The following is a 124,909-nucleotide window of genomic DNA, read 5'->3' as shown; positions in this document are numbered from 1 at the left end:
GGTTGGGTTGTGTTTCCCTTATGTTATCAGTCCAAAGAAGTGAGGTGTCGGTTGGGCCTATTTGTAGTCCCACTTCTTTGAGTCTATGTACCATACTCGTATTCATATTGAGTCTACCCCGGTGGTTCGATCTTGGGGTTGCTCCGCTTTTTTTTGGCTACAAATCATGCGATTTTTTTTTTAAAAAATAATGTCCTCTCGAGTCCCCGTGGAGACTGTATGGTCATGGGGCTAATTGGTAATTACTAGCTAGTCCCGTGGTACATATGACACAACTTTTAATGTATGGTATGTGTGGAAAGTATATTAAATCCATATTTTATAAGTATTTAAATAATTACTACCTCATAGCATGCATGGACGCGTGCGCGTGGCGTCCGTTTAGATCCGTAGTGGATGTGTATACCCATAGGTAGAGGTGATTTACGATTCCTTAAAAGAGAAGGGGATCATGAGGAATGGAGGAAGTTTATTAAGCTAGCTAGCTCTGCCAGACCACTTGATAGCAGGATTGTTGAGGAAGTTTGAATGGAGGAATGGATCAAGATCGGAGAGATCAGTACTATTACGTAACCATGCAGTAATTTAATGCTGACGAGTAAAAGATGATTGGAAATTTGGTTTCTCAAACTATTTGTGTGCGTCTTCATGTGAGAAGAAAAAAAGAGCAGGGATTTTTGTTTTAACTTCATGATCTGGGTTGATTCAGATAGCATTTTTCTGGAAATATTATAAGAGATGATTGGTAAGAGTTTTTTTCCCCCCATTTTTTAACCGATTGATTTAGGTGGAGATAAAACCACTGATCAGAACTTGCACGTGCTCATTATTAGTAGATTCTTGAATGCCAAAACGACAAGAAAATTGAATGATCAGCATATATGCAGTACTTGCTAGCTAGCTGTAATGGCCGTTCCAGTACTACTCCTTTTGTGATAGGTGATGATATCTATGAATGGCTGGTCGAAATGCGTCGTGGCCAAGTGCATGCATATATTGCCTCGCAACGTATAACGACAGTCGACAGCACAACGGAGCCCTCTCTTCCACTTCAGCCCAATTGACAAAGCAGAAAAGAATAAACAACTTCTAATCAAATACGATATTCTTAGAGAAATTCTATTGCAGTCTTGAGTGAGAGACTGCGTAAAGGACTTTCGTGATAATCTCATCATGTATGCAGGCTTGAGTCATAGGTAGGGTTGCAGACACGAAGGGAAATGAGAATGTTTCTTAGAATTGATCTTCGGGTGAAGTTTGAACAGCTCACTTTTTCATAAATGAGAACAAAAAATGTAGTTAATTTCAAGCCGCTCTTGGGCCGAGGTCAATTAGCTTTGTTCACTTACAGCTGTGGTTATTAGAAATTACGATCCGATCAAGCCAGCGCCAAGCTAGCAGGAGCTAACCTTGGAGCCAAAAGCTAAAGATGAACATAATTAGCTGCTATCTGACAGTTGAACTGTCAGTGTCGGAGAACTGATGAGAAATACGATAACGAAATAATAAGGCATGGGGAGTAGTTGAGACAGGCTCTCCTCTCTCTTATTTATATATCTGTAAGTACCTGTAAGAAACTCGTAGGGGCTGTTTTGAATTTTGAGATAAAATAAAATGATTTTAGATAAAAGATAGAAATTAAAAAAATATATATTATAAGAATATTATTTTTAAATATTAATATTATTTTAAGATTTAAAAAAATTGAATTATTTATTATATTTTATATAAAAATTTAAAAAAATTATAATAATAAAATAAAATATTTTTATTATCTAAATGCAGTCTAAAGTCTAACTGCTAACTGACAGTTGAACTGTCAGTGTCGGAGAACTGATGAGAAAGGGTCCACGATAACGAAATAATAAGCCATGGGGAGTAGTTGAGACAGGCTCTCCTCTCGTATTTTTTATATATCTGTAAGTATCTGTAACAACTCGTAGGGACTGTTTTGAATTTTGAGATAAAATAAAATGATTTTAAATGAAAGATGAAAATTAAAAATATATATATTATAAGAATATTATTTTTAAATATTATTATTATTTTAAGATTTAAAAAAATTAAATTATTTATTATATTTTATATAAAAATTTAAAAAAATTATAATAATAAAATGAGATAAAATAAAATATTTTTATCATCTAAATGCGGTCTAAAGTCTAACTGCTAACTGACAGTTGAACTGCCAGTGTCGGAGAACTGATGAGAAAGGGTCCACGATAACGAAATAATAAGCCATGGGGAGTAGTTGAGACAGGCTCTCCTCTCGTCTTTTTTATATATCTATAAGAAGTACTCGTAGTTGGCTGGTTTGAATTTGGAGATAAAATGAAATGATTTTAGATAAAAAATAAAAATTTAAGAAAATATTATAAAAATATTATTTTTTAATATTATTATTATTTTGAGATTTAAAAAAATTAAATTATTTATTATATTTTATATAAAAATTTAAAAAAATTATAATAATGAGATGAAATAAAATAAAATATTTTTATCATCTAAATGCGGTCTAAAGTCTCATTGGCACGAATTCTACTTTGTTTTATGGTATAAAAAAGCCGAAACGGATTCAATTGAGGAGGCCCATATGTTGGAATTGGATTAAAAAAGCCCAGATCGACCTTCATCCTTTTTTAAGGGTAAGGTTACCAGACGTGAAGAGTGGGGAAAATGGTGATGTACCCATGTGAGCACACTGCCCGGTAGGTTTGGGAGTGTCAAGTTTGAATGAATGATGGTGGGGAATCAGGAGCAGTCAAAACATTGGGAATCGAAACTCCTACACTCTACTGACTACTTCCTGTAAAATACAAGGGAAGATTGGCAGGCACTTTTGTTGAAAGAGATGGCATGGGAGTTAGTGTGTGTATATAGGTGCATGGTGCTTTGCTTTTGTGGGGGTATAACCTTTGTTTGTCGGTAGTTTTTTAAGGCACCAGCCACAAGCTGCATGTTTGCATAGTTTCCCTCACATCTTTCTGTTTTCTTCCTGTCACCATTATATTGGGTGTAATTTCCTCCTTACCCAACTTTCCAATTTCTGAATTCTATAACTTAAGTACTCCACCAAACTCCACATGTATATTTAACGTTTGGTTTGAGTTCTCTTCTTTCTTTCTTTTTTCCTTCACTGTTTCAATTCTCTCAAGCAAGTTTTAATGCATGGTGAGAGAACGTGTGCCAATGAAAGGGTACTCACAGTGAAAGTGCAAAATTATCAGGTAATACTGTTGGAAAAAGGATCCATAGTGTTGAGGATTCCTTAGAATCTTCCCCAGATTCTTAGCCATCCTCCCTAAGTGATTGTAGTTGACCCTTAATTGTTGCCTTGTAATATTCTAGGATTATTCTTTCCGTTATGATTTGTACAGCTACAATATTTGAATTCTTTCCTTATCAGTTGTACAGCTCACCTTGTATTCATTCCTATATAAATGATATTCGGACTCCACCCAAAGCGTGGTGGTTTTTCACAAATATTTTCATGGTATCAAGAGCCCTATAGGATTAGCTTCCGATACAATTTTTTTTCCTCTCATGGCTGAACCTCTCTCCTTCAATACCATGGTTCACATGGTCACCATTAAGCTCTCGGCAACCAACTATTTACTCTGGAAAAGCCAGCTTCTGCCCCTGCTTCAGTGCCAAGATTGTCTCTGTTTCGTTGATGGTACCATCACCAAACCGTCCGAAACTTTGCCTAACACCACCGATGGCACCTCCATGCCCAACCCCAGGTTTCTTGAATGGAAACTCAAAGACCAGAAAATTCTCAGCCTGTTGCTATCGTCTCTGTCTGAAGAAGCCATGGCAGCTGCTGTTGGTCACTCAACTTCTCGGGATGTCTGGGTTGCACTCGAATGTGCATTCAGTCATGCATCCAAAACTCGTGAACTACGTCTCAAAGACGAACTTCAGCTAATAAAAAAAGGAAACCGATCCGTTGCTGAGTTTGCTCGTGTTTTCAAAGGTCTCTGTGACCAGTTAATGGCCATTGGACGCCCAGTTGATGAACTCGACAAATCTCACTGGTTTCTTCGTGCTCTCGGCACCGAGTTTGCTGGTTTCTCCTCTGCGCAAATGGCCCTTACTCCGCTGCCCTCTTTCCATGACTTGGTTCCTCTGGCCGAAAGTTATGCTATTTTTCAAAAATCACTTGAAACTAATATTTCTCCTGCAGCTTTCACAGCAAACCGATCAACTGGTCGTGGTGGACAGTTTCGCTCCACAGGAAATCGTCGCTCCAAAGGTGGCTCAAATGGCAGCACGGGAGGATCTTCCTCTAGTAATTCCGGTGGCCACTCCTCTGGAAACAACATGATCTAAATTTACCCCCTAACCCATTGCCTCCCACAACTCTATCTGATCTGCATTCTCGGCCTCTGTCTAATGCATGTCGTCTCTGTTCTGACTGTTTTTCTGAGCCTATGCATGTATCTACTGAGTCTCCTGCCTCCACGGCTACTGAGTCTCCACCGCAGTCTCATGCTCCAGCTGATCGTGCTCAGTCCATACCTTCATCCTTTCACCCGATGGTCACTCGAGCTAAGGCAGGCATTTTTCGCCCACGGTATCCTGCTTACCTCAGTCATCATGTCTCAGGACTCTTACATGCGCTTCTTACAACATCTGAGCCCCGTGGCTTCAAAACTGCTGCTAAAAATCCTGCATGGCTCGCTGCTATGGATGAAGAGATCAAAGCTCTACATGACAACTGCACTTGGGATCTTGTTCATCGGCCTCTCAAAACAAACATTGTGGGTTCTAAATGGGTCTTTCGCACAAAGTACCTATCTGATGGATCCATTGATCGTCTCAAGGCCCGCCTTGTTGCCAAGGGCTACACTCAGCTTCCTGGACTTGATTACACCGACACTTTTAGTCCAGTGGTCAAAGCCTCGACTGTTCGTGTTGTGCTCTCTCTGGCCGTCACCTCTGGTTGGCCTCTTCACCAACTCGACGTTAAAAATGCTTTTCTTAATGGCATTTTGCAGGAACATGTTTATATGGAACAACCTCCTGGCTATGTTGATCCCCGCTTCCCTCATCATGTATGCAAACTCAAGAAGGCTCTTTATGGCCTTAAGCAAGCTCCGCGTGCTTGGTTCCAGCGTTTTAGCTCGTTTCTTCTGAAACTTGGATTCACTTGTAGTCGTGCAGATACCTCTTTGTTCATTCTCCATCGTCAGAAACATATCATTTATCTCTTACTATATGTTGATGACATTATTCTCACTGGTAATGACGAGTCATTTCTCAGCAGTTTCATTCGGCAGCTTCACTCAGAATTTGCCACTAAGGATTTGGGTTCTCTTAGCTATTTCCTTGGTCTTGAAGTCACTCACACCTCGACTGGTCTTTTCCTCAGTCAGACCAAGTATGCTCGCGATGTTCTTGCACGCGCTCAGCTTCTTGACTGCAAACCTGTAACCACTCCTATGGTTGTTGCTCAGCGTCTCTCTTCTGATGGTTCTCAGTTTGCGGATGTCACTCTTTACCGCTCTCTTGTTGGTGCACTGCAATATCTGACTATCACTCGCCCTGACCTTGCCTACTCGATAAATTCTGTTAGTCAATATTTGCATGCTCCAACTGATGCACATTTTCAAGCAGTAAAGCGCATTCTTCGTTACGTCAAGGGCACTCTGCACTTTGGTTTATCATTCGCTGCCTCTTCTTCCAATACCATTACTGCCTACTCTGATGCTGATTGGGCTGGATGCCCCGACACTCGACGCTCCACTACAAGCTACTCCATCTATCTTGGTGATAATCTTGTCTCTTGGAGCACCAAAAAGCAACCAACAGTATCTCGTTCAAGCTGTGAATCCGAATATCGTGCTCTGGCTTCCACTGCTGCTGAAGTTCTATGGTTGGATCATCTTCTTTGTGATTTGCGTGTCTCCACCACAGATCGTCCTCTTCTTCTTTGTGACAACAAGAGTGCCATCTTCTTAAGCTCAAATCCAGTCTCTCACAAGCTCTCCAAGCACATTGATCTGGACTATCACTTTCTTCGAGAACTTGTAGTCGCTGGTCGAATTCGCACTCAACATATTCCTACAACACTTCAGGTTGCTGATATCTTTACCAAGAGCGTCTCACGGCCTCTCTTCACGTTTTTTCGATCCAAGCTACACGTGTGCTCTAATCCCACGCTTAGCTTGCGAGGGGGTGTTGAGGATTCCTTAGAATCTTCCCCAGATTCTTAGCCATCCTCCCTAAGTGATTGTAGTTGACCCTTAATTGTTGCCTTGTAATATTCTAGGATTATTCTTTCCGTTATGATTTGTACAGCTACAATATTTGAATTCTTTCCTTATCAGTTGTACAGCTCACCTTGTATTCATTCCTATATAAATGATATTCGGACTCCACCCAAAGCGTGGTGGTTTTTCACAAATATTTTCACATTGTATAAGCTATATTTCATTCTGCGTGTATAGTTATAGTGTTGGAGATTATTCTCGCTCATGATTCTTCTTTGAGAGACTCACTCATATCAGAATCAGATTATTTTCTGGGTAAGAGAGTTGCTAGGTTCCTAGTTTTCATATGATCCTACTCATCTTTAGCTGACTTTAATAAGTGCATGTATCCGGTTTGTAAAATATTTAATTAAATAGAAAGAGAGTAAAATTAGTATTCAAACTCAGATCCTGCTTTGATATTATAGGATCAAATTACTTATTGTTCAAAAAATTTAAGTTGATAGGAAGACAACAACTCTTTTCAGGCTAATACCTATTTCCTCGGTTTTAATACATTTGAGATCAACTTAACCATATTGTTTGAACTTTAGGAACTAATTGAGAGTTCGTTTGAATAGTAAAATGATATGGTTTTAGATGAGTTGAATAAAATATTGTTAGAATATTATTTTTTAATATTATTATTATTTTGAGATTTGAAAAAATTAAATTTTTTATGATATTTTATGTATAAATTTGAAAAAATTGTAATAATGAGATAAAATGATATCATTTCTCTATCCAAACAAGTCCTCAAGTGTTCAAATTTTAATAGATCAAAACAAGTATTTGTATATAGCTCATTCTATTATTTATATATGACATATGTACGTACATACAAGATGTAAGAAAATTATTTATTTGTAATCAGTTATTTTCCGTCAAAATGAATCTATTTTTTTTATAAATAGTCATTATCGTCGCAAATAATTTGTCACAAATATTTATTTTTTATTGTAATATATACACTACTGTCAGCAACTAAATACTCAAAAACCAAGCAAAATACCAATTGAAATTATCCATTTGTTCTTTGGATTTGGATTTTCTAGATTTCTCAAGATAATATACTGTACGTGAGTGGATTTCTCTAAATCTCCACTATTGCTTTCAAATTTAAAATTAGAGGTTAGAGTACTAGTATTGCATTCATCAAATGAGTCCAATCTTCAAAATTTGATAATTTTAGCTTTAAAATTTTGGTATTGGATTCATCATATACTCAAATGTCAAACTTTTAGTTACAATATATTTTCCTTCATCTTCAAATTTGAAGACTCACTATTCACACTTTATAACTATTATTTTATTTACTTAAATTATTGTTTCCCAATTTTGAATCACAATATATTTAAGTAGGGAAATAATAATTTAAGTATCAAATTAAATTATTAATTAATATATAGTTAGTGTAATTGTAAAATATGAAAAAAATAAATTAAAAATATTATTATTAACAAAATAATATTATATTATTATTTTGATGAATCTAATGTGGGGTTATGGATAGAGAGATTTTAAAGATGAAAATGATGAATTCAATACTAATGCTCCAGCATTTTTTGTTACTTTGAACTCAAATACTTATAACAGATCTAGTATTCATTAATTTTCCATATTATTTGGTGTGAATCATCATGGTGATCACGTGTTATGGACTTATTGCAGTAAACTGTAAAATAATGGTAGATTACGGAAATAGTACGTAAACACAGGAAGATGATGAAAATGGAAACTACAATGATTCCATTGCTGATAACTTGGATTTTCGAGAAATCCAAAACCTCTCAAAGGAAAATACCAAAATGGTTCAGATTTCACATAAGGAATTGCATATTCCTTTTCCCATCTTATTTGCGTGACCCTAACTAAATTACAATTAAAAGACATAAAGACCCTTACACATCCAGCTGATAAAACATAGCGTTTTAGAGTAACAATTCAAACTACACCGTACGTTATTAAAGTAAAAGCTGTAAATGACTCCAGGCATGAAAACGACATCGCACCATCCTTCCCTCTACGCACCGTTTCATCACCCATATGAAATGCCCAATTCTTTTCTACTTCTCATTTGCCCTAGCCCTTCGATACTCTCCTTCTAAAATAAAGCTCTCACATTTCCTTCTTCTTCTTCCATAGAACTCCCCATCAGAACCCTAACAATCTTCCACACTTACAAGACCTTGCCTACAAGGTATGGGTATAAGGCTTTGAGGTCCCATATTTTCTCCCACGTGCTGTCCTCCATGGCAGCTCCCGTCCATTTCACCAGTACTTCCGTCACTGCGCGATCGCCTTGTTGTTTCATACGGTGCTCTAATATCTTCTCCGGCTCAGGTAAAATCTCCCCATTTCCGTTTGTAGGTGGAAGAGAAGGCAAGATTTGAACTTGCTCACCGATTTTCTTCTTTAAACAGGACACGTGGAACACAAGATGTATCTTGCTCGTGGGAGGCAACTCCAATCGGTATGCCACGGATCCCAACCTCTGGATCACTTGGAAAGGTCTGTAAAACCTTGGGGATAACTTCAAGTTGTGACGCACGTCCACTGTCTTCTGTCGATAAGGTTGAAGGCGTAGGTAGACCCAGTCACCTTCCTTGAACTCTCTCTCGGTTCTTCTCTTGTCTGCAAATGTTTCCATTTTGTTTTGAGCTGACTTAAGGTTTTTCCTTAAAAGCTCCAACATTTGTGATCTGTTGCGTAAGTCCTTATCTACTGCATCGTTGTTTGATGTCCCAGTTATGTAAGAGATGAGTCTCGAGGGTGGATATCCATATAAAGCTTCAAAATGTGACATTTTTGCTGAACTATGGTAGCTTGAATATTGTAGCACCACTCAGCTAAGGGTAGCCACTGTGGCCAAATTTTTGGTTTTTGTCCCACATAACACCTTAGATAACCCTCTAGGTTTTTGTTTAAAGCTTCTGTTTGACCATCACTTTGAGGTTGATAGGTAGAACTGAAGTTTAATGTAGTTCCTTGCAATTCAAACAAACTTCTCCAAAAAGAGCTTAAGAAAACAGTGTCATGGTCAGACACAATTGTTTTAGGAAGTCCATGCAATTTGAAAACTGTATCCATAAAAGATTTGAGCTGCATCTTGAGTTGTATAGGGGTGTGACAGGGTCATAAAATGACCATACTTAGTGAGTCTATCAACAATCACCAGAATCACTGAGACCCCTTTTGAAATGGGCAGGCCCTCTATGAAGTCCATAGATATGTCTGTCCAAGCTTGCTTTGGGATGGGTAGTGGCTGGAGCAACCCTGCAGGAAGAATAGTCTCATGTTTAACTGTTTGGCACACCTCGCACTCTTTCACCCATCTTTTTGTCTTTTTTCATACCAGTTCAGTAGAAATCCCTCTTAGCTTGCTGATAAGTCTTAAGATACCCGGTGTGGCCTGCCATTGGGTCATTGTGAATGTAATGGAGCACCTTCCTGATGAAAGGTGTTCCCGGTACCATCATCAGTCTTCATTTTTTTAAAATAAGTCCTTTTATGATAGAGATTCCTTAAGAATCTCCTGTTGCGCTCCTGCCTTTGTAAAAATCTCTTTGAACTCTTGAGATAATTGGTAACTCAGTTTCAGTTCCTCTACCCAATCAGGTTTTGGAAGTGCAATCTGAGTAAATACTGCTTCGACGACATAACTCCCCCTTCCTTTCAAGAAAAAGCATCAGCCACTCTATTCTCTTAGCTTTTCTTGTACTCAATTTTAAATTCATACCCCATCAATTTAGTAAGTCATTTCTGTTGTGCTTCTGTGCCCACTCTTTGTTCCAGTAAAAATTTCAGCATTTGCTGATTTGTTTTGACTATAAATGACTGCTCCAACAAGTAGGGCCTCCATTTTTAGACAACCGTTACTAAAGCCAATAGTTATCTCTCATAGGTGGAAAGGAGGAGAGCTCTACCCTTCAACACCTTGCTTAAAAAGGCAATAGGTTGTCCCGACTGCATTAAAACAGCCCCTATTCCTGTACCACTAGCATCGCACTCAATGATAAAAGGTCGAGTAAAATCAGGAAGTTTCAACACTGAAGGTTGAGTCACCACCTCTTTCAACCTATTAAAGGCCTATTCCGCATCTGAAGTCCACCCAAAATTATTCTTTTTAAGCAAACTGGTCAATGGAGCTGCAAGTACCCCATACCCCTTAATGAACTTCCTATAGTATCCCGTTAGACCCAAGAATCCCCTCAAGGCCTTAGTATTCTTTGGCGATGGCCAATCCAGCATAGATTTAATCTTGTTTGGACATGCCCTAACCCCTTCAAAAGATATGATGTGACCCAAGTAATCCACCTCCTCTACCCCAAATCTACACTTAGACATCTTTGCATACAGTTGATGTTGTTGTAGCACTTCCAGCACTTGTTTTAAATGTTGTAAGTGTTCTTTCCATCTCCTATTATACACCAAAATATCATCGAAAAACACAAGTACGAACCTCCTTAAGAACTGCTTGAATACTTGGTTCATAAGTCCTTGAAAAGTGGACGGGGCATTAGTAAGCCCAAAGGGCATTACCAAGAACTCGTAGTGCCCTTCGTGAGTTCTAAAAATAGTTTTCTCAATGTCCTCTGGTACCACTCGAATTTGATGATTTCCCGATCTGAGATCCAATTTTGAAAACACCCTCGCCCCACCCAACTCATCTAGTAGCTCATCTATCACTGGGATGAGAAATTTATCTTTGATTGTGTGCTGATTTAGTGGGCGGTAATCGACACAAGTGCGCCAACTCCCATAAACCTTTCGTACAAGCAGTATAGGTGAGGAAAAATGACTGGAATTGGGTCTAATAACCCCTGTTTTCAGCAACTCTGCCACTATCTTCTCTATTTCGGTTTTCTGGTAATATGGGTATCGATAGGGTCTATTTGAGATAGGTGGGGTACCCTCTTTCAAAACAATTTTATGGTCATGGTCCCTTACCGGAGGAAGCCCGTTAGGCTCCTCAAATACCCCCTGGAACTGTGTTAACAGCTCACTAACTTCAGTATTTTGCACCACTACACTATCCACTTTTGACTCTATTTGGATTTGTTGCAAAAACCCTATTCCCTTAGTCATCGAGGCCAACATTACCTTACTACTACCTTCAAGAGAGATTGGTGTGGGTTCCAATCCTCTAAGCTCCACCTTATGACCGCCATTTTTTAATTGCATAGATAACTTCGAAAAATCCCATACAATAAGACCAAGAGTTGCCAACCAATTTACCCCCAACACAATGTCACAACCTCCCAATTCCAAAATATAAAGAGATGGACATAATTGAGTACCTTGCATTTTTAGGGGTACAGAATCACAGTGGCCTTCACTTTGAATAATGGATCCATTGGCAACCCTTACAGCTAACTTGGTAGACTGGTTGATATCCAAATTTGCTCTCCTTGCAATCACCAGGTGTAAGAAACTGTGAGAGCTTCCTGAGTCTACTAGGATTACTATTGGTTCTCCACTTACCGTTCCCTTTACCCTCATCATACCTGGGCTAGGAGTACCTGCAATAGCATTAAGTGAGATTTCAGGATTTCCTTCCACCTTAGTAGCTAGCACACTGTCCTCTTCCAACTGTCCCCCTTTATAACCACTTTCGAGCTGATCTTCCTCTAGGGCCTCACACCCTTGCAACAGATAAATCTTGATTTTCTTGCACACATGGTTGGAATGCAATTTCTCATCACAGTGGTAGTATAGCACTTACTACTGCCTTCAGTGGATTGATCCTCATGTCATGTTTTATTAGTCGTAGGAAATATACTCTTGTCCCCTCCTGGTTTCATCCCCTTCCGAGCACTAATAAGTAGGGGTGTAACCGGTCCGGTCCGGTCCGGTTTTGGATAAAATCTAGAACCGAACCGGTATGTATCGGTTTTGTATTTTTCAAAACCGATTACGCACCGGTTACCCTCCTAAACCGGTACTTCCGGTTTTACCGGTTTCCGGTCCGGTCCGGTCCGGTTTTTCGGTTTTTTTAAAATGTAAATTTCACAATTTGTCATTAAAAATTTGTTTATAAAAAAAAAATTTTTTTGATTTAAAAAAAACTGTTTTATACTTTTATTAATATATTAGATTATATAATAGTATTAATATTAGACTATTGGTATAATTATAAGTTATATATTAGTATTAGTTATAGTAATTTAGTATTAACATTTTATGTAATAATTTATAAATTATAATAAGAAATTATTTCATATATGAATATATATGTTATATATAAAATTTCACATAAAAATTTATAATTATACATTATATATAAAACCTATATATATTAATATTTAATATATATAAAATATTTTGTATAAAACTTATATATAAAAATATTATTTTTTATTTTTTTAATCAACCGGTCCGGTCCGGTTCGATCCGGTCCAAAAAATCCCGGAACTGGAACCGGCCGGTTTTTACGTTTTAAAAACCGGTTCCGGACCGGACCGGTTCAAAATCGGTAAAACGGGTCCGGTCCTGTTCGGTCCGGTCCAAACAATCCCAGAACCGGAATCAGACCGGAACCGGCCGGTTTTTATGTTTTAAAAACCGGTTTCGGACCGGACCGGTTCAAAATCGGTAAAATCGGTCCGATTCGATTCGGTCTGATCCGGTTTTCCAGTTTTCTGGTTTAAATTTACACCTCTACTAATAAGATACTCATCTTGTATTTTTACCAACCCAAACGCCCCAATTAAACTGGTGGGGTTGAACATTTTTAAAATCAGCCGAACGTCATCCTTCAACCCGCTGATGAAACAGCTTAATTTGTGTGCATCTGATAGGCCATTGATTCTGTTAGATAATGCTTCAAATTGAGTCTGGTAGGCTGATACTGTAGAGGTCTGTTTGAGCTTTGTTAAAGCTTCCATTGGGTCATCATACGTGGTGGGACCAAACCTGATTTGAAGAATGCGAGTTAAGGTCTCCCAGCTAGTGAATTGCCCATTGTCCCAAGCACCTTTGTACCAGATAAGTGCCTCACCATGCATGTGATATGCTGCCATTAGTAATTTTGTGATGGATGTGTTTGATGAAATTCGAAATAGTGGTTTGCCTTGAACACCCAACCTGCTGGGTCACTTCCGTCAAACTGAGGAAAATTTAACTTGATTTCCCTTGCGATTGCTCTTCGATTATCATTTCCCTCATGCTCTATTTCCTGTCTATTTTCAGGTAAAAGTTGCTGCTGTTGTTCCCATACCGTACGTAGCATATCAGTCAAATGTTGGATGGCTTTCTCTTGGTCTTTTGCCCTGCGTTGCTTGGTCTCCTTGTTATCCTGCTTGGATCTAGTATTTTCGGCCTTGGCTTGGCTAGATGGTCAAATTTCTGGTTGGTAAAATAGGATATGTTTTTGGTTTATGGTAGATTGTCGAAGAAATAGAATGGTATTTGTGGGTTTTGTATTTGTGGGTTGTGTATACGAGAGAAATGGTAAGGATCGTAGGTTCAATGATACCACTTGTTATAGACTTACTGCAGTAAACTGTAAAATAATAACAGATTACGAAAATAGTACGTAAACACAGGAAGATGATGAAAATGGAAACTACATTACTTCCATTGCTGATAACTTGGATTTTCGAGAAATCCAAAACCTCCCAAAGGAAAATATCAAAATGGTTCAAATTTCACATAAGAAATTGCATATTCCTTTTCCCATCTTATATGCATGACCTTAATTGAATTACAATTAAAAAACATAAAGACCTTTACACATCTAACTGATAAAACACAATATTTTAGAGTAACAATTCAAACTACACCGTACGTTATTAAAATAAAAGCTGTAAATGACTCCATGCATAAAAACGACATCGTACCATCCTTTCCTCAACATACCATTTCATCACTCATATGAAATGCCTAATTCTTTTATACTTCTCATTTATCCTAGCCCTTCGTTACTCTCCTTCTCAAATAAAACTCTCACATTTCCTTCTTCTTCTTTCGTAAAACTCTCCATCAGGACCCTAACATCACGCCTCGTACAGATATTAAATTGGTGAAATTATAAATGCAATAATAAGAAGAGCAACTGTACTGAATTAATCTAGTAGTACTACTGGTACTGTAGAAATGGCAGCTTCACACACTGATCATCAGACTGGTCAGGTGGGTCTTTTATGTAAGTTTTTTTTTTTTTTTTTTTCTTTGTTCAATGAATAAGGTGGGTCCTATCTTACATCCTCAGCTACCCATGGTCTGATAATATGTAAAAAGCAAAGAAAGTCACAGTGCGTGCAAGGCTGGGATCGATCGGAGTAAAGTCATGAGGGGCATGGCATTTATATATATAAATATATATATTATAACACAAAGTGGCCCTTCAAAAGGTAGTCATGTTTTGTACGAAGGGAAATAAGGGAGCAGTTATACAGGAAAATTGCCTCCTCTTTAAACAACCATGCAATATTTCGGGCCTAAGGATGCGCTTGCCCCTTCAAACTTGCACTTGGCGAGCCTCCGTGCAAGATGAGGGCCGTGGTCATACGAAGAAATTCATGATATAATTCAACTCATAAAATAAATTTTATAAAAGATAATTATTCATTTCTTATCAATATATTTAAGACCTTGTCTATAAATAATGTGAAATTATTTTTTACATGCAGGTCAATAATTTTTTTTTGGATATTGTCAAGAGATAAGTAGTGTCAGTCTCCATTCGTCCTGTAACAGACTCTGACACCATGAAAAAATTTATAAACTTAACTCATCTCATAAAATTAATTCAATAAAAAATAATTGTTCATTTCTTATAAATATGTTTAAGACGTTATCTATAAATAATATGAGATTATTTCTAACACTAGACACTCCGGACATTGCACCTTCCCCTTCAGACTCAACCCTTAAAAACGACAAATTATTGTAATCAGCTGAAATCTTTTAAATTAAATTAAAGGTGAGTCTTTTTTCTAGACTATAATTAAAACACTTGTTATTAGATTAATGATCGTGGCAGCTAGCTACCTAGATGCATGCAGGTTGATCAAGGAAAATGAATCCAAGGGCGTAGCATTTGATAGCCATTTATTAATATTTGTGATGGGTTAATGGATGCGGCCGGCCCGATGATCAATCCAAACCAAGGTTGAGTTCAAGTGTGTTTTTGGATTCTGGAAAACGCCCATGACCAGAAGATACGTAAGAGATGCTACAATCCAAATTAAAGCTAGATGTACGTAGCATGAGTTATCGCGAGATCATATTATATAGAACAGCTAGCGAAAAGATTTGGGCAATCTGAGTAACAATTTGAGACTTTATTGTACCGCATTGATCTCAGAATATGTACATCAATGAGACACCTAACACACACACATATATATATATGCCATAAGAAACTTAATTCAATCATGGATACTTACATAAATATTGCATGTTCAATTAATGTCTGTCCTTGATCATCAGTTCTTGCATTATACGGAGGGAACAACATGCATGTGCCATTTATATATATATATATATATAATTTCACCTTCACTAACTGATCTGGGAGTAAACTATAGCTCTGAGACCCTGCGAATTAGCAGAGGCCAGGCAGTGATATTGCAGCGGCACAGCTGTCTAGTCCATGAGATTGTGCTTATAAACATAATATTAATCTCAATGAAGAATTAATGTTCAATTTCGATCATTTCCCATTAACAACGTCCTCTAGCTAGTTTATATATGGATCAGATCATGGACCATGCATATTATATTTATATGTTGCATGATTCCCCAAAAAACAAAAGAAAAAAGACGTACCCAGGATTTAAATTGTGGCCTTAGTAATTTAATTTCTATCTTGTTCCACAGTTAATTTAAATTTTAAGTCAGTATTAACGCCTACACGTAGCTGGGTTCTGGGTTCATAGAACAGTACTTAACATGCCAAGGAAGAATCTCATCAACATTGTACCTAGCACTAGTAAGACTGACAAATTGTATAAAAATGAAGGGTTGACAAATCGAGTAATTGCTTAATGCATTTATCCAATCAGATCGTCCATGAACGAACCAAGTCCGTAACAAAAAGTGGAATCGTTCTCACTTTTCTAGGCCAACTAATTACATTAGCTAGCTATAGATCATCAAGTCAACCTCATTCCCATTGACCGAATTAAAGAAATAGCGATATATATATATATATACACACACACACAAAGGGAGGTAGGGGCCTGAGCAAAACTATTATTTGCAACTGTCATGCATAGTTTTCGTTGAATGATCGACTGAAACAACATATAACTCGTAGACAATATTAGTCAGAAATGACAAGATCAAAAAATCATCTTCTAATATCAGTACAAAAAAGGAGGAAAAAAACGTAGTTTTAGCACATGATTATCATAACAGATAATGCTGTTTCAATAAACTAGCGTTGGAACATTATTTTCTTTACAAGAAATTGGTCTCGTAGCGATGGTGGCTGGCTAGCTACCTCTCATGTTACCTCCATTCATGGTGGAGTAAAGTCTCTAATTTGATCTTTAGCTGGTGCAAGTGCCATATAACTCAACTACTTTACGTGCAACTGTTGGTATCCTAGCTACGTACGGACACATTTTCATTTTTTGCTAGGTAGTTTGGACGAGGGCGGGCGCGCGCGCGCATATATAAAAGCATTTCCTATATATATATATATATATGTATATATATATATGTAGGTCCATGGAGAAGGGGGTCGAACGACTCGAACCCCAGCGTTGAACCCCCAGCGCACAGACACTTGCGAAGAGAGAAATATCACCACATTCGACTGTTGCAACAAAAAAATAAAGTGGAATGTCCTTTCCAACAGTGTATTGTCCCACCGCTGATCAGCAGCTCAAGACAGATCAAGACAGCATAATCAAGAATGCAAACAGTAACTGAGGCGGGAAAGTGCATGCCAACCATCCGATTTGATTTGCTTTCAGACATTCATAGATAGACTTTATGTTAACGTACGTATGGGACCAGAAAACAGAGATTATTACCTAACATGCGTGTACAATTTCATTTTGGTCTTTTACGTAAAATTAGAAGCTGGCATGAAGGTCGATGGTATATTTTTGGTCTCAGAAGCGCATTATACAAGCTAGCAGCTAGCGCATGCATCGACATTCGAGTGATAAATGAATTGGCAGTACTAGTGGATACGTGAAAGTAGTAATCGATCGATTCTATCTCTAAACGATTGGGGCCCCCATGCACCGGCCAACGCAATAATCTTGATGATGTTCTCTCTCTAAACCCAAATTTGATTCCATGCAGTACTACTTAACGTACGTACGTACGTACGTCGACTGATTGATTAAGCTGATCATATTTTAATTAATCATGATCATATTCATGATGATTACAAAGAATTATATATATAATGAGCACTGCTATTCCTACAGAAGTTTTCCACCGAAAACTTCTACCGAAAGGCAAAAGTTATTTTTTTTTTTTTTTTTTTTCAATCATTTTTTTAAACACTTTAAATATTTTTAAAAAATATAAAAAAATCATAAATTCATTTAAAAACATTCCTTAATCACTAAGTAAAAATAAAAAATTAAAAATAAAATAAAATACAATTTCGGTAGAAGTTTGCGGTGAAAAACTTACGTAGAAATAGCATTTTCCATATATAATCTCCCCTAGCTGTTATGTAATCGTACCAAGAAAATTAAAAAAACATTTCATAATTGATTGGAAATTTGGATCAATACGGTACCATATTACTCGATCGTACTGATTAATGGGGACTTCATTTTTTTTTTCTTTTTTTAGGCAGTACTATTTATTTTAACTTGGAATTACATGGATTCGTGCTATATATATATATATATATATATATATATATATATATAGTTCGATCTGTTTAACTTTGACTTCTTCTTTTTTTAATTTGTTCCAATATTAACCCAGAAGAAATTAGGAAGAAAAATTCTTAATTGGCCCACCATTGTCTCAAAACAAAGCAATTAACCTAACTCATGACTTTGGAGGTCAAGCAAATAATATACCCTAGCTAATTAATCAAAAACCTAAAGTATTCTTGTAATCTTGCGTCCAGCTAGCTAGATCTTCCATTAATTAATGTGAATTGGACATTGGCAGTACAGTACTATATATTTCATTATCAATGTCACTAGAAAGGGTTTTAGATAATTTAGCTTCAATATATGCAAGCAACAGTACTTCTGGAGGGCTTGGCCACGTGTACGTTTGGGATCCCCAATAGATATATATTATGAATAATTTTACATACAATCGTGAAATGTATAAACGTCAAGTAATCACTTTAAAAAAGAGTGAGGTCTACTATTAAAAAATTAATTTTTTTTTTGTGTGAAATCTCATATTTTATTCATTTTTTTCAAAGAAATTACGCGACGATTGTACATTTCACGGTTGCAAATATCTTTTATATATATATATATATATATATATATATATATTACTAATGGAGCTTAATCATGAGCTATAAATCTTTGTTTATCAAATATATATGTGTAGGCAATTAAGCAGCCAGGACTGAAAACACTTTTTTAATTAAATTTCATATTTTGAACATGAACCCATGCATTTCCCTGTTAAAGGGGAATAGATAGAGTGCATGAATAAGATATTGATTTATTATATTTTCCATATTGTATTTTATAGATGATCATGACAAGTTGGTCTAAACAAATCATGATGATGAACTCAATTCGATAAGGAATCAGAGATATAATAATCTTCTCCTATATATACAATTGTTTCCTCCTAGAAGTTGACAAAATTATAATTCTTTACATTGTTAAACTATATATATATATATGTATATAAATATATGTTTTCAGACCAATCGATGTATATTGAAAGTTCAAGATCGATCAAAGTGGTATCTACCTAGCTAGTTAGGCACAGTTCGTGAATTTCTAAAGCTGGAGTGGAGTCCAGGACTAGTTTATAAAATAAGAAGTCAAGAAAAATAAAATTGTCAGATTCAAAGTGATCAGATGCACTATATATATATGCCGAGGTATCATTTTAGTATTGGTTGTTAAGTTGGCTTTGGGATCTTTTGTTGTCCTTGATCTATTTTCATGTACCATAAAAAAATGCTCTTGTCCGAGTTGGAGTACTGGACTAGCCAGCCACCTGAGATTACTACAACCACTTCATATTTGTTGGCAATTTTTGTTGGGTTTTAAATAATAGAAAACGTTTGTAATTAAGTAGATGCAGCAATTCTAATATATGGGTTTAATTTGAAATTTCATTGAAACACACAAAACATCTTAGAATTTGAGGTTTTTTTTTTTTTTTTTCGCTTCTCACTTTTAATATATGTTTTCTTCCCATGATTTTTTTAAAAATTTCCCATTTTTTTACTATATAAATTATTTTGGAGAAAGTTGAAACAAGTTGAACAACAAATGAATCCGCTAATTATCACTATTTGTATTGTTGATTTGGATTTTCTTTCCTATAAACCTTTGATCGATCCCTTGATTTTGAGCTTAATAATAACAAGTGTTATAGTTATAAAAAAAATTTTTATAAAAATAAATTCATAAATTGATATAAATTTATGTGATATGTTAGATTTATTTTATAATAAAAATAATTTTATAATATGATATAATATATCGAATCATATTATTTTATGAATTTAATTTTATGAAATTCTTTTTTGGTCAGCACATTTATGTAAAGAAAAACAAATATATAAAAACACTAACAACCAAAATTAGAGGTGAAGGCCAATGAATCCAGCAATCATTTCGATCGTGCAAGTTTATTTCATTTGTAAAATCCAATCCAATGGCACATCTAGATGTTCTTGAATTAATGAACTTTGACTTGTCACGAGACCAACTGGATCCTACCTTATAGAATCCTAACTCCCTCCAATCACAGAGAGCCTCAGGTTGTGCCTCAAGCCCGAAGGGTACGACACCATGTACGTAAACAACTACACAGCTGGTCTCCATTGGGCGGTGTTACACACGATCTGAAGACTCGCGTAACAGCAACAAGTCCCACCCACTCTCAGTCCAAGCTGTTGGTGCCCCAAAACAAAGGCTTTCTCAGTCAAACATGGTCATCCCGCACAGTGACGCATACAAAAGAACTCTCTCTCTCTCTCTCTCCCTCCTCACACCCAACCCAAAAACGGACACTTCTACAATCTCGCCACATTTTTAGAGACAATGGAGAGTATCCCGTTTTATTTCTCAATCTACAACCGTGAAAACAGTCCCGCATCTTTTGCTAAATTATAGCTCCCCGTCCCCATCTCCAGTGTCCACCTCTCCCTCAACTTCTGCCTTTTGGTCATGGCGGTAAACCATGTTTTCTCTCTCCAAATCATGGATTTAGCAGTTTATATATCTCTCTCACTGTGCCTTGGATTTTCTGTTTGATTCACATACACAGAGAGAGAGAGAGAGAGAGAGAGAGAGAAAAAGGAGAAAGTTAAAATGGATGGTTCTTTCTATAGCCTCCTTTGTCAGGAAAGTGAGACTCGCTTGTATGAAGAGCTGGTGGAAGAGGACACGTTCATTAACTTTAAGAATTATGATGGCTATGAAGATGGGTATATGGAGATATTTTTTGAAAGAGAAATCTGTCATGGGTTCTCAAGAAGTGAGTCTTTGGTCTTTGGAAACTGGGTCAAATGTGCTCGCTTGGAAGCTATCACATGGATTCTCAAAGTTAGTCTTATTCCATTCCCTTTTTTTTTTTTTCAATTAAATTGTTATTTTCATTGAGCTGAACTAATACCACTGTAATCGGCCTTGATTTTCTATTCTTGTAAATGGATCCAGACCAGAGCAGCATTCGGATTTCGCTTCCAAACAGCTTATTTGTCTATGACATACTTCGATCGATTCCTTTCAAGGCGTTCCATCGATGTAGGTTCCATTTCCTTTTCTTTCTTTCTTTTTAATTTCTTTACCCCAAACTTAATAACTTCAACACAATCCTTTCGATTATCAATCATCGTTCTTGTTATATATTGAACTTTTAAAAGTTGTGCAGAGTGAAAATTTGTGGGCTATTAGATTGCTCTCAGTAGCATGTCTTTCTTTGGCTGCGAAGATGGAGGAGTTAAAAGTTCCAGTGTTGTCAGAGTATCTATTAGAGGATTATAACTTCGACAGCGAAGTCATTCAGAGAATGGAGCTTTTGGTATTGAGCACATTGGAATGGCGGATGTGCTCAATCACTCCTTTCGCTTTTCTTTATTTCTTCATCAACAAGTTTTACGAGGAATCTCCGCCAAGCAATATAGTGTCTAGAACTGTGCAGATCATCTTAGCCATAATGAGAGGTACATCCAGGAACATCTATACATATTTCAATTGATGGCATTGTACTGATCTGATTTTATCTACATATCCGTATTGATGTATATATGATGATGCTCTTTATTGTAGAGGTCAATTTAATGGGCCATCGACCGTCTGCTGTTGCTGCTGCCGCCGCCTTGTTGGCTTTGGACGACAGATTCACAAGAAGAGCATTGGAATTGAAGATGAATTCCATTTCTCATCGTAGATTTCTTGAAGTTGTGAGTCCCTTGTGCATATATATACATATATATTAGTGTCAAACTCGTTTTCTCTATTATATATTCATCAAACAAAGAAAGAAGCTGATTCCGGTTAATGGGTCTTGGACCTTGTTTCTATTACAGGACGATGTGTTTTCATGCTATAATATGATGCGAAGACTACAAATGGAGATTCTTAAAATCCCAAAGGCTGTGAATTCTTCAGATCTTTTGCCGACCCAATCGAGGCCGATTGATGTTATAGAAAAATCTTCGGTTACTTCTGCAGTTACCAACAAAAGAAGAAAGCTTACGTTCAGTACTTGTGATCAAAGTTATGGAATACCTGATGATAAACTCGGATAAAGAGATTTCTGACTATTGAGAGTTTTCCAAAGATTTAGCTATTATGGCTTTTACAATGATGATTATTGGTCTTATGAGCTTTCTTTAATCAATACTTTGATGGACATGATTTTGGTTTGCCTGAATCTCCCTTAGGAAAGGAGAGACAGAGCAGGAAAAGAGAAATAAAAAAGAAAAAAAAAAAACAAAGAAAAAGGCAAAGCTTTGGGCTACATACAAAAAGCTGACTGTTATTAGACCAATGCCACGATATGAAAAAAAAAAAAAAAGGCTGGGAAGAGGAGAGGAGGGGGGGCTGCTTCAAGACTGCATGTAAAACAGTGGTATTACTTCATTCTTGTTCAATTTTTTTTTGCTTATAAAAAAGTTTATCTCTAGTTTGTGGGTCTGAGATGTCTGAGGCGACCTGGCTATCGATGGGATGCTTTGGTGGTGTTTCGAAAAGGCTGAAAGCAAGGTAGAGTGAGGGGGAAAAGATGGGCAAGGTGCCCTGTTTGTGTGATTTGATGCATCTATGCTTGTGTAAAAGGTGAATGTGATTGGATTTGTTTGAATGTTTGGGGCATGCCTTTTCAAGCGGGCCCTCGCTCTTTTTTTTCCCGGTGAAGCTCTTGGCTTTGCTGGATTGAGGGGCCATGAAACCCAACACCTTGTTTATGGAATCAAAAGGAATTTTCTATGTTGATTATTGTTTTTTGATGAAATCGGTTTTTGTATTCACTCTCATGTTGGCTACAATTTTCCAAACCTGCTGAGTTTTTGTGTTGGGTTCCTTTAACGATGCTACCTAATGTTATAGCTCTCACCTTACAAAAAAAAGAATAATGACCCCATCACTACCCACAAAAAAACTATGTAACATCCATAATTTTTTATTTTCGTTAAATCACGTATGACGATGAATTTGATCGTTTTAGTTTACAATAATTTTTTTTTAAATATTTATAATAAATTATAATTTATTAACAGTAGTAATTGAATAATTCTACCATAAAAAAATTTTAAAATAAAGTTATGAACTGAATTAAGAGAAATAATAAATTTTATATGCAGTCACTTTTGTGTACTTTTTTATGCACTTCACTAATGTGATTAGTTGTATCATTTTTTTAATATAAAATAATTATTTTAGCTAATCATATTAGTAGAATGTGTAAGAGCATTAGTAATGGACTAGTCAAATGTCAATACAAGTCTAAATTTTAGCTAGATGTGAGAAAAAGCTTCCATATTGGACTAGCCAAAAGTCCAAAACTTAAGACTTGAGCTACAATAAATCTTAAGTCTTCTCCAAACATGGCTAGCTACTATTCACAATGAAAATGAATATTTTATTATTTCATCACTTCTCTCTCTCTTTGAATGGTAAAACATGCATGGCATGCACATTATTTATTCTACTGATTTCGAATATTAATAGAGTAGATATATTATTTTTACAAAACATGAAGATTTAGGAAATATATGAATTGTATTTGTAAAAAAAAAAATTAAAAAAAATATAATATTATATTATTATTTTAACTTTAAGATAGCTAATCCAATGTAGACTCATTTAGTCAAAACTTAATACTATAGCTAAAAGTTAAGATTCTAGTTAAATTTTAGACTTGGCAAAGGCTAGACCATTGCCAATGCTCTAAGAGCACTAGCATTGGTCTATGCATATGCATATGCAAAGTCATATTTGCATAATATGACCCTAAAATCCTCCACATTGACTTATGCATATCCAAATATTTAGCTACCTATGAACAGTGCTTATCCAAATTTAGATAACCATTATTCACCCTACAAATTATATTTTAATCATTATTTCTCTCTCCTCCTACTCTCTCTCTCTCACAATCATTTCCTTTTATCTCTCATTCAACAACACAATAAATCTTTACTTGCACATTTATTTTATTATTATAATATATTATATTTTTTTCATTTTATTATATTTTTAATATAATATATAAAAAAAATTGATTTTAGCAAAAAATTAATAATAGTAAAATAATAATATTTTATTATTATTTTATCTCAAATATGCATAAATCAATGTGAAAATTTTATTTAAATAATAAAATAAATATGTAAAAGAGGTAATTTTGTATATGCATGTGCATAACTAATAATGCTCTAAAAAGTACGTAAAGTGACCATATGTAATAAAATTCGTAGTAGAAAGACGAAAACAACGTGAAACACACAGAAATGAAACAAAACAAAACAAAACAAAAAAAGTCATTTTTTCGTGGCTGGGATCGAACCCAATATGTGGGCAGATCAGGTTGGCGTTCTGAGGGAAAACATTTGTTTTTGTTAAAGAGTCAGATAGACGAGATCAATAGCCGTGTGGTGAAAACTACCCGCTAGTTGCTAGTTGCTATTTGCTATTTGCTAAAGTACTTGGGTAATACATTATTACATTTTGCTGACATCCAGCTGCATTCTTCGCTGGCTCGAAGATGGGATCTGCATCTATTTTCTACCACTGCTATAAATCACATCGGACGGATATGGATCTTTTGGCTTATATACGGTGAAGGTTTGTACAGTAAGTTGAAATAAAAATTTAAATTAAATAGAATATTATTATTTTAAGATTTTAAAAAAATTGAATTATTTATTTTATTTTATAAAAATTTGAAAAAATTATAATAAATAAATAAATGAGTTGAGATCAACTCTAAGGCCTCATTTATTTTCATAACTCTTTACTATTCATCTAATTTTATCTAATCTGTTCTCACTGCACAAAGTTTATTGGGCCTCGGCCCAATGCCCGGCCCGAGGGTCCCCAAGCCCGTGCAAGGGGGGCAGAACATCTATCAGGAAGGAGCGCTAAATAGTCGACAAGACAGATCAGCCTGATAGTCTGTGCCAAATAATCTCAACTCATCTAATTTCATTTCACTTATGAAAATAAACGAGATCATCGCAAAACTATTTGCCTGCTCCCAGCACGTCTCCCTTTCTGATAAATAAAAGTTTATCTATCATCTCCATTACCGTCGGAATAAAATAATAATAATTGAAAAGTGAAATAATATTTATAGTGTTAAGTCTCACATAATTGTTTTAAAAAAGTGATTAAATTTAAAATTTATATAAAAAAATTAATTTTTAATAATAAATTCTAAAAAAATAAGTAAAACTTGCAGATTGTAAGCTAACATTACTGGATTAAATTCAAATACATTGGAAAAGTTTCTTCAAAATGAATTAATCTGGGGAGTAGCCATTGTTTAGGAGCAGCCAATTTGCACACCTTACATAGCATCATCTAAACCACATATTTTGAGTGAGAGAGAGAGGTGAAGGGCGAGACAGAGAGACCGAGACAGAGATGGAGGGCCTGCATGTGCGACGAAGAGGGAGAGGGGCTGGCTCGAAGGTTCTTGGGGAGGAGTCGCAGTGGTCGATGGAGGTGCTCAATGGGGCTAGAACCGACGCACGACAGCGATAGGGCTGTCAATGGCCCTGAGCTCGTGTGAAACTCATTTTATAGGTAGTTTGCGTGTGCGACAGAGTGGGAGAGGGACTAGCTTGGAGGTGGCTGGGTCTTCGAGAGGTAGTCGTCGGTGTGAAGTGGTGGAGGTGCAGTGGCCTGGGTGATCGCATACAGCGGCGCAAGTGGAGAGAAATGGGTGAAACCCATTTCGATTGGATTACCGCAATGGAGAGAAAGAGAGTGGCGCGTGGGAGAGATCAATGGTGACTAGCTTGGTCATCGGCGTGAGGAATAGTCACCTATGGTGGTGGTGAGGCTGGACGACGCCAGATTGGACTGAAAAAAAATTACCCAGAAGGACAATCGGGTGAGGGGAGAGAGAAAAAGTGAAAGAAAAAAAAAAGAAAAACTCTACATAGAATCTACTGTTTAGTGCATCCAATTTACACGCATGACGTGTCATCCAATTCCCAAATGGAAGAAGCCACTTTCATTTTGAATTTTCCTGCCTTTCATGCGTTTCTTTCCTCTCCCCCCAACCTCCCGCATTTCCTTCCCTCCCTGTTTCTTTCTTCCTCGTCTCCCTTCCCGTTTCTTTCTTTATTCTCCCCCCAACTGCGATTTTGAGTTCCTCCCCCAAAAGTCCCAAGCTCCTCTGCAGTGCAATTTCGAGTTCGCAGGTGATTTCTCCTTCTTCTTCTTCTTCTTCTTCTTCTATGAGATTTCTTCTTCTTCTTCTTCTTCTATGAGATTTCTTCTTCTTCTTCTACACATCATAAAATTTTTTCTTCTTCTCTAAGGTTTCTTCTTCTTCTATGCGAGTTCGACACTCAGATTGAAGCTAAACCGAATCAGATTTTAGTGGAAGTATGTTGTATATCTTGATTTTGGTCATGTAACCTCTCGGCTGTTCGGTCCCGTCGCATGGGAATCTACAGAAATGGGCTGTGCAGGTATTGACTGCAATCTTCTTAACAGTAGAGAGCTTGGATTTTGGGTTTCATTGAAACAAAGCAACCTAATTCTCATAAAATTAAATTGTTTGCTATGGGAAGGGAGCAGAGGCAATTGTTTGCTCAGTTCATTCGACATCTTCTTAAAATGCAATACGTTTATCCAGCTTCTTTCGGCTTTCCACCCATTCATTATGAGGAACATCATACTATTTCTGTGCAAAAACATTTCGCAATTTTGGAATTACATGCATGATTTTAGGATATAGTAGTATCTTTTCAAAAAATTCATTAACTGATATATATTTTAATTGTGTTCTAGGTTGTTCTATTGCTCAATGCCATTCTCACGGGTAAGGTTTCACATTTTATCAGAACCTCTAATGAGCTTTATTGACATCTAATTGTTAGATCTGCTAGGTTTCGTACATATCAAAAGAAAAAAAGATCTGCTAGTTTTCCCCGGTGGACATGGTTATGACATTGAGTTGTTTTTACAAAAAGATCTGCTAGTTTTCCCCGCTAACATGGTTGTGATGTTAAATTTTATGACAGGCACAATAGAGGCAATGATTTCTATCTTTTTGTTGCCTTTTCTGTCTAGAGCTTATGACAAGTGTATATTCAGAAAAGCAATTATCTTAAAAAAATTCAGTTGGAGTCATTTTACTTTGTATATTGACCTATTTAAGTAAAGGTGAAGCCAAGAATTTTCATTTAGGGGCTGGGATAGATCAGTTGAGTATCATGCTCTGAACCTTGACAGTTTTGATGATATTAAAGATAATTCATGTTTACCCTTCCATTGTTGTTGGCAACTTAAAATTTTCATGTAACTTACATGTATTTTTGTTGCAATCTGAAGGCTTATGTGCTCTTCTACTTATTTTCATTATAGGAGTATAATGTTCGTGCGAGTTCTATCTGCGACAACAATTACTTTTTGGTAGATTTGTATTTGGGTTGCCAAATTTTTCGAAGAAGAGAAGTGCTGAAAATAAATGATCTCTACAAGAAGGTCTACAAGGACGGCAACTTACTGATGCTTTGTGGGTACTGAGTTCATCCTGACCTATTGGGCATTTTTTGCTCATCTCTACCCTTTGCATTTGTACTATTGGGACTTCCCAGCACCTCATATTGGGAATTGGATTTCTTAGAATTGTAATAGTTGGACAGTAACGATGTTCCTGTTGTGGTAGTGCCCAGTCTAGTCTAGTTTAATTCTTCATGGTATAAAAGTTGAAACAATATACATAATATCTCTCATTCCATTATAAAGTTGGTTTTGGTCTATTATTTGGTTTTAACTGATGGCAGAGTGTTGCATAGTGTTTCAAGTGAGATGAACCATGTGTATGCATTTTTTTTTTTCATTTTGCCCTTAATTGCACCATTATCTAAAGTGAGAGAAATGCCAATTTGCATCTAGTATGGCTAGTAACATAGCATTGTGTGATAATTGGAGGAAAAATGTGCCATTCTCAAATTGCATCCAGACTTTGATTGCAAAGCAAATACCACACGAAGTTTCCTTGCTCTTGTTTAATAGGCAGATCAAAAAATGCACCTATTTAATAGACAGATCAAAATGTTCAAACCATGTACACAAGTTGTTTTCATTACACATGTTAATTTAATGGCATATAATTTACATACATGGGTTTCATCAAATCATGTTCATGAGTGCATCTTTTGAAATTAACCACATGTTCATGAAATAAATGCCATCAAGTACAAGAATAGATTCCCATAACTTCAAGATCATTCCAGTTATACAAATATTGTGGGTATCTAAATACATAACATGAATGGACATTTTGAGATTCAATCAAAAATAGTAACATCTTCAGTGAATCCTGTGTCATTCCAGCACCAAATTTATAGTTGTAGCCACCCATTGTATAGCCATAACCTGTAAATCAGGGGATTATTTTTCAACTTCATTCCGAAACAACCATAAGAAAGTGAAAGGGAGTGAAAAGGAAAGGACTTGGATGGAGAATAGCCTGCGCGCAAGTGGGAGGAGACTTGGAAGACCAACTCCAAGACTTGGAGACTTGGAAGACTTGGATGGCTCCAGGCCTGCATGGTTCACTAGAGCCACAAAGCTCAACCACCTCTTTGGTTACCTGAAGAGACTTGGAAGACCAACTCAAAGACAATGCACTAAACACCTGCACTTGGTTGGCAATAATTATAAACTGAGATTTTGATTGTGGTTTTTTCTATTCCGATTAAACAAGAACATAGCTAGGTTGGAGTAATATATCATGCTTGTACTAAGAAGACAGACCATAAATATTTAAGCTATTTGATTTTAGCTAGCTATATATCAATAAAGGAATTCGTAGCCCTCAAGAACTTGTTCTGGTTGGGTGGACATAAATTCCAAAGTTTATAAATAACTATAATTTACTCATAATATTACCATATATTTTATCTACTTTTTAAGATTGTCCGAGAAATCTACATTCTTTGTTTCTTTCCACAATAACGACATGATCTTACCCCATAGAGTTAGTTGGTTTTTCTCTTCAACCTTTTGTCAAACACGTTGTGAGCAACTCTGTTTATTCCTACAATATACCATAGTCATTGAGTCTGCTTCTTGAATACAACCAAATCCATCGAAATTAAGAAAGTGGCTTCAACTATTAATAAACCCCACCACCATTAATTCTTCAAAAGCACGATTAATGACTCAGCTATATTGATCGACGTGTAGAAAAAGAAGCAAGTCGTCAATGGAAGGCAGTGCTACAAAAGGTCCTTTGGTTTGGTAAGAATGGGTCAAAGACTCTGAACATGGAACTTTCCAATACAAATATTAAGATAATAATAAATAAAGTGAACATTGGTTCCTCAAAACATTGGATAAAAATAACGGCAAGAAAGCTAAGAAGGAAGCTACGCAGAACAACCAGCCAAAGATGGAGATCTATAGTACTATAACTTTGCGATCAAGACGTGAAAAACGTATGGAATAAGGAACCATACATATGAACGACTATCTAAAACTAGAGAAATCAAGTATATTCTGAAGTAAAAATTGTAAATAACACAAAATTGTATGAGATCCATTAAAATGCAAAACATTGCCACTGAGGCCTACAGATCCAAACGAAAGTGACACGCGCACAAACAAGAATGTTTGGAAAAATTATATACGCAGAGAGAGAGAGAGAGAGGCTTACGGAGCAGTAGAGTCATTAGTGAGGTCAGAGACGAGAAAGGTAGAGCCATCAAGCTTCAACTGAGTAGAGAGAATGAGAGGGAGCTCTTGATCGGCTTTGCACTTGGGATGCATGGTACGGCCGAGCTCCTCAGTACCGAACGCAGCCTTGTAGAACTGAATGGCGTTGCTCGCCTTGGGAGCCTCCACAAGCAGCTGTGGCTTTGAATCTCCGAGGGACATAAAATATGAACCAAGCCTCAGAGAGAGGTAGGGAGTGTGTGAAACGCTAGCCCTAGGAGAGAAAAAGAACCAAGCCTCTTGGGGAGTGGTGGCGCTGGCCAGACAGAGGAGCATAGCTCGGTTCGCTGGACAGAGAGACGGCGTTGCCTAGTGGCGTTGGGCAGAGGAAGGTGACGCGACGCGGGCGAGGGAGGGATGAGGTATTTCGCGGGGCTCTAAAATTTGAATAGACGAATGGGGCTCTGAAATTCAAATGGAGAAGAAAAAAAGAGAAGCATAACGCACGTTTTGTCTAAACAGAAGCCACGTAGCGTGTGCAATTAGTGCACCGCTACAGTGGTTTCTCTATAGAAGTACTCAAAAAAAAATACAACGTAATATATGCATTGTGTGCGGTGGCTGCTCTGCTCAGTTGCACTACTCCTTCAAAATTATAGTCACGCGCTATACAAGGCCAGCCACAGGAATCCATTCTTCCCAGCCGACACCATTCTCTCAGTTCTGAGAGACAGGATGACGGCCTCGCTCTCGGACGGACGATATGGTGAAATATGTGTTCTAGATTTTGGGTTTCTGCATCTGAAAATTGCAATCATATCATCGCAGTATAGGGATGACCGTACGGCATTCAGTTGTGATTATTCTATCCAATCCAACACTACGTAGCAACTTTCGATCAACCGGTCTGCATTAAGGTGTCGGTATGAGTATCCCACCAGTAGAAATAGGGCACAGTGAGTGAAGTGGTGCTTGTAGGTTTTAAACGTTGACAAGCAAAAAGCTGGCATGTCAATGCCGTCAATTTAGTCATGCCCATCGCTGCTGTGCTGTGGCTTGCGTTTATGGTGGAAAGGAACCCTTTTGGTTTTTTTGGGACATGGATGCGGCTAGACCTTGAGACTTTGACAGCCACTCAGCAATCCACAGTACTCCTATCCACAACATAAAGAGTAGGATAGGGTTACTACCCTATCATTATTCCAACATAAATATATGGTTCCTGACTAAAAAGAGAAATTCATCCCCCGCATTCAATGGAGAACTGTAGATTGGATTAGATGGTTGTTATACTTATCGTCGTGTTGTCAATTTGTTCTTGGGGAGGTGTCTATTACCGAGATAATCATTTCACGAGTACTTTGTTTTTACAAATTATCTTAATTATTTTTTATTATCTAATTATTATAATTTTTAAAAATTTTTATATAAAATAAAATAAAATAATTAATTTTTTTAAATCTTAAAATAAAATTAATATAAAAAATATATTTTAATAATATTTTATTTAATTTTTGATTTTAATTTCAATTTATTTCATCTGCAAAACGAGGCCTAAGTTTTTCATTCCAGTTTGAGATAAAGAATGTAGTTTCATTCTAACAGCATCCAACACCTGCTCAATTATCAATGCACAAGTTTTTTAAATTTTTTTCAACTGGAAAATTTGCAGTCCAACGCACAGCACTCAAATTCAATTACCAACAATGCAAAACTGGAATTGTTTTGATTTTTTTTTTTTTTTTAAATGCTAGTTTGCTTCAGAAATTTGATAGCTAGTATATTTTATTTTATTTTTAAATATTTAAAAGAATTACCACTAATGAATTTATGTAAATTTTTAAAATAATATTTAAAAAATATTAAAAAAAAATAGAATGACTAGTGGTCACGTCCAGTCGTAAGAGTTGGGCAGAACAATAGCATGGGCCTTTTTTACCGATCAGTAGGCGAGAGTAAGCCATAAGCATTCGCCGTGTGGTCAATGGTGGTTGGTTTCGAAACTAAAAACGTTTCTCCTAATTGTTGACATCATGTATACCTTGACTCAAAAATGCCAAAAGACTGCAACTTTTTTATCAGTAACCTTCAAGATCAAACTTTTAACAAGTACCCATCTCAACCTAAACATAAACGGCTTTGGCAATTGGCACCGGATGCCTAGGCACAATGGATCTAGATGAAATTGGATCGTGTCAATCATACACTAAGAAAAAAGAAGAAAAAAACTCTGTTGATGGGAACATTTGGGCGTGTTATATAACAACTGGCAAGATCAATCATAAACATACCGTATAAGTACGTTATAATACAACTGCATGATCAGGCAAATCTTTCAATTCATATCACAAATCCTGAAGTTAGAAGTCTAGAGAAAATCTAACATGAATAGAAACTCCCCCACAAATGTCAGACACCGGCGTCTTGAGCCATAGGTTTTGTATTAACTTTTCTAGCCTATCAAATTTTACAATACGGAAATCCATGTTAGTTCAAAGTTATTCCACAGCTGTACAGTCAGAACGCACCTAGTCAGTTTGCCTTGATTTCAATTTGATCCCACAGGAATCATCTTTAGAACTGCTGCTACTGGCATCCCAAGGAATCCCAGAAAAACACTTACAAACCACTGTTCTGAGCTGAGAGGAGTTGTGTTTGCAAATGTGCCCAGGAACTCAATGATGATGATTTGAAAGAGGACAGTGCAAGTAAGCACACCCACAAACACATAGTTCTCCATTATGCCTTTGAAGACGTTTATTTTTTCCATCTCTCTAGAGCTGATCTCATTGAAAGCCTGCAGAAGAAATCAGCATTCCAGGGTAAGTTACATAATACAAATAAATTCAAGATTGCAGCTCTTACGATGAGGGATAAAAAGGGGTAATTGATTCAGATTGTACTTGTAATCATGCCAGCAAACTATTAACAAGATTCGATATTGCAACTAGACATTAATATTCTATACCAAAAAAAAGGATAAGTTTATCACGATTGAATCATGTGATTTCATATTTAAGGCAAAAATCTATGTTCATTCAGTCAGAAGAAGTATCTGCCTAGAGAAAAAGTAGATGAGCATCCATAGCATAGGCGTGTATGGAAGGAATCTGTCAGCATGCTCCTACTATTGTTTGCTCTATTACTAGTAAGGATTAAACATTAATAACAAGTCTATTACATAAAATTCCCCTCCCAAATATTAGCAGCAGTACTAATATATGTTTTTTGATGAATTGCAAGTACTAATATATGTATGCATGCACATACAGCACTATAGAACAAAACCATAAAATTCTGGGCGTTTTCCTGGATATAGATTATACCATCAATTATGACCCTGTATGGTCAACACACCAAAGAAACGCATTCCAAATTAAGAGTGACATGTCTCCCACGGGAGTGGTGAAGGGAGAGCCCCAATTTGTCCCAATGAATTTAAAATTACCTGACAAAAGACAAACGAGTTGAAAATGATCGTGTTCAATACTAAATCGGATAGTGGGCCATCAAGCCTAAAAGCTGCTTTTCCTCTTGTCTGGAGAAACCAAATTATTACAAACTGATACAGACACTGCCCCAAGATATTCCTCCACATAACATTACTGATGAAGTTTCCCTTCCTACCAACCGGTGATCTTTTCATTAAGTCATCATTCGGAGGCTCTGTGGCTAATGCAAGTGCTCCTAGAGTGTCCATGATCATGTTGACCCATAGAAGCTGCACAGCAGTCAGGGGAGTGTTCCCTGAGAGCAAAAACCACGAAGACAAAAGAGTGAATGAAGGAATGTTATAAGAATGCTATAGGAAAAGGTTTAGCCTAAAAAAGTAAACTGATATGGAAAGAAAGAGAAACGATGAGCATCTGCTGACCTGTCAAACAGGCCGAAGAAAAGTTGACAATTAGGGCAACCACATTTACTGTGAGCTGAAACTGAACAAATTTTTGAATATTTATGTAAACAGAACGTCCCCATTTTGCCACAGTAACAATTGTGGAGAAGTTATCATCTAAGATTATGACATCAGCACTCTCTTTTGCCACCTGGTACAAGATTCATGACATAAATCACTAAATTACTGTCCACGAGATACAAGAACAGGGCCTGGATGCACAAACAACAATATCAAGGATTAAACGCACCTAATCAGTAAGTAATTAGTCCATACAAAAATGCCCTAGAGGTTATGTACGGGGAAGATGAGACGTCAAGGCCTCCAAATGGCTAAAGGATAAGCCCCATGGTCTTGAGTATTAAGCCTTAAATTCCTTCATGCTCAAAACCATTATCACGTTTAATCACCCAACTCTTTTAGGTCAATAGCACATATCCTAATCTCTCCTTCATGGTTTGCTTTTGGAAAAATAGCAGTTTCATGATGCAAAAGCTTTTCAAGGTAATTAAAAGAATAGATGAAAAAAGGCAAAAGGTAGACAGAAAGAAAACCAGGAAAAGATTTCTAATGTTTATATGAAATTCAACAAATGTTGTGAGTTGCTGTCATTTGATACCTTGCACTCAAGGCCCTATATGAAAACACATATAGAGTGGTCCACAAGGACTATGCTTGTTTCTCACAGTTTCCACCAAATCATAATTTACTTGGGGGATGTTTGGAAGTAATTTTCATCTCATCCCATCTCATTTATTTCTCAAACATCACTCAAACACAAACACTCTCAAACTAATCATTACAATTTTTTCAAACAAACCATTACAATTTTCCCAAACTTTCAAACAAAAAAAAATCAACTTTTTCAAATCCCAAAATAAAAATTATATTTTAACAATAATATTAACTTTATAATATTTTTTATTCAACTTTTTCTCTCTCATTTCCCAAAACCCCATAAAACATTAACTCAAACTATCTCTCTATTATTCACAAAATTTTCATCTCATCTCCCAAGCATCCTTTTAGTGGTTCCCCCAAAGCTTCAAAATTCCCCCCCCTTAACTAGAGAAAATTCATGTCTAAATATGATTACCAATGACACACAGACAATTCCATCTAACTTTCCCTTAAGCATCTATGCACTTGTATTAGCAGGCAAGAATGAAATGAAAACATAGTTAATTTAAAGGGGTTGAGAATTTAACTAAATATATCTTGTTTAAAACCAAAGAAGTAGAATATAACTTTTTGAAGTTGGGGTTTGCATCACAGCTATATTTGCTAAGATTAACATATTTTTTTTATGGCAAGAACAAAGGAACAACATCTAGGTAACACCTCAGTTCCAGCAATGCCCATTGCTAGTCCAATGTCTGCTTCATGAAGCGCTGGAGCATCATTCGTACCATCACCAGTCACTGCAACAACTTCTTCAAAAGTGGTTCGTAACTGTTTCACAAGGGTATGCTTATCCAGGGGTAAAGATCGAGCCATGACCTGCACATGAAGAAATAATAGATTTTCTTTAGCAGATAACTTCTTCTCAGAGAAAAGTTATATCTAGCAAATAATTTACACTTCGATGACTGCCAATGATTTCAAATGACTCTTTGAGACTCAAGTCGCCCAGAATTATCCTAATTTACCATACCCATTGCTTTAGTCCAATCCTTGCAGTTACATACTGTTTCTAAATTGAGACGGGGCAGTACTTCCAGGGAAGAGAACTTGAGGATAGTTAGAGCCCAAAGCAAAACAAATTATCAGAAGAACTGCAAACTGGAAATGAGGAATTTGCACAGAATTAGTCCCCTAGGAATCTTTAAAACAATAGTCAAGGAATGCAACATTCCTTAGGCACCTCTGGGATGGGTCATTGTGAGTTCAATATAGCTGTCATATTTTCTTTAGAAATCAATTCAACAATGGAGTCAATGGAAATTCCGAGTCAAACTATTCACTGTTCAGACACCATGCAATTTGCATCAATGTAAACCATTAACTTAGATGGAGTAGATAAGGAAATTGAGAAGATGACAAGGGTTATAGATCATCCTATGAGGAAAATAATAATGCTTAATGATGAGGATGATGTATAATCTAGGATTTCATTGTATTGCTTATGCCAGTACAAAAGTCAATACAAACAATTCTTGCTGAATTGCTTGGTCATTCAGTGCCTTTTGAGAATATTTTGATTCAACATGTAATTTAATTTTATTAAGGCTATCAAATATCCTTGTCATGTAAATCTCATAATGCACAAAAGAATAATTAAAATTCTATGTTTAAATTTGATGTAATGATGTCGTGTTGCATAATGCTATACAAAATTGAGTTGATAAGCTAAATATGTGATTATCTTACCTTTTTTATTGTATTTTATGAGAATTTTGATATTAAATTTCTTCGATCAAAATATTTATTTTCTTATATGTGCGCTTTACTTTTATCAAGTGTGCACTTGTGCTTTGTGCTAGGAGGCATTTACGCTTAAGTACGTGCTTGGGTTTTCCACCAACACTGAATTTGTCTCCCAACTTGCACTCCAAATAATGTCATTAAGCACGTAAATCACCTGAAGTTTTGGAATAATTTTGAGCAATTCCTCCTCACTTTTCTCACGGAATTCTGGGCCTTCAATTGCTATTCCTTCACTGGTCAAAATTCCACACTCCCGAGCTATTGCCTTTGCAGTGTTTATGTTGTCTCCAGTAACCATCCGAACAGTTATGCCAGCTGCCTTACAAATTGCAACAGACTCCCTGACACCTGGGCGAACTGGATCTTTAATTCCAACAATTCCTATGCATGTGTACCCTTTTGTGGGTATAGGACTTTCAGCAGAAAATTCATTTCCAATTTCCATGTACGCAAGGCATAAAGTTCGAAGAGCTTCACTGGCAAATTGGTCAATTGTATCCTTCAAATGATTAATTGATTTCTCATTCAGTGGAACAATTTCACCGTTGGAGTCTATGACTTTGTCACATGCAGCTAATACTATTTCAGAAGCACCTTTACTGTGCACACGGAAACCACCATTGGGAAGCTCTAGAGCTACTCCCATTCGCTTCTTAACAGAATTGAAGGGCTCGACTTTCACAATGTTCAGTGCTTGTCTTTCTGATTGAAAATTCCCACCAAGCAACATCCCAAACTCCAAGAGAGCAGTGTCAGTTGGTGTTCCCAGTATCTCAACTTTCTCATCTTTGTTTTTAACAATTTCTCCTCCGGTGTTGGTAAATATTGATTGGAGAAGAATACTCAAGGCAGAACTAGGAATTTCAGAGCCTATACTAGAAGTCTCCTTAAAGCTTCCTACGTCATTGATTTTCCCACAGATACAAGCTTTCGCAACAGTCATATGGTTAGTAGTTAGAGTCCCAGTCTTGTCACTACAGATACTTGTGGCAGACCCCATTGTCTCACAAGCAGCCAAATTACGGACAAGTGCCTTATCTTTCATCATCTTCTTCATGGCAAAAGCAAGGCTTAGTGTCACAGCCAAAGGCAGTCCTTCAGGAACAGCAACAACGACTATTGTAACAGCAATAGCAAAAGATTCCAAGATTTCCATCATATCATCTCCAGACCAGATCCAGTGGGACCCTTCATGTAGTTTGCGGCTGAGCAGGCCTTGCATCATAACAGAAAAAGTAACAACAGAAAAAAATAGGCCTATTTTACCAATAATGGTTGCCACACCATTAAGTTTGACCTGCAATGGGGTCTCATCATCTCCTCCCTCACTAAGGGTCTCCATCAGTTTACCCCACTGGGTTCTCATTCCAACAGTTGTTACCAGCATCTTGCATGATCCATCCTGAACTTTGGTTCCTGATAGGAGAAAAGGATTACCAGAATTGACGTTAACTGGTTCACACTCTCCTGTTAAACTGGATTCATTTATCAATACTGAGAACCCAGAAACAAAAAGTCCATCTGCCGGAACCTGATCTCCAATGGCAAGATGAACAATGTCACCAGGAAGAAGATCATATATCGATATCTTTTGTCTAAGTCCATCTCTGGTGACCTGAACTGTAATTTTTTTCTTCTCCCTGTCCAAGTCCTTGAACTGAAGAGATTGTTTGTAGTCACTAGTGGCAGTGACCAGTACAACCAGCAAAATGCTGGCGACAATTCCAAGGCCATCATGAGCACCCTTTGGCCATCCTTCCAGAGTTATGCCAACAAGAAGAGAGACAAAAGCACAAACGGCAAGTATCATAAGGGTCATATCTTGAAGGGCTTCCCACACAAAGACCCAAAACCCTCGCACTGGGCTTTCGTTAAATTTATTAATTCCATAAATCTCTTTTCTCTGATTCAGCAAGTGCTCAGAAGTTGGAATGCCAATGTCATATGATGACGCAAGCTTCTTTGCAATACCCTCAACCCCATCATGTATTATCAGTTTCTTCCCATCACGGCCTTCAACGATGGATGCTAACTCATCAGCACATATTTCAAAGCCTGCTGTTTTGACTTCCTCCGGCACAGTGTATTCACTGGAAAGAGTTAGACCTACAGGTATTGAAGTTCCAGTCAACACAATGAAGTATAACCATAATATTACAAAATTTTAATTTGAGAAGATTAAATATTTACCATTGATAAATTGAAGTGCAGCTTGCGAAACCAAAACTGCAACTCTAAACTTTTCCTATAATGTTCAACATGAAAGAAAAGAGGGAAAAAAGAAAGATAGAGAGAGACATCAGAAAACCAATAATATGCAAGGAAATTCTCAGTTGAGCAGGACACAACAAATGTCCAATTTTCAGGAAATTCATTGTTTCTGAATTTGAACACGATTTAAAATTTATAACCATAGTTTAAAAGCCATTGTATAACCCCCCACCACACATTGTCTAACCAAATCCACTTCTCTCTCAGTGCATTCCTCAAAACTTCCCATTTGTAAACCACCAACATTCAATCCAGAAGAATATTTTTATAAAATTGATAGATCTACATGAAGATTTTCAAGAAAGTGCAGGCAAGTTCCTATCCAGGTAAGATTATTAAAGAATATAAGTCCGGAAGCACCTCAGTCATCAAAGCTCATAGAATATTCTTACAGATCCTTCCTACAGCAAAGTTTGGAGTCTAAGCAACTGATATTAAAATTAGTGGCATATGCTCATGTTCCAGTTGGAAAAGTTCCACAGCACGTACTTGCTAAAAGGTGCTAAGTACAGCCAATGAGGTCTGGAACTTCACACCTGCTTACATTCGAATTCCACAGCAGGCACAATTGAGCATCAACTTTGTTTGCATCAATGGAAGTATGCTAATTGTAGTTTAATATTGCACAGATCATGAATGATATAACACCTTGATTTCTCACAGTTGTATTGTTTCCTCACCTACAGAGCACTTGCTAATGAGAATTCACCTTGACTTAGTGAACCACAGCTTAATATAAACAAAGACCAAACATAAAGAAGTCAGATATAAATTTTTATTATTATATACCAAAAATTCTCTTTTTCCTTTTAAGATGCAAATTTACTAATAAAATTTTTGTATTCGGGATTTATTAATCTATCCTTTTCGATTGATAATATAGCCGGAGTGAGAGGGAAGGAGAAAAGCAATGAGAGATTCATGGAGTAGGAATTGTGTGAAAGACAAAAAAAAGAGATGGAGAGAAAAGGACAAGTGATAGAGAATTTATACTTCAACATCTTTCCTTCCTGACATTCTTTAACCACACGTCAATATGTCCTTGTTCATTAATTTTTCTTATAAAAAAAATATGCCCTTGTTTACAAAATTTTTATCATCAAGGCCTTTAATAGACTTCTATTTCTCAGGGGACTTAAACAAACTCCTCAATCTCCCCATTCTACCTTCCAAAACATGCCAACAATTCTAAATTTTGGGGTTGGGTTGGATAGGACCGAACCAAATCTGTAGGCTCTGTGGAACCTGAATGGATCGAAGCTTCAAGTTCAGGCGTCATACCACTGTAACGCACCAAGAGAGGCTCAAGCCAAAAGGATTAGTCGATGAAACAATTGAAATCCCATTGAAACCATTATAAAGAGCAAGAACTTCTCATTCATAAGCAATGTAGGATCCCATAAACTAACTACCTTATCAGTTAGTATGGGGTATTGAATCCCCCCCTTAAATTCCCGACGTCCTCATCGGGCCAATCCGTCATAGATGACACGGCTCAGTCCTACATTTCTGGTTGGGACGGTCTTTAATACAATTCTTAATGCCCCAAGAAAGGCCCAAGCCACATCTAGATCTATACTCCAAAAGGACTAGTAAACTATATAATTGAAGCCTCATTGGAACCATTATAAAGAGCAAGAACTTATTTTTCACAAGCAATGTGAGATCTCATACACCTACCCTTATCAGTCAATATGGGGTATCACAACCACGATCAAAACAAAAAGGAAGGGGCAAAAACCATCTACCATGAGGCCAAAGTTCCTATAATACTACAAATATTGTATAGAATAGTAGTGAATGAGAGCCCAATTCTTTCTAGGGGAAAAAATCTTGCGGGTTATAATGTTTTCATAGGACTCAAATTGTCACATTGAATAGTCCAATTGGAATATAAATCCACATGTGGTTTGGCTTTCCTTGAATCATTACAAATTAAATCACAACTAGGAATGGTCTTATGAGGATGCCAATGATTCAAGGGAAGAAATTGTTCTACCCCAAATTGAGTATAGAATGATGAATTGCCTACGAATAAAAATTTATTATCGTTTATGATGATTCTATGGGGCTCCAATTGTAATATTGACTAACATTCTTGGAGCATAAGCCCAAACGTGGCTTGGGGTTTCCTCCGATCTTTACAATTGCTTTCTAGAGCTGGTTCTTATTATCTAGTCAAGTAACTAAGGAAGTAACAAAAGCAAAGCCAACCCAACTACTTATAATATAAAATAACTTCTATGGAGAGAGTAACAAAAGAAATGTTCCCACGCATTCTTTACTTCTAGTTCTCGATTGTAGGGGTCAACTTAGTTGGAGTCGGATTCCCCTAAACCCAACTCTGACTCCAACTTTGTCAGAGTTCAAATCCGAACTCCAACTCCGACTCTAACTTATGTAGACTTCGATCCAACTCCGACTTGTGTAGATTTTGATCCGACTACGACTTGTCAGAGCAGAGTCGGATTTGGATTTTTTTTTTAAAAAAATTAACTGCATATTTAGCCTATTTTTAAAAAATAATTTTTTGTGGGCTTTCAAATTTTAATTTTTCCAAAAATTAAAAACTAAAACTAAATCATTCACTGATAATTTACTTATATACTACTATCTAACTTCTTTTTATACTAGATTTATAGTACTATAGTTCTAAATTTTTTTAAGATAAATGTCATCATTCATTCATTCATCAAGAAAAACTTATATCCATGACCGTTTCAACCATTTAGAGCTCAACCAATACACTGCTAAACTAATCTGGACTTTACTGCTGCTGATACTCTCTACAGATAAACGTCCAAAAGACAGCACTTTGCCTAAATAGAGATTCAATCTCACCCTTCACAGAAAGGGAGGACTCAATCTCTATGGACAAATCATCTAAGAGATGAACTCCTTTTTTATTTTTACTATACAATAAGGAAAATAAAAATGAAAAATGGAGGATTACAGTTTAGACTAACTCTGGCAGACTTTGATGACGCGTGAAGGCAACAAGCTTGTCTCTTTTCAGCCACAAAAGTCAGATATGAAAGATCATGTAGTCGTGATTCTGGTGATCCGGCGTGTGTGCTGAGAAGAACTATTGGAAGGGATTGCGCATAAGGACCACGATCGGTGATTTATGCAAAACCGCCACTATCCTCCGAACGATTTGCGGCCTGAGAGTCTTCATGTGCTGCACGTGTCTCTTGATAGTTGCATGAAAACTGTAGATCTGACTTTTTCGGCCTTGAAGGAAGTAAAATAAACTAAGAAAAAAGGGAAAGAGATGGAAAAGAAGGAGGAGAAAGGAGGGAAGGAGAGGGGGAAGGAGGAGCTCCTCTAGCGAAATTCAGATCTGGAGACTTTTTTTTTTTTTTTTTTTGAGTTAGAGAGAGGGTTTCTTTCTGTGATCTATAAAATATTACATTCAAGTGTACTAAAGTTCTAATTACATGTTATCATATTATAGTATTAAAAAATTATTTCTAGTGTCTAATTACATGTTATTATACTATAGTATTATGTGTTATTAACTTATTATATTAGACTTATTTCTATAATATAGTATTAAATGTTATTATATTATACAAGTATCTAACTTATTTATAACTTATTTTCACACTAGACTTATTTCTAGTGTCTAACTACATGTTATTATACATTAGTAAATTAGTATTATGTATTTATTAACTTATTATATTAGACTTATTTCAATAAAAATGTCTAACTTATTTATATACTTGATTATATATTGTTGTAATATTATGATGTTTGCATATACTAAACTATTATTAGTCTATTTTTTTATAGTATAAGTATATTATTTTATAATAATTAATTAATACTATTTTTTGTTTTTTTATAAGTAGCTTATACTATTGAGTTTTACTATATAAGTTCTAATTATATAACTATACTGGTATATATGATAAATACAAATTTATATAACATATGTATAATATCGGAATTAGAGTCGGAGTCGAAGCATAAAGTCAGATTAGAATCGGATCGGAGTAAGAGTCAATCCAGCAACACCTCCAACTGAAAAATTAAAAAAAAAATGACTCCATTTTGTCGAATTCAGAGCAAAGTCTGACTCGGAGTCCGATTTTCGAATTTTTGCTCAACTTTACTCGATTGGCTAGAGAGTTCCATTAAATCTGAAACTGTACTAAAGATCTACCTGGCTTTCCATCATGAGTGAAATGTTATATTTTGGACAAAGACAAACCAATGAATGTAAAGCTTTAAGCAGGCAGAAGACCAAACCAACGGGGTCACGATATTACCATTGCAAAACGAAGCTCAAATCAAAAGAAGGTGGAGACTTTTTCTTTTATTTACTTTCCATTTGTTTATTATTACAAAAATTCAAATCAAATCTTAGATTAATGAAATAGAAATTCCGAATGTTTGTTATGCAGAACTACTTCAAACTTAAAAACCAAGAACAATCAACTTGGCCACAAAAATTGAATCCATTTGTTCCACATCTTCCTCTGACTCTGTTGCCAAATAACCGTGATTTAAGTGCAGAATACATGGCGATTCCTTGTGTTAGAAACAATTTTGAAAAGAAAAAAATGCAATGAAATGAAAAATAGCTGGGATTGGGACCTTATTGGAGCGACGGATAGCCTCAGCCTCGAAGCGCTTGGAGAGATTAGCAGTGAATCGGAATCTCCGTTTAGGGTTTTTGACTAGCCAGCAGAGGCTCCTCCATCTCTGAAGCGCCTCCTCGGACGAGTTCTTGGCCTTCACATCCCCAAAGTTATCGTTCAGGTAGCTCTCCATCGAGGACCCTCCCACTTCAGCAAAAGCAAGAATACTCCTATAATATATTCACAGACTCTAGCCTTTGCTTTATTGAAGCACGGGGAAAGAATTCAAAAGGAAGCTCGAGGAAAAATAAGGAATCGCGTCAATGTTGGATAAAAGAAAAGTATTCCGAGATAACTTCGAACTTAATTCAAATCAAAGCGTCTTGCGTATTGGGTGGGTGGTAGTTAGTGCGTAAAGCAGAGCAGCAAAAAGAAGACTTGAATTGACCAAAGCGGATCAAAACGAGACTAAAAAGTCTAATTTCAAAATAATCTCTGTTGGTACTGTACGTAACAACAGAGGAGAGGAGCTGTCAGAGTCTGTGATGGGATGGCGGACAAAAACCGGAGAGAAGTTGATCGGAAAGAGTCCACGAGAAGCCTACTACAGCAGTTGATCGGAAAGAGTCCATTGGAGGAGGGGAGCAGGTGAATATTGTCCAACAAAAAAAAAGAAAGTCAAAAACGCGTCCGCAACATGTCTCTACCGCGTTGTAAGCATTATGCGCGTTGTCAGCATGTGGAGGTGTCAGCCGTCGCACGTGGGTGGCCAGAGTATGTACGTGGGATCCACGACGCTGTATTTTTCAATCTCAATTTATTGGGTCCGGCTACTCCGAGTAGGCTTTATGATAATGATATCTCCACCGCGTGACATTGTGGACTCGATAGTGATTATTATAGGTATGTTATTTTAATCGTACAAAAAAATATTTTAATTTATTTTTTTTTCTTTATTTGTTTTTCTGTGATCATTCCTTTTTTTTTAAATATCATTTATTTATCCTTTTGGTTTTTTCGTTATCTTTTTGAGAATATCAAGTTATCTTTTATGCATCATTCCGATATACCTTAAATAAAATACATTTCATAAAAAAAAATGATAGTTATAATAGTAAATATGAAAATATCACATAATTATTTTTAAAAAATAAATAAATACAAAATTTATATGAAAATAAAAATTAATTTTTTAATAGTTGACTATATTATTTTTTAAAATAATAGTATAACGCTTACATATTATTTTAAAAAAATAAATAAATATAAAATTTATGTAAAAATAAAAATTAATTTTTTAATAGTTAACTATATTATTTTTTAAATTAATAGTATAACGCTTGCAGATTCTACTGATACATATAGTATTACCCTTTTATAAATGACACATTCAGATTGTGGTTAGATAGTAAGCTATTTTTAAATATTTTGTGAATAATAAATAATATAAATAATATATAATAATGAAATAATAAATAATAATGAAATATAATTAATCGGTTTGATTAATCCGTTTAGATCTTCATCAAAATTGGCCCTACACCATCTACTTCTCTATTACGTGGCACAATGAGGATTTCTTCCTCAATTCTCAACAAAATTTGTGTGGCTATAAATGCTAAACAGGAAATATTTTAGAAAAGAAAATAGTTTTTATATGCCAAAGGCCTGTAAGTCTCGTAATCTTTTTTAAAAAATGTAAAGTTAATTTAAAATTTTAATTTTTTAATCATATTTAAAAGAAATACACGAAAGTTATGTACCTAAATTTATATTTAGCATTACTTTATTAAAAAATGGTTTGGGCGGCACCAACTCTTTCTGAAATTGCATCAAAAAAAGAAAAAAGAAAAAGGCTCTTTCATAAATTATAATGGTCCATGAGCAGCCACTTTCCATGGTCACAATTTAAGATTCGAAGTCCGACTCAATTATACTCCAATTAAACTTTACTCTCTTCTGTCACGCTTTTATCTCGAATTTGATTCTATAGCATAATTCATTCAACACTTCTACCCTATTATTTTTATAGTCTCTTGTCTAAGAGTATTAGTATTAGTCTATACATATATATATATATATATACAAAATCACCTATTTTACATAATCACTTTGTCATTTAAGTAAAATTTTTATATTAACTTATGTATATTTGAGATAAATACTAATAAAATATTATTATTTTATTATTAATCTTTTGTTAAAATCAATTTTTTTATATATATTTTACAATTAGCATTCATTATGTACATTTGACATTAATAATACAAATGCAATAATAAAAATATATAATTTGTTTATATATTATATTAAAAATATATATAATATATTATAATAATAAAATGAATGTGCAAATGAAGGTTTGTTGTATTGTTGAATGAGTGAGAAAATGAAATGATTGTGAGAGAGAGAGTGGGAGGAGAGAGAAATAATAATTAAAATATATTTTGTAGAGTGAATAGTAGTTATCAAATTTAGATAAGCATAATTCATAACTAAATATTTAGATATGCATAAGTTAATGTAGAAGATTTTAGGATTATATTATACAAATATGACTTTACATATATATATATGTGCAGTGGTAGAACCAAAAATTTGTTAAAGGGGGGGCCGAGCAAAGTTAAAATTATAATAAAATATTTTTTATTCTATTTTTGAGTCAAAATAATTTATAAGATCAAAATAATTTTGTAGAGGAGGTTAAGATAACGTTCTAGAGAGAAAACTAACACAATATAAGATAATATAATCATATTAAATCAGAAAAAGACTAATATAAATTTTTTTTTTTTTTCAAACTTTGGGGAGGCCATGGCCCCCCTGCAGTGTGTAGGTCCGCCACTGTATATGTGCATAAACCAATGTAAATACTTTTACTTTCCGTATATATATTTTAAATTTTTTTTTTTGTTGAGCATATATATTTTGAGCTTTGCTACACAACCTCCAACACACTCCACACTTCATACTTTTTTAAATTTTTTTAATTTTTAATTTTTTTTTTAATTTTTTTTTTTTTGAGTTTATTCTTTTTAAATTATTTCAAATTTTTTATTCATTATTCATATAATAAATATTTAATAAAAGAAAAAAATAATAAAAATAAAAAATAATATGGAGTGTGGAGGTTGTATGAATAGTAGGAGGTTGAGTAGATTTTTTGATATATTTTAACTTGGCAACCACTTTAAAGTAAGAGTTATACTATTTATAGTTTTATACATACGGTGATATGTGAACACATATCGAATTTATCAAATTTAATTTTTAATTTTTAATTTATAATAATTAATATGATAAAATTTTAAATTATTTAATATATAGATTAAAAAAATATGTATATATAATTTTTGTACGGAGAAAAGTGGCTTGCAAGTTGTAACATTGGAGAGAACCAATTCGGCCGAATATAAAAGACATTCAAAACCGACGTTGGGCCCAAAAAGTAGACGACCTCGTCGGCCATAAATCCGCTTCCCTTTCAGTATTCACGGCCCATTTGGAATCTGGGCAGAGCCAGGCTCAGGTTAGGCAGTTCGCTTTAGTGGGCAGGCACTTGTGTATATGGCCCGGGGTTGCAAAACAGCTTATCAGAACGCCAGCGCTGAAGACAATTTATGTCTAAATTTAATTACGTCAAAATTATTTTTATAAGTTATTATTTATTATCTCACACTTTATAATAAAAAAGTGTAGAAATATGAGATGAAAATCATCCTTTTCCCAACTACCAATACTAAAACAACATTCTAAATTTTTTAATTTGGACAGTTTGCATCGTCAATTGAGATTTGATTATAAAAATATGGTGTTCATATTTTTAGAATTTAATACTTTAGAATGTCAATGCGAAAAATATTAGAACAAAATTGACCAATCCGATTGAAATATTTTTTTGTAGACAATATAAATGTCCCTAATATTCATTAGAATGCACGTATTATTTAGCATTTTTCTATTATTTATAGTCCAAAGTAGCCATAGATGTTCAATGATAGATTTATGGCACGTTTGGTTAACGAGACGATATGAAAAATTCTAAAAGTTTATAACAATTTTATTATCAAATATCAAAAAAAATTTAATTTTTAATTTTTAACTTTTTTCATATAATCATTACAACTTTTACAAAGTTATTAACAAAACATGAAAATCAATACAACTTTTTTCAAACTTTAAAGTAAAAATAATATTAAAAATATATATTCAAACAATTTTTTAATTTTACGATATTTTTATTTAATTTTTTATCTCTCATTTTTCAAAACATAATAAAATATCTTAATTAAAACAATTTTTGTAGAAATATTTTCACTGGACCAACATTTTGTTAGAAAAAAAAAATGTAATTTCAGTCTCAAATGATTCATTTGTAACAAAATGATTTTTTTTTTTTTTTAATCAAAGATTGGTATAGTACTAAAAGTATTCCTATTGTAGTAACTAATTGAGTACTTAGTTTCCATTCAAATAGTTAAAACAATATTTGTCGTTAAACAGTACTTTGTTTAGTCCTATGATTCCGTTCAAACTTTAAGCTGCTGCTTTACATGTTTCATCTTGACATGTTTGAATGATTTCGGACCAACCATTTCGGATAAAACTATCAGCTTGACATGTTTCATGTTTGAATGATTTCGAACCAACCATTTTTACTCCAACGGAGAAGTAAGTCAACTAACCCTCACTATTTTTTTACCTTAATTTTCCGTCTATAATCAGGACAAGTTATGGAGACAAAGTTTATCAGTCAATGAATCTTATTACTTGATAGCGACAGTATTTTATAATTATTTAAGAAAAATTAAATTAACCAAAAATTCCTTGACTGAAAATTTAGAATTCGCACAGGAGAGAATGAGAAACACCCACTTCTCACCAATAGTTCTGACTGGACCTAGAATATTATTTTATATACAATTTTGATATATGATAATGGTACACATGCAATGTTTTTTCAGTTCTTCTATATACAATCTATAGATGTAATTGGTGTATAGTCATCTATGCCACGTCAGATTTAAAATGAATTATTCTTCTCTCATCAGCTATTTCTCTCTCATTAGTTTGGTCTTTCTCTCTCATCAATTCCAGCAATTTGGTCTCTTCCTCTCTTCAGCTCTCTCATCAACTCGGTCTCTTTCTCATCAAGTATCTCTACGTCAATTACATTTGTACGCCATTTACACTAGACACTTGCAACAATAATTTTTTATGTTTTTTTTACATGATAATTATGTAAATTTTCAAATTTAAATAAAAGGAAAAAATTATATTCTCTCACTTAGTCTATATATATCTTATAAACTTAAACTGATATAAAAGAGTGTTGGAGATTGTGATCTATGGCATTAGAGATATTAAGGGGATGTTTGGATAGTAAATTGAGATTGAAAGTTAAAAGTTGAATAAAATATTGCTAGAATATTATTTTTTAATATTGTTATTGTTTTTAGAATTAGAAAATTTATTATATTTTGTATGATAATTTAATAAAATTATAATGATGAGATGAAATAATTTTACTATCTAAACATAACCTAAAAAATAAATAAAAGAAACTCAAAGGAAAGAAATAAGAGAATTGCTACCGATATAAAAAAAAAAAAATTATAAATATAAAATTATAAATTGATATAATTTTATATTAAATGTACTTTCAAATAAAAATAATTTTATAATTAATCTAACCCAACGTATTTTTGTTACTAGATTTTTAATGGCTAAACCATTTAGCAGATAAGAAACAAATAAACGAGGGTGTACGATGGGAACCCACCACATCGGAGACAATATGCGTACTACTAACACATTAATACACGCGTGCACTCGCAGTCTAATCGAATCCCATTGCCTTGCAAATCACGGACTGGCTCTCTGTCTCCTTATCCTTCCCTACTTTTTCCGTATTTCAGTTCATTTTTTTTTTCGGCCAATTAAGCAGCTCCAGGTAGTGAACGATAACTCGGCAGAATCTGTGTTGAGATTTCCATGAAACTTTAAGGGGGCGGCGGATTCCACAAATGTTTTCTTCTCACCCACTAATGCCAGATGAGTCATGTGGTGCATTCATTTTTACAAAAACAAAAAGTGAGAATTATTATTTAAAAATTAATTTTTTAAGTGAATTATATATATTAAAAAAAAATACACATTCTATACTTATTAATATAATTTTTTATTAGGTATAACAAGGTCATTGCACGCTCTCTGCAATGATTGATTCACAATAATCAAGCCCATTATCTTCACCCTATTCTCATCTAAATAATTTTAAAATATGCCAATTTGAAAAACGAATCGCATCATTGTATTCTTCCAAACGATAACCTACATTTTAAATTCTATCCAGCTAGCTCATCATATTTATTGATGTAATATATTATAAATAACTGACTTTATAGGCTAACTATTTAAATAATTATCACTTAAAATAGATGTCATGAGTCTGGCTGCCTAATTGTTATATATTGTGTACCACTGTATGAAAAACTATTATGTAGGAGTAATATTACATGCAGTCGTGAAATGTACAATTAACATACAGTCGCTTTAAAAAATAATAAGTTTATTATTAAAAAATTAATTATTTTTCATATAAATCCCGTATATATATATATATTTTTTAAATATTTACACACTCATAACTATAATTATCATTTCTCATATATATATATAACTCCACAACAGCAGCTAGCCATAAATAATATATATAGTCATGACAACAAAAAGGTAATTACAGGGTCGATCGAACTATGCTGGATTTCTGGTGGGGTGGGGAATTCAGTAACTGCATGCTGGACGAATTATCAGCAGCAATATATGCATCATATATCCACTAGTTTATCACTGACCAAATAAATCTCACGTTGAATTCGAGGAACTTACACTGGTGCATCATGTTCTCAAGCAAGAGGAGAAGGTGGTCACTATCGCGGTATATTATCCAAGTTCAGCTAATCTGAGTGAAAATCGAATATGTGCAGAAAAAGTCTCCCAAGTCCTAACATTGAGACCCTACATTAATGAAGTGGGTGGGAGGGGTGCATAGCTTCTACGCGCATGCAAATAAAAAGATGGCCTACACTTTCTTTCTTTATCCAAATGTTTCAATGCATGTATTCTGGCAAATGACTGTAAAGGAGTAAAGGGGTGGGTATATATATATATATATATATATATATATATATATAGTGTGCTGGAGATCATCAGAAAGACATGCAGATCATAAAACTTCATGGACACGTACATGACTAATTATAGTGGATAATGGTTACGTCAGAACTTAAATATTCGAAATTATAATCTCCGATATAATGATAGAAGAGATTCAAGAGAATCGTTTTGATCACGCCCATTCTACTCTTTGAATGGCCTGGAATTAAAGGAGTAGTACTGTGATAATTTACTAAAAAGACGTACGTTGTACAAATTTTATAATTTAATTTATTTATAAATTAAATATTGGAGTACTGTATTAAAGATACTAGCTAGCTTTCTTGATTAACAAGTCAAGTATATCGATCATGCGTTTGACTATATATGGTGCGCAAATTAAAAAAATCTGAACTAGGATTCGAGAAATAACATGACCATTATATGATGGCCGAATCTGTCAAATTGAAAATATGCCCATAACAAGGAACGTACGCATGCATGCATGCACGCACGCACGCACTTCAAATATTCCTTCAAACTCCAACAGTGAAACGATGAATAAATGGTATCAGGCCATAAAAATGCATGATTGAGTCAAGGAGTGAAGTACTCGTGATCCTCTACAGGACGAAAAAAAATATACATATATACAACTTGTAACTTCCTGTGTATATATGTGTGTGTGTCCACTGACCATTTAAATCAGAAAGTGTATCCTATATTCCTATTAATGGATCATGTACGTATCCCCAACACTAATATGTTTGTACTTGAACTCCCCGTGATAAGAAGAAATTAATGAATCTAATTCATTTCACAAAATCGATTTTATAAGAAAAAATTGTTCATTTCTTATAAATATGTCTAAGATATTGTTCACAGATAATGTGAGATTATTCTTCAACATCATCTCTCATATGTAGATCAGTATTAATTGTCATGGTTCTTGTCACATGATAAGTAATGTAGGCCCCTATTCGTCCTATAGCAAGTTCTAATACCATAAAAAAATTCATAAACCTATCCTATCTCATAAAATTGATTTTACAATAAAAAAAATTATTCATTTTTTATAAACATACTCAAGACTTTATTCATAGACAACAGTACCACATATATATAATATAATATATATAATAGATTCCTTTTTTTTTTTATAACAATATATAATGGATTCTGGATGAACTACAAGTCAGATTAGTTTTACGTCTCTCTCTCTATATAATATATATTTGTGTGTGTGAGTGTGTTTGTGACACATAAAGTTAAGGATATGGTTTTCAAGTCTAAAGATAAGATAAGCCCAATGACTCATCAAATCAATTACAACTCCATAGGTCTCCACAAGGATGTACGTACGAATCGTATATAAACCTTTATAGCCTTATAGACATTCATCTCTCTCTCTCTCTCTCTCTCTCTCTCTCGGTGTCAAAGTCATTGTTTCCAAAATGAATATGCCAGTTGCCACTGCTGGGCTCGCAGCAGAGGTGGTGGCCCAAGCTATGACTTATCTGTAAACTGTCTAAGTCGCACCCTCACATGCCTTTTCATCTCTCATTGATGGAACCTTACTCGCTATCCAGGCGTTATAGGACAAACAAAGTTGGGTTCATTTCGAGCTAGCTGTTTTTTATGCTTACTTTTGTGCAGTCATCTTGTCACCAGTCACTTCCGGTCCCGGAACAGAGGTTCAGTCGTTAGTTTTTCACCACATAGTTGCCAGGAAACAAATCCAAGGAGCCAACTGCGAAATAGCTCATTCTTCTAGCTATAAAGTAAGATCGGCAATTAGAAGGACTGTATAGCTAGTGTAAAGGCCAGGATCGAGCCGTGCAAGCTGTTCTACTCCATGTATTTTATTTTTTGGGTTAATTTGATCCCCTATCGACCGACCCAAATTGGATACTTCGATTATTTATATCAATTTTAAGGTTGTGGAAATTGCTCAAGGAATTAGTGGGAAAAAATGGTGTTATATATATAGCTAGTGTGAGATCGATATTTGTGTAGTACTGATCTATGAATGTTAGTTTTCGCTAGATTTTGGTGTGGACGTTGCTTGTAGATCTTTGTCATCATGCACTACTTTCTCTTCATATCCCTTATGGGCTAATTTGATTGTCTAGCAAGCTCTGAATTTCTTGAATGAAATTACATTAAACTATATGATCGTTTCTGATCTCGACTAAGTAATATATGTACTCCACGTACAGAAATCTTTTTGTACGTATAAAGTCCGGACCGCTGTTTGGTATACGCAGCTTCCTCTATGAAAGAAGGAAAAAAGAACAAGAATTAAAGAAAGAAAGAAAGACATTGTAGATTATAATACTATGCACCGTGTGCGCTTCGTATAAGTTATTCATGAAAGCTTGCATTCATTTGTCCTATTGGCTTTAACTAAAGAGGTAAAAACTTTGGAGAGAAAGAGAGACAGAGAGGTGTCTTTTGCTGTAGGCATGGGCAATCCTTGTCAAAGATGGGAGGAATTACTTTCAAAAGAGAAGAGGAGCGAGAGATGTCGGGGTTGCCAATTATCCTGTGGCCAATGATTTGGATGTGGCAACAAGAGAAAGATGGGCCCTGAAGTATATATATTTTTTGGGGTGTGGGGGAGGGGTTGAAGGTTACACCCATTGAATCCGATTCTTCCCTCGTGACCCTACTTTCTACTCAATTAGCAGTGGATGGAAATTCCATGTGAAACGTTCACGCCGAGCTACAGTCTCGAGCATTATTACCAACAACCACATGCATCATCCACAGCTTGATCATGAATATGATCCTTTCGAACTTTGAACTGATGATGAGAGATGCATGGCGCCGATCCCTGATCTTGTACTTGTAATATTAATGCTTGTTCTTATTCCTTTTATTATCATTCGTCTTCCACTCCTCATCTCGATTAATATCATGTCATTATTGGATCGTCATCTTCTTCGTCAGCACTCATCCGTGCTATTAGAGCACTAGCATTACATCTTCAAAATTTGAAAAAATTTAGATAAAATTATCTATATTGACTTCTTCAATAAGTAAATGCTTGAATTATATATGAGCTAAAGTAATTTTAAGTATATCTTTAAATTATTTAAAGTTATACTGTTTATCTTCAAAAGTAATATTTTATTATAAAAATTATTTCAATTGTTTTGCTTTTAAAATTTCATTTTTCAAGGTTTTCATTTCTCACAAATGTCATTTCACTTTTATTTTTGTGTTCAGTTTTGAAATATGTGAAAGAAGAAATATTATTATTAATTAATATATAGTTAATGTAATTGTAAAATATGAAAATATATATTATTATTAAAAATAATATTATATTATTATTTTAACTAATCAAATGTGAGGTTATAACTAGAGAGATTTTAAATTTATAAAAACATATATTTTTCATCAAATTTTAAAGATATGCTAATACTCTAATGCCAAATGGCACCGCTCGGCCACCATCCGGCCACTTGCTCTTTCTTTCTTTTCTTTTTTTTTTCCTTTTCAGCTTACACCTACAATATCCTTCTTCTTACTAACAAAAAAGCCTGGAGTCTTGGCCCGGATATCCTAAATTGCAAACACCTAATTTCTGATTATAAATTGGCTACAGTTCGCGAATTTCTTTGTACTATACATTATAAATATATATATATATACATAAGTAATCTATCATAATATAAGGAAGTATTCATAATAGATGGCAATTAAGTTTTAAATTGAATGGGTTGCTAGTGGGTCTTTAATTGAAAAATGTCAGTATTTTTTATAGAAAGCAATTCAACTTATTCCTTCTGCAACCAACCAATAGGAAAAAGGAAAACAAAATTGAATTATTCCTTTATTCTAAAAGAAGGTCCGAGTAAAACAAATTCAATCACTTTCGGGAACGTGACCCCTGTAAAAATTAATACAAACTCTATAAGGGAAATAAAATGTATAAACAGATCAAGGAGAGAACGTAGTGTATATATATATATATATATAGAGAAAATATACTTACAACCGTGAATTGCGTAATCGTCGCGTAATCGCTTTGAAAAAAATGAATAAAATATGGGACTCACATGAAAAAAATTAATTTTTTAATAGTGAACTCCACTCTTTTTCAAAGCGATTACGCGACAATTACGCACTTCACGGTTGTATGTAGAATTACTCATATATATATATATATATTCTCAGGTATATATATGGAGGCTATTTCTTTTGTTTTTTTTTGCTACAAATAAGTGGCCTAGCTAGGGAGGTAGGAATAGATAAATGTTCTATGTTTCTTGTAAAATGTGATGAGCATTTATTGTCATATCACGGATTAATATTGTATAGGCCTCTTAAATTGATATTTATAGAACATGCAATCAAGTTAAATAAAGTATTTTAACTTGATGACAATTAAAAATCATTTGAATATAATATTTATTTTAAATTTGAATATATTTTTTATTTTTTATGTTTTATTTAAAAGTTTAAAAAAATTATATTAGATTTTGCGTGATAATAATAATTTGATAATAATTAAATAAAAATTTAAAATTTAAAAGTAAAAAGTAAAAAGTAAAAAATATTTTATATTTAAATTATATTTAAAAAAAATTACTAAAAAATTTGGACTAGACGAACAAGCCTCAATCTCTTTTTTTTCTTTATTATTATTATTATAATCTACCGAGGAAAAAGAGGGTTAATCAGACTCACTCGCTACAAATCGATCAGCTTGGGGCTTTAAAAATTAAGAAAAGAACACAGCAAATCTGAAATATCACAAAGTACAGAGATGGGACAAAATCTCCCCAACAATAATAATAATATAAAAAAAAAATCTAAGGCTTCTAGCCTTCTAGTGAGTGGTGTTACCCTGACAGCAGACTGTGGTTTGAAGGCAGTGACAATCAATAGTAATCGTAATCCAGTACCACCTACCCAATAGACCCTGCCATTGATTACGACATCTCCATAAAATGAAGAGCGCAAGTTCGACTGTGATCCCTGCAAACCAAAAACCCCAGTAAATTTAAGATTATTTTATACTCCTCTTGGCAGTATAAATAGAACCACATATCTTCGACGACTTTAAAGTTTAAAGAAGAAGCTGGCTGGGGTAGATGAGATTAGATAAATATATAAACCAAACCAAACCCAACCCAACCCACAACCACAGCACACCACCCACCCACCCAGTTTGCTAAATTTCAATCTTCCTTGTCTTTATAAAGCAATCAAGATAACCTCATCTCGGACTCTCCTATGTATCTCATGGGCAACACCTTGTTAGAAGCTCTCAACGTCCGCGTGGAAGGGTCCGGCCAGAAGTTCTTGGTCCTCGCTCATGGCTTCGGTACCGACCAGTCCGTCTGGAAAGGCATTCTCCCTTCATTCACCCCTTACTACCGCGTCATTCTCTACGACCTCGTCTGTGCAGGCAGTGTGAATCCTGATTACTTCGATTTTCGCCGCTACACCACACTCGACTCCTACGTCGATGACTTAATCAACATCCTCGACGCTCTCAAAGTCGATCGGTGTGCCTACGTTGGCCACTCCGTCTCCGCCATGATTGGAATTTTGGCTTCCATTCGTCGCCCCGAACTCTTCACCAAGCTCATCCTTATCGGCGCTTCTCCAAGGTAAAACATTAATTCATTAGCTTACTTGTCGCCGTCCGTTGCTTTGATTGCTTAACCTAAATGGATCTTTGGTTTTTGTGCATTAATTTTTAAGATTCTTGAACGACAAAGATTACCACGGAGGATTCGAGCGAGGTGAAATCGAGAAAGTTTTGTATGCAATGGAGGCTAATTACGACGCATGGGTGCACGGTTTCGCACCTTTGGCGGTAGGTGCTGATGTCCCGGACGCGGTTCGAGAATTCAGCCGGACCCTATTCAACATGAGACCGGACATAACCTTATTCGTGTCGCGCTCCATATTCAACAGCGATCTGAGGGGTGTCTTGGGCCTAGTCAAGGTGTCGTGCTGCATATTTCAGACCACAAGGGACGTCTCGGTTCCGACCTCGGTGGCCACGTATCTGAGGGACCATTTGGGAGGACGAAACACAGTGGAGACGCTGGATACCGAGGGTCATTTGCCCCATTTGAGCGCGCCGGGGCTTCTGGCTACGAAACTCCGCCGAGCACTTTCGCGCTGAGCCTGCTGGGCCGGCTATGCAGGCAGCGAAGCCGAAGACGAGAGAGGATTAGGTACTATCGAAGTGGGGTCTCGAAAAGAAAAAATGTAATAAGGGCGGAGATCTTGACACCTGTCCAACGATGTGTGGACATTATGGACTTGGGACTTGGACTTGTATGATCTTCGACAGGATAAGAATCTCCACGTGATAATCACGTGATGGCGTATCTTTTTTGTTTTGTAATTTATGGATGCTGTTCTTATTTTTCTAATGAAAAAATTTCTATTTTTTTGTTATTTTATTATTATTTTATAATATTTATTATTTTATAATATGATATTAGAAGATAAATTTATAAATAAAATTTAATAAATAATTTTTAATTATTTAATGATACATTATAAAATAATAATAATGATATAAATTGAGATGATGAGTAACTATCTTCTATTATTATTATTGCCGCTTTTGTACGAGTTATCCCGGGAACAAAGACACGAATTGCCTAATCTGTATATTTTCTCATTTTCTGACTGCGACTTGGGGGTGGTGTCTGTTATAGCTAAGATCCTCCTACATATGGGTGTCCGAGTGAGTGCGACCCACCACTTCATGGGCCTTGCACGTGGGCTACAGATTCTCTCTCCTGTGCACTGTTCTAACGGATTTTTCTAACCGCACATTTTGTTTTCTTCGTATCTTTTTATTAAAGTTAGACCATTCCAATGCGTTAGCTCGACATAAGACTATTTTAGGTGTCGAAAATGAATAAATCTATTACAAGTTTATTTATTAACATACTAAATAACCACAGTTTTCACATTATCTTTTATATAAAAACTTGGATTTTTATTTAAGGTTGATTTTGGACTTAAAAGCTTGTGCGGTTGATTGAGATGTCTGCGGTTTTGAACCGGTCCGAGCATAGCAGTTTTGCAATAATCCCGAAGTGCAAAGATTAGACCAACTTCTAATAATTAGGTTAACCTTTTTATCATGAAAAGTAGTTACCATCACCCCGGGCATGGCAATAAAGAGAAAAAAATAAAAAATAAAAATACTCCACCCAACCAATCGACTATTCTAATAAAGCACTCGCGAAAAGAGGGGGGCGTGGGGAGTGGTGACACTGCTGCCAAGTCAATGTTTTGTGGGCCAAGAGTTGTATATAGAATACATTACACATAATTTATAATGTAATATTTTATTTTTTAAATTATATTATCTACATGACTTTTAAATAAATAGTATTTTCCATTACAAAATCGGAGGTATTATAACTCACCCGTCTGGTTTTTACTTGAATAATCTGAAAATGAGTATTCAATGCAATAGATTATATGTACATATAAGATTTTCTCTACATAATATTTCTCTTTATTTGAGTTTACATATTTTAATTCTCATCAATATATGCATATTGTCTCTTGGTTTGGACATATTCTGTATTCGATCCAAGGTTTGTTCTTTGACTATACTTGAATGCTTCTTCTTCTGCTGTTAATTATATCCTAAGTGTTTGATTACATTTAAGCCATGGTTAGTGATAGGTACTGTGAAACCGGTAGGTATCTTGGACTGTCCAAGACTTGTAGATAATTTGAAACTGATAGGTAAAAACAACTTAAACAATATCTATGTTTAATGAACTATGTCCATTACAGTAATTTGAAGGGTGTTTGTCTTGCCTAATTGGAATATCTTCAACGCAATCACATTCATCATATTCTTTGGTTGATCGTTGTTTGGGGATTGCTCCAAAATGTTAGGTTGATAACACGTCTGAAATTTCCAAACACCTTGAAAATCCAAGACGACCTTTTTTTCATGTCCAAAGTACAATAAGGAGGTTATTACTAACAACCAATTCTTGGTGTTGCTTTTGATTTCCTATATTGTTGAAGTACACGTCTCAATTTCCTATAATAAGTTTTTGAAGTTGTTTTTGGTGTAGGAAAAACCATACTGCAACTACTTTTTATGGACAGATTTTGAAGAAAATAATGAAAGTCCAGTTGTCAAGAAAAAATATCTCCAGCAAAGAGAGAAAAAACTTCAAGAGAGAGAGAAAAAACTCTAGCATGCAAAGAAAGAGATCCATAAAAGAGAGAAGGGCATCCAAAAGAGAGTGTTGGTTCTTCTTAACGATCAGGAAGAACTTGAAAGTCTAGTTAAAGAAATTAGTTACACACGTATGCTACTCTGCGTGTATTGAAGACTTTCAATTTTAATCTCATTTTGGTAGCTAGGATCAAAATCAAATGATGATTAATGTTGTTAATGTTGTGTTGTGGACTTAGCTCTTTTGCCAAGTTTGTAAGCGTTGTAGTTAGATTGGTCACTTGTAAAGTTATTGTAAGTGTCTAATATTACTTTATGTGCTACACTATACTAGACTTATGATGTTACAATAAATAATAAGAGTTTTCCAGAAATTCTCTACTTTTGTGGTTTTATTTATATAGCAGTGTACTGCCCATAAATAAAAACAGAAGTGTACTGTCCAACAACCATACCTGTCGAGCAGCCATACTTCATAAGCAAATTCAAAAACTGCCAATAGTACAAATTGCACTTTATTCATCAAAAACTCGACTCTTAAAATACATCATATAAAACTAGAAGAGAACTGCTGCTAAGCGGTCGGTCTAGTTTTCAAGGAAAAATAGCCCTCCACTTAGAAGCTGCCACCTCAAAAATCATACTATACTCACGCTACACTCATGCGCATGGGATAGGATTTGCAAAAGACCATCATTGAGAGGAGAATTGCTTTCACACTGAGCAGCTTAGCCCGATCACATTCACTCCATAACGAACGTTGAATCAAAGGGGTAGGCTTTCGAAGGTGGTTGTATCTCTCTCCCTGTCTATCAGCTATCAGCACCAACTCGTTACCGTCTCACTCCTCATCTCTGAATGGAAAGGCCCAAGTCACGGAGATGGAGCAGATTTTCAATAAGCTCGACATCAATGGTTACAACAAGATCTTGTCCTTCGAGCTTGGATCCATGATCAACAGCCTGGGCAAACGGCCACTGAGGAGGAGCTCCAGAAAATGATCTGAGAGGTAGACGGCAATCGCAACGGCTTCATTGACTTCTAGGAGTTCATCGAGCTAAACACGGAGAGCGTCGATTCGGAGGAGGTGTTGGAGAATCTGAAGGACGCATTCTCAATCTACGATATCGACGAGAATGGGTTGGTATTAGCAAAAGAGCTTTATAAGGTCATGAAGAGCATGAATGATGAGTGCTCGCTTGCCGAGTACAAGAAGATGATTAGCAAGGTCCATCGCAAGCGATGGAATGATAAGTTTTGATGAATTTAAGGCATGATAATGAACAGCTTGCGCATGGATTTGATGGACAGATGATCATCATCCTCAACATTCGTTTCAGAATTCAAATTTAAATAAACAAAAGTTTTTCTTTGAACAAGATCTAAGAAATTTCTTCAAAAATTTCCCATTTTCCTTTCTTTATAACATCTAGAATTTCTTATTTCTTAAGAACATGCACCTCTCAAATGCCCAAAGATAATGTAAGATCGATTCAGATAAAATTTGTTTGGATTGGGAAGGGGAACATGGTATGATGAGAAAGTCTAAGGGTCGAATTTCGGAGGGGGCTGTGTCTCTCGCGGAGGGGAAGGGGCTGCGTGTGGGGTTGTCTCTTTTGCAGTAGTGTCTAATTCCATGTAGTGCTGGTTTACACTAACTGTAGTGAAAGTCTAGGTGTTAGTATACTATTGGCAGGCTGTTATAGAGCAACGTTGGACGGACAAGCTCTAAGGAATTCTCAAACTAGAAATCCAAAACTATACAGTGGATGAACTGAACGAATATTATTTTTTTGAATACTTTATAAGATCCTTATTATTTTTTTGAATTTATTTCTCATTTTCAAATATTCTTTTCATCAAGTCCCTCGTATAGTAAATGGAATTAGAAATTAAAAAGCAATCAGAACGAAATAAAAGAAACAACATTTAATAGGTTCTCTCCACAATTATTCAGGAAAGCTCCAGAACACTTTGAATAGAAAATCCAAGGCAATAACATAACGAAAAATCTCAGTGCAAATTGCTATTACACTCTTTTTTCAAAGTTGAAGACTATTTCATAGAGAAGAAATAGCATAACTTAATCAGAATGCCTATAAATCTGCCAAATAAAATAAATCTGAAAAAAAGTTGATTAAAAAAACTTGGTTTGTTAAGAGGGTTTACGTTGTCGGCGGCCGAAGATGGTGGAGGAGAAGCTGACGTTGATTGTGGCGGACGGAGCTTGAAGAGTGGCCGACGGCGTTAGAGTTTCACACGGCATTGGCTCTGTCGCTGGAGGGATCTGAAAATTCTATCCCTCGAGGGAGGGATAACCGCTGGAGGGGAAATATGATAGGGGCAGTTTTGACATTTAACCACAATTTGAGTGGTAAATGACCGAAAACCCCCATTCGTCCACACGCAGTCCCCCAACGGGGGCTGTACGTAGCAGTGCTGAAAGCATCTACAATGAACTGCGCGACCAGGCCTGCAAAACTTTATGAACAGCGATATCACAGGCCCAGCACAGCATTACTAGGCCCAGAGAAAAAACAAGAAGAACGAAAAACAGTCTCTCTCCCTGGTTTAATTCTAGAGTCTCGGCCTTGGCCCTTGAGTTTCAGTTTGTTTTCTTTCTATACTATAGTTTAGCTTGGGAATGATGCTAAAAACATTTTCCATCATGTAGTCTGCATGGGGAATTATTATCCTAAATCAATTGTGAGTAGATTGGGCCACTAAATAAGGTTTAGTGGAAGTTCTTTAAAATGCCATGTATTATAAAAGTATATTGATATTTGAGCAGTGTTACTCATCATCCTTTTAACTATTACCCTTACGTCATCTTCAGATATAGTACTATCAAATGATTAAGAGATTATTTATCATTGTCTAGTACTTATTATTCAATCATTGATGATTATCAAGAAGATGATTTAATAAATAAAAAAATGATAAATAACATTATTTTTATTTTTTATGACGCCTTTTTTTTTTTTTGGGATAGAGAAACTTCTCAATTACTTATTATTGGATGATAAAATTTAGAGATGTAGACAGCACGACGTTGCGTGGCCTTTACATATTTAGTATTGTCCCCATAAATTTTTGATAGAATGTTGTTATCTTGAATTTCATCATCATCAAACACAAAAAGTTGATATATATGTTTTATAAAAATTATGAGATTGTTTGATAGAATGAATAATACTCGGTACTCAATCCTATCACGGGATACTATTTAAAAACATACGAGAAATCTATTAATAATAGTGAAATAGTTTATAAATAATAATAAAATAGTTTGAGTTGTAATATTTTATGGAGTTTTGAAAAATGAGAGAGAAAATGTTGAATAAAAATATTATAAAATTAAAATATTATTATAATATAAATTTTTAATATTATATTTATTTTGGGATTTAAAAAATTGAATTGTTTTTTTATATTTTGTTTGAAAGTTTGAAAAAGTTTTAATGATTAATTAAAAAGTATTTATATTTAAATAATATTTAAAAATAAAATAAGATGAGATGAGATGAAAAACATTACCAAACATCCCCTTGACACAAAGACTGATTTTAAATGATAGTTATCCTGCGAGGGAAGATAAATACTATGTATCGGTACTCTTAAAGTACCTAATAGTAACTTCATTATGTTAAATAATTTTTCATAGCAACAACTAACGTGAGCTATAATAAAATAAAAAATAGAAAAATATCATTGCTTTCTATTCTAATATTATATTCTAAGAATCTAAACATATTGGAATGTAATTAAAACCGAAAAATAAATTCTCTAGAGTCTAGTGGGTATTGAACAGACATCTATAATTTTATAGTGTAGCAAGCCACCAAGGCCGAACAATTTAGAGCATTACTGTTGGATTATGCAAATGCAAATAAAATGAAGACGATATAATCCTCATTTTCTCCCATCCTCGAATCTTTCGAATGTTGCATGTTAAGATCATTCACACTGCCCCAATCTTACAAATGATCTCTAACATTAGAGGCCATGCAAAATACGACCTGGTCTTTATCTTATATTTGATTTCACCTCCCTAATCTACACAAAATTCAAATTGCTCAATATTGAATTGAATCATCATTTAAAGTGAATTTGCATGGTTGAAATCAATTATTTAAATGTTCTGAACAAAAGAAGTTGAAAACATTTGAGATGTCATGACAAAGGGAAAACATAGAGACTGCTTGAGTTTTTGAGATGGGGGGAAGATAATGATTGAAATGGTGGTACTAGTCTTGGTCACTTTGAATGTCACTCTTTCAACTACTGTTGTAAATTGTAACACTATTGTGAATTGTGGAATTGTAACCTTGTTGCTGCTGTTATGAAATTGTTTGGCAATGTTTTAATTCTGAGACGTTATGAATTGTGGAATTGGGCAATGTCTTAATTACTTATTGCTGCATCCGAGTGTTTTAATTACCTCTTATTATTGTTGTAGAAATGTTTAGCAGTATTTTATTTGTGGAATGTTGTTGTGTATTATGGAATTAGATGTTGTAGAATTCTGTAATGTCCACAAAGAGATATCACACACTGATGTGGCATGCCACGTCTTCCTTTTTTTTTTTTGCATCTCTCCTCCCCTCCTCCCTCTTTTCCTCTCTGTCTCTTTCCTTTCTGTGCTTGCCATGGTGGTTGAGGACCACCTCAAGAGGTTGCATGCGTGGCAAGCTCACGACGCCACTTGGACGTTCAACGGCTTTTGCTGGCTTGAGGAGGTCCTTGACCAGCATGGCAGGCACAAGAAGGGCGGAGTTAGGGAGGGAGGGAGGGAGGAGGAGGAGAGGAGACATACAGGAAAAAAAAAAAAAAAAAAAGGGACGTGGCAAACTATGTCATATCAATATGAAAATCCCTTTATACAATGAGACTTAAATATCTCTTTATAGAATCTCTTTTATGTATGTAACATCCTCTTGTGCAAATTATGAATTTGCATCTGCATGATAATGCCAAATGCTCTCAGTGGAAACGAAGACGGGGCTCAATTGATGATGTCGTGTACGAACATAAAAGCTCGTGGTCAATGAGGCTTAGATATTTTCTCTCTTTTTGGATTTAGTTATGGTTAGGGGGACCTACAAGCGTTTTGTCTAGACCAGGTCAATTCTAACCATAAGCACCCAGCAGTTGATGACGCAACTTCTATACAAACTTCGTTCTCAAAGATTATTCTCGCCTGCCTCTTTTTATTTATATATATTTTTTGTAGGCCTTTCCTTAATCGATGAAAGGTCCAAAAAATCTGTAGGAGCTAAATTCCCACTCACGTATTCAAATCTAAATTAAAGAACGCTGTAGGAGATATTGTAAAGTGAAATGAAATTTACAATTTTAAAATATGTAAACAATTTTTTTTTTAAATGTAAATTTAAGATTTATATAAAAAAATATTTATTTAATAATAAACTATTTTTTTAAAGAGAATATACGAAACTTGTATATGACCGGTTAACTTTTATCTTGAATGGATAATATTTATTTAGTTATATATATATTTTTTAAAATATTGTGTAAAGACTAATTCCTCGTCCTGTTTTGTCCAACAAGAAGGATTAATTATTGTCAAGTTTGAAAGAAGAAAACAATGTGAACGAATTTCGGCCTCAGCCAGTGCGGAATGCAAAAGTGCGATGAACAATTCTTGAGTGACCGAGTGAGAGTACTCTGGCGTGAAGCTCGGGAATCTATATTGCGTTTTCTTTTCTTCTATTAAATTTGGTCACAAAAATTGACTTTTTACGGTAGGTTTGGTGGTGAGATCAAAATTTTGTATTTTATTTAAAAGTTTAAAATATTATATTTTAATATTATTATTATTTTAAAATTTAAAAATGTTGAATTGAGATTTAAAAAAATTGAATTGTTTATTATATTTTAATGAATATTTGAAAAATATGTAACGATGATATAATATGAGACGGAAATTTTATATTTTGTCTTGTACTCCAAACCAACCTGGATGAGATTAAGGCCCAGTTTGGATGATCAAAGCATTTTATCTGTATCTATTTGGGTTGTTCAGTCTCAAAGTTTTGCCTATCCAAATATAGTTTTTTATCTCTTAGTTTTGAAAATATATACTTAAATAAATAGTAAATAAACAGTGTAAAACTGACATTGAATTATTCAAAACAATAAATGAACAGTATGACTTGACGTGAACAGTATAAAATTTCAATGATTCAGGTAGTCTATAAATATTATGGGACCCACGCCTTTTTCAAACCTCAAAAAGTCAAAATTATCTCATCTTATGTCAGTAATCAAACATAATTTGTTTACAAACTATCTCATCTTTTCTTAATTCAAAAAATCTAATTACTATTTAAAATATTTCATCTCATCTCATCTCATATGAACTATGTATCCAAACTGAGAATAACACTTAATTTGGGTATTGAGAATATCTATTCTTAAATATTTTCATGATACTTCACTATTATTTTTTACATATTTTTTATTATTATTTAATATTTTATTATTATTTTATTACTATTATTCTTATAATATCTAAGAATATCCTACTGTACAAATACAACCTAAATAGATAAATTTCGGAGTCGACATGGAAATCTATCTCATTCTACCTTCACATAATGATGCATGAATTACGCACAATACTACTTCCGCCTCTTTCCTATTTCAAATATTTTGCGTATTTTTTCTTTTTCTTTTAGTCTTTATGAAAGCTCTGACACCAACTTCGACGCAAGTGTAAGTGTGGTGGGAAATGCTTGTTCGTCGCAAAATGGAGACACATTCTTTCGATTTTCCAAATCAGTATATGAACTGACCAGCTAACGTCCCAAATTGACGTGATGAGATAAATAAATATAGATAAAAATTATTATTTAGAGTATTTATTTTATACATATGATGTGTTATCATATAGACTATACATCTTTCTAAATAAGTATTAGAAATAATCAATTAGAAGTAACTATACAATGAGTATAAAGTATATATTATCATAATAACTTTTCTCTAATATTACTCAATAGAAATATATTTAATTTTCTTCCAGAGAGCAAGTAGAGGGTAATGCCGTTTTAATTTTTTAGCTAGTCGATGAGTTTTATCATCTAACTTTCATAATACTCTATATTTTATATATTTTTAAAATTTTTAATATTTTTTTAAAGTTTTTTTTTAAATTTATTTTTTTAAATTACTTCAAATTTTATATTTATTATTTATATAATAAAAATTTGATAAAAAATAATAAAAATTAAAAAAATATAGATTGCGAAAAAATTGTGAAGATTTATTCGTATAATTTTCAACGAAAAAAGTTAGATACACGTGGCTTGTTTGGGCAGAACGACTAACTGCAATGGATAAATGAGTTTTTTTTGGTCAGTTGGAAAATGAAGAGATAACTTTACGACTCCGCTGTTCTCGTTGGACATTTTAAAATTAGATTTTTCATTTAAAAAAAAAAAAAAAAAAACCCAACCATGAAAAGCAGTGTAACACTCATCCAACGGACCCTTCGAGACTCCAGATCACGAGTGCTTTACAATTTCATTCGTCCTCCTCCACATGCTTAATAAATAATTATTGTGACAGTAGTATGTAAAAAACCTATAGTACTACCCAGATATTTCATTTATTTTTCGTCTCAGATCAAACCTTTTTTTTTTCTATAATATATCACATCAAACAGTACGAATATGTAAAGACTTTCACGTGTAAAGAACGAAGAGAGTTCCGAAATAGCAAACTCACTCATGAGCATTTTTTTTTTATCACAAATTTTACAACCTCCGATATAGAGATATTTACAATTTTTTTTTTTTTTTTCCTTTCACTCCTCTCTCTCTCTCTCTCTCTTTCTTTTCTACTCTTTCACTGTAGAGAACTGTGAAGGATGGGTTGCTGGTTACATGCGCATGCAAGGGTGGGGTATATTAAACTGACAACTCTGACGTTCTGGCAGCGATGTTGCCGGATCTCGGTTGCCGTAGAAGCTCTATCAATGTCTCGGCCTGTCCACATAAAGACACACAAAACGACAACAAACCACTCCCACGTTAGATACAAAACATTATTAAAAAAAAAAAAAAAAAAAACTACATTGATAAGTGATAACCCGGAAGTAATTTAATTACTGTTACTTTTACTTTTTTAAAATAGATGATGGCTGAGCGGCGGTATCTGGCTGCACTTAAAAAATAAAATAAAAAATGTTTCTCTCTCTCCCTGATATACAGCACCATCCTTATGGTTTGCTAACAAAGAATCAATTTAATTAAGAACATACAACCGAACTTTAGACTAATATATGATAGACAGTGTATAAAATGAAAGTGTCAGAATATTTACATAGTTATCTAAATAATTGTTTTGAATAATACTGAATTTTAAAAATAGTTTATATAAGCTAAAATCAGAAGAAAATTCTGCATATCCAAAATCATCGGAACATTTTTGTTAAAAAGAGAAAAAAAAATAAATCAGTACTCGCAAAGGTGACTGACGTGACGAAACAGCGTCATGACAATAGCAAAAATGGCCATTAAAATTGGCCAGCCACGTCACCCGCCATACCAAACGACCCGGAGTTTTCGTCAATCTTACCTTTTTCTTGGCGCGAATGGTGCCAAACTGAGACAAGGCCACCAAGGGAGGAATCGCTCCTTCGCGGGCCACCATAGCTCGGTACACCACGTTATCCTCGCAGACCTGCAACAATATGGTCACCGCGATCTCTTTCTGCCTCTGAGACCCGACCTCGATTATCTCCACCAGCACCGGAATACCCCCTTCGTCCACCAACGCCGCCTTCGCGTCAGTTAGCGATACCAGCAGGCCCAGCACGTACGCCGCCTTATCCACCATGCTTGACTCCAAATCCGCCATCAATTCCACCAGCGGCTTTATGATCCCCGCTTTGACGGCCCTGATCTTGTTCTCCTTCACCGAACACAGCGAGTACAGAGCAGTCGACGCGTCCTTTTTCCCACGCGAAGCACCGGTCTCCAGAAGGTTCACCAGAAGGGGGATCGCTCCCGACCGGCCGATTGGGATCTTGTTCTCGTCAACTTGTGAGAGCCGAAGGAGAGCACACGCTGCGTTCTCTTTGGTCGTTGAAGTGCCTGTCCTCAGAGCTCGAACTAGAGGCTTAATCGCTCCGGACGAAGCTATGAATTCCTTGTTCTCGTCGCACAGCGAGAGATTCAGAATAGCCGTGACGCCGTATTCTTGAAGCTGAGGATCAGCAGAAGAGATCAACGAAATCAACGGCTTCACAGCACCGGCTTTGGCGATCCTGAGCCTATTTTCTGGTTTATTCTTGGCGAGGAGTCTGATTTCCATGGCCGCTTGCTTTCGCTCCTCAGTCGAACAGGACTCTAGGCCAGAGACTAGTTGACGGATCAGCTCGTCCGAGTTCTCGGAGGCGCAGGCTATGAGAAGTTGCCGCCTCTCCGAAGAATCCGTCGAAAACTCACCGGATCTGTCGCTATTACAGTCGCTGAAAGCCATGGAGGCGTCGTTGATACTGAGATCACTGAAGTCCCTCCCCATGTATGAGTAATTAGACTCATTCTCCCTCTCCATGGTCTCAAATTCCTACTCTTACAGCATAAAATCTCAACGGAGGACCAATAGGTCACGGCTATGTTTTTTGAAAGTGAAATTCGAAAGGGAGCATCCGGAAGCAACCGAATTCGGGTTAGCTTGTGAATCGGGGCACGAGAGGGAGACGGGGGATGAAGGAGGCTGTAAATTGTAATGATAATATAAGGGGTAATGGAGAGGGTGAGAGAGCGCACCTGGAGTAGGCGTAGCGTTGGGTCTTGCGCTGACACGTGCAACGTTTTTAGTAATCTCTCGATCCCCAATCCCAGTATTATAAGCACGTGCGAGGAGGGAGTCTGGACTCCGGCGTCGCTTTAAACGCGTGCATGGAAGGATGGCCAAACGATATTCAGAGACTTTTTCTTTTCATTCACCTTTTTTTTTTTTTCTTCTTTTTTTTTTTTCTTCTTTTTTTGTTTTCTTCTTTTTTTTTTTTCTGGTTATCTTTATTTATTTATTTATAGATGCTGCTGCTTTTGTTCTTTGTTTTTTTTTTTTGTTTTCTCGTCAAAGGTCAGGATTTGGTACCGCGGTTGTGGTACGCTTCGGTATTCCCGCATGCTATTTACTGTGCCATATGTCCTAAGTATATTTTGCACTTTTTTTTGGGTTGGCTACGTACAGTCCGTTGCACATGTTCGCATCAATCATGAGCATCTTCTATCTATACAGCTCAGGCCACGTTCAGTACACCTGATCATACAAAATCAAACCATTATTATTATTTTTTTAAGAAAATGGAGTAATATTCATCAATGCCTTATAATTATAAAATGCGTAAATTTTGCGTAATCACTTTAAAAAAAAGTAAGGTGCATTATTAATTTTTTATTTATTTTTTTATGTAGATCTCATATTTTATTCATTTTTTTTAAAACGATTACGCGACAGTTATACAATTCACGATTGTAAATATCTATTTTTTTTAACTTTTAGGGATATTAAAAAAAAATGAAAAATTGGTTAGACCAAAACGGACCGAATCGGGTTGTAAGCAATCTGGTGCGATACCAATTTTTAAAAATAAAAATTAGTTTTAAACCGGTGCAGTACCTATTTTTATATTTTGAAAATAGAAATGATATTTGCACTATAGAGAGTGCAAATACTGCACACTTTTTTTGTAAATATTTAATAAATATGGGACTTATTTAAAAAAATTTATTTTTTAACAATGAATTTCACTATTTTTTCAAAAAGAATACGCATGCTTATACAACATATGAGTGTATCTTATATTACTCATAATTTATTATGTCAATATATATTATAATATATATGTATATAATATTCTTTTTGTAAATACATTTTTACACATTTAGATTTGAAAAAGTTGATTTATTTTTTATATTTTGTTTAAAAGTTTAAAAAAGTTGTAATGATTAGTTTAAAAATCTTGTATTTGAGTGATGTTTAAGAAAGAAATAAGATGTGATGAGATGAGATTACAATTATTTCCAGACATTCGGTATAATACTTGTTTTAATTTACACTAAATTAATTTCAAAGTCTTTTTTTTTTCTTTTTTTGTCAACCAAATATTAGAAAATTGCTAATTTTTTTATAAAATATTTTCATATACCTTTTATCATTTTATCCTATTTAAATATTTTGCATGCTCAACCAACATTGGTTAAGAAAGACTTTCTTTCCGGCAATTGTATATAGTTAATGCAGAAACAGTGCAAAATTTAATTTTAGAACTAACCAAACCGAAAGTTGAATTGATTAACAATCATACATGCAGCAGCGTATGATGAGACTTCGAAACCGCTATCTGTTAACATTTGCAAGTACAATGACAGCCATATGGTCATGAATCTGTGGGCATTAATATATAAAACTTGGTATCCACTTTTGGAGATAATTAATATTTTAGAACATTAATAATGCTTTTATATATGCATAGAACAAATGATCAATACCTAAAATTACTGGACATTGGGACCAAAACAATAAGCTACGTACGTACGCCTCTTTTCATTATTAAAAGAAAAAAAGTTTTTTTATTTAATTTAATTTTATTTTGATGTCTACTACTCTGCTGCATGATTATAGATGAGGTAGTAATTGCATTGTCCATGGTAGGATTTTGATCTGCTGGTTGAATCTCATTTGGTTACGTAGTTTAGATAAGATGAGATTAGATATTTTATTAAAAGTTGAATAAAATATCGTTATAATATAATTTCTTAATATTATTTTTATTTTGAGATTTAAAAAAGTTTAATTTTCTTTTATATTTTGTGTAAAAGTTTAAAAAAATTATAATAATTATATGAGATGAGATGAAAAAATTTAATCTTATGTAACCAACCCAATCATGCATCTGCATTTGCATGCCCTTATAAAGCGAAGACATTTTCACGTGAAGAAAATGATTTTGCTTGGCTTCTAATTACTCCTCTCACTAAATAGAAGCGTCAACGATATAAATAATAATAGATAAATGACATTTATAATTATGAAATAAGTAAGCATCGCGTAATTTTTTTCATGTGCGTGAATATAGAATTTACATAAAAAAAAAATTAATTTTTTAATAATAAATTTTATTATTTTTCAAAACGATTATATAATATTTATATACGATTATATGTATACCATTACTAATAATAATAATAATTATAATAATAATAATAAAGTGCTCCAAAGTCAATTTTTGACTTTGTCTACATGGACGTTATAATTTAGACCTTCACGAACTTGTTTAATCCTCTCCCCCCATTTTGTGTTTGAAATTGTCTTTCGTCGAGGTTCGAATTGGCAAGACTACTGCCGTGGATTGGAGTTCAGAATCTTCTAATTCGACGAAGTCAAAACTTGAGCGGTTGAAAATTTTTCTTTTCCAATTCCCAACATACAGTTTTGGTAAGATAAAGTTTTGCTCCTACTCATTTTAAAATTTGTCACGCGCTCTCTGAGAATATCATGATGAGCACATATTTTTTAAAAGTTCAAGTTGAAAAAGTTTAATTGGTCCATTTATTAAAAAAAAACATGTATTTAACATATAATTAAGAAATACATGTTGATTTTTTAAAGGCTCGTTTGTTTTCAAAGATGAGATGAGATTAAAGTTAAAAAATTGAATAAAGTATTGTTAAAATATATTTTTTAATATTATTTTTATTTTGAGATTTGAAAAAATTGAATTGTTTATTTTATTTTATATTAGAAGTTGGAAAAATTATAATGATTAGATGAGATGAGATGAGATGTTTTTTAAAAACAAACGAAGCCTAAATGAATTAAAAGAAACTTTTTCCAACTCAATTTAGCAGTATAAATTATCCTACATATATTTATTTTTGTGTATTGTTCGTGCACGTCACTGATATGATTGACTAAATTATTTATTTTATATTTAAAAAAAAGTGATGCAGTCAATTATATAAAAAATGTGTATAAAAAATACGTAAAAATGACTGTAGATAAAATTTGTATTTAATACCGCAAAATAATATATATATCAAATGAAGCTTTAAGAGCCTTCTAAAACAGCCTATGGGAACACAAGCACCGATATTACCGAATGCTGAGGCTCATAAAAAATAGCATTCAAGCAGCACCTAATTTTATTTAACTTGAAAAAACTACACATATTAATTTAATAAAGCATGGTAGGTGGGTCATAGGGATACGTTTAAGCGGTTAGGTTGATGCTGGGAAGCTTAGCTGAGCCCTGAATCTTCAACATCCCTCAGATCTTTAATTTTCGTACGTTTAGTGATGAGTCTATATCACATCCTCATTGTCAACAATTTTCGACGAAAAAGAAAAAAGGACAACGTACCTTCTTTTATTGCCGTCTTTAAATTTCGTTCTTTTAATAATTGAAATAACTACATCAAGCAAATTTGACATCGTCGCTCTCGTAGCTCAGTTGGTTAGAGCACCCGTTTAGTAAGCGGGAGGTCTTGAGTTCGACTCTCAACGAGAGCAAGTATGTTTTTGGAATCGTCACCTATACGGCGCCCCGTTCTCATTAGCGCAGGTGATGTCGTTTTCTTCGTGTTCATAAGCGTAACAGTTATTGCCGGGTTAGAACCCAAACTTTCAAGGGTTTATGTAAACCCAGAGGCGGGCCGAGCCTACTCTCTTCTCAATCCCCCTACAAACTCTTCATTTCTTTCATCCTCGAGAGCTCTCTTATAGTCTCTCTGCACATATGGCGAAGAACGGACCGGGACTCTTCTCCGACATTGGAAAGAAAGCCAGAGGTTAATATCTCTCTCTTCCTCTCTCTGCTTTTGTTTTTTAAAATTATTCTGTTTACGTCTGTGATATTTTCTTTGATTTGCAGACTTGCTCACCAAGGACTATGATTGCGACCAGACGTTCACAATCACCACCATCACCGACACGGGTGTGGTACGATCGCTTCCTCTGTTCTTTTTTTTTTTGGTTAAATTTATTTAACGTGTTTCTTATAAGTTTCACTACTGTTTCTGATTGCTATCTGTGTTTTGGTTTCTGTTAGCCCAATTAGGTGATTAATTTTCTCGTGATTTTTGTTTTTCATTTTAATTTTTAAATTTTTCCCTTGGTTCACCGTATGGTAAGATTTCTCGAGATATTTATTAAATTGGATGTATTACCGTATTATCTATATAGGATTACCAAATATTGTTCTGCTCGATTTATCAGTCGTGTCCCCTGGGATTTTTCGCATTGGTTAAGCTTTTGATTGTTTGGTTCATACATCAGCCCTGTAATTATTGAGATTACAATGTCATTGAATGATGCGAAGGATTCAAAACGAAAATGAAAACAGAAAATAGCGAAGTGAATTTGGAAATGAATATAATTTGTAGTTCTAAGAACTTTTTTGTTGCTAAGATTTTTTTTTTATTCCTCTCACAAGCATATGCTTGTTGGCTGCTAGATTACAAATTTTGTGGATTATGTGCAGGTGCACATTTTAGAAAATCCACTTTATGCGTGGACATGCACACTGGGTTTACTAGTTCCAATATATTGTTGAAGCTCATGGTGTTGCTTATGTTAGAGAAATGGCCCGAAGGTTGTTCTTCCCCTGGTTGAACTGGGTATATATACAATATTCTCAGAAGAATAATTCATTTTCAGTAGAAATATGGTCTGTTCAGTAGAGTCTGAGTGTCTTGACTTGATAGATTGACAGCACATTTGTTCACGCATATGTTGATGGGCCGCTTGCTTTACTTTGGTTTGATCATTGTTTGGTCTATTGCAAATTCCATGTTCTTTGACATAAAAAAAAAAAAAAAAATTCCATGTTCTTTATCAACAACTATTGGGTCCAAGAAGTGAACCTGCTTGATGAAAAGAACAGATGTGGTCCACTCCATTTAACATTTTTTTATTAATTGATGTTATTCTTAAATCATTTTTGGTCAGTTCTGTTTGTGGATTCACTGACTGTGATTTATGAATCACGTTTATTGAATGTGCTGAAGCATCTCATATTTGGATAAAATATTCTAGTGAATGCCGATATATCTGAATCTCTTTTTGGCTGAGGTTTGCCTTGTCAATGAGTAGTTAGCATTGTCTTCCCTGGAGCCTGAGGTAAGCCAGACTGGTCTTTCTTGGCAAGGCAGCCTCAGTGTTCAGCTGTATTTTCTATTAGCTTATATTACATTAACTACTAACCAAAAGGAATATATTACACTAACTAGAGTTATATCATGAACATTTTATATTCTTATAGCACCTTTTGCATGATATCGAGAGTGATTATCTTATTTCTCTATCTTCAGGCCCTTAGTTCCACGGTGGCAAAGAAGGGAGGTCTCTCTTCTGGTCATGTGGCAGCACAGTACAAACACAAGAATGCTGTACTTGATGTCAAAGTTGATACAGAATCAAATGTAGTTTCTTTCCTTTTCTCTTTTCTATTTTTGAATTGCAATTTTGTTGTTTCTACTAATAGCCTCTTTCTTTTGCAGGTCTTGACAACCTTCACTCTCACAGACATCCCACCATCCACAAAAACCATTGCTTCATTCAAACTACCTGATTACAAGTCTGGCAAGGTATTAATTTCAGTGGAACATGGGCCTGGACACTGGGTGTTACCCACAATCATTTTACTGTTTATAGATGTACGTTGTTTTCGTTGCAGTTGGAGGCTCAGTATTGCCATGAACATGCAACTTTCACTACAGCTGTTGGTCTGAACCAGTCCCCTGCATTTGATATTTCGGCCACCATCGGTACTCCCAGCATTTCCTTTGGAGCAGAAGCTAGTTACGCTTCAGCTTCTAGAAACTTTGCAAAGTATAATGCTGGTGTAAGCCTGACAAAACCAGATTCCAGTGCTTCAGTGATTTTGTAAGTTGACTCTGTTAAAGAGCCGGATTAAATGCTTGAGTCATTTTGTAAGTCCCTTTCTTTTGAGTTAACAGAAGCTTTACCGGAATCAGTTCATCCTTGGATATATTTTTAGGGTTCCTTTAGCCCAAACGTGGGTCTTCTCTACTGTTTCTTAATTGAATATATTCAGATTTTTAAAATGTGTTTCAAATATGGTGTATCCTGTTTTGTACTTCTTGTGTACATGAGTTGTGCCCCTTTGTGCCTTCAATAAAATTTTGCATTACTTATTAAAAAAATGTGTTCTAAATATAGTGACACCCAACAGCCTATCTATGCTAGTATTTTCTGTGTAAAATGAAATAGAGCACAAAATAGAAACAAGGCAGGTTCTAAGGTTATTGCTCCTTTCTTTTGGTAGGGCTGACAAAGGAGACTCACTAAGAGTGTCGTACTTGCACCATCTAAGCCGGCTGAATGGTGGGGCTGTAGCGGGAGAGATTAGTAGAAGGTTCTCCACAAATGAGAACACTTTGACAGTTGGATGTTCATATGTGGTAGATCCTCACACAGTTGTGAAGGCAAAACTCAACAACCATGGGAATCTTGGGGCTCTTTTACGGCACGAGCTTGTTCCCAAGTCCTTCCTGACAGTATCTGGAGCCGTTGACACCAAGAACTTGGAGAAGCATCCCAAGTTTGGGTTGGCACTCTCTCTCAAGCCTTGAACAGATATTAATTTGAGATAAGGGTAATGGCAATGCGATTTGATTAAAATTTCACACAGCTTAGTGATATGTTTCAGAGTGAGAATGTTCAATTGCTACTTTCATAGAATATTTTTGTTTTTTTATTCATATAATTCTTGATGGATTAATTTGATGCTTCAGACTCACCCCTTTTCCAAGCACTGTATTATTCTCACACACTCTGTCTCCTTCCTTTCTCATGGAAAGTATGATTAGCATTTTGCATTTGAAAGAGTTTCTTGTTCCACTTAATGAGGAAGAACATGTGATTCTTTGAATCTTTCGCTACTGTCAAATTGCTGATGCATTTGAACGGTGGTTTGGATTCTACCAATTGTCTTTGTAATTATTTTGTTTAATTTCTTTTAGGTTTTCATGCAGCATCAGATTCATCAATTGGAATGTCTATGGCACATTCTGGGTCTGCCACCTTTACACTCTGCAGTATATGTCAAGGCCTGCTTGGAAAGCGACTGCAATTGTTTGAACTTTGGACTTCGGTGAGAGTAGTTATCAGCTATCGATACCAATCTCCTAGAGACATTGTTGGGACTTCAGATTCAGTTCTGTGATTTGCAGTCTACCAACAGGGGATGCCCATAGGGCACAACCCTGGAGTGGCTAATAGATTCGTGTTAAATCTAGAATGACAAAAAAATGTGTTGCTTATGCTTTTAAGCCTGACATGCAAAAAATGGAAATAGGCCAAATTTCTTTTGGGCAGGTATTCTCCGCCATGTACAAGACTCTTTTTTGGGGTGTCAAGATCCTGACATGAAAAAAGAAAAAAATCTCGTTAAAAGGATGGACACCAAGTTCCCCAGTTGTGCGTGCACCAGGGTCTTGTTGCCAGCCGATTTGATCCTAGGAAGTATCTGGTTGTTCTTATCTTAGGGAAATTATGTTTGTCACCCTTAATTTAGTAATGTTTTTTTTTTCATAAACTATAACAAGTAGTGATCGACACCTTGAATTATCAACGTCTAACAATTTGCTATTAGTTAAGGTTTTTTTTTTTTTTTTAAATCATTAAGATCGACGATAAATAGGACACATGACAACCTCAAATCTTAACTAATGGTGCAATTTGAAATTGTTAAACTTCAGTAGTTTAAGGTGTGAATTGTTAGTATTTATTTTTCCTTCTGAATTATGTAACATTCTATTTATGGGTATTTCTAGATTTCCGTCCACTCTCTTGTTCGTTATGTAAATAAGCCTCCGATGGGCAGAGAAGATCCAGAAGATCCAGAAAAGTCTTGTGACTATAATAATCCAGATAATGACACTTGGAATTTTCAAGCTCTATGGCGGAAAAGAGGCCTTTGGTAGGTACGGATGGCGTCTTTTACGGGGCATACTAGAAATATTTTCTATCTAATAGGCTCTGATGTTGCCTGTTGGGTCCAATTTCAGGACTGCGTGAGTTGTGAATGCTAGCCAACAACTCCTCTCCTTTTGCCGAGAAACTTGAATAACACAAGTATATCATGTCATGCAAAGGTTTTTATGGTAATCCTGGTCCGCTTGATGTCGTATATATACTAGATGTGTAACACGTGTTACTGCTCAAGGATGAACCTTCGTGTAGAAACCAAATTGCAAATTATACGGCTAATTAATAGCTTTAAGTCTCGTTTGAATACTTGGAATATCTTGCAATTGCTCTGTGATAGCAGAGTCGCAAATGGCAGCCTCAGATGATGACGAACGGCAAGGGAGATGAACTGAGTTGTGTGAAAATGACTCACTGGAAACTGTTGTGTGAAAGTGAGGGGAGAAGAAGGGGGTCTTGCATTTTGGACCCCCTTCCTTCACGAAACAACGTCGACACCATTTACTTACCTAATCAAGACAAAATGTCACCCTGTCCTGCGAAACGACGTTGTTCCTCTTGAAGTGGAACTACGTCTAACTCCAAACCCGCATGGGCTCTAACTCCGACTCTGAATTCTTAACTACTAACTTCAACTCCAAGCCTCATTGGAACTCGGAGAGTTCGGAGCTTGAAAATTTTGCCCTCCCCTAATAGTCAGATCCTTATTCAGCTAACGAAATACATGAAAAATATATAAAATAAATGCTAGTTAATATGTTTCCGAAATAAGGCAAGACTACCTATTCAAAACAATTATTCTCTGGCCATAGTTACCAAATATGCTCTTTCCTTAATAAATTTTCGTAACATATTGATATACTAGGAAATTTAAAAAAATATTAATAAAATAAGTCTGATATGTAAAATTGTAAATGCATTAACACTACTTATGTGGATTGCATTGTAGGCGGTAGATGCATAGAAAAAACATATCTCCATCGACAAATCAATATATATTAAGTTCTATTTACACAGACAAAAAACGAGAGATAGAATAGCAATAGTAGAAACCAGAAATTAATAGCCAGAAATGACTTCAAACTGGAGCATACAACTTAGGAACAAAGGAAAACCACTTGAAGCCAGAGCTCCATTTATCAGGCACATAAGGGCATTTGGGCAGCCAATGCCAAGTCTTCTTTGACACCTTGTAATACAGAATCTCCGGCCATGTATGGCAGCAAACGCAGATCATTCCCCGATGCCAAAAGCAGTAAACATGCTCGTAATTGTGGTAGCAAACAGACACGAATTTCCTACAAATCATCTCGGGCAAGCTTTCCACCTCTACCCAATCCCTTGCTCCATTTAATTCCCACAACTTCATGCTCCTCGAAATCCCATCTCTCCCAATTCCACCAATCATATACAGTGTCCCTTCTTCATCGTTCAACAACCGGCCAAACGTGAGATCGCCCGGCAATTCGGTATCCGACCTCTTCCATTTCCCAGTCTCCAAATCAAAGGTCACGAGAGAAAATGGCTCTGGGGTCAGAAAGTACAAACACCCATTAAAGTAAACGCCCTCCCGCTGATAATTGTTGCTCAGAATCTGATCGAAACCGCGGAATTGCTTCCAGGAGAGAACGCTCGAATCATAAACAAAAGCGGAAGTGGAAGTGGATCCGGTAGAGAGCATGAAAAGCTTGTACCCAAAAGGGGTAGAAACCAGCGTGAACAGCTCATAAGCAAAAGGGTAGGACGGGAACTCGATGAGTCTTGAGGTTCTGGCCAAGAGGTTGCACACAAGAAAAGAGGATGACCTGGGGAGAGAGAAGCAAAATAGTCCATTGGAGATGGAGAGGAGAGAAAAAGCGGGTGATTTGCAGGGTAGAAAGTCAGAGAGGGAGAGAGCCGAGTCGCGCCAGGTGCCAAGGGCAGAGTCATACAAAGGGAAGCGATTGTTACACTGAGGGTGATGGAGCAAGACAAAAGATGAGAAAGGCGAAGGCGACGAAGAAGAAGAAGGGGAGTGCTTGGATATGAATGTGAGAGAGAATACCAGGGACTTGAAATGCTTACAGGTGGATCTCAGATTCCATAAGGTTTTGAGAGGAAGAAAAGAGAGGATTTGCTCGAGGAGCTCCTTTGGCAGCCGGCTCCAGATATCGGGATCCATGGCCGGCGAAGTGTTGGTGATGGGGTGGTCATTGGTACCGGGGCCGGCCACAAGTGCTGGGTTCTTCATCCGAAAGATGGGGGGGGCGAGAAGCTAATCCCAATGGGAAGGGCAAGGCAATTATATTATCATATAAAGGGGCAGATGAAATCATGGAATGGCCTGCACTGCAGGAATACTTGTATAAAGTGCAAACTATAGACTTTTTTTGTTTGCTTGTAAGCAAGTGGGAAATGTTTGACTTGTAAAGCATCGCAGCCGTCGCGGTCGTTCTCATATAGTTTCATTTAATTCAGTTTGAGGTAGACTACTTTGAGAACCAATTTGTACGGCACTTACTTTTACGAAATTTGTATTTTTGAGACTTTTATTCTTGTGGTAAATTCGATCTTTTTCGATTTGGTTGATTTATAAAGTAATCCTAGGTATATAGCCTTTTGTATAAAAGGTGGGTTATTAAAAAAATATAATTTTTTTTATATATTTTTTAAATGAGGTCTATTTTTTTTTATAAATATTTATGTAAAATTTATCTATTTAATATTTATAAAAATCATTTCTCTGTAACTTTATTATATAAATTGACTGAGACTTAAGTAATATTATAAACGACACTCTCATTCTATTATATAAAATCTAATAATTTTGTTACTCTTAGATTATTTTTTTAAATACAAAATTTAAAAAATGATAGGCAATATCACCTTATCATAGTGAAAATGAAGGTGGTATGAAAGTATAACTTGTAGAATTTTCCAAATTGATTATTAATAATATAATTCGTATAAATTTGAATATCTCCATCTTAATTATTTTATAATTAAAATTATTTTTAACATGATACATATTATTTGAATCATTATATAAATGCATACAGAAAACCTCCATAGTTTTTTTTAACATCCTTGACAATGAATATTGAGATGCATAATATACTTCATTCTTTACCAACAAGTATGAGGTGGTTTTTCTTTAAACCAAAAAATATATGACACTTAGTGCCATATTATATTAAAAATTTCAAAATATGAAACCTTTAAATTCAAAAAATAATTCATGATCAAAATGTTGGATAAACACACATTATATAGCCTATAATATTTATGGTCTGTATCAATTAAGGGCTAGTTTGGATAGTAGAATATTCACTATTATTTTATTATTCTATTATTATTTTTTCATTACTATTAATAAAATATTTAAAATCACTTCATTGTACAAACACAACCTAAATATTGTAGGAACAAACTGTTAGCTGCTATATTGATCTTGAAGTGCTTTGTTATAGGGATCCATGTCCAACTATCATTCACCTAAACTTTTACTATTAATCATTTAGGTTCTATTTAGATACAGAAATAATTTCATATCATATCATTATTATAACTTTATCAAATACTCCATATAAAATATAATAAACAATCTAATTTTTTTAAATCTTAAAAAATAATAATAATATTTTAATAATATTTTATTCAATTTTTATCTAAAACTATATCGTCTTATCTCATTATCCAAATAGGGCCTTAAAGACATTTAAACCTCAGTCAATAAGGTGTATTCAATTAACAGATATTCCAATCTAACATATATTGGTCATTTAGAAGAAAAGTAAAGGATTATCGAATTAAGATTCAAGGGATTGAAATTAAAAAAAAAAAAAAAAAGAAGTGTTATAGGTATAAAAAGATCTTAAATCTATAAACTGACATGATTTTATATGATATGTTATATCTATTTTATAATAAAATAACTTTATAATCTAACGTGTCACATCAAATTATGTTAATTTATAAATTTATTTTTGTGAAATTACTTCGTGACTAAAGCAGTTTTAAAAACAATCTCCATGTGCTTGAAAGTTTATAAAGAAGTGAATAAGAAAGGAAAAGGAAATTATACCCTTATATCTCTTTCCTTTTTATTTATATACAATTTTCTGTTAAATTAGGGGAAGGCAGTGAAACGTTTTGTTCCATTTCCGTATAAACAATCTTTTCTTTCGGTTGATCAACCAAGAACATTCCTCTCCGTTCAAAGTCGATCTGTTAAGCAACTTTGACCCTGCGAAAGGTCGGTCGATAAACCGTAAAAGTGGCCAGTGGGTGTGAACTTAAAGAATTTTTTTTTTTGAAATAGACCTTAAAGAAAATTAAAGCAATAGGTTAATCCAATATTTGAGCTACCGTCCACTGAAATCATCCCCCGAATAAGAAAAATGTTCCAGAAATGCAATTCATTTTTGGGGCTGGAGGACTACTTTAGCATAAAATAATACTTTTATGCCTCTTTAATTTGTTCATTTATTTTGACCGTTCATGTATTTAATTTTTTTTTATTATTTAAAGAAGCGACTATTAGTATATTTATATATTTAAAAAAAAAATTAATATATTTAAAAAATATTTGAAAAAAAAGATATAATCTATATTAGGTGGCACAAAAAGTGAACACTTGTAGACGGCAAAATAGCACCATTTTTAGAAAATTTACTTACAAATATTAATAATTCAAAAACACTACGGACCTGGATATGGGTCCAGCTCTTAATTATTATTAAATGACCTTTAAAGTCAGTCAATCCTAGGCAAGACTTTGCAGCATGGTTCCCGTTCTGTTGAATGAAGTATCACTACCAAAATAAGAAAAATGAGTTAATTTCAAAGACACTTCCTACTATTGATATAGCAATATTTAATTAATATATAGGAGTTGAGTTTTAAAGTATTATTGTAAGCTTAATCTTATCACTGTCATATCAAACGATGCGAAGGGGTTCACCCATCACATTCACTTTTAAGTAGGATTTCCCAAAAATAGAGCATTGCATGACAACCGACCTTGTTGACAGTATCTATATTTGGACGGTGCTACTCCCACCGCCGGGAGCTAGTGTTTTCTGTATTATTTTTTTTAACTTTATTTTTAATTTTTTAACACTTTTAAATATTTTTTAAAAAATAAAAATAAAAATCAATGTTTAAATCAACACAAGATCAGCATAGAAAATCCATGATACAACCGTGGCAAGTCATATTTACAAACCAAATATCCATGACCACAAAAGTAAATGATAATTCAATTTAACAAGGAATTATAAGGTTGAGCAATATATACATAATACATGCAACAAACAATAGCTTAGGGACTTAAGAGGTCATGCTATATTGCTATGTATTAGACAGAGAATCAAAGAACCAGAACGCAACAGCTGCAAATATCAATCGCTCCAGTTATCCTGATCTTGAGCTTGTTCTTCATCCTGCAAGTCCATCTAATCCACATGAGATACTGACTACAGAATAAACTCAATAGAAGCGAATGTATGAATTCAAAGGGGTATATAATATATATATACCAATTCATCCGCAATCAAACTGGATGGGGACCACACAAGAATTTGCCTATCGTTTCCACCTGTGTATAATTCCTGCATCATTGAATAAATTAGCCAAATAATTCATGCAGATAATATAGGGCAATTAAAAATCAACGAAATGTAGTTTGATGGTTCAGTTTCTACTTTCTACAAATCTAGACTATCTAGGTGCATAAGATTCTTTTCTTTTCTTTTTTTCTCTTGGAATTTTCTCTCCATACAAGCTGGAAATTTGTCCTCAAAATTGTACACAATTGCATTTATTTCCTGAAGCACAAATTTTAACCACTCTTCATCCTCTTGCCTTTTCACACTACCATAAATCGGATACCATAAAAGCACGAAAGAGGTTTCAAAACTCAATTTGGATGAAATCACCGACTCAATAAATGGCAGGTACACTGCCTATTCTAGCTTGCAAGGTACTGACTGATATGTAAGAAGAGAATCAGCATTGCACCTGCTCCTGAGAACTAAACCAGCAACAGTTCACATATTCGTAGTGTCCTCGAAATGTCAGGGATGTCTTACCTGACCATACATCAAATGCCTGAAAAGCCCATAAGTTGACATAAGGTTTGCATAAAACTACCCTACATATATCTTCCATTCAAATATAGGTTAAACAGATTAAAAACCATAGATAACGAGATTGCCTTCACAGCTGACATGCATGGAACAAAAACAAAGGCTGAATCCTGAGTTGTCGCCAACTGTATTGGCTTGCTGGTTTGCAGTCGGACAGTTTCAAAGTTCACAAGTGTATTGCAGCCAGATTCAACGTCCCACAGCCTTAATCTTGAATCAGAACCTACAATCCCAAAGCAGAGAGAGGGAGAGAGAGAGATTGATTATACTTTGGTTTCGGCATGATTGGTTCGATTTTGTATGGAAACTAACTACAGATTAAGGGAAACTATTCAGAGTGAAGAAGTATAACAGCTGCTGTGAATTCTGATTAGCACAAGATCCATTTTCACTATTGATTTTAAAGAAGATGCCCACAAATATTGCATAAAGATTCCCTAAAAGCACATTCTTTATATACCAACTCAACAAAATAGAGTATTCTTTAAAATTAATAATTGAACAAATTTATTTTATTCTTTTGAAGACAGAATCAACATGTTGTATTTATTACACATGCGTGTGTGTGTTGCTCAATATAAGCTGAGGAGGGAGTGAATTTTGGTGTCCATAATTATGATATCGCAGACCCTTTAAGAACAACCTACCAACAGGCAAATCAAGTGGAGACTAACCAAAAAAACTGATTATCCATAAAATAGATAAACAGATCGATAGCAAATTGGACCTCTCAGAGGCAACATCACATACAGAGCATCCCTGCAACAAGCATGGTCTCAGAGCATCAGTTGCATGCTTTTTGCATGTATGTGAGTGATAGATTCATAGATGCAATTGTTTATACATGCACGCATGCAGCTCAGACCATGCCTTTAATCAACTGCCAAAAACCATCCTAGACAACTTGTGAAAACTCTAGATTACGCATATTTAAAGCATGACTACTTGATAACAAGGTTATTTAAAAAAACCAACCTGCACTTAGAAGATACATGCCATCTTCAGTTAACTTTAACCCGGTAACGGCACCGTAATGAGCAGTGGCACGATCCTGACTAGATAACAGCCCAGGATGTAATCTCTGTCTCACAGATCCCTTAGTTGGCATTCTAGCAGTGGGTGACTGTTTTGTACCATTCCCACCAGCAAGCTTCCTTTGTTGTGCCCGTGATAGGGACTTCGATGTTGAAGCCTGAGTATAAATAAAAATAAAAACTGCTTGACACTTGTAAGACGAGAATAAACAAACAGGCCAGAATCAACAAACAGTACACTTGATCCAGTCATGAAGAATAAATATAAAGATGTAAACCAAATAAAACAAAGATGTAAACCAAATAAAACAAAGAAACAGCAGCCATAAAATGAATAGAATACTGAGTTGCTAAGCTGTACTAGCACATTAAAGTTAACCGTATATAGGCCTACATAGATATCTGTTCACTCTCTATGAGACTGGAGTTCATATAAGAAAGATGCACGATTAGCTCATCAGGTCATAGATTACTCTCTTGTATTGATCCCAAAAGGGGCATAAGATGGTACATCATAAAATTCGACAAAGAGGAAAAATGACATAAAAAGGATATTAAATAAACTTTAGGAGACAATTAAAAGAACAGATATGATCATATTTAAATGACATTTTAAAGTGGACAAGCGTTTTCAAACTTAAAAAAAAAAAAAAAAAAGTCATAAAGCAACGATTGCTTTTTGGAAGGAAAAAGACAATGAGAAAACCTTATTAGCGGCAGAGCGTTCAGGAATAGGTGGGCGTCTCCCAAGCTGAGAATGGGACTGATCTAAAACCAGAAAACATCCAGCACGCCTGATGTCCCAAAAACGTATTGCACCATCACATCCTCCCGTAACCAAAACCCACTCACTAGAAGTTGACCATTCCACCGATATCACACCGTCTACCATAAAAAATCTATATCATACTTAAATGCAAGGAAGCTTTCTTCTATGTTATAAATGGAAGCGGAGGACAGAATAAAACAATTGAGACAGATTACACATCAATGTATTTCCTTAACAATGAATATTATATAATAGATTGGCTGAAAGTATAAAACATACATAGACTAAGAGAATTAGAATGCAAACAAGGGTGGACACAAGGTATAGGAGTCCAAGCAAGAGCAAAAATACCATCAAAATGGCAATGAGCAGCAGAGCAAGAAGACTTGCACTAGAAACATTTTTTTTATAAGTAAGAAAATTTATTGATCCTCATAATTAGGCATAGCCTAAGTACACAGGTGGTATATGAGAGAGAGAGAGAGAGAGAGAAATACCTAATTACAGCCTACAAACAAAGAAAGAAGCATGCAAGTCATTAAAATTAACCGCCTCTAATACAAGGAGGATGTTATGAAGGATGTAGTTAGGTATGAAGGTTGCACTAGAAACATTTTTTTATGACGGGGAACCCCCTCAGGGCAGAGCCCTTAGGACTCACTCTACACTAGAAACATAACACTAGTGTTATAAACATTCAGATTCACGTCCTGACCTCAGGAGTGGATGTGATCCATAAGCTTAGTTTATTGGACCTGTAAATACTCCTCCACATGTGAGATTCTCTAGACATCTAGCATCCTATATGCCATTTAAGTCCTATTCTATTTCTACCAACCAACTAAAGGTCGTTCTGAGAGGATGTCAAACCAACATCATCTGAAGCAACAAGAATTTGCCAAACAAGGACCTCACAACCATAAATATTAACGAAAAGAGGTTAAAGATGATTGAACCAACAGCATACCCCGGTGACCAGACAGTGTGTGAGCAAATGCCCCCGACGCAATATCACAAAGGCGAACTTGAACATCTTCTGTCCCGGCAGCAATTAGCATGTGGGACGTTGCCACTGAGGACATGGCAGTCCTATAAACCTTCCCAGGCATTTTGAAGTTCATCACCACCTATAAAAGAAATTACATATAAACATAATATATATCTCAAAACAGAATTCTTGAACAGAGCATGTGAGCAAGACCACGTAGCAAGTCAAGAAAATTAAAAAAGAACACCCACCTGTGTGCTATTTGTATCCCAAACATTTATGTGATGATCATATGAGCCTGTGACGAATAGCCCTGTGTCAACAGGATACCATATGGCAGACGATATGGCATATTTATGCCCACGTTCATGTTGTTTGTTGGTAACAAATATGCATTTGTGCTTTGCTATGAGACCACCACCCTCAAAATCTGTGGCACGTTGAACATCATGAACAGCTGCTGAAGCATCCGATGCACCAGAGAGCAAATATCGTCCCTCTGTCAAATCAACCTGAATTCATCATAAAAAAAGGTGGGCCACTGAGGCTCCTTAAGAACCAGGCTTTTTCCCCCCCAATAGAATTCAATATATGTTTTTTCTTTCTTTTTTTATTTTTTTTTTATTTTTTGAAAGTAGTGCTGTATACAGTTGGCAAACCAAAACAGAGATGTGTAACTATCTGGAATAAACAGCATCAATAGCAGGTATATGGACATTTTGATTCTTAAATTTGGGTGAAGAATCCAAGTAGCTTGAACCACACCATGAATTGATGTTGGAGTATTCATAATGCAGGCCTGATATGGTTTTAGTTTTTTTTTTTTAATGGGTAATCTAGAAATTTTATTCATAGAAGTAGGCTAAGCCCAAGAATACACTATACAGGGTGTATACATGAGAAAAAATCTAATTAGAGTTTACAATAAAAAAAGAAGAAGATCATAGACATTTAGCCCATTACAAACAATAGCGCCCATAAGAACAAAGTTTTAAAAAAGAAAGCTTTAAGCTCATCCATTGTTCTCTCACAATCTTTGAAGCCTCTATCATTTCTCTCCTGCCAAATGCACCAACACATGCATATAGGAACCATTTTCCAGATCGCTGCCACTTGTGAGTTGCCTCGAAGGCCTCTCCAACTTGCAAGGAAATCATGACCCATAACAATCCAGTTCTCGCGAAAAAATCATCCCACGTGGTTCTGGCCACCTCGCAGTGTAAAAAAATCTACTGATTCACCATTATTCTTACACATACAACACCAGTCCAACACCATTACCCATGTTTCTTTAAGTTATCTATAGTGAGGATCTTGTCCAGAGATGATGTCCATACGAAAAAAAGCTGAATTTGAAGGAGCTTTTGTCTGCCATATGCTCTTCCAAGGGAACATAGTCATTCCAGGGTTTGTTAGAACTTGGTAAAACGATCTGACAGTGAATTTACACTCATCTTATATGTGGTACCTTCTGTCATGCTTACAGAATACAATGCCTCGTAGAACTCTGTGATAGTCTCCATCACCTAGTCATGGGCTGCCCTAATGAATTCTACATCCCATTGAGGAGAGCCACTAGAAAAGACCAAGAGATCGGCTATCGCTACATTTTCTCGTGTGATCGCAAAAATGGCAGGGAAGGTGTCTTGTAAGCTACATTCACTCCACCATTTGTCATACCAAAATCTGACACGAGAGCCGTCACTCACCACAATATGTTCATGTCTTCGGAAGAACTAATGTATTTCCACAACCCCACCCCATATGTGCCACGTACCTCATTCGAGCACCATTCTCCCCAAGTCTCCCCAAACTGTGAATCTATAACGGACTTCCATAGAACCCCCATTTCGTTTTGGTAACTTCACAACCATTTACCCAACAAGGCTTAGTTGAATTTCGTTAAGTTACGAATCCCCAAGCCACCCCCAGAAATTGGGGTACATACAAGTGACCAATTAACCAAATGAAATTTGAACTCTTCCCCCAATCCGCCCCATAAGAAGTCTCATTGTAGCTTTTCTATACGGTTGGAAACCTTTATGGGGAGCGGGAGCAAGGACATAAAATAGGTGGGTAAATTAGAAAGAGTGCTTTTAATCAGAGTAAGTATGCCACCTTTAGACAAATACAACTTCTTCCAAGAAGCCAATATGCACTTTATCTTTTCAACCACGCTGTTCCAAAAAATGTTTTGAATACCGTATCGGAAGCCGTACCGGTCAAGGCACTGGAAAGAAATATTTCAGTACCGATACCGTTTCGGGATAGTTGATATATGAATAAATTATATATATAAATATATATAAATTATATTCCAAAATAATAGTTTATATACTAATAAATTATATATAAATACATATATATAAATTATAAATAATCTAATCTGAATTAAAAATAACAAAATAAGCTTGTAGTTTGAAAAAAAAAATTAAAGGCTGAAATATAGGCCAGTACCGGCCGAAATTGAGGCCGGTATTTGAGCTGGTACGAAACGTATGGAGTACCTATACCGGCGGCCGATACGGTACGAAATTGAAAACCATGGTTCCAAATCCTCTCTGATTTAAAGGGAGCACCCAATGATAAGCCAAGATATTTCAGGGGTAAAGATGAGACCTTACATCCCAATATATAGGCTAAATTCTCCGTGTTAGGAACATCCCCCACTGGCACCAAAACAGACTTTGAGAGATTAATGCCTCGTTTGTTTTTAGAAAACATCTCATCTAATCTAATCGTTGCAACTTTTCCAACTTTCAATACAAAATAAAATAAACAATTCAACTTTTTCAAATCCCAAAACAAAAATAATATTAAAAAATATATTCTAACAATACTTTATTCAACCTTTTAACTTTAATCTCAACTCATCTCATCTCATCTTCGAAAACAAACAAACCCTAATTCTCAAACCCAAGACAGCTTCAAAGCTAAGAAGTAGAGCCCTCAAAGATTGGATATGCCCGATATTTGCTCCACAGAAGATGAGAGTGTCGTTAGCAAAAAGAAAGAAAGCAAGAAATATCCATGGAACCATAATCTCCATTCCATACCTGAAAACCATAGAGAAAGCCGTCTTCCACGAGACCCACGATCATCTTACTAAGAGCTTCCAAGACGAATAAAAATAGTAAAGAGCAGGCGGGTCTCCTTGTCTCAAACCATGGGAGGAGTCAAAGAAACCCACCGGAGAACCATTCACCAAGATAGAAAATCGAACCATAGAGATGCAAAATTCTACCCATTTCTGTCATTTCTCCCCAAAACCACAATTTGCAAGTAAATAAAGTAAGAACTTCCAGTTGACGTGATCATAGGCTTTAGCCTTTCTCCATGTCTAATTTGCAAAGTAACCTCGGTTCTAGATATTTAAGTTGTCCATCTAAAACTTCATTGGCAATTAAAACTGAATCTAGGATTTGTCTACCTTTAACAAAAGCGTTTTGCGGCTTTGAAATTACCTTTTTCATCACCGTACTCAATTGATTCGCGAACACTTTGGAGAGGATCTTGTAAACCCCATTAACAAGGCTAATGGGGCGGTGGTCTCTCACATCCACATACCCCATCTATCTTCCAATGATTTATTTTGTTAGCTTTCGTTTTATTTTGTTCGATCTATTTAAAATGGTAGTTGTTAGGCACATGACTTACTTAAATGAAAGTAATAATATCTTCCAAAGATAAGGGGGATTTTTTTAGTCTCAAATTTATCTTAAAAAAACAGCCATCGTTTAAGCACAAAATAAAATAAGGGTGACGTGTTTGTGTATAAACAAACATATAATTATTTCTTCCATCTTTTAATCTATGTGCTGTTTTTCTTTTTTATGCTGCAACTTTGCTTGTCGAATTGGCTTTCAATAAGTTAAGTGTCAATATTTAAAGAGTTTGAAACAATTAAGATTGACGGAAAGAGGGGAGAAAGAAAGAGAGAGAGAGATATTTCTTGGAACAATTCTGAGTCCGTGCAATTGACAATGGGATGAAATAGTTTGGATAAACATCATCATCGGAACTACATGCTATAAACTCGTCCTCATCAAATAAAATGACATGCCACCCAGTTGAATGCACATGACACTAGCTGATACTTAGTATAACTCTCTAATTTTTACTTAAACCCAGAGATAGTGCTATGACTCGAAGAGATCACCATTAACTAAACAAGCCTTATCTTTTTGTTGGGGTGGTGGGAAATTGTTACCAGGTAAGATGCCACAACCTTGCACCTCATTTTGTTTAATCTTGCAAATAGAAAAACGAGCGAGGTAATCACTAATGTATTGGAGATGAACAACCAAGAAAAGGATCCAATTGTTAGCGTAGATAGCTGTCAAAAAAAAATTTGTCATAAACGAACACCAATGACCACGAGTTATCCTCAGTGCCTTTATACTGAAAATGGAGAGTTTGTAAGAGGATTACTCCGTAGTTAAAAGAAGAAAAAAGATTAATTTTTATCCTCTGCAAACGGCATAATCGAACACAAAATCTTGAATTCAAAAAGAACAATAAGGGAGTACCTGAAGGGAGTTGATAGAGCCTCTGTGAGGGGAGACGATATCTTTGTGATTGGAGAGTTGGAGAGTGCGGACTCGATTGGACTTAATGCGATTTGCGAACAATCTTGGGCGTAGTTTGCCCGCTTCTCTGTCTCCGATCTCCTTCCACATCTTCCGAGCATCTTTTGCTTCTTTCACCTCACACTCACACACAAGCACACCCTCTCTCTCCCTTTCTCCCTCAAAGCGTTTCTTCTCCGAATCTAACTCTTATATTCGCCTAAACTCAAAGTAGCCGGCGCCTGCTACTACCTGAATCCTCGAGATTTCGTTAAAGAATAAAGAATGTAATAAGAGAATACCCGATTGAGAATCAGATCATGTAGCGTTCTTTGCTGATTATATCGGATATTATCCGTCCCATATTCTAATAGGCCCAATATAAGAGCTTTTGAGAACAAATGGGCCTTTCAGTTTATTTATTGAAAAATACTTTTTGGGCTTCCGTTTAATTTTTTTAATTTTTTTTATTTAGTGATTAAGAAAATATTATTTAATAATAATATAAGTTCTTTTTTTAAAAACTATTTAAAAGTATTAAATAATTTTAATATTTTTAAAAAGTGTTAATAATTCTATTTGATTATTAAAAAATTTAAAAATATTTAACACTTTTAACACTTTTAAATATTTTAAAAAAGTAAAGAATTCACAATATTATTAAACAATATTTTATTAAGCATTAAATAAAAAAAACCAAACGAGCAAAAAAAACCAAACGAGCAAAAAAAAAAAGCATTGCTCTTATTTATTAAGTATTTAATATTAAATTTAGACAATTATAAATATTATAGAATCTAAATATATTTATGTTTCTCACATTCTAGATCTCGGAGTTTTTTCTCCCATAGAATTCATATAGAAACTCTTAGAAAGACTAGTACAAATAGTATAAATAAAAGTGCAAATAATATTTATTGTTTATGTACTGTTCATCATCTTTTTTTTTTATAGAATTAAAAAAAAACGCAAACATAGAAAATAGACAGATGGGGAAGGGGGTACTTTTCGGCATTAGTTTGCTTAGCATTGACCAATATCCATTAAACATGGCAAATTAACAGTGAAGCACGCAGTATATTGTGATTATTGTCCGTATTGGTTGACAAGTGGGGTGAGTTCTTGAGGCTGTTAGAGATGGGCAAGGCACAATAATAGTACGAGAGTGAAGCAGTGTCGATCTTTAATAATTCTAAAATTAGTTAAGTATTAATTTTCCATGAATATTGGGAAGAATTGGTTGAGTCCTGACAAGTTCATTTTAAATGTGCAAGTTCCTGTGGGGACCTCGAAGCTGTAAAGAGAGGAGTCCTAAGATCAGCCTGTTATGTCACACTGTTATTGTTACTGGGGTGTAAAAAAAGACCGAATCGGACCAAATTGGTGAGGTTTGGTGTCGAGTTTGATTCGGTTCGATATCAATTTTTTATTTTTTTTAAATTGATTAAAAATGGTTTAATTTAATTTTTTTTTTATAAAACCGAACCGTGTATATATTTTAATTTTTTATTTTATATATAGTTTTTATATATAAAATAATTTTGTATTATAGGATAAATTATTAATTAATATAATATTAAATTTTAAAATTTTATATCAACATAATTTATTGTATTAATAGTTATATTAATATTATATCATTATATTATATATTATAATATTATTATTACTATAATATTATATATTATAATATACTATATTATATATAATATTAAAATTGAAAAATCATACCTATTCGGATTAGAACTAGTAAAATCAGAAGAACTGATTTAGGGAATAATATGTATAGAATCGGTTCTTGAAAATATAAAATCGATTTATATCCGTTCGATTCAAAATTTTATCTAAAATCAGATTAAATCGGACCGATTACAATTCTAATAATAAAAAAAAGTAAAATGCTTATTTGTATTTTACTGTTAGTTTTTTTTTAATATTTTAAAAAATTATTATCAATGAATTTGTATATTTTTTTAATATTTAAAAAAATGGAATTAGTTCAGCGATAAAAGCTGTACGTACAACTAGCAGGACCATGGAAAAGTATCTACTATCTGCACCAACCCATCACAGCACCTGCTAAGCCTTGTTATTTTTACTGACGAGATAGAGATGCACTTTCACGTGAACGATAAGAAGATCAAGGATACAAAAATTTATCTCATTTTATATATTTTATTATTATAATTTTTTTTAATTTTTATATAAAAATATAATAAATTTTTTAATTTTTTAAAATTTTAAAATAAAAATAATACTAAAAAATTATATTTAACAATATTCTCAACAAAAATCTTATATCATCAGAACTCTCTATTTAAATCCATCCTTAAGTTTATATTTAGACAGTGAGATATTTTTAGATATTTTATGAATAATAATAATAAAATATTAAATAATAGTAAATAATAGTTAAAAATAATAATAAATAATATTAAAATATTTTGAAAATATCTAAGTATTTTCAATACCCAAATTAAGCCTAAACGTAAATAATTTGTGTATAGTTTTAGTGTATTAAATTTCGTCGTACTGCTTTAAAAAAGTGAATTAGATAAATTGAGACTGACCTAAAAAAAAATAATCTTTTAATAGTGTGTCCCCATTTTTATATACGATACTTGTGCATCATAAAATTATATATAATATTACTTTAAATTAAAATTCAATTGTGATTGTTATCGAAAATCATGTTATTAAGGGGTATTTATGCAAAGATTAATTTTCATTAATATGATATCTTATAAAAAAACAAAATATAAAATGTCTAGATTTTGAGATGATCTAATAATTAGACGATGATTGCTTGGAACTTAATCCATCAAATGAGCTGTATGATTGTTTTTGAATGGTGGGTGAATGAAGTCACAACCGATGCGATAATGTAGCAGTAGGAATAATAAATCCGCTAATCTCGTTGGTTCCTCTGCATTATTACGTTTGGAATTTTGATTAATTCCCGTTCAACGTGGATGCTTCGTTGAGCACCGTGCGGCTTCGTAGAAAGTTGGTGAAAAAGTGTTGGAAATCACCCTCCAAAAAGCAGCTTCTCTGCAATGATGCAATGTTTAATCTGTCCTGTATTTTTCCTCGGCTTGCGTAAAATTAGCTTATAAAGTTTTGTACTTTTTCTCGTTCATCTCATTCCAGCAAGTTTTGAAGATAGATAAGGACCATCTTTCATGCGGGATTTCCAAAATTTCTAAATTATGATCTACTCGAACTAGTTAGGTGAGCTTAGGTTGAGTTTGGTTGTCAAACTTATTTCAATTCATTTCAATTCATCATTATAATTTTTTTAAATTTTAATAGAAAATATAATAAATAATTTAATTTTTTCAAATTTTAAAATAATAATAATATTAAAAAATAATATTCTAATAATATTTTATCATCTCAACTCAACTCATTTTAACATCCAAACACACTTTTAAAGTGTTGCGTAATTGTATTTTGTCACGAGGTTTGTTATGAATATATTTATATATATAAGTGTTATAGTCGTAAATAAATTATATAAAAGTAATATCAAATCTATTTTATAATAAAAATAATTTTATAATATGACAAATTACATTAAATCACATTAATTTTTAAAATTAATTTTATATTATTTTTTTATGGCTAGAATATATCTTTTTATATATATATATATATATATAGTAAAATTATAAATACTATTTGTAATACCCATGCAACAGCATTGATGTGGCGGACAAACATTAGCCATAACAAATTAAATTTTCCAATGTATCTTAAATACCTCGGCACACCTAAACTTTCTAAATTAATTGCAAAGAAATAGAAGATATGGTACTAATAATTTAAGATTTCCCAGAATCTCAGATGTTATCCTGCACAAGAGTTTCCTGGTCAATGAAAAAGTCAGATTGTATTTGGATTTATAGTTGAGATGAAATGAGATGAGATGTTTTAAATAGTAATTAAAAAAATATTATTAAATATTATATTTTAGTATTATTTTTATTTTAAAATTTATAAAAATTAAATTATTTATTGTATTTTTATATAAAAATTTTAAAAAATTGTAATTATGTTATTAAATAAAAAAGTTTGTGAATCGAAACGAGCCTAAAAACTTTGTCGGAAGTAGCTAGCTGGAATAATGTAAGTAATTTGTCAGCTAATAATCAAATTTCAAGCCAAAGGGTGCCCCAATCAGTCTCTCTCTCTCTCTCTCTCTCTCTCTCTCTCTAACGAAGGCCCAGCCAACAAATTCAAACAGAAACAGCGCAAAAAACCAGAGAGAATCCATGAGCATCAGACTTTGCAAACCACCTTTGCCCCCTACACACACAGACCCATATGCCCAAAAGAGCACAGGCAAACTTTTTGTGTGCGAATAATGTCAGCCCACATCAGAAGAAAAGAGAGATAACAACAAAACCCCATTTCAAAATGAATCAGATCTCTGAATCCAGGTTTTAGATATTTGCTTTCCCACTTCTTTATATATTCGTTTCAAACCGGATAAAAAAGATTGAGGCCTGAACCAAAACCAGAAACTAAATACTAGTGCAGAGAAGTAGCTTTCATGGCTTCGGGGACTACTACACATTAAGTTTTTGGATTCTGGTTGTTTGGGTAAAGTCCAAAACTCTGCTGCTCTTCGTTTCTCTCGCCCTCTTCACCTCCCCGGTCTTATTCTTTTCAACCTCATTGTTTTCTTCTTGTTCGTCTTTTCCAAAACTCCGTCTCCGAATTCATCGTTTTTTTCCCTTTATTTCGAAAGACTAATGGGGTTTGTTAAACAACTCTGACTCGTGGGCTCTTTTAGTCATTCGGATTACTCTATGCTGCTTTGCTCCACTGGTTGGTGACGAAACTGTACCACTTATTTCCAAATGGTAAATGATAAAAATAACTTTTATGGTTTTTCGGGGTTCTGATAGCTGATTGTGTAATCAGTTTGATTTTTTTTAATCAATTTGTGTGGGGATTTGATTTTGCTTTTTCTTTTTTTGGAACATAATCGTGAGTTGGGGCTTGACAGAAGTCATTTTTTACTTACTTTAGGTGTACCTCATAGAAATCATTTAGAAGTGATTTTGTTACCTCTCCTTGTACAAAGAAAGATCTACATTTCACCAATTCTTTCTGGAGAAGATGTTGTGTGCTTGCTCAGGAGAGCAATTCAAGTTGGACGAGCGGCCGCAGTCGCCGGAGTCGCTAGCGACAAGGGATTTCTCGGCGAGTGGGCTTTCGTCCAGGGCCGGTGACTGGGATTCGAAATTTGAGGATGCCCAGGTGGATGAAGTTGAATCCACTCTAAAAGAAGCTCTCTCCTTAAATTATGAGGTGGGCTTGTTTGTCCCTTCGTTACTGATCAAACTAGCCTATTGATTCATTGCGCTTTTAGCTGTACCTCGTTTGCGTGTATTGAATTGTGTTTGAATGAGTTTTAATCAGGAAGCTAGGGCTCTTTTGGGGAGGCTCGAGTACCAGAGAGGGAATCATGATGCTGCTCTTCAGGTATTTCAGGGTATTGAGGTAAAAACTTTAACCCCAAGGATGGTTAGGGCTATTGTTGAGAGCACTAGGCCACGGAGACCACGCGGTAAAGGTGATAATGCTACTCCCAGTGTGATGTCGATGCATTCGGTGAGCTTACTCCTTGAAGCAATCTTGCTTAAAGCCAGATCACTGGATGAACTTGGGCGATATATAGGTGTGAACCTTTTCCTGTATTATAATAGCGTAATGTATTCATTTATATGATCACTAGGAAATCTTCTGTTTACGTGTAATTCAAATTTGCGAAATATTAAGGTTCATTTGAATGTTTAGAATGCATACTTCTTTTTAAGTATGCTGTTTCAATAACATGGCTAGGCTGATAATGTGGTTGTTGAATCAGAATCCAGATGGTTGTGATTTTGACACGACGAGTATATTTAATTTATAATGTTTATGATTAAAATGTTCTGATGGTTCTGATACTCTCTCAATATTCATCAGAGGCTGCAAAGGAGTGCAAAATAATTCTGGATGTAGTTGAATCGGCACTACCTACTGGAATGTCTGAGGGCACTGGTGAAGACTGCAAGTTGCAAGAGATGTTTCACAAAGCATTGGAGTTACTCCCCGTCTTGTGGACCAGGGCAGGGTTTCTTGATGAAGCTATCATTGCATATCGTCGGGCTCTAGTCAAGCCATGGAACTTGGAACCCCAGAGGTTGGCTGGTGTACAAAAGGACTTAGCTGCTACTTTACTCTATGGTGGAATTGAAGCAAGCATTCTGCCTCAGTTGAAAGTACGGGGTCCAACCACCCCGAAAAATAATACTGAAGAGGCTATCCTTTTGTTGTTAATTCTCATGAGAAAAGTGGCACTTCGGGAAATAAAATGGGATACAGAAATTATGGACCATCTAACCTATGCATTCTCAATTACTGGCCAGTTTGAATTGTTAGCAAATCATGTGGAGCAGGTCCTTCCAGGTATCTATAACCGAACTGAGAGGTGGTACTTTCTTGCTCTTTGTTATAGTGCTGCAGGACAAAATGAAACAGCTCTGAACCTTTTAAGGAAGGTTTCAAGTTGTTCTGAAGCAAAGCCCAAGCCCCACATTCCTTCTTTTTTGCTGGGAGTAAAATTGTGTTCCCAAGATCCAAGCCATGCTCACCACGGGATTGAATTTGCTCATAAAATTATTGATCTGGCTGATCAGCAGAAGGATCATTTCATGGGTCAAGCCCATAAATTCCTTGGTGTTTGCTATGGCAATGCTGCTAGAGTTTCTGTCTTGGACTCTGATCGAATTCTATTTCAGAAAGAGTCTTTGAACTCTCTAAACCATGCTAGTTTTATTTGGAAGGAGGATCCAGAAGTAATGTATAGCCTTGGGCTAGAAAATGCACTGCAGAGGAATCTGGATGTAGCTTTTGAAAACGCAACGATGTATTCTGATTTGGTGGCAGGCAGCTCAGGAAGAGGTTGGAAGCTTTTAGCTCTTGTGCTTTCTGCAGAGCAACGATTCCCTGATGCTGAAACCATAGTTGATTTTGCTTTGGATGAGACTGGGATGATGGATCAGTTAGAACTTCTTAGATTGAAAGCTGTGCTTCAGATTGCTCAGAAACAGCCCAAGCAAGCAATAGAAACCTACAGAATCTTGCTAGCTCTGATTCAAGCACAAAGGGAGTTTAGAACTAAGAACTGTGATCAAGCAGAGTACCTGGTTTCCAACGTATGTGTTCTACAACCTTATACTGCACTTTGCACTCATGTTAACGGATGATCTTGAAAACAATCCATTACAGCTAGGAATGTCTTTGGCGTAGCTTTAAGAATACTGGCTTTTAGTCATATGATTACAACTAGGATGTTTATAAGCTTTGTTATGTGAACCGACATGAATTTCCTGTTTCTTTTTAAATTTTGAAATCTTAAAATCTCAATCAATTTCACTTACTACTCCCTCCCTCCTCCACGGTTTGTGGTGTTAACAAGAAGATGCATTCATATACACCCCGGATGCACATTTAACGAGCCATTAGTTAGCATACTTCCTTGAAGCTGCTCCAAACTCTGTCCTCCCTGAACCTTGTTTTCAAGTGATACGCTGAACCTTATATGCGTGTGATTCGGCATGAATATAAGAACAAGTATATTCATGTTCTATCTATATAGAATTCAACCTTTGATTAAAAAAGAGGCATGTTCTTTCTCAAAATTTCCTGCCTTTTGCAGGCATTAGTGGAAAGAAAATTGGAGATGACAGCCTGGCAGGACTTGGCTTCCATTTATACTGAGCTTGGTTCATGGCCTGATGCAGAAATTTGTGTGGGCAAAGCCAAGTCAATTGAATTTCATTCTCCTGGGAGCTGGCATACAACAGGTTGGAATCAAGTCTCATTTTGCAGCCCCTTATGCATTAACTGAAAATGTTAAATATACGTGCTTTTCAAAAAGATGCACACCAATGTAACACAGACGCATGCTTCATTTAATGATGTTATGAATGTTTTGAGTATATAGTTGAAACTTGGAAGAATGCGGGGCCCTAATTCTATAGTGAATCATTGGGAGGTAAATGTTTATAATTTACAACTTTCTTGTACAATCTTTGCAGGCATATTGTTTGAAGCACAATCACTGTACAAGGAAGCATTAGTTTCCTTCTCTGTTTCCTTATCAATAGAACCGGATCATGTTCCAAGCATTGTTTCTACTGCAGAAGTACTGATGAAACTCGGTAGCCACTCACTGCCAATTGCAAGAAGTTTTTTAATGAATGCCGTACGATTGGAGCCCACAAACCATCAAGCATGGTTGAACCTTGGATTGCTTTCGAAAATGGAAGGCTCCTTGCAACAAGCAGCAGACTATTTTCAAGCTGCATATGAGCTTAAGTCGTCAGCTCCTATCCAAAGCTTCATTTGACATTAGTTTCTCAATATTTTAAGCAGACTGACTCTTAGAATAGGAATTGGTTCAACCGCTTTCATCGCTTGAACAATGGAGTACAACATCCTGAATGGTCATTTCCACTGTTGTCTATTGATTTCATTGATTAAAGTGTATAGAAACCCAGTGGGTCTGCTTGTTGAAATCAAAATGTACTTATCAGGGTTCATTTGTGGAATCTGAATTCTTGCTTCTCTCTCATTCGTCTGGCACTCAATCAGAACCACCAAAGTCGAAATGCTAAATTCGTGCCGTTGCTCTAAATTACTTTCAAATGGACCAAAGCCATTGGTGTTCAAGCAACAGTTAAATATGCACGGGAAACTTCTAATCAAAGCAACTAATAAGCTGGTTAATAATAATAATAATAATAATGACAACGATGATGATAAACGGAGGAAGCCAGAAAGTTGCAGTGCTGCACAATGTGCCGAAGCTCCAGAAGTCTTTGTGATTATTATAATGTAGTATGTACATTGATGCTTAACCGAATAAATTCATATCTACCAGTAGGGTTTAGCTGTGAGAGGGTCGGTTGCTGCCACAAGAAAAACAGAGCGATAATAGGCTCTACAGAGATCTGATGGAGCCTCATACTGGAATTGCTATAAAAGGTGATGGTAACTGGTAAGAGACATTTCTGGATAAACAGAACATACCTCTCATTGATTAGGGGCACATAAGAAAGCCAACTCCCTCTAATCATTCGAGTGATAGAGTTCAACATACGACCGCGTTAAGCTAATATTGCACAGTATTGTCAACTATCATCATTATGTCAGCAACGTGCAAACGAGAATCTCCAGTGTTAAACAGACAAAACCACTTCGGAATAAAACTTAGCTTAAATATGTATAATAATGAATTTAGTCACGAAGCACACCTATACCATTCTATCTCGGCAATTTTGAACTATATAAAGCTGAAGTTTTGTACAAGCTAAAGGGGCTAAGAGCTTTCCACACAGGGATGACAATAAAGGGTAAAATATAGAAAGCCTTGGTGGAATATTACAGAAGAAACACAAACTTAAGATTCAATGATATGTTCAGTCTGAAGTCGGACTGTTGGGTCTCCAAGAAAAGAAACTGGAAATAGAGAGTTGAATCTTATTATAAACGCTGCACAACAAAAAAAAATGAAGTCAAGTGAAGGTCTCTAATGCCCCTAACGTAAAACAAAATTTCCTCTTTGGAAGAGTGCGTGCAAATAATGAAAATTGTTGCTTCGCATGCATGCCTACAGTGCTTGATTAAATTTCATTAAACTACTTGCATCAGCATACTAAACAAAATTGAATTCTGATGTGCTAAAATGTTGGCCATAGTATCTGATGGTCTGCCACTAAACGTCTAATATAAATACCCAGGATTAGTTTTAATAACATATAGAAAAATGGAACTTTATTCTACAGGTATGATGCATGCCAGAGAAAACAGAACTTCATTGATCTTTGAGAAAGGTCCATGTTATCCAGCATAATTTAAAATGAAAGGCTGACAAGTTTACTAGGTAGAATATTCACCAACTTGCATAGACACTTTGAGTTGGAAAAAAAAAGCTTCATCTCAACCGACCTGCCACTGCATCCACAACACCAAACCAACAGAAGGTCAAACTTAGTGTATTGTTTGTAATTTTATATAAACACGCACTGGTCTAAGAATACACATTAAGAACTAGTACAGAGCAATATCATTAAAAGGAGCTGTGAAAAATCCTCAATAAAAATGCAGCTAGCATTCGAGTAGCAACAAAACAAACGTGCAGTAAAAATCAGCATCTCAATAACTAAAACCTTTAGAGCAGGTTCGCCTTTGTTAGAGTTTGCAGATTGCTTTGCCATTCCCTGTAGCTGTGCACGTGCAGCTTTTCCTGCAGCAGACTTTTCAAATTGCTCTTGCCTGCACATATGACCACCATGCAGAAGTTGATGGATATAGTAAAGACTACTGTACGTGAAAAGCAGTCTATTCTAGTGCTCACCTCACGTGCCAAGTTACACCTGCTATAATATGCCTCATGCTGTGCACACACTCACTTAAAAGTGAATGCATGTCCTTTGCATGTGGTAAAAAAATTCATAATTTTAGCACTCATTATCAAAACATGTAATGGCAATATACCATGGTGCATAATGGCATAATCTTGGGCCATGGCATGTACATTCTCCTAATGAGGTCTGTTGTGAAGGGTTGTGCACCAATTGCACATACCAACCATTCAAGAATGAAATAAGATGTCAATTCTTCATTATCGAGAGTCCATTAGAAACCACAAGGCTTATCACCACCATTTAGAATCTAGGTCATATAATAAAGGTGAGATTATCCTAACAAAAAATGTGATGCTAAATATCATATTTGTATAAGAGATATGGTCCAGGCCATTTATTGCAAATACCTTACAGATTTGTTAATTAAATAATGGAAATTCTCTCTCGCGAAGTCCTGACAATCAAATTGCGAGTAATGAGAACAATTAATGATAATTATCAAGAACTTATTGCGTTCCTTGAAGACAGGAGTTGGGGGGAGTGGAGATGAGATGATCAGAAATTCATTCTCTTAGGTTGGTGTAAGTCTGAATTTACGAACAATTTGTCCTTCAAACTTGACAAGGGGACAGGAAAACCAGCACCAAATACTATAGATATCATACAGGAAGGTTAAATGTGATTATCTTAAATAACTACAAATTTATATACTAGATTTGGATATCAAATTTGGCCATGGCTATTGTAAGGCAAAAGTATACGCCAAGGGCGAGAAAAGGACAATAGGCGACCAAAGAGATGTTCATGAGAAGTTCACGTGAAAGAAGGCGAGGAAGGGTTGAAACTCAGTAAAATGCATCGTTAAGAGACCAGATTATAACGCAAAGAGTCGCCGTGGTTGACAGGGAGTCCTATCTGATAAAGTTTATCCTGTGAAAGCTTCACGCCGATGAAACAGGTTCTGCGGACATACCTCCTCAGCAGGACAACATCATCTCCAGTGTCGTGTTCAAGAGGAGGGCCTTTCCAAGTGGGATATTTTAAATCCTATAAATACACCCCACATACGTATTGCGAAATGGGTTAGATTATTCAGAGTTCATATTTTCTCAAATTGACTTAATCACCAGAGGCATCATCCATTGAGATCACTCGAGGTCGAATATTTGTTTCGCATGTGGCTATTGGAGGCATTGCAGGCATGGCTGAGAATTTTCTCAACACCAATCTTTTGAGGGAGATACAAGTAAATAGATTTTATATTGTCTAATTTGCCTCGCCCCAAAAAATACTAAAAGTGTATGCTACAAGTGACCTCGGGGTTCAAGATTCACGGGTGCATGTGTAGCTTATCAATAAAAAGCATTCTCGTTAGTAAGATTCACCGAGAATTTGTTTTCAAAACGACTCCTCAGCATGATGAACATGAACTTAGTTCCACTGACTCCAAGAAAAAACTTGAAAAGAATCCCAAATTCTAGAACTCGGAATCTCAATTAATTAGGAAATCAAATTATCATCTGAGTAACGACAATAAAAGGAGAGAAGAAATTGCCTTTTCTGGGCGGCTTCGGCGGCTTTAGCGCGAGCTTCTTCAGAGGCCACCCTTTCTTCTTCCCTTCTCCGTTGCTTGTTGCCTCCGTCGAAGCAAGCGAAGCACCCCATCTCTCTCTCTCTCTCTCTCTCTCTCTCTCTCACCCCGCTACCTAGTCGTTGGGCAATCTTAGGTCCGTTGACTTCGCCAATTCTTCTCTATTTTTTTTTCCTTTTTCTTTTGGACCTTTTATAGATTACCTTTGGGAAGGATTACATCGAATGCAACTACCGATCCAATTGCGGTTTGTCACATCATATAGTAGGGCTTATCTTGTCTTTCTACAGCCAGGGCTCAGCCAGGCAATTCTACGGCGTTTATTGTTTAAGCAGTCAGAACGACGTCGTGTTTCACCTCTTGACAGAAATTTCGACACGGCGTCGTTTTTCAACGACCTCTTCCCAACTGTAACTTTGTTCCAATTTCCAAACCCCTTCGCCTGAGGGAGAGAGCAAAACCCTAATTTTACAGAGAGAGAGAAAGGGCAAAGCAAACAGGCATTGAAATGAGCAACCGGCCTTTCGATTCTCTTCCCCCGACAGAAAGCCTAGAATTAGAGAACGGGCTTACGCTCGTACCGCGCGTGAAGCTCAACTTCACTATCTATCCCACCAACCCAACCGTGACCAAACCAGTCGATGAGTGGAAGCTAAAGCTTGCTCTCATAGACTTCCTCCAGACGTCTCTCTCCTCCCCCATCACCGTCCCCGAAGATGATCTCGAGATCCGGCGGCTCGGGGACCTCAAGAAACGCAAGCGCGAGGACCCCGTTGCCCAGGGCTCCATTTGCATTCGCGACTTAAGGTTTCTCAATAGGACCACTAACCGGAGCAACGTGGATGAAGAAGGAAAAGAAGAAGAGGATGTGAAGGTCTTGGAGAAGAAGTACATGGATTGGAGAAAGTACATCGTGGAGAAAATGGACGGGATGGAGTTGAATCTTGAAGGTGTTAAGTACAGACTCAACGTCGCCGTTCCGGCGTCTGATGATTTCGAGGGAATGAAGAAAGCTTGGGAGGAGTTTTACGCTTTTGGAAATCGAGGTTTGTGGTCTTGAGTGCGTTTGGATGAGTTTGAGAGTGATTTCATTTTGTTATACAAGTAAATATGGAATTAAATTGTATTTCACTGGCAGGGCATTCTAGGAGCGGGAGGCAAGAGCCTGATACTATTGTATTGAGGGGGCTACCGTCTCGGTGGTTTGCGGAGCCACTGGTTTCATCTAAGCCTTCGATGTTGGTTACACACTCCATTTTTTCTAGACTTGGGAATATAAGGTATTTCCGAATGCAACTCTACTTCTGATTTTTTGTACCAGTTCATAAACCTTTTATTTTGTTCATTTCATGTTTTTATATTGATTTCTTATTCGTTATTGCCCTCTTGAATATTTTTGGAGGTTTTGCACGGTATCTTTGGTCTTAATTACTATTTTGATATTGCTATGAGACTGAAAGGTTTAGAATTTGGAAACCGTAGCCGAAGCAGAGAAGCTTATCTAGTTTCTTCCATTCATTTTTTCCCATATTTGGTGGAAAAGATTGCTCATTCAAAAAGAACAATGGACACGATTTAAAATGGTTAAGCTCTTGACAGCATGGGCTTTAAGACTAATAAGGTGAAGGCAACTTCTTAAGGTGAAGGCGACTTTCAAATCAGCATGGTCACTGTTTTGACAATAGAGAACGCTTGGTGGATGGGATTAGGGCTTTCTTTTTTCACTCTTTGTTGCTTTGGGCTTCTGTTTTTGTAATGGATGGGCTTAATCCCAATGACTTTCGTGCTGTTTTTCAGTTTTAGCTTGTAATTAGGTGTTTTCTCGTGTATACTTTCTGTGTAATTGGCCTATGCCTAATTACGTGGTTTCAATAAATTTCTTACTTATCAAAAAAAAAAAAAAAAGTAGAGTTTTGTATCTTTTATTCTCCTGTGAAATTGGTTGGATTCCTTTGATCCTTCCTAAGGGAGAAAATATATTTTTTGGATGAATTTGAAAAGGTAAGAAAGATAGAAGAGTGCTTCTGCATGTTCTTTAAGAAGTTGCAAATATGACTTTGTAGTTTCTGAGTAGCTCTATTCTAATTTTTATGTGGCTTCTATGTCACTTCTTAATCTGTATGACATCCATTGGCCATTACCAACCAGTCATATTTATTGGTGCCAACAATGTGGTGGCATCAGCTGATTATGGATTGTCCTTGTTTCTTGTTTTACTCAAACTCTGTAGGAATCTTAATGTTGCTGAGGACAATGATCTAGGTAAGGAAGCAGAGGAAATTGTAAACATAGTCTCAGGTCTTAGTTGTAAGATTGTAGTCCAGTTCGAGAAATTCAAGGACTTCTATAATGCCCTGAAGGTGTTATCTGGCCGATCATTGCAAAAGGTAGGATGTTGGTTTCTTTGCACAATATCCTTTTAATTTTGCAGTAGTTATCTAGCATGTCATTTGCTCTATGAATTATGACTGAGAGTTTTTACTTATGAAAAAAAATTATGACTGAGAGTATATACCTGGAAGCATCCTGCATGTGAATGTTATGCCTGCTGGATTAGTTCAGATCTAGAAGAAAATGATAACGTTGATTAAGTATTACCTCCTTAACGGAGCTAAGCTGTGAAATCATTATGTATAAGCTTGTCAGAACTCAAGAATTTTAAAAGGGAATTGATGCAGCTAGAGATTCAGGAACTCAGGTGTGACATATGCAGGTGAAGCAGTATCTGCTGCGGCAAGAGATACCGAATTGTTTGCTTTGATATAGTACTTAATTGATGAGCTTATTTATCTCATTGATACCTAAACAAAGCTTGCTGTTGAGCAGCAAGGATCTCGATTGAAGGCTGATTATGAGGTTAATTGGGACAAGGATAGAATGTTGCAGAATTCAAGAAGTCACACGCAGGAAACTAGTAGGATGTCAAAAATGGCCGCAGGAAATTACAGAAGTGAAGCTCCTAGACGTCAACAACAAATTTCTCGCTCGAGTCCTGATGATGCACGGCGAAAAAGGTTCAAGGTCAGGAACCAAGTACTTCAATTGCAATCAACTCCTTTTGCTGTAAACCTTTTCTTCTGGTATCAAAATGAATTTGGGTCACCTGCTAAACCTGAATTTGACTATAACATACTCATGTCTAATTTCATTTTCCTTCCTTTTTTTTAAGACTTTTTTTTTACCTTCTGTGGATATCCATTCTCTAATGAGGGCAGAAATGCTTTTATTGAATTGCAGGATTAGGGAATGTGATGCACGTATCGATACTGCTTCACACAGCTTGGATTTTAAGAAGCAAATTCAATTTGCAAATTGATCACTGTGTGTTGTACAACAACTTATAATCCGATGGTCAGTTACCATCGCCTGCCCTGAAGGTAGCTGCCATTCTGTTAATGGTGCTCCCGAAAGTTTGCCATTTTGTTTGCTAAACGAGAAAAATTGTATTGGCGTTAAACAAGAAGAGTACTTTTATTGAAGTTATTTATTTTTGACAAGGTATTTGCAATCGTGAATTGTGTAATTATCGCGTAATCGTTTTGAAAAAAATGAATAAAACATAAAACTCAGGAAAAAAATTAATTTTTTAATAGTAAATTTTATTCTTTTTTAAAACGATTATATGATGTTTATATACTTTACGATTATATATAAAATTATTCTTTATTTTAACTATGCATTGGAGTTTTATTATTTGTTTAAACATTGCTGATTGTGACCCTAATCGTCTAGAATAAAAGGACAGGTGGGCTACCCTAATCAATTATTCAAGCTCCAATTACCTTGGACAATTGGAGCCAAGATTTTCTTCGATATGGATCTTCTATTGGCCACTGACGCTGGAAATAAAATTATGCTCATCTTTTGCGGTAAGAAGTTGATTGGGCCACTTCATTGGCCACGAGGCCTTTAGCGTATTGGCATTTCCCCTCGACACTATTGCCTAAATAATAATAATAATAATAATAATGCTAATTCGTTGACCTTTGGATGTTTGACCCAGTCGGGCCAAATCATCTGCTTAAAGTAGAACTTTTCTAAGTTTTACGGGCAAAGAGCCCGTTCTCGGAAAGTTGATAGAAACGACTGGTGATCAAGGTTGACCACATTACTTTGAGGAAATAAATCTGAATCTTTCACTGCAGTGACATCTAATATTACTTTCCTTAATATCTGACCCAAATTTCGCGGCAAAGCATTAGAACAGGACATGCTTTTACCTCACTTCTATCATTGAAGATTCTCGTAATTATCTATCCTAAACTATTTTTAATAAATAATTCACATGCCATTCCTCTTCTAAGCTCCGAAAACGTTGGAAAATGAATCTTTAGCCTTGCAAGCAGGAATATGTATATGCTCTGCGAATATCACGTTAGCAGCTAGCGTAGCAATTTTCGAGGCTTTGATTGCAATGTTACGCCAAGGAATTTCTTGGAATTTCACGGCGGACTTCGATAGATTCCGTAGCTACGTTTTAGAAAGAATGCTAACCCCATTTGGCATCGGCAGGTAATGGAATTTGAACAATTCAGCATACGGTGCAAAGACTTTCCCAGGCGTTTACATTTTTTTCATTCAAATAAAATAACTGACTGGTCGCGAACGCCCACCTAATTGTACTGCATAATGGCTTTTAACCCAGCAGCTCATGCTCCAAGCAAACCTTTTTGTATCAAGATTTACGGCTTTTTTCCTTGAAACTGTGCGCAATCTTTATTCTTTCAGCGTTATTTCCACTCTTTAAGCACTCGAGATCGACGAGACTTCATCTATCGCGAGACTGTTAATTTATCAAAACACATTGCATGCAGAGATAATCAATCTACAGTAATGGGATCACATGAAAGCTCATTTATCATTGGACTCTGACAAACTCACTGTGCCATACAGATTATACATGACATGACTTGCTTTCATGATCTATAGCCTAACTCTAAACACATTACTTAATATACATTTGTGAACATGTCAAGCAGCGATTGATCAATTTCCAATCCAACCCAACATGCGAAGAAGAAGATTTAAAAAAAAAAAAAACCCTACAAAACTAGTTAAAAATTTACACCTATGAACACAACAGACAGATTGTTAACTTCTCAGAAAAAGACGGAGAAAGGAGAGAATCAGACGATTATGATCTTCACCAGCTTTTCCGATGGCCGTGTTGCTGCGGTGATTTGCCTTGATCCACAAGCCCGGAACTGCTTCTCGTATACTCTTTCGCCTTCTCACTGACCACCATCTTATTCTCGCTCAATTCTCTTGCATAAGTTTTCTTTTTTGTTGACCTTTTCGTATTGGGGCTCATCTTCAAGGCAGGGACTAGGTACCACCCAAGAGAGGTACAAAGTATAGCAAAAGATCGCCCAAACACAGCCAACAACAACAAAATCAAGATTACAATTGCTGGAAGATAATAAGATGGACGTCTCCATCTATCCAACTTCAAGTTCCAAAAGAACCTCTTCTTCTTAGGCCTTTCATTTGATTCCAATATTGGCTGCTTCAGTTCTTTCGAATCAACGGAGCTTTTAGCCGGTGTATCATGCTTATCTTTGACAATATCCCTGATCTGTGTTTTGTCTTCCATGTTGTTCTTGGACTTCACCACAATTGGAACCCAATCATTGGAGTTGGAGTACATGAAGCGTACGAGAGAGATGTCTTGGGAGCCCACTTGTGAATAAATCTTATTCCTCTTCTCCTCAAGATCAGCTAGAAGTTCAGAAAACTTATCCAGCCCACGAGTGGAATATGGGTTCTTGCTGTCCTTGTTATGGTTCTTCCTTCTGGGTTTTCTCGGTGATGAACAAGGACTATTACTCCATGGTTCAGCTTCATCTTCTTCTCGATGAAAAGTGCCACTGCCACAAACGAAAAGATTCAACATCTGCAAGAAAAGGGCGTTGGGTCGTATTGATGAACTTGAAATTGATTTGGTTGATTGAGGGAGAGAGAGATTTCCACAAGTATTTATTCCAGGGGTTTGCTTGGGGTTGGAGGGCTAGATCCAAGCAACCTTTAGTCAAATTAAAGGTTTGAAAAAAAGAAATCATATAGAAGCTTCCCCCACATGGATCTTGGCATTGTTTGACTTCTTGGGGTGGAAGAAAGAACCACCTTGATCATGATCAGTTTAATATTCTTGCCACATTATATATATATTAAATATTGGAAAATCTACCAAAGGATATGAATTTATAGAAAATAAACCATATGACTTGGATAAGGGTACTTGTTGAATGGGCCATCATGATCATCAATAGCACTAGCATGTACTAATTAATTAGAACGAATTTACAAGAGCCAACGGTTCTCCTAGATGGAGCACGCAATTAACTATTATAAGTTGAAGAGCCGGAATGCATGGTTAGTTGGCTAGCTAGGTTAGTTAGTTAATATATTTCTTTTGAAATTATTTAATTTTCTATAATTATAAATGATGTGATGACGATATATATTGTTGATTACGATATTTTTATTTTAAGATCATAAATAATAATAATAATAATAGATAGCTAGCTAGCTAGAGATCTGATCAATTTTTATTTTTGGTTGTTGGCACGAATCTATGACATCAATCCTCTCGCAAATTTTCTAGGGACGTAAAAGTCACGCCATGTCCTAATAAAGTGGCAAATGATTAATGAAATTATGATGGAATTTAATGCCGGCCAGGGCTGGATAAATAACTAATTACATTCCAACTACCTCCAGCTTTGAATTTGCTTCGGTTAAACCAAAGTAATTTCCATTTCAAATTAGTTCAAAATTGTTGGTAAGCTGTCTTAGTTGTATTTGAGTAGTGAGTTATTCTCAAGTATTTTATGAATAATAATAAAAAAATAATAAAAAATATGTAAAAAATAATAATAAAATAATAAAGAGTAGTAGAGACAAACAAGAATTTCAATAATTTTTTCAAAACAATTTCCACATTTCTACGAAAGAAAATAAGAGTGTGAAAATGGAATAAAAACATCAGTAATTTCCGAGTACCAATTAATTCATTTACATATAATTAAATACAATGGTTTTGTGGTTGAATTTTTAAAATCGCATCAGATTTATCACAAAGTGTTGTTGGGAAAGTAAGGAATGGGACTTAAATTAAACTACAACTCGAGCCCTGTTTCATTTATGTAAGTAAGGAAAGCCTCCAGATGATTTGGATGACGGCTATTTGTCTAAGAAAATTACCAAACTACACTATAAGAAGCTTTAAAAAGACCTGCGAAGAAAAAATAACATTGATATTATTAATTAACGGCTAATCTATTCTATATATAGAGGTAGTCACCCTGCTCTAAACGGTGGTCCTTATTTAGGCTAAGGTGAGATGACCAAGCTATCCATCCACGTTGTCAAAAGTTTATCCGCTCTAATTTTAGATGTTTCGAATGAGAAAAAAAAAAACAAATTAAAAATAGCGATAATAAAAATAATATTTATAGTTATAAAATACACAAATATCATCTATTCTTTTTTTAAAAAAATTAATAATTATATAATATTTATACAAATCTAATATTTACTTTTCCTGTACAAGCACTCACTAATTACTTGACACCATCCACTCGCGTCATTCACTTCAGCCTAACACCATTAGATATTTCTTCAGAATAATTCCATATGTAAATTCAGTACTTAGCAAACATTTTGAAAATATAAGATTGAAAACCTAATCTGCTTTTTGTTTGGGCGGGCAAATCATCTTATCTCATCTCATATAATCATTATAATTTTTTAAAATTTTTATATAAAAATTATATTAAAAAATTATATTATAATAATATTTTATTCAATTTTCAACAAAACATCATATCTCATTTCATCTAAACTGTGTAACCAAACAATACCTCAATCTACCGCAACGTGTTATTACTTTAAAATGATTTTATAATTATTTATTTTTAGTAACAAGACATTCTAATAAGGTTAATAATTATTTAGACTCATAAATGATTTTCTTAAAAGTTTTTATATTTTAATAGTTTTTCTAATTTATTTTTTAGAGAATTTCTTAATATTGTTTCCTAAATAATTTTAATGTCAATAAAATTTCTTAGAGAATTTAAGGATTTTTAATACTTAACCGAGGACATTAATATTTCTTTAAGAAGCCTCGAGTATTGGGGAGGCCTAATACGTCCATTTACCCTGTCCGGATCACGTGCTCCACTGCTCCTATCCAACAATAACAACAATTTATTTTTCCTGGAAAAAAATAAAAAAAGAATAAAAACAAAACAATTCCCGCAAGAGAACAAAATCAACGCTCCCATGGAAAAGGAATTTTGGTCCCTTTTTTTTTTCAGGTCTACACGCTTTTGAGGTCTACAATTCCAAATGTAAATGCGAGATTTTCTAATGAATTAACGATTGTTCTTTAATTACAACGTGGGAAAATTTTAAGGATATAAATTATCAGTTGAGTCAGACTAATAATATGCAGAGCACGTCACTTCCGATATAAATATTTTTCAACTTTTAATTTTTTATTATTTAATCTAATCATTATTTAATTATTTTAATTTTTCTAAATTTTTATACAAAATATAAAAATAATTTAACTTTTTTAATTTTCAAAACAAAAATTATATTATAATAATATTTTAATTTTATAATATTTTTATTCATTTTTTTTTTTTCATTTTTCAAATGGGCTCTACAGCCACCGTTGAAGGCTATCACTAGTACATTTCATCTATATTTTTTTTTTGCTTTTTTTTCACATGTATTTTTTAACACTTTTAAATATTTAAAAAAATTCATAATATCATTAAAAAATACTTCTATGATCATTAAGTTAAAAAATAAAAATAAAAAAATCCCAACAGGAAAACTAGCATTTTTCCTTTTCCAAAATCTCATAAAACGTCTCAACTCAAATATTTTATTACTATTCACAAACTATTTTACTATTATTCACAAATCATCTCATTTTATCTCACTATCCAAACCAGAGTGAGTTGAGATGATATGAAAGTTGAATAAACTGTCTTTGAACAATGGACAATTATTAATATTCTTGTCTTAGTGGCAAAATGTGAATAACAAATATTTACAAAAGAGAAATGGCTGGTTTAAATAGTGAGATGAGATGAGATAGTTTTAGATAAAAACTAAAAATTGAATAAAATATTATTAGAATATTATATTTTAATATTATTATTATTTTAATTTTGAAAAAAGTTAAATTTAGATTTGAAAATGATGAATTATTTATTATATTTTATGTAAAAATATAAAAAAAAAATTGTAATAATCAGAAGAAAGGAAACATTCTCTAAATCTAAACGATCTGAAGTATTTAGTTGGGAAGGAAAATAATAAGAAATTAGAGGACGCGTTTCCATTGAGAGGAAAAAACTTGTCAACGGCCAGATGAAGAAGTAGAGGCTTCTGGCTTGCTTTGCAGCTCTCAGCTGCTAAACATGAACAATTCAATTCCAGTGTACTTCCGTCTCCCACGTAACCGCGTGCGTCAGTGATTTGCATCTGCTAAACGTGACACCCATTACCATATAGGTTTCAAACCTTGAATATGACTTGAGTTTTATAAGCCACCAAATTTGGATCACGTTGTATGAAAGGTTGGAAGGGCATTAAACAAATAAAGTAAACTGATAACCAGCTGCCACACATCACAATTTTATCTACATCAAGTTATCAACCATAATTTTCTCAAGTTGCCCATACAATCAAACTTCCAACATCTTTTATGATTAAAGAAATCCAGTTTCGATTGTTTTCATAATTCTTCTTTATTTATCTTATCTCATCTTATTTAATTAATATATTTTTTTTTATAAATTTTTACACAAAATAAAATAAAAAATTTAACTTTTTCAAATCTTAAAATAAAAATAATATTAAAAAAGTATATTCTAACAATATTCTATTAAATTTTTAACTTTAATCTCAATATGTTTACCAAGCAAACTTTTGAAGTTTTTTTTTTTTTTAAATGTTAAGTACTTGGAAGAAAAATTTATCAAAAACTTATTTTTACATGTATCAATTATTAATATGCTGAAAAGATCACACAAAGGTAAACATACAAACTTAAATAGTTTCATATGATTAGATCTATTTTATAATAAAAATAACTTTACAATCTAGCGTATCACATAAAATCATGACAGTTTGTAAGTTTATTTTATACTTTTGTAGATTTATTTGTGACTAAAGCATTTCTCTATTGAGAATTATAAAATTTTTAAATTTTAAATTTTAATTAAAAAAAACTGACAAAATAAATATTATACCTAAAATTATAAGTAAGGGTTTTGAACCGGACCAGTTTTTTTCGGGATCCGGTCTGAAACCTAAAATTCCAGGTGCATTCGAGCAGTTAAAAAATTTCAGATCCGATTATGTGACCCGGTTATCAGTAACTGGGTCCTTTAAAATGAAAAAAAACCTGCCCCTTTCTCTCGTCTTCAGTCGAAATTGTCTTCATCATCTTGGGCTTTGCTTTCTCGAATCGTTAGGGTTTGCTTTCTCGTCTTTTTGAATCCGTCATCTCTCTCGATCTCTCAGTCTCACTTTCTCGTCTTCTCCAATCCCTTCTGGCCTTCTCTCTCAAGTCTTTCGACCTCATCAAAACATTTTTAAAAACAAGTGCTATACAAATATTTTTTTAAGTTTTAAAGTGTTTTAAAAACAAATAAAATAAAATAAAAACCGGATTTATCCGATTATAACTCGGATTCGGATTAAATCCGGATATCCGATTATCCGCCCGGATTGGATTAATCCGGACGGATAATCGCCCGAATTTTAGCATCCTGATCTGGATCTAGTTATAGTCGAATATCCGGATCCGGATAAACACCTTTAATTATAAGTACATGTAATACTGCTCTTTTTGGGGGGAGTTTCTGCCCAACAAACTAATTTCAAATTATCAAAACTTCTCATAAAATCATTTTTAAACATCACACAAATACAACATTTTTCAATTTCAAATTTTTCTTTAATCATTACTTAATCATTATTCAAACACAAAAACCAACACAATTTTTATAAACTTCAAAACAAAAATAATTTAAAAAAATTACATTCAAATAATTTTTTATCTTTATAATACTTTTATTAACTCTTTAACCCAATTCTCAAATCATTTAATTATTATTCATAAAATATTTTTTGAGATACTCCAAGCATCCAAACATGCTCTTAAAGCCCCGTATTCATGAATTATTGAGTCGTTATTTCCTGATAACATTTTCCTAGAATTTAATTTTTTGTTTTTTTTTTTTCTAGAAAAATCACTTAGTAATCGACCCCGGGGAAACAATATGAAAAACTACAATGATTAGCATGATCCTTTTAAAGATCTTACACACCAATATAAATACTGCAAAAGCACGCATGATTTTAAAGCCTTATCAAAAGCTTTAAAATCTCCGACGTTTTCTCCAAAAGTTAACCATCTGCACGCATCGAACAGGCTGTTGTATGACTTCAATTTGTCCTATTTTTTACAAAGGAAAGGCCACATAAGAGTTGGTCGGCTGATGAGAGAGGGAGGGAGGAACAAGAAGCTGGCCTCTGCCACTCTGATCCTTCTCCAGATCTTCCACCCATACCATAAAAAACAGTTGCTAATAAGCTTAGCAACACCTGCGGTAAAACAGTTAAGCCTCTGAAACAGAACAATGACAGTTTCGAAGGTACATAAACATGCTGACGTGCATCCTCAAAAGCACAAACACGTGGAAGTGGAAAGCTAACCAGAAACAGAGCTTTTCCTTCAATCATTCTGATCGAAATTCTCATCATCTTTCATGTACTTTTCTTGCACTGCAGCAACTGTGAGCTTCTCTGTCAAGCAAAACTCATGGTATTCCATTCCAAAGAAATAAAGATGATGGACATTCCATAAAACAATGATATTCAATACATCAAACTTAAAGAAATTCCTTCCAAGTCTCTCATAATATAACTTGCACAAGGGACCACTTCATGCTTATGAATCAACCTAAGAGGATCAACAAGATGGTATATTGTTAAATTGGTTGTCGAAAGAATTCGAAGCAGTACAATCACCAGATTAGCAAAGTTTCATAATTATATACTGCTCGATTCCAGAATCAAAGAAAACATAAAGTTAATGATGACAAATCCAAAATAAAGTCATCCAGATCTGATCTACGCGAGGGTATAGGCTGTCACACATGCATAATTGAAACATTACCACACTACATTTTCAGTTCCAATATAGCATCCTAATCTGAAAAGGATGGGATCAACCACATGTTTCCTAAGTCATTAATACAAGAAAAACCGCAGGTAATGTATAACTCATAACCAACCATTTTTTTAATCCAAATCATCGCCAGATCAGACACCTATTTGGAAGACATTTGCAGATTAATCTTCCTTTTCTAATCATGCAGTTCAAAATTTTCCTGAAAAGTTGTTTTCATTGCCACTTTTGAAGAAATTATCCATCCCTTATCTGTTAAACCGTGCTGGAAAAGCAGCAAAACGATTTAATGTTAAATAATTCAGATTGAAAGATGCAGCAGAAAGGTAGTTGGAAAATATGCTGTAATGCTAGCTGATGAGATTTTGGTCAGTTAGATTCCATACAAAAACAACCATATGAATATGAAGAAATATGATATTAAGAATCATGAGAGAACAAGGATATCTGTAATAATCCCAGTCAAGAGGACCAACTGCAATCTTGCTGAATTCAACTGCACTCGCTTCTATGCCAGCAAAAATGTACCCGTTGGTCTTGTCTATAAGCTTCACTAGATTCCCTACACTCTCTTTATCCTGAAAAACAGCATCTCACTAAGAACACACATTCTAAACAATTCATGCAAACTTCAGAAGGAATGAAATAGAGACTAGCATGCCTGGATATCTAAGGTTGTAAAATTGACAAGACTGTAGTCTTCTATTACATCACATAGCTCCTTAGTGAGTTTTCTGCATATGAATCACAAACATCTGAATTATAAAAATGCTTTGTTCTGAACACAAATTTAGAAAAATAAATCAGCCTAATTCTTGAAATACAATCTACTGATTGTACTTGATTATCATTTCATTCTTATTTGCTCCACAATGGTGACACCAGAAAAGTCAGATACTATAAATTAATATCACGTCTTGAATGCCTTAAGAGTTCTTCCAATAGGATATACAATTGAATTGTCTCACAGACTTTGCAGCGAAATAAGAATCTTAGAATGCATACCGTTGGTTACATCTTACAGTTTAACCTATATGCAGTTAAACGTTGACACTAAGGCCCGGTTTGGATACAAGATGCATTTCATCTCATCTCATCTCAACTCATCTCATCTCAGCTCATCTCATCATTACAACTTTCCCATATTTCCACACAAAATATCAACTTTTTCAAATCCCAAAACAATAATAATATTAAAAAATAATATTCTAACAATATTTTATTCAACTTTTAACTTTCATCTCATCTCATCTCAACTCACTATCCAAACAACACCTATCTGTATAAGAAATACTATACAAACTACTGAAATTTGAAATCACCAAAAGAATTAAAAGAGCAGATTTTTTGAATTTATGTCAAGACCTTGAGTTATACCATTTCAATTGAAGGAAACCAAAATAAGTGTAGCATCTGTCTAATTCACACATTCCTTAGCATGTAACTTCTTAAGCATGCAATATCTTGTGTCCATCTATATAGCAATTCATTTAAAAGTGCCACAGGCAGGCAGACTTACAAGGGGGTCAACAGATCTGGAGGTGCCCCATAAAAAGATTCATATTAAAAGTTCTCAGTAGCTTTATATCATAAAATATAAGAAGAACGTGAAAAAGTAGATCTTAATAGATAAAACATATTATGAGACCCATATATGCAGGATTAACAAGAATGACTACTATATTCACCATCAACGACATTGAATGGAGAGGAGATCCAAGCAATAACAATTAGCATAATTGCAACATTCTGATGAAGAAAACAAGTTTAAATAAGATAATACCCAGGTAATTATTATGGTGTCCACAATCTAAAATGCAAAGACTGGTTTATACAAAAATTCAAAATGAACTTTACCATAAAACACACCTGTACTTGGCAGACCGAGGATCCTGATCAAGATGGTGCTGTAAATAAGATAAATCTTGCACATCTGTATAGAAATCGAGGTTGAAAGCTGCAACACATGAAAAAGTAACGATTAGCAATGATAATTAGCACTGCTGTGATAATATGATATATTCAAAACTTCATGCATAAAGGAAGAAAAGCTATAACTACACCTAGCCTTCCGTAGTTCTCAATTAAGTCAATCTTGGATAAGACATTAACATGCGGCAGTTCCAAATGTAGCATGGTCGACAAAGAGAGAAGCAATGCACTGACATACTTCCCAGGGTCACTGCAAAGATGGGCATCAACTAAATGCACTGCAGTTAACTGCATAAAAGGAAGAAAGCAATGAGATTTTTACTATTAAACAAGATCTAAATAAATGGAACGCTGAGGAGTTTGGGAATGTTGAAAAGAAAAGAAAGTTTCTGCTTCAACAGATGCAATGTATGGTGGAAAGGGAGATGTCGGGTGATGCAACAGGTGAGGATTTGGATAGGAAAAAGGGGTGGTTGCTGAACTGGAAAAGATCACATTAATGGAGGAGATTTCATGGAGGCAAAAATCTAGAGTTCGATGGTTGAAAGAAGGTGATAAGTGTACAAAAAAATTTCATCAAATTGTGAACTCTCATAGGAGGAACAATGCCATAGAAGTTATTCAAGATGGTGAAAACATACTTTCCGATCAAGAGGCCATCAAGGAACATGCTGTCAATTTTTATGAAAAGTTGTTCAAGGAAGAATATTCGTGGAGACCAAAGCTAGATGGTTTGTCTTTTGATGCAATTGATCAAGAAAGTGCAGCATGGATGGAGAGAGTTTTTGAAGAAGAAGAAGCGCTTGATGTTGTCCAAGGAATGGCTAAAGACAAGGCTCCAGGTCCGGATGGGTTTTTTATGGCTTTTTTCCAAGCATGTTGGGACATTGTGAAGGAAGACATTATGAAGGTATTTCTAGAATTTCATGCTTCTATGAAATTCGAGAAAAGTATCAATGCTACTTTTATAGCTTTGATTCCCAAAAAGGTGGGGGCAGCAACTATGCGGGATTTCAAGCCAATTAGTTTGGTTAAGGGGGTTTACAAGATAATTTCTAATGTGCTGGCCAATCAGATGAGTGCAGTAATGGGAAGAATTATATTGAAGTCACAAAATGCTTTTGTGAGAGGAAGACAAATATTAGATTCAGTTTTAACGGCAAATGAATGTTTGGATCACATAATTAAAATGGGCGAATCTGGAGTTTTGGTTAAATTGGATATGGAAAAGGTGTTTGATCATGTTTGCTGGGAGTTTATATTGTATTTACTTGGTCGATATGATTTCGGTGAGAGGTGGTGTATGTGGATAAAGCATTGTATTTCTACGCCAAGATTCTCCATTTTGGTGAATCGTAACCCGGTTGGTTTCTTTAATAGTTCACGTGGTTTGAGACAAGGAGATCCAATATCTCCTTTCCTCTTTATTCTTGTCATGGATATATTGAGTAGAATGATTGAAGCGACAATGGGAGGTAGCTTTTTGTCGGGTTTTGAAGTGGGCTATAATTCTCGGAGTAGTGTGATTGTTTCTCATCTACTTTTCGCCGACGACACATTAATTTTCAGTGAAGCCAATCAAGAACAACTTCGGTTCTTAAGAGCTCTTTTGCCACGTTTTGAAGCTGTGTCAGGATTGAGAATTAACTTAGGCCCCATTTGGATAATGAAAGTGTTTCATCTCATCTCATCTCATCATTACAATTTTCTTAAATTAACACACAAAATATAATGAATAACTCAACTTTTTCAAATCCCAAAACAATAATAATATTAAAAAATAATATTCTAACAATATTTTATTCAACTTTCATCTCAACTCATCTAATTTCAATTCACTATCCAAACGGCACCTTAACCAAGTATGAAATAGTTTCAGTGGGCTCAGTGTCAAATATTTCAGATTTGGCTAATATTTTGGGGTGTAAAATATCGTCGTTGCCTATGACGTATCTTGGTCTTCCCCTAGGTGCCTTGCATAAATCTGTTTCGATTTGGGAATGAGTGATTGAGAAAATTGAGAGGAGGTTAGCCAGCTGGAAAAAATTATATTTGTCTAAGAGCATTGGAATTGACTTAGCCAAATGCCAATGAAAGTCATATTTTAGAGAATGTCCATTAAATTGGGCCTACATTAGATTACCTAAACACAATTCATCTAAGATATTAGCTACAGTAAATTCATCTCACATTCCATATATGAAGTGAACTGTAGCACCTTCATACTAATATTTTATTCCTTCCTATCGCACGGTTGTTTCCCTTTTCCTTCCCGCTAGTCTATCTCATGCCTCTTTTTCTTTTCCTTCCTGCGACCATCTCCTTCTTCACACGACTCCTTCTCCTTCTCTCCTACACATTCCTTTCCATGCACATCTCCTTCTTTACCTTTTCCTGCACATCCCCTTCTTCGCACGACCATCTCCTTTCCAACAGCTACTCAAAGCTTCTCTACAAATCATATACCAACAACACGGTAAGATCCGAAACCCTAGCCTTGATTTTTCTCATTTATTTTGCTTGGTTTGTTTGGAATCGGCTAATGGGACAGGAGGGAGGAAGGTTCTTACTCTATTTCCAACTGGGGATGATTGAGTTTTGGTAATTGTTAATGTCGTCTTTAACGTCGAAGTTATCGTTTGATTCTGTTTCTGGGTCTTTGTGACATTGGTGTCTGGTGGTATTTATTAGATTTTTGTTTAGCTTAGACTCTTTGTTGTTATTATTGTGTTAGTTGGAATCCGAAATTTCTGGGTCAAATAATTTGGGTTAATTACGCTTCTGTTGCCAGCTGGATGTCTTTCACCACCCTTTGTGAGGTTAACCTTGGGGGATCGGTTTAGTCATGGGGTCCCTCAGTTCTGTGGACTGCTAAGTGTATAAATTACATTATTTTAGCTGTTTTATATGTATTCTTTGAGCTTCTGGTGACGGAGATTGATCATGATGTCACTCTGGGCAGCAATTATGTTTCTAAGCTCCTCTATGACAGCAACTATTATGGTGTCATGCTAAGGATTTATTCAGGATGTCTTAGATATATCCCATGATATATGGTCTGGGAATCGGCTGGTTTTCTACCTCTCATGGTCTCCTCACTGGTGAAGGGTTCTTATTTCCAAGGTGTGCAGAGCTGAAGCATTCAATTGACGAACCATTGAGATTGAGGTGAGGATAAATAATGCTGGAAAGTGCTGTAATGTTTCTCTAGAAATCCCAAAATTGGGTTTTAGGTACTGAGTTTCTAAGCAATATGCAGGAATCTCGTGTATGTAAGACCTCATGTTAATTAGCCTAATTTCATGTAGATTTGTACTTTTCGTACATTGTGAGACTCAGAAGACTTAAAACCCCTAATGCAAGGAGGCCTCTTAAAAAAGTCTGATTGTTATTACATTGTTGAATATTAAATAACTTAGTTCTCTGAATTTTTTTTGTTTTGGTTACTTAATTTTTCTGCATCACTTTCAAAATTTTAATTCTGACATAATTGTTTTTTGTAAGTAATCGATAATATTATTAATAGAGATAGGCAAAGCCCAAGTACACAAGATGTTATACAAGAGATAATTAATTCTGACATAATTTGTTTTAGATTTCCCAGATAGATTAGAAGTTTCCTCCATTGTCAGTTTGGGGTGCACAGTTTTCCAGTTACCCTACCTGCATATGAAACATTCATTCTGTTTCAAATGAGTCTGCATTTTGCTTCCCTAGTCCAAGTTTCTCAACTCAACATATATTAAAAGATATTACTGGAGAAAGGTTTTCTTTGAGTTCCCCGAATGAATTTACATTTATTTGGAGTGTGATAAAGTCCAAATTGTTTGCACTCTGTATATGTGATGGGTATTAATTTGTTCAGCATCTGATTATAACATGCTTGAGTTTTTCATCTTTATACTCTAGCAGGAAGTTGGCCTGAAGTTGCATTATGGTCTATTGTTTTCCAAGTAAATGTAAGGAAATTACAGAACACCTCCAAGCATTTAGGGCAGGTTGCAGTTGAAATGATTGTCGTGATGTTTGAAGTCTCACAATTCTTTTCCTATTACTTCTGCAAGGCATATACTTGGATCATATTTTCTGCTTCAACCTCCCTGGATTGTACAGTGTACAGTTTCTAAATGTTGGAGTCTGTAATTCATTTTGGGCTGTTATATGTTGGTGAAATTCCTGTTTGTAAATGTAGGAGTGTGCAGTGTACTGTTTCTAAATAATTTACAGGGTAAATCATTGAGGGTTCTACAAGTTCATTGAACATGATAACAAATAAGAATCATAACTAAATGTTATGTTCATCATCATTATTTCTGTGTGTTAAAACACATACTTTGCACAGGCCATGAAATTCCGATTTAACGGATGATCTTAAATTCTTATAGTTGAAGGCCAACATGGCGATGAACAACAAATTTTCACATAAGATAATCTAGCTAAATATTTAATGAACTTGTGGATTGAGGTAAAATAAAACAAAAGGAACAAGAAAAAGGACCTTGGCCGCCCATTTACAATTAGGAACTGCATCAAATCATAGCAGGCAGTGTAGATATGAGATTTTTATTCTATAGGTCGGATTGTGAAAATGAATATGATTATTGGAGGTTATTGGAGATTATGAAAATAAAATAAAAAAGTATTTAAAAAATAAAAATTAATAAAAGAAATATAAATAATAATATTTTATTATTATAGAGAGTGTGATGGCTAATCCAATTTAGACTTCAAGTTTTGAGTGATTAGTTAAAAGTAAAAAAGTTACATATTAGTCAAATTTTGAAGATTGGGATGACTAATCCAATGCCAATGCTCTAAAGGGGGTAGAATCACTTTAATCAAGAGTACGTTGTCCAATCTCCCAACATATTTCCTCTCTCCTTCCTTTACCAGTTGGGGTTTCTATGAAAATTGAAAAGATCTATAGGAATTTCTTGTAGGGAGGTAAAGGGGAGGAAAAGAAATATTATTTGATGAGTTGGGATAAGGTATGTTAACTGATTTCAAATGGTGGTTTGGGTGTGCGTAACTTGAGGCTTTTTAATAAAGCTCTTTGTGGGAAATGGTTATGGAGATATCATTTAGAAATAGATGCATAATGGGAAAATGTGATACATGTTAAATATGGGGGTATGTGGAGTAGTTGGTGTTCAAATGAAGTAAAAGGAGCTTATGGGATGGGATTATGGAAGTCAATTTGAATGGGTTGGGGGGAGTTTGTTAAACATGTCAAATTTAAGGTGGGGGATGGATCAATAATTCACTTTTGGCATGATAATTTGTGTGGAGAGTTAACTCTCAAGAATGAATTTCCTTCACTTTTTCAGATTGCAAAGCAGCAAGATGCAACTGTGGCTTATTCATTCTCTTTTTTAAATAATAGCATTCAATGGAGTGTTGACTTCGTGAGAAATGTAAATGATTGGGAAGTTAATGTAATTTCAGATTTTCTCAGCAGATTTTTTTTGATAAGTAATAAAAAAGGAATAAGATGCTCTCAGCAGATTATATGAGTTGAAGATTGTCCAAGGAAGTGTAGACAAATTGTTGTGGATTCATGAAAGAAATTTCATATTCTCAGTTCACTCCTATTATAATGTTTTAACCTGCCAAGGTGTATGCCAAGTAAGGTAGCTTTCTTCTGTTGGCCGATGTCTCGTGATAAAATTCTGACTACAGAAAATCTAAGAAAGCGTGGTTTTTGTATTGTTGATTGGTGTTCTATGTGTAAGAAAGATGGCAAATCAGTTAATCACTTGTTTCTCCATTGTGAGGTGGCTAAAAGTTTGTGGAATGTCATTTTTGGAAGGATGGGTATTTCTTGGGTGATGCCAAAGCATGTGGTGAATTTACTAGCTTGTTGGAGGTATGCTGGGTGGAGTCTACCTATTGCAGCCATTTGGAAAATGATTCCTTTGTGCTTGATGTGGTGTCTATGGCTAGAAAGGAATGGGAGATGTTTTGAAGACAGAACGATCGATGGAAGAAATTAGGAAATTTTTCTTTAAAACTCTATAGGCAGGTTTGGGAGGTGAGATGAGAATTTTGTGTTTTGTATGAGAGTTTAAAATATTGTGTTTTAATATTATTATTGTTTTGGGATTTGAAAAATGTGAATTGGGATTTGAAAAAGTTGAATTGTTTATTATATTTTGTATGGGGATTTGAAAAAGGTGTAATAATGTGATGAGATGAGAATTTTGTGTCTCATCTCACCCCCCAAACTTGCCCCATGTCTATGGGCTAAGGCTAATGTAATGAATGGTGATGATGCGTTGGAGTTATTCTAGTTTTTTCTATCTTTTTAGGGCATGTTAGGGGCATGGGATGAGACATAAAATTCTCATATAATCTCATTTTATCTCATCCCATCTTATTCCCAAACATAATTTAAATACAAAATTTTCAAACTAATCATTACAACTTTTTCAAATTTTTAAATAAAGAAAAAAAAATCCAACTTTTTCAAATCCCAAATAAAAATAATATTATAAAACTATATTCTTACAATATTTTAACTTTATAATATTTTTTATTCAACTTTTTCTCTTGCCTTTCCCAAAACTCAAAAAATACTCAACTCAAACTATCTTACTACTATTCACAAACTATTTTACTACTATTCAAAAAATTCTCATCTCATCTCATCTCACTCCCCAAACAAGCCCTAATAGTCGCCGTATGTAGGTATTTCCTCTTGTATACTTTCAGTGTACTTGAGTTATGTCTTTTCATGGTAATAAAATTCTTATTAATTATCAAAAAAAAAATTACTATTACATCATCAACACAAGAAGTTGAAGCCAAGTCAGCTGTTCAGGGTCCTGCAGAGGCATAAAAATATTATATCAAAATAAAAGAGGTAAGCGTACCCTCAGGTTCAACTTCTTTATAAGTTTCATGATAACTGCCTTGGCATTGGAGTGAAGGAAAAATAGTTCCACCTGCCCGGGGAAATCAAAGAGAAGATAGTGATCTGCAAAGCTACTACATTGTTAGCTTATATTGCAATCATTTGAAAGAATGAAAACATGATGTTCATGGTGAAAAGGAAAAAAAGGACAGGAAGATAGGCCAATTTCTAGAACCTACAGATTTTGGAAGAATCCATAAAAGAAAAAATAAAGTGAAAAATGATCATTTATAGTGCCAACAAGTTTTGAGTAATTTAAGGCATAATCAACAACCTTTCAGGAGAGGTTCCAATTTCGACTGCAACCAATCAATATTTTTCTCCAGATAATCCATACAATACACAAGGCCTGAATGAACAAAACAAAATAAACATCAGAAGCTACATGACTCACAAGACAATAATTTACAAGCATGTTGAGCTGAAAGAGGAAAGCAAGAACTCAGAATAGATTCTGACATTTCTGTCTACAACATAACACGTTCCATCTACCAAGAACACATACCTAGGTACCAACCACATGCCCAGTCAAAACTCGCAAACTCAACTAGAGACTGCAGACCATGGGATATATTAAAAAATATTCCTGTTTTTCCCTATTTGTGTTGATATTGGAGAATATATATGGACGAGTTTCTCAGCTAGAAGCTAATGGAGAAAGGACCTAGAAAATGGTGGCTGCAAGTGCCAAATGCACTAGCCAACTATTCTTGCTGTGCAGTCGATTAGAATTTCCTAAAATTGATGTCTTATTAGACAGGATAACAGTGTCAATGAGAAAATTAATGACGACACGGGCACACCTCCATTTGGACCAAGAGAATGCTCCATCATTACATCGCTTAATTTTATCAGATCCTCAACGTTCACAGCACATTCATAACTATAATTGTGTTAAGGGAAACTTTATATTGACATTGTTCAAGCAGAAGAAACACTGTAAACCAAAAGAAAAAACATATTGAAGAAGGATACGGCAATGCGTCATTAGCAGGATCCAAATTGATAACAGCAACCTTCCTGCACACCATGAATAATAAAAATAAAGAAAGAAAATCCCATTAATGATAAAGATAAATTCGACATAAGATTATTATTTCTCGTCATTGGCCCTAATCCATGGATAACATATCAGTAACTCCTCCCACTCGAAACAACGAAATGAATAAAAATAAATAAATAAACATCATTATTTCCGTCACACAAACACATAAGTTCGGCACAAACTAATCGAATATGAAAAAATTAAGAATAAAACAATCACTTATTTTTATGCCACAATGTCGATCGTAGTCCCGATTAACAACTCTCAGAATCACCTACTACACAGTATGTTAGCATTACTTGAAAGAAAGGCCTCCGTATGCAACACCAACCGGAGCACCAGATTTCTCAGCATATGTACATAATCTTTTTTTTTCTAGTTTCAAAATATAATTAAAAAAAACAGAAACAGAAACAGGAAAAAATGGTGACCTTCCGATGAGTTTGAGAAACTGAGACATGCCATTGCAGTAAGTGGTCTTCCCTGAACCTGGCGGACCTATCACCACCTGCCCGAACACCATCTCAATTATTATTATTATTTTTTTTTTGCAAAAAATTAAACCTCCTTTTCTTTCTTGTAAAACTTATCCTCTCGGATTATCTTGAAGTACTTAGCGAAGACGTTAGAGATTGAAGGGACCAGATACTTGAGAAGAAAATGATCGGAGTAGCTTCAATTGCTGTATGAGAGAGATCTACACTTGGAAACGGGTTGGTGTTGTTAGGGCAATTCAGGGTTTAGGGTTTAATCGATTATAGAAGATAAATGAGTCGAACAAAATAAAAATGAAGCAACGGTTTGGCGGTGAAGATTATGACAAGAGATCTGTGCGACATATTATACAAAATAAATTTATAAATTACCATAATTTTATGATATATGTTAAATTTATTTGTAATAAAAATAATTTTATAATATAATATAACACATCAAATCGAATAAAAAATACTAAATAATTCATGAATTTGCCCCTTCAATCTTACATTTCATATATTTTAATTTTTATTTATTTAATAATTAAAAAATTGA

At 34.9% G+C, this 124,909-nt stretch overlaps 13 protein-coding genes, 1 long non-coding RNA gene and 1 other non-coding gene across 23 annotated transcripts; 7 read left to right on the top strand and 8 right to left on the bottom strand.

Moving 5' to 3' along the window:
• Positions 1 to 10,343: 10,343 nt before the first annotated feature.
• Positions 10,344 to 13,276, bottom strand: LOC108983173. Its single transcript, XM_018954729.2, has 2 exons — positions 12,947 to 13,276; positions 10,344 to 11,924 (listed from the first exon to the last, which is right to left on the bottom strand). The coding sequence occupies exons 1-2, from the start codon at positions 13,274 to 13,276 to the stop codon at positions 10,344 to 10,346; spliced, it is 1,911 nt and encodes a 636-aa protein (XP_018810274.2).
• A 7,225-nt stretch (positions 13,277 to 20,501) lies between these two features.
• LOC108983175 (cyclin-D5-1-like) lies at positions 20,502 to 22,817 on the top strand. Its single transcript, XM_018954731.2, has 5 exons — positions 20,502 to 20,938; positions 21,053 to 21,139; positions 21,267 to 21,558; positions 21,665 to 21,798; positions 21,925 to 22,817. The coding sequence occupies exons 1-5, from the start codon at positions 20,705 to 20,707 to the stop codon at positions 22,144 to 22,146; spliced, it is 969 nt and encodes a 322-aa protein (XP_018810276.2). The 5' UTR covers positions 20,502 to 20,704; the 3' UTR covers positions 22,147 to 22,817.
• A 3,331-nt stretch (positions 22,818 to 26,148) lies between these two features.
• On the top strand, positions 26,149 to 27,851 carry LOC109018364. Of its 2 annotated transcripts, none has more exons than XR_002000563.2 (4): positions 26,149 to 26,268; positions 26,423 to 26,541; positions 26,864 to 26,894; positions 27,440 to 27,851. It is a non-coding gene; the product is annotated as an uncharacterized LOC109018364 (long non-coding RNA). The 2 variants fall into 2 exon arrangements; XR_002000562.2 differs by having other exon boundaries at positions 26,389 to 26,541.
• A 4,141-nt stretch (positions 27,852 to 31,992) lies between these two features.
• LOC108983177 (calcium-transporting ATPase 1-like) lies at positions 31,993 to 43,597 on the bottom strand. The gene is made up of 7 exons (XM_035682813.1): positions 42,936 to 43,597; positions 38,250 to 38,304; positions 36,214 to 38,165; positions 34,974 to 35,132; positions 33,612 to 33,783; positions 33,186 to 33,484; positions 31,993 to 32,534 (listed from the first exon to the last, which is right to left on the bottom strand). The coding sequence occupies exons 1-7, from the start codon at positions 43,110 to 43,112 to the stop codon at positions 32,286 to 32,288; spliced, it is 3,063 nt and encodes a 1,020-aa protein (XP_035538706.1). The 5' UTR covers positions 43,113 to 43,597; the 3' UTR covers positions 31,993 to 32,285.
• An 11,555-nt stretch (positions 43,598 to 55,152) lies between these two features.
• Positions 55,153 to 56,506, top strand: LOC109012389 (probable strigolactone esterase DAD2). The gene is made up of 2 exons (XM_018993993.2): positions 55,153 to 55,704; positions 55,799 to 56,506. Exons 1-2 carry the CDS (start codon positions 55,325 to 55,327, stop codon positions 56,226 to 56,228), a joined length of 810 nt encoding a protein of 269 aa, XP_018849538.1. The 5' UTR covers positions 55,153 to 55,324; the 3' UTR covers positions 56,229 to 56,506.
• Positions 56,507 to 65,965: 9,459 nt separating this feature from the next.
• On the bottom strand, positions 65,966 to 68,235 carry LOC109012387 (U-box domain-containing protein 4-like). Its single transcript, XM_018993988.2, has 2 exons — positions 66,876 to 68,235; positions 65,966 to 66,283 (listed from the first exon to the last, which is right to left on the bottom strand). The coding sequence occupies exons 1-2, from the start codon at positions 67,854 to 67,856 to the stop codon at positions 66,206 to 66,208; spliced, it is 1,059 nt and encodes a 352-aa protein (XP_018849533.1). The 5' UTR covers positions 67,857 to 68,235; the 3' UTR covers positions 65,966 to 66,205.
• Positions 68,236 to 71,748: 3,513 nt separating this feature from the next.
• TRNAT-AGU lies at positions 71,749 to 71,822 on the top strand. The gene has a single exon. It is a non-coding gene; the product is annotated as a tRNA-Thr (tRNA).
• A 109-nt stretch (positions 71,823 to 71,931) lies between these two features.
• On the top strand, positions 71,932 to 75,867 carry LOC109012388 (mitochondrial outer membrane protein porin 2-like). Of its 3 annotated transcripts, none has more exons than XM_018993989.2 (7): positions 71,932 to 72,100; positions 72,184 to 72,251; positions 73,622 to 73,732; positions 73,811 to 73,897; positions 73,987 to 74,195; positions 74,599 to 74,928; positions 75,296 to 75,867. In XM_018993989.2, the coding sequence occupies exons 1-6, from the start codon at positions 72,049 to 72,051 to the stop codon at positions 74,903 to 74,905; spliced, it is 834 nt and encodes a 277-aa protein (XP_018849534.1). In that variant the 5' UTR covers positions 71,932 to 72,048; the 3' UTR covers positions 74,906 to 74,928; positions 75,296 to 75,867. The 3 variants fall into 3 exon arrangements, with proteins under 3 accessions (XP_018849534.1, XP_018849536.1, XP_018849535.1); XM_018993991.2 differs by having other exon boundaries at positions 71,946 to 72,100; positions 75,314 to 75,867; XM_018993990.2 differs by having other exon boundaries at positions 71,946 to 72,100; positions 75,308 to 75,866.
• A 1,352-nt stretch (positions 75,868 to 77,219) lies between these two features.
• LOC109012386 (F-box/kelch-repeat protein At5g43190) lies at positions 77,220 to 78,571 on the bottom strand. Its single transcript, XM_018993987.2, has one exon. The coding sequence runs from the start codon at positions 78,490 to 78,492 to the stop codon at positions 77,341 to 77,343; it is 1,152 nt and encodes a 383-aa protein (XP_018849532.2). The 5' UTR covers positions 78,493 to 78,571; the 3' UTR covers positions 77,220 to 77,340.
• Positions 78,572 to 81,422: 2,851 nt separating this feature from the next.
• On the bottom strand, positions 81,423 to 90,086 carry LOC109012385 (WD repeat-containing protein ATCSA-1-like). Of its 2 annotated transcripts, none has more exons than XM_018993985.2 (9): positions 89,711 to 90,086; positions 85,433 to 85,693; positions 85,161 to 85,320; positions 84,131 to 84,309; positions 83,366 to 83,582; positions 82,459 to 82,613; positions 82,263 to 82,352; positions 81,782 to 81,853; positions 81,423 to 81,685 (listed from the first exon to the last, which is right to left on the bottom strand). In XM_018993985.2, exons 1-9 carry the CDS (start codon positions 89,858 to 89,860, stop codon positions 81,644 to 81,646), a joined length of 1,326 nt encoding a protein of 441 aa, XP_018849530.1. In that variant the 5' UTR covers positions 89,861 to 90,086; the 3' UTR covers positions 81,423 to 81,643. The 2 variants fall into 2 exon arrangements, with proteins under 2 accessions (XP_018849530.1, XP_018849529.1); XM_018993984.2 differs by having other exon boundaries at positions 82,441 to 82,613; positions 89,711 to 90,062.
• A 3,902-nt stretch (positions 90,087 to 93,988) lies between these two features.
• On the top strand, positions 93,989 to 98,444 carry LOC109012380 (protein NPGR1). 3 transcript variants are annotated; one of them, XM_018993979.2, is made up of 6 exons: positions 93,989 to 94,354; positions 94,787 to 95,068; positions 95,180 to 95,438; positions 95,729 to 96,960; positions 97,464 to 97,611; positions 97,846 to 98,444. In XM_018993979.2, the coding sequence occupies exons 2-6, from the start codon at positions 94,877 to 94,879 to the stop codon at positions 98,154 to 98,156; spliced, it is 2,142 nt and encodes a 713-aa protein (XP_018849524.2). In that variant the 5' UTR covers positions 93,989 to 94,354; positions 94,787 to 94,876; the 3' UTR covers positions 98,157 to 98,444. The 3 variants fall into 3 exon arrangements, with proteins under 3 accessions (XP_018849524.2, XP_018849522.2, XP_018849523.2); XM_018993977.2 differs by having other exon boundaries at positions 93,989 to 94,617; XM_018993978.2 differs by having other exon boundaries at positions 93,989 to 95,068.
• Positions 98,445 to 99,006: 562 nt separating this feature from the next.
• LOC109012383 lies at positions 99,007 to 101,984 on the bottom strand. 3 transcript variants are annotated; one of them, XR_001999436.2, is made up of 4 exons: positions 101,732 to 101,984; positions 99,979 to 100,084; positions 99,690 to 99,763; positions 99,007 to 99,301 (listed from the first exon to the last, which is right to left on the bottom strand). XR_001999436.2 is itself a non-coding variant. In XM_018993983.2 (4 exons), exons 1-3 carry the CDS (start codon positions 101,839 to 101,841, stop codon positions 99,749 to 99,751), a joined length of 231 nt encoding a protein of 76 aa, XP_018849528.1. In that variant the 5' UTR covers positions 101,842 to 101,983; the 3' UTR covers positions 99,007 to 99,301; positions 99,710 to 99,748. The 3 variants fall into 3 exon arrangements, 2 of the variants coding, with proteins under 2 accessions (XP_018849528.1, XP_018849527.1); XM_018993983.2 differs by having other exon boundaries at positions 99,710 to 99,763; positions 101,732 to 101,983; XM_018993982.2 differs by having other exon boundaries at positions 99,706 to 99,763; positions 101,732 to 101,982.
• A 165-nt stretch (positions 101,985 to 102,149) lies between these two features.
• Positions 102,150 to 105,271, top strand: LOC109012382 (A-kinase anchor protein 17A). The gene is made up of 5 exons (XM_018993981.2): positions 102,150 to 102,813; positions 102,906 to 103,047; positions 103,998 to 104,154; positions 104,594 to 104,788; positions 105,005 to 105,271. The coding sequence occupies exons 1-5, from the start codon at positions 102,276 to 102,278 to the stop codon at positions 105,008 to 105,010; spliced, it is 1,038 nt and encodes a 345-aa protein (XP_018849526.1). The 5' UTR covers positions 102,150 to 102,275; the 3' UTR covers positions 105,011 to 105,271.
• Positions 105,272 to 106,574: 1,303 nt separating this feature from the next.
• Positions 106,575 to 107,863, bottom strand: LOC109012379. The gene has a single exon (XM_018993976.2). The coding sequence runs from the start codon at positions 107,658 to 107,660 to the stop codon at positions 106,911 to 106,913; it is 750 nt and encodes a 249-aa protein (XP_018849521.1). The 5' UTR covers positions 107,661 to 107,863; the 3' UTR covers positions 106,575 to 106,910.
• A 5,187-nt stretch (positions 107,864 to 113,050) lies between these two features.
• LOC109012376 (GPN-loop GTPase QQT1) lies at positions 113,051 to 124,703 on the bottom strand. The gene is made up of 11 exons (XM_018993974.2): positions 124,309 to 124,703; positions 123,808 to 123,852; positions 123,636 to 123,715; positions 123,107 to 123,181; positions 122,792 to 122,895; positions 116,051 to 116,207; positions 115,857 to 115,944; positions 114,649 to 114,721; positions 114,435 to 114,565; positions 113,513 to 113,592; positions 113,051 to 113,401 (listed from the first exon to the last, which is right to left on the bottom strand). The coding sequence occupies exons 1-10, from the start codon at positions 124,398 to 124,400 to the stop codon at positions 113,532 to 113,534; spliced, it is 906 nt and encodes a 301-aa protein (XP_018849519.1). The 5' UTR covers positions 124,401 to 124,703; the 3' UTR covers positions 113,051 to 113,401; positions 113,513 to 113,531.
• Between the last annotated feature and the right edge of the window lie 206 nt (positions 124,704 to 124,909).

The sequence above is a fragment of the Juglans regia genome, chromosome 11, assembly GCF_001411555.2.
Source record: "Juglans regia cultivar Chandler chromosome 11, Walnut 2.0, whole genome shotgun sequence".
In the NCBI taxonomy this organism is placed as follows: Eukaryota; Viridiplantae; Streptophyta; class Magnoliopsida; order Fagales; family Juglandaceae; genus Juglans; species Juglans regia.
Note: the sequence above shows the minus strand (reverse complement) of the source record. Positions and strands in the feature narration are given on the sequence as shown.

Excerpts from the sequence above, each read along its gene's own strand:
- LOC108983175 (XM_018954731.2), top strand. The coding sequence starts at position 20,705 with ATGGATGGTTCTTTCTATAGCCTCCTTTGTCAGGAAAGTGAGACTCGC. Across the intron at positions 21,140-21,266 it reads TTTCAAGGCGTTCCATCGAT|AGTGAAAATTTGTGGGCTAT; the intron begins GTAGGTTCCATT and ends AAAGTTGTGCAG. Across the intron at positions 21,559-21,664 it reads CATCTTAGCCATAATGAGAG|AGGTCAATTTAATGGGCCAT; the intron begins GTACATCCAGGA and ends TCTTTATTGTAG.
- LOC109012376 (XM_018993974.2), bottom strand. The coding sequence starts at position 124,400 with ATGGTGTTCGGGCAGGTGGTGATAGGTCCGCCAGGTTCAGGGAAGACC. Across the intron at positions 123,716-123,807 it reads CCTGCTAATGACGCATTGCC|TTATGAATGTGCTGTGAACG; the intron begins GTATCCTTCTTC and ends ACACAATTATAG. Across the intron at positions 115,945-116,050 it reads TGAGAACTACGGAAGGCTAG|CTTTCAACCTCGATTTCTAT; the intron begins GTGTAGTTATAG and ends CATGTGTTGCAG.
- LOC109012388 (XM_018993989.2), top strand. The coding sequence starts at position 72,049 with ATGGCGAAGAACGGACCGGGACTCTTCTCCGACATTGGAAAGAAAGCC. Across the intron at positions 72,101-72,183 it reads CATTGGAAAGAAAGCCAGAG|ACTTGCTCACCAAGGACTAT; the intron begins GTTAATATCTCT and ends TTTGATTTGCAG. Across the intron at positions 72,252-73,621 it reads CCATCACCGACACGGGTGTG|GCCCTTAGTTCCACGGTGGC; the intron begins GTACGATCGCTT and ends CTCTATCTTCAG.
- LOC109012382 (XM_018993981.2), top strand. The coding sequence starts at position 102,276 with ATGAGCAACCGGCCTTTCGATTCTCTTCCCCCGACAGAAAGCCTAGAA. Across the intron at positions 102,814-102,905 it reads TTACGCTTTTGGAAATCGAG|GGCATTCTAGGAGCGGGAGG; the intron begins GTTTGTGGTCTT and ends TTTCACTGGCAG. Across the intron at positions 103,048-103,997 it reads TCTAGACTTGGGAATATAAG|GAATCTTAATGTTGCTGAGG; the intron begins GTATTTCCGAAT and ends CAAACTCTGTAG.
- LOC109012386 (XM_018993987.2), bottom strand. The coding sequence starts at position 78,492 with ATGAAGAACCCAGCACTTGTGGCCGGCCCCGGTACCAATGACCACCCC.
- LOC108983173 (XM_018954729.2), bottom strand. The coding sequence starts at position 13,276 with ATGGCAGCATATCACATGCATGGTGAGGCACTTATCTGGTACAAAGGT. Across the intron at positions 11,925-12,946 it reads TAATTGGGGCGTTTGGGTTG|AAAATCAAGATTTATCTGTT; the intron begins GTAAAAATACAA and ends CATGTGTGCAAG.
- LOC108983177 (XM_035682813.1), bottom strand. The coding sequence starts at position 43,112 with ATGGAGAGCTACCTGAACGATAACTTTGGGGATGTGAAGGCCAAGAAC. Across the intron at positions 38,305-42,935 it reads CTATCCGTCGCTCCAATAAG|GAAAAGTTTAGAGTTGCAGT; the intron begins GTCCCAATCCCA and ends TGAACATTATAG. Across the intron at positions 38,166-38,249 it reads TGCACTTCAATTTATCAATG|GTCTAACTCTTTCCAGTGAA; the intron begins GTAAATATTTAA and ends CAATACCTGTAG.
- LOC109012389 (XM_018993993.2), top strand. The coding sequence starts at position 55,325 with ATGTATCTCATGGGCAACACCTTGTTAGAAGCTCTCAACGTCCGCGTG. Across the intron at positions 55,705-55,798 it reads CTTATCGGCGCTTCTCCAAG|ATTCTTGAACGACAAAGATT; the intron begins GTAAAACATTAA and ends TTAATTTTTAAG.
- LOC109012379 (XM_018993976.2), bottom strand. The coding sequence starts at position 107,660 with ATGTTGAATCTTTTCGTTTGTGGCAGTGGCACTTTTCATCGAGAAGAA.
- LOC109012385 (XM_018993984.2), bottom strand. The coding sequence starts at position 89,860 with ATGTGGAAGGAGATCGGAGACAGAGAAGCGGGCAAACTACGCCCAAGA. Across the intron at positions 83,583-84,130 it reads AACGCTCTGCCGCTAATAAG|GCTTCAACATCGAAGTCCCT; the intron begins GTTTTCTCATTG and ends ATTTATACTCAG. Across the intron at positions 82,353-82,440 it reads AGGCAATCTCGTTATCTATG|GCATTTGATGTATGGTCAGG; the intron begins GTTTTTAATCTG and ends TGGGCTTTTCAG.
- LOC109012380 (XM_018993979.2), top strand. The coding sequence starts at position 94,877 with ATGTTGTGTGCTTGCTCAGGAGAGCAATTCAAGTTGGACGAGCGGCCG. Across the intron at positions 95,439-95,728 it reads TGAACTTGGGCGATATATAG|AGGCTGCAAAGGAGTGCAAA; the intron begins GTGTGAACCTTT and ends AATATTCATCAG. Across the intron at positions 97,612-97,845 it reads TGGGAGCTGGCATACAACAG|GCATATTGTTTGAAGCACAA; the intron begins GTTGGAATCAAG and ends CAATCTTTGCAG.
- LOC109012383 (XM_018993983.2), bottom strand. The coding sequence starts at position 101,841 with ATGGGGTGCTTCGCTTGCTTCGACGGAGGCAACAAGCAACGGAGAAGG. Across the intron at positions 100,085-101,731 it reads GCCGAAGCCGCCCAGAAAAG|GCAAGAGCAATTTGAAAAGT; the intron begins GCAATTTCTTCT and ends TCATATGTGCAG.
- LOC109012387 (XM_018993988.2), bottom strand. The coding sequence starts at position 67,856 with ATGGAGAGGGAGAATGAGTCTAATTACTCATACATGGGGAGGGACTTC. Across the intron at positions 66,284-66,875 it reads CCATTCGCGCCAAGAAAAAG|GCCGAGACATTGATAGAGCT; the intron begins GTAAGATTGACG and ends TTATGTGGACAG.